Source organism: Onychomys torridus, chromosome 8 (genome assembly GCF_903995425.1).
Source record: "Onychomys torridus chromosome 8, mOncTor1.1, whole genome shotgun sequence".
NCBI lineage: Eukaryota > Metazoa > Chordata > Mammalia > Rodentia > Cricetidae > Onychomys > Onychomys torridus.
In genome coordinates, this window is record NC_050450.1 from 60,985,229 (window position 1) to 61,107,983 (window position 122,755).

Below are 122,755 nucleotides of genomic sequence, written 5' to 3' on the forward strand. Positions count from 1 at the left end.
CAGAGAACCCTGGTTCAATTCCCAGCACCCACATGATGGTCTACAACTGCCTGTAACTCCTATTCCAGGGGACTAGGTGCCCTCTTCCAGCTTCCTCTGGCACCAGGAACGCATGTGATACACAGACATACATGCAGATAAAATACCCAGACATATAAAAAAAAAAAAATATTGCGCACATTTATTTATTTATTTATTTACTTACTTACTTACTTACTTACTTACTTACTTACTTATTGGTTGGTTGGTTGGTTGGTTGGTTTTTCGAGACAGGGTTTCTCTGCACCTTTCCTGGAACTCGCTTGGTAGACCAGGCTGGCCTCGAACTCACAGAGATCCTCCTGCCTCTGTCTCCCAAGTGCTGGGATTACAGGCATGCGCCACCACCACCCAGCTGCACACTTTTAATCCCAGCATTTAAGAGGCAGAGGCAGGTGGATCTCTATAAGTTCAAAGCCAGCCTGGTCTACATAGTGAGTTCTAAAACACCCAGGGCTATGTAGAGAGATTCTGTTTCAAAAATAAACAAGTGTGGGGGGGAGTAAGGGAAAAATCATGTACACAGTTGTAAGCCTTTCTTTCCTTTTTAAATTTTTTTTAAGGGTTTATTTGTTTTTATGTGTATTAGTGCTTTGCCTGCATGTATGTGTAACACATGCATACAGTACCCAAAAAGGCCAGAAGAGGGCATCAGATTTCCTGGAGTTGGCATTATAGATGGTTATGAGCCACTCTATGAATGCTGGGAACTGAATCCATGCCTGCAAAAGCAACACATGCACTTAGTGACTGAGCCACCTCTCCTGCTTTCTCTGAGGCAGTGCGTCTACTGCTGCAGTCCACCACCACCATCAGACTCCTGCTCCTTCGGCCCTTCCACAGAGGCTCAATACAAGAGCTCTCCAAGGAGGTCCCAGGCTTTCAGCACTTGGCTGCAATTTCTGAGCTTCCTGGATCCAGCAGCTACGTGGTTCTTGCCACTCTAGATCGTGGGTGGACATTGTTGCATTATTCAGCCCTTATCATATAAGCCAGCAGAAAAAAAAAATCTTTTATAATATATACACATATATTCTGTTGCTTATAGTCCTCTAAAGAACCCTTCCTAATATAGTCCTCAAAGAAATATAGGGGGACCAGCAACCATGAAACAAGAAATGAAGGTCATGAAATAAAAATGGACAAATGACAAACGTCATTAAAAATCTGCAGAATTAAAATTATAGTGAAAAACAAAAACCTCAGGGCTGGAGAGATGGCTCAGAGGTTAAGAAGCACTGACTGCTCTTCCAGAGGTCCTGAGTTCAATTCCCAGCAACCACATGGTGGCTCACAACCATCTTAATAGGACCTGATGCCCTCTTCTGGAATGCAGGTATGCATGCAGAGCACTCATACATAAAATATAAGTAAAATTTTTAAAAAAAATAAAATATCTATATACATAAATAAAATAAAATAAAAAGGACAAATACCAGCGCCCGGGAGGCAAAGGCAAGAGGATCAGTTTGAGGCCAGTCTTGGTCTACCTGGAAATTTCAGGGCAGATGATGGCATACATAAGGCTCTGGGTTTGATTCCCTTTGCAAAAAGGGAAAAAAGCCTCTCCTGTTTTACAGTTTAGTGAAATTTAAGAGCAGAAAGGAGCAAGTGTGTGTGTGTGTGTGTGTGTGTGTGTGTGTGTGTGTGTGTGTGTGTAAAATTATAGCACCAGAGGTGGGGTGGGTAGATTATCTAAAGGCAAAAGACAAGACTCTAACATCTGATTCTTTATCAGCAATATTGGAAGAGAAGAAAATAATATTTATAGAGCTAAAGGAAAATAAACTCACACTTAGCGTTGTATACACAGCTGTATGCTCCAAGAGCAAATGACAAATTAAATACATTCTCAGTCATCACTGAGACTCTAGAAGACTCTAGAAGGAAGCAAGGTACTGCAGAAATGCAGTGAGTGAGGACCTCCAGTGAACACATCTGAGAGGCTCAGTACCTGCCAGCTGCTGTGACTGATTTGGGGGTCAGTCTGCTGACACTAAAAATGGCAGCCTGTGGGAGTTGGGAGGACAGCCAAGGTCCTTGCCCAGCAGAAGCTGCGGGAGTCCTAACTCACATTGTCTCAGCATCGCCTCTGATTTCAGCTAACATTCCTAGAGAGCATGCTTTCACTTTCTGCTCCAGGATTTTGGGTAAGTCCTCAGCTGATGGAGGGGTTTGACTACTCTAGCTGCCCCATGGAAAGGAATCCTGTAATATTTGTGGTTTCGTGGCTGGCTTACTTTACTTAAAATAATATTCCCAGTGTTCGCCCATGCTGCTCAATGGACAGAATGTGTTTCCTATTTAAACCTGAGCAACCTGCCACACCATTTATCTATTACCAATCAGTGGATGCTTAGGTCCCATCCAAGCCTTGGCCATTGTCAAAGCATTGCTATGACTGTGGGTGTGCTTGAACATATTCATCAAGGGTCACCAATAATTTACAGAACCCTTACTGTCTTCTAGGGACTGTGGCAAGGCCTGGAAAAACAGCAATAAACAAGACAAACACCTTGGCTTCCAGTGCAGATAGGTCATGTTCATACAAGTCACTATCCTCTGATTGCAGGTACCAGCTAGTGACATGCCAAGATGGGGTCAGGGTATGTAGTTCATAGTAATAGGAGAGATGAGACCTGCTTTATCCAGGGTGGTCTGAGCAGGGGTGTCCATAGATGAGTTTAAATGGAAGAAACAGCATAAGGGATGAGAGGTTTATGGCTCATGCTTCTGTGGGGTTTTAGTCCTCCATGGCTGTGTCACAGCAGCAGGTACATGAGGTAGAAGCATTACATCACAGTGGATCATGCTGAGCTATGACCTTCAAAGAACTGCCCTTATTAAGCTAATTCTGCCACATAGAACCCGCCTTCTAATGGCTCCACAACCTCCCAGAACAGGCCCATCATCAGCTGGGGAACGAGTGCTCAAAACAGGACACAGTTGGCTGGGGACATGTCACATTCAAATCATATGGCACAGGCCATTTTCCCACTTCCCAAGTGGTCTGTTTATGTTGCCTGGCCAGATATGTGCACAACCAAGACAAGGTTTCAGGCTGCCTCTACCACCTCTAGACCAAGTGAGAAGGAACGGTGTAGTTATCCAGTCCTCCCACTTCCCACCCCAGGTGGGGACAGCGCATCTGGCAACCCATGAGTGTCCCAGCAGTTGTAACTCACACAGCCAGAATGAACGTGGCATCTGCTGCCTAGAAAGACTGTGGCTTTGTAAATGGGCTAGCCTTGTGTTCCCCCTTCCCCATCCACCCCATTATTACCCAGCACCCTAGACACCTCTCTCGTTTCAGCCAGTCCCCCAGTTCCTTCTGGTCCTGCCCATGCTCTCAGCGGGACTTCCCAGCTTCTCCTCCACCCCTGGAGCACTTCTCCTTCTCTCTCTCCTACACCTTCACAAAGGACAAGGACATCATGCCTCAAACTTCCTTCTATACAAGAGGAAATTATAGACTAGAGGGGACTGGGGGCTTAACCGGCAAGAGAAAATTCTTATTTGATGCTTACAAATTCATTATGCTGGTCTCTTGGTTCATATCTCAAAAACATATTGAATGACTTCCATGTCTGGTTTCTTCCAACTGAAAGAAATTAGAAATCTAGAAAAATGCCTAACACTGAAGGAAAAAGAAAAGGAAGGAAATGTGGAGAAAATATCTGAGCCATGTTTTTAGACACTGAATAACAAATAGTCCAGATCCCTGAGAAGAGAGGAATTAATAATTGTGGAGATCCTAGCTTATAGCCTCATAGGCTCAGGGAAAGTTTGCTTGCAATACAATGAGGAAGACCCCAAACTGAGCATGGAAGTCTCACTGGGCTGTGGAGGAAAGACTGGAGATCTAAATGTAAAGCAATCTGTTAGACAAAGTACTGAGAAAATACAAGCGTCACTGAAAAAAGCTCCAGATGTCTACAGAAGATTATTCTAGAGGGTTGAACCAAGAATTGATGTATGAGAAGAAAATACCCAAAGCTAGGAAAAGGGCTGCCACGAAGTGCTAGGCCAAACGATGTCTGGAATTCACACAAGATTAGAAATAGTCTAACGAAAAGCTCTTGTCACCCATCAATCACTAGATAGAGTCCTCAGAAAGATCACACATTAGTAGCAGAGTTAATTAACCTCAAAATAAAGCCTCCCTTCTATAATAAGCCTTCAAATGAAGTCTACATGAATCAAGATTATCCACAAGTGTTTTACTACATGTCAGAACAGAATCCAACACTCTACAAAGGGATATATCAAAATACAGCACTCAACACCATACATTTTACAGCATCTAGTACCCACTTTTAAATCACCAGATAGGCTGAGGATACGGCCCAGTTGGTACAGCATTTGTTTAGTACTCACAAAACTCTGCATTATGGGCTGGAAAGATGGAAATCAATTAAGAACACTGCTTGCTCTCACAAAGGACCCAGACTCAATTCCCAGCACCCATAATGGTGGCTCATGACCATCTGTACCTCCAGTTCCAGGGGATCCAGTGCCTACATCTGGCCTCTGTAGGCATCAGGCACACACAAGGTGCACAGATATACATGCAGGCAAAGAGCACATGCACATTCAATAAATTTTAAAGTGCTGCATTCATTCAATCCCCAATTCATCAACTGAGTGAAGGGACACATGTCTGTAATCCCAGGAAGCGGAGGCTGGAAGATTAGAAATGCAAGGTCATTCTTGGCTACATCGCAAATTTGATACTGGGACTTAAGGAGATCCTGTCTCAAAAATAAAAGAAAAGGAAAGGAAATGAAAAGAACCACACATACAAGGAAGAAAAGATTTACCCATTACCTGGAGAAAAATATAATCGCTGGGCTGAAGAGATAGGTGGCTGAGTAGTTCAGAGTGCTTCCTGCCCTTGCAGAGGGCCTGAGTTCAGATCCTCAGACCTATACTGGGTTATTCACAAACACCTGTAACTCCACTCCGGGAGATCTGACAGGCACCTACACACATGTGCATACACAGACACACATACATGAAATAAAGTAAAATATGTTTTAATAAATATATTCCAGGTCAACCAGAGCTATTACCAAGACATGTTTCATTAAACACACACACACACACACACACACACACACACACACACACACACACACAAACAAAAAACAATTGACTGTGAGTGACAGAGCCTGTTTCTGTGCTCTGTCACATCCCATTGTCCTCTCTGTCTATATGTACATAGCAAACACACTGTATTGATTAATAAAATTTGGTAACGTCTCAAAATTGGATGGTTTTGATCTCACATATTTCTTTTTCAAAAACATTTGGGACTGGATTTTAGAATCAGCTTGTCAATTTTTAAGAAAGGTAGCCTACTCACATGAATTTTTATAAAGATGATGGGACCCAACTGACAATATTGAGTTTCAAGATCCATGAACATGGTATATCTCTCCACTCATTTAGGTATTTATTTTATATTGCTAGGAATTGAACCTGGGGCCTCATTCATGCTGGCCAGCACTCTGCTGCTGATATATATATCCCTAACTCTAGCTCTTTTTTTTTTTTTTAAATGTATCTCAATTAAAGACTTTATACTAATTGAAAGAAACCAGATACACATAAGCACACACTTGTATAATATTCAAGCCCCCAAAACATGATTCCTATACACATATAGGAATAGAAATAAGATCGGCAGTTTTCAAAGTTTGGAAATGTTAATAGTAAGTGAGGAAAGGGCTATAAGAAACTGTGGAAATTGAAAATGAGTGTGGAGTTGATTGATGGTTATACAGGGGAACACTGGATTTTACATTATGAAAAGTATACTTAAATAAATTTGATTTTAAAAACCCAGGTCAGATGCGGCACACACCGTTAACCACAGCACTCGGGAGGCAGAGGCAGATCCCTGTGGGTTCGAGGACCAGCCTTGTTTACATAGTAAGTTCCACCAGCTACATGGTGAGATCATCTGAAAAAAAAAAAAAGTTAACTAATAATGGTTTTGATAATAAAGTGAATAACGTTGCCTGATTGAAAATTGGCACCCCTAAAATCTGTCAGGGGCGGAAATGTGATTTTATCCTATCAAACAAATCTGAGCCAGGGGGCTCAAGGATTAGAGCCCTACTAAAGGCTTCTCAAGAGCGCCACCTGGAGGCAAAGAAGGCCTCAACAGCAGCCTCTTACACTCGGAGAATCCTAATAACAAACTCGTAAAGGTTGGGGCTGGGGCGTCCTGGAAGAACTCACTGAAGTGACCACTAGATAAAGAGTCATCTCCACACACACAAAAGCACGAGAAGCCGCTGTGCCAGCTCACGCGCGTCTTGGGCTTTTGCTGCCCCTTCCTCCAGATCCAGCGCTGGGGAAACAAAAGCCACCAAGTAGGAAGTGAAGAGAACTCAAGAACAGATAAATAAATCCTCAGATAAATAAATAAACTCTCCTCCCCTCCCCTCCCTTCCTCTCCCCTCCCCCTCCCCTCCCCTCCCCCTCCCCTCCCTCTCCCCCTCTCTCTCTCCTTGTTTTATTGTGATAAATATACACAGCACAAAAACAAAAACGTACTGTTCTAACCACACACCCGTTCTAGAGAGCCCAGGGCACTGCCGCCCTTGAGTTCTCCTTTTCACCCAGACATCCTGTGATTCCCCTTTCTGGTCCCTCTCTTCTTCCCTTCTTCTCTTCACTTTCTGGATGGTGGCCCTGAAGTGCTTTCTCTAGAGGGTTGCCTGCTAGGAGGTGCTTCTCTTGCACGGGCAGGTCCACCATCCACCCCAAACGAGAGACTCACTGTGTGCCCCTGCCACCTTGTGGTCAGTTTTCACGAGGGTTAGCTTCCCAACGTCTAGAAATTTCAACTCTCACCAGGATAAGAGCAAGAACCATCATGATAGGCAGATCTTGAGGCTGTCAGGGAGGAGACCATAGAAGAGGCAGCCAAGGGCCAACAAACAGCTACTTCTATAGTTCAGGGGTGGGGGGATGATATTTGAACCAGACTTAGTAGGGCCCCCAAGAAGCCAAATCAAAGGGATCAAGCTATCACAGTGAGATCCTTCCTCAAAAGAATAAACGACTATTATGGCTCAGTGGTAAAAACATACTGCTCTTTCAGAGGACCCTAGTTCAGTTCCTAGCACCCAGGACGGGTGGCTCATAACCACCTGTAACTCTAGGGTAATCTGACATCTCCGGCCTCCTCAGGTACCTGCACTTACATGTATATATACACAGACATACATACCCGCATATATATAAAACAAAACAACAAAAACAAATCTTAAATAAATAAGTAGTTGGATAAGATGGCTCAGTGTATACCTGGAGCCCTGAGTTCAACCCCCAGAATCCATGTAAATATGAAAGGAGAGACTGATCAATGTTGTCTCTGACTTCTCCACACATGCTATGATGTGTACCTCCTCATGTATGTGCATACACACACAATAATAAATAAGTAAGGAAAAAGGAAAAGAAAAGGCAACTTGGGACTTTTAGATAAGAGATAAAAGCAAGGTTGGAAGTCAGGCAGTGGTAGCACACGCCTTTAATCCCAGCACTCAGAAGGCAGAGGCTAGCAGATCTCTGTGAGTTCCAGGCCAACCTTGTCTACAGAGCAAGCTCCAGGACAGCCAGGAACCCACAGAGAAACCATGCCTTATCCTCCCCACAAAAAAAAAAAAAAAAAAAAAAAAAAGCAAGGCGGGAGATGGTTCAGCTGTTAAGAGCACTAAGTTCAGTTCACAGCACCCACATGGTGGCTCACAATCATCTGTAACTCCAGCTCCAGTGGACTCAACGCCATCTTTTAGCCTTTTGTGGATAAACACACACACACTAAAATAATTCTTTTTATATAACTTATTTTTTGAGATTACAATATAATTATATCATTTCCCCCTTCTGTCCCTCTAACCCCTTCCATGTACTCTCTATAAAATAAATCTTTAACAATGAATAAAGAACTAGGTACTACTGGGAGAGACTTGTGGGTGGGGTGAGATCCATCCCTGCTGCTTTAGAAATATGAAGAAGAGAAACTGACAATTTGATTCCTTCTTACTGGATTTGAACTTCAATCCTGTATATATATACCTTCAGGAAACAAGTAAGGTCAGGACAGGACAACGTCTTTGCTGCCATCTTGAATTTCTCAATGACCCCAGCCACGGCCAAATGTGCTAAGACACAGCTCCACCTCCCATATGTGTATATAATTGTGTGCATATGAAAGTGTGAAAGAATGTTTTTTAATTGCCAGGTTTGGTAATTCACATCTAGAATCCCAGCACTCAGTGTACTGAGGCAGGAAGATTGCAAATCTCAGGCATTGTGGGCCACACAATGAGTTCCTTGCTACACAGTGAGTCCCTATCTCAAAACAAAGGAAAACAAATTACCACACATACACACACTGCCTGGATACTCTTTTTTTTTTTTTTTTTTTTTTAACATAAGAACAGGTTGTAATTCAAAAGTCCAGGGTTATTTGAAACTGGAAAATATTTTCTCTGTAGAAAATAGTATAAATGATAACGTTTCCCAATAAGCAAGCCCTTTTAAGCCAAATAATAGCTGAATTATACATATAAATATTGATTAGATTCTGGAATACAGAAGAAACCTATCTTCATCTGTTCAGAGAGCTATGTTTTACTTAAGTTGTGTAAGTGAGATTCCTATTCATCTTCCCCTTCACTGTTTGATTTATGGCAGACATTTTTCTATAGGCTAATCCATAATCTAAAAAGATTTTAGCCTTCCCTCCTGAAAGTATGGCCAGCATTTTCTTTCATCAGCTTGGTATAGTACAAATTCTCATCCTAATAGTGAAATGTTTCACTAAAGCTTTACCAGTGATTGGGTAAAACCAAAACGTATTATAAGCCACAGTCATCCTAGGGTCCCCCCTGCTAGGTAGCCTCCCTGGATGTGTGGGTTGTAGTCTGATTGTCCTTTGCTTTATATCTAGCATACACCTATGAGTGAATACATACCATGTTTGTTCTTCTGAGTCTGGGTTACATCACTCAGGATAATTTTTTCTAGTTCCATTTGCCTGCAAATTTCATGCTGTCATTGTTTTTCTCTGCTGAGTAGTACTCCATTGTGTATATGTACCACATTTTCTTAATCCATTCTTCAGTTGACAGGCATCTAGGTTGTTTCCAGGTTCTGGCTATTACAAATAATGCTGCTATGAACATAGTTGAGCATGTATCTTTGTGGTATGATTGAGCATTCCTTGGGTATATGCCCAAGAGTGGTATGGCTGGGTCTTGAAGTAGATTGATTCCCTATTTTCTGAGAATCTGCCATACTGATTTCCACAGTGGTTGTACAAGTTTGCATTCCCACCAACAGTGGAGGAGTCCCTTGCTCCGCATCCTCTCCAACATTGACTGTCATTAGTGTTTTTGATCTTAGCCATTCTGACAGGTGTAAGGTGGTATCTCAGAGTCGTTTTGTTTGAGACAATGTCTCAGACTGCCCAGGCTGGCCTTGAACTCCTGATCCTCTTGCTTCCACCTTCTCAATGCAGGGATTATATACCTGTGCTACCATGTGCTTGGCTTCCCAAGCTTACTTTCTTTTTATTTTAATTAGGTGTATATGTGTATTTGAGTATGTACATATGGGTTCAAGTGGGTGCATGTAGAGGAGAAAGAGAGTATTTGATCCCCTAGAGCTAGAGTTACAGGCGGTTATGAGATGCCTGATGTGGGTACTGAACTCAGATTCTGTGCAAGAACAGGATATGTTCTTGGCTGCTCTTAACCCCTGAGCCCCTTGTTTTGTTTCTTAAGACAGAGTCTCACTAAGCAACCAAGGCTAGCTTTGATCTTATAATTCTTTCATGGGGACCTCGTGAGTGCTTAGAGTACAGGCATGTGAGACTGTACCCAGCACCATTTTTAAAAAAGAAAATTTAAATGTCTATTAGTATTTTGCCTGCATGTATGTATGAATACCACATGCCATGCATGCCTGGTGCCCTAGGAGGCCAAAAGAAGGCATCAGACTCTCTGGGAATGAAGTTATGGACAGTTGTGAGTTGCCATTTAGGTGCTGGGGATCAAATCCAGGTCATCTACAAGAGCAGCAAGTGCTCTTAACTACTGAGCCATTCCTTTAGGCCCTATACCTAGGATTTTAAAAGATAATTTATGCTTGGCCGGGTGTGGTGACACACGCCTTTAATCCCACCACTCAGAAGGCAGAGGCAGGCGGATCTCTGAGTTCAAGGTCAGCCTGGTCTACAGAGTGAGTTCAGGACAGCCAGAGCTATGCAGAGAAACACCTTGTCTCAAACAAACAAAAACAAAACAAAGAAGGAGGAGGAGGAGGAGGAGGAGGAGGAGGAGGAGGAGGAGGAGGAAAGAAGCTATCAGTGAAGTTCTACGCAGCAGACTTGTCCAGGGAATATTGCAGGGACTCGATCCCTTTGTGAATCTTGAACAGACAATTTGTAGGAATGGCAGCTAGTGGGCACCATGTGAGACAGTGGTGATTCAGCATGTTAGAAACACTGTAACAAATAAAAATAAAGGCTGTCTAACAGTAAAGACAAGGCCCCTTGTCTAAGGGACCTGCTTTGTTAGGACATAAAAATTAAGTCATTTACATTTCGATATTAAACTTTTAATTCATTAAGCCAGGCATGGTGATGCATGCCTATAATCCCAGCATTGCAGAAGTGAAGGCAAGAGAATCAGAAGTTCAAGGCCATCCTCCCTCAGCTGAGGGAAGCCTGGGCTACATGAAATCCTGCCTATAAATAAATAAATAGATAGATAGATAGATAGATAGATAGGCCACTGAGGTGACTCACTGTCAAGCCTGACCACTTAAGTTTGGTCACCTGGATCCAGACCATAGAAGGAGAAAACCAACCTCAAGTTGTCCTCAAACAAGCAAACAAAAACTTAAAAAAACTTTTTAAAAAAGATTTATTTATTTATTATGTATACAGAAGAGGGCACCAGATCTCATTAAAGATGGTTGTGAGCCACCATGTGGTTGCTGGGAATTGAACTCAGGACCTCTGGAAGAGCAGTCAGTGTTCTTAACCTCCTAGCCATCTCTTCAGCCTTCAAAAAACTTTTAATCTACTAAACATCAGTAACAGTTTTTTTTTTTTTTTTTAAATTAGGACAGCCAGGTGTGGTAGTACACGCCATATATATATATATATAATTTATTTATTTATTTATTTATTTATTTATTTATTTATTTATTGAGCTGAGGATCAAACCCAGGGCCTTGTGCTTGCTAGACAAGCGCTCTACCACTGAGCTAAATCCCAAACCCAAATATTTTTATTTTATAATTAATTTAATTTTACATATCAGCCACAGATTCCCCTGTCCTCCCTCCTCCCACCCCCCCAGGCTTCCCCCCAACCCAGCCTCCAATTCCACCTCCCCCACCTAGGGCCTATGCTGAGACACTTTGCTCAGCCTTGGTGCAGGGAGGAGGGGACTGGACCTGCCTGGACTGAATCTACCAGGCTGGGCTGACTCCCAGGGTACACGCCTTTAATCCCAGCACTGGCAGACAGAGGAAGATGGATCTCCGGGAGTTAGCGGCCAGCTTGGTGTACAAAGTGAGTTCTAGTCTCAAAAAAAAAAAAAAAGAAGAAGAAGAAAGAAAGAAAGAAAGAAAGACATCTCCAGCTTCCCAGATGCCTTGTTCCTATTCCCTGCTCCAGCCCACTCATACTCTAAAAGCTAACTAGTCTTGCCCAGTTTTGAGCCTTGCATAAGGCTCCCAATGCATGCCCTTTCCTGCCTGGCCTCTTTCACTCACCCTGCTCTTTCTGATTCATGTACAATATTACACATGGTTGTAGCTTGCTCCTTCTCTCTGCTACAGATACCCCATTGACTGAATAGTGGCTTATTTGGTTCATTTTCCCGGCAATGGGTGTTTGAGTAGGTTCCAATGTGGGACTGTGGCAAAATGCACCACGTTGTCCTGGAACGAGACCTTGGTGTGAATTCCAGGGAGAAGGAATTGGAACCGTGTTTTCCAGACTCTTTCGCCACAGATGTTTCTGATGCCGCCTGCTGGGCAGGAGCCACATGACATATCCAGGGGAGGACTTCAAAAGATTTGTCTCAAGATCTCGCAGTAGAGTTAAGACTGGACCATGACCCTACCTGGAAGCCACACCCCAACAATATAACCTGGTTGGTGTTGCTAAGCCACTACCCTTGTAATTCTAGTTCTAATTCATATCCGCAGTAACTAGGGATCTGGGTTGGTTAAGGATCTCAAAGGTTGCAGGGCAGTGGTGGTGCATGCCTTTAATCCCACCACTTGGGAGGAAGAGGCAGACCGATTTCTGTGAGTTTAAGGCCAGCCTGGACTACAGAGTGAGTTCCAGGAAAGGCGCAAAGCTACACAGAGAAACCCTGCCTCGAAAAGCAAAAAAAAAAAAAAAAAAAAAAAAAAGGATCTCAAAGGTTAAGAGGAGGCTCCCCCCAACCCCACCCCACAGTCTATGGCTATAATGATGGGCTCGTACTAGACCTGGATAAACTGTGACCCCTGTGCAGCAGTTCTTTGGGGAACCCTTATGAGAGACTCATGTCCTAATGAGGCAGGCTCATAGCAGCCTCCCCGGCCCCGCCCTGCCCAGACCTGTTCTCCATTTCACCACCTCCCTTCCCCAAGGCCACCCAGCAGCAGCCACAGCCTGCCTGTCTACCTACCTGGCAACCTACCTGGCAGTCTCAACCGCCAGGGCTCTCAGCAGAGACCTGGGGCCGCACAGGCCATGGATACCACCACAGAAGCTGTGCTCTACCATAAGCTGCAACTCTGGGAGCCTGGCATGGAGTCAGAGGAGGAAGAAGAGGAAGAAATAGCAGAGCCGTTGGTCCTGTCCCTAAGGAGATCCCGAAGTACCCCCGGGTAAGTCATCAAGGGGCCTTGGGAACCCCGTAACTCAGGCTGGAAGGCTTGCAAGTTCCTCTCTCTGGAGCCCCTAAGCTGGGTCAGGCAATCCCACACTTGGCCGAGCTCCAGGGACTTTCTAGATGAGTAGAGGAGGGGGGCCTCTAGGCTGCAGACCCACCCTGGGACTGAGCCAGTCAATCAAAGGTCTGTGTATCTGAAGAGACATTTGTACCAAGCCGGTCCCTATCCTGTCCCAGCTCTGCCAGCCTCACCCCACCCCTACACCATAGCACCTGCTAGGCAGGTTGGGACCTGGTTACACCTGGCTGAGCCCTGCTGCTCAGCCTCCTCTCACCTGTATGCCATGCCCCTTCCAGGCCTCCCTCTCACTGACTAGCCTCTGACTCCACCAGCTCCAAGCCAGCCTCAGTTTCCCCAGCTTTTTCCTACATCTGTGTCTTTGCTAATGCAGTGTCCTGGGCCTGGAATCTCTCTCCTTAACCAGCTTATACTCTTGCAAAACCAAACCATTTGGGGAAGGACACATTCCTTGGGTCCTCTTGGGGTTCTTGGGTGCCCCTCCACCCCTTCCCTGGCTCAGGACTCCCCTTTCTGCAGGAACAAGGTTGTTTGGCTGCCAGGAGCCTGGGCCCGCCTGCTGGCCAGCCTGCTGCTGCTAGCTGTCAGCAGCTCCCTTACTCTGAGGCAGCTGTACAGCAGGGACAGTCCAAAAGGAAACTTGGGCTCTGCGGCCCCTCCAGCCAGCAGACATTCCCATCACCCTGGTGTGTACCACCACGGAGCCATTATCAGCCCTGCAGGTCAGTGCTTGGGAAGGGGCTAGGGAGTCAATGGTCCAGGGCACCTTCCCATCACACATAGACCTTTCCTTACTGCAGCCACGTGTTCTCAGCTGGGTCAAGAGCTGCTTGTTGCTGGAGGGAATGTCGTGGATGCTGGAGTTGGAGCAGCTTTGTGTCTGGCGGTGGTACATCCTCATGCAACAGGGCTAGGTCAGTGTGATCTGTGGGCCCTGGACAAAGACCTAGTCAGTGGCCATTTCCTCAAGACTAGCCAGTGAGAACGACATGAGATCTGAGCACCAGGCCTAGTCTTGAGTGACCTTTGACCCCAGCCTGGTCAGTAACTCCTAATTCTCCACCTGGGACTTGCTGGAGGATCCTGACCCTGGTCCTAGCCAGTGCCTCTGACCCCTGTGTGGTCTCTTTGTCTCCCAACAGGTGCCACGTTCTGGGGCCTCTTCTACAATAGTTCCTCAGGAAACTCAACTGCCCTGACAGCAGGCCCCGCCCAAACCCTGGCCCCTGGCCTGGGGCTGCCCGCAGCTCTGCCTGCCCTTCATTTACTTCACACACACTTCGGCCACCTGCCTTGGCCACACCTGCTGACCAAGCCCGCCACGCTGGCTGAAAAGGGCTTTGAGGTAGATGTACCCCTAGCAAGTGCACTAGCAGCCCAGGGCACACAGGGGCTCTGTCCACTGTTCTGCCATACCAACGGGACCCCACTTGGTCTTGGGGCTCGAGCCACCAACCCCAACCTGGCAGCTGTGTTGCACCAGGAAGCCCTGGCCTCAGGCTCAGATCTTGCTGGGGATGCTTTGCTGAGACTGCTGGTCAGAGACCTGGGGCTAGAGGAGCCCCCTGTTCAGCCCATGCCCTCCTTAGAGCCTACACTGCAGCTTCCCATACCACAGGGTGTCCTGTTCACGACTCCTGGTCCCTCAGCTGGCCCAGAACTTCTGGAACTGCTGGAGTCTGCCCTTCATTCCAGGACGCCCAGCCCCACTTCCTGTCTATCTCTCCCGCAAACTGCCATGACCTCAGTGAATAGCGCCCTGGCCACTGTGGACAGCAGCGGTTCTATGCTCCTTCTCACCTCCTCAATCAACAGCTCCTTTGGTTCTGGACACCTGTCCCCAAGCACTGGGGTTCTGCTCAGCAACCTGGTAGCCAGCTCTGCACCTAGTGCCTGGGCCTGTCCACTCATTCTCCGTGGCAGCCTGGATGACACAGAAGCTGATATGTTGGGGCTGGTGGCCTCAGGGACACCCAGAGGGGCCAAAGCCATGACATGCACCTTGCTCAATCATCTGGCAGCATCCCAAATCCAACAGCAGCCCCAGCATCAAGCAAAACAAAGACCCACAGAAAGTCCTGAAGTTTATGGCCAAGAGAACCTACTCCAGGTGGTAGTCCATGCAGAACATGCCCATGTTTCCAGTGTCCCCAGTGGCTGCTGCCCCTTCCAGGGGTATTAACAGAGGGTCAGAGTCTGGAGAGAGAGGAGTTGTCTGGATCCCGAGAGCCAGAACAGAGAAGGCCTAGCAGCAATGAGCACATGAAGAGAACGTATCTGTGATGTGTTCCCTGCTCCATCAGCCCGCCCTCCATCCCGTTCTGTTACCTGGCTCTAGCTCTGGCATCCAGGGCTAGTCCAACCGTGTTTCCTAGTACCCACACTGACGGAATTGCTGGGTTTTCTATCAGATAAGGACCCAGAGGATGACGAAAAAGAAACAGTGTAACACACCTTCAGGAAAGTCAGTGGAAGGTTGACAGCCCCTGGCCAGTCTTTGGACAGGGTGAGCAGCACCATCTTCCATTGGACCATTCCCTGCTGATTTTTGTCAATTGGAATGGAAGCTAATAAAGTCCAAATCGCCCAGGGACCGGGTGCCATTCCCGCTTATTGGTTAACTTTCCCATTATCCTTTAAGATCTCTGATGCCAAGGCATCTGCCATGTGCAATACAGATGGACACCAGACACAGGTGGAGCCTGGCCTTTCAACTTTCCCCTGCTCCACCCAACTTCTGCTTCCTGAGGTTCCATCTGTGCAAGGTAAATCTCTCTCTCTCTCTCTCTCTCTCTCTCTCTCTTTTTTTTTTTTCCAGAGCTGAGAATCGAACCCAGGGCCTTGTACTTGCTAGGCAAGTGCTCTACCACTGAGCTAAATCCCCAACCCTGGTATATCTCTTTAGTTTCACACGTAGAACAACAGACGGCAGAGCAGAGAAGGGTTGGGAAAGTAAGTAGGAGGTGCCACTGGGTATAAAGGGCTGGAACTGGGTTGACTATGACCTTCCATCTAGGGTTGAGATCTCTGGGCTACATCCCTCCAGAAATAGTTCCTCAGGCCAAGGGCAAGGACATCCAGTAACACTTCCCCTATCTGACTAAGTAAAAGGTAACTCTGATTTAATGTTTTGAGGGTTTAATTTTTTAATTAAAAAAAATGTTTTCATTTCATGTGAGTGTTTTGACTACATATGTGCACACAAAACACATGCATCTTATGTCTGAGGAGGCCAGAAGAGGGCTTTGGATCCCTCTGGAACTGGAGTTATAGCTGTGAGCTAGATGGGTGCTGGGAACTAAACTTAGGTCCTTGGCAAGAGTACTAAGTGTTAAGCAATGAGCCATCCCCCCCAGCCCCTATAATTTGTTTTTTAAGGCAGAATCTCACTCCAGTCTGACCTAGGCACATAGACCACCAACACACTCAGCTAATTGTTTTGTTTTGTTGAGCTGGGGAGCAAATTTAGAGCCTTGGCATGCTTGGCAGGTACTCTACTACCACACCATATCCCCAGTACCAAGCCAGTAGAACTCTTGATTACACCAACTCCACCTGTCTCAAACAAAACACCCCTAGGCTCAATGATCCCAACATCTACTCTACTATTTCAGCTTTTAGCCTGGCGTCCTCTCTAGCCATTCCTCTTCTTTGACCCAGTTCATCATCCACTCTGACCAGCTTAGCCCAGGTCTGACGCCAGCTCAATTCACTTTGTACTTACAGCCACAGGCCATGCCCATTCAGTCAACAGTTGATCTTTTAAACATGTAAATCCGATGTAAATCCTTCCCTGTGCTCTCAGAAGAAAGTCTGAACTCTTGACCCTGGCCTGGGGTCCTATGAAACCTCGCTTCCCAGGCACCTGCGTCCCTGTCCCCTCATTGCCATTGGCCTCATTCCTCATTTTTATGTAGTGGAGGCCTTTGTAGAAGCAATGTCCTTGGCCTACTCGTTCGTCCCCTCTTAGATTTTTGCCCAAGGGGACAGTTGAGGCCACCTTGTCCCTCAGCTGTCATCCCACATGTCACAGTTTCGTTATGGTCTCATCGAGTGACTAAGTTCTTACATAGTATCTTAGGCTCTGTTGAATTTTCTTTTTAATTACCAAGGCTTTTTAACAGGTGATGTTTTCATATATTTTAATATTTAAAGGGCTCTGCCCCCTACAGTCTTTATTTTCATAAATATCGTTTTAAATGTATTTGGCTACTTGTTCATCAACCATCTCCTCCCACAAGAAAGGAAGTCCTCGGAAAGGAAAGCCGTGGCTTTGTTTGGGAGCACACAGTAGGCGCGAAATAGGGGCTGCACGGGTATCATGGAACGGCTCGCGAGCAGATGGAGGTCTGGGAGGGTGCCGTACCGCGGCTTTTTAGTGGATTTGTTTGCGCCGGCGGCGTAAAGAAAGGTACCAAAGCAGCAGTCAGCCCACACGCGTGGGTGAGTACTAAGCGCTGCTCCACGGCCAGACCGGAAGGGCGGGACATCCCCCGCCCCACTTCCAACCACTCCTGTCCCACCAGGCCCCGCCCCCAGCCGGCCGTCCCAGTGCGCACGCGCCGGGACCTGACCTGGAAGAGAGCGTCTTCCGAGACCACGTGTTCTGCGCAGCATGGCGGAGATGAAGAGCCCCGCGAAAGCTGATCCTGCGTCTCCAGCAGAAGCGGCGCAAGATGACCGCCGCGACCTGCTGGAGCACAGCCGCGAGTTCTTGGACTTCTTCTGGGACATCGCGAAGCCGGAGCAGGAAACTCGGCTCCAGGCCACGGAGAAGCTGCTGGAGTACTTGCGCACGAGGCCCAGTGTATGATGGCGGGGGCCCCTGACGCAGTCGCGGCTCTAGATGCAAGGGGGTAGGGGTGGGCCCCCGGGTCCCTGTTAACGCTAGGGATGTTCTTGGTTCCGCAGGGTTCGGAGATGAAATACGCCCTGAAGCGCCTGGTCACTGGGCTTGGGGTGGGCCGAGAAGCCGCTCGGCCCTGCTACAGTTTGGCGCTGGCACAGGTGAGGCGGTGCGTCTGGCAAGGGCGCAACCACGCTGGGCAAAAGGTGGGGTGTAAGGATGGAGGGGACACCGCAGCTGCTGGGTAAGGAGAAATCCGAGAGGCTTCTGAAGTTTTCTTTCTGATCCATGTCTAGCAGGCGTATATTAGCTACAGTTACTGGAAGTAGTGAACTTTGAGGTTGGTTTCTGCAAAGTTAGGGACCCCTCTCTAGGTTGGGAACCTAGCTGATGACAGGCCACTCAGCAATTTGTACAACAAAGAGCAATGAAGACTGCCCCTTAGAGTTAGCCGCAAGACGTCTCGGAGCAGGCTGTGTGGGTAGGATGAGTTTTTCAGGAGGTAAAGATGAGCAATCTAGGCCTTCAGAAGCCCCGGTGGAGATGGGGCTCGGTGCAAAATTTGGTCCCATAAGAGCAGTGGATTATCCCTTAGAACGTGTGGTGAGAGATGGGAGGAGTGGCCAAGGTGATGAAGGGGGACCTCAGAGGAAGGCGAGTTGACTTGGGCCGCTCCTCAGAGCTCCCTTTGGTTTCGCTGGTAGCTGTTGCAGTCCTTTGAAGACATTCCCTTGTGCAGCATCCTGAGTCAGATGCAAGAAAAATACAATCTGCAAACAGCGAACAAGGTGAGTGTGGTCCCTGAACAGGTACGGGTGGGGCGATGGACCCTCCTAATCACCCGTGCTTGGGATCTCTTTCTAATCACCCGTGCTTGGGATCTCTTTCTAGGCGATGATGAGACCGGCTCTCTTTGCAAACCTGTTTGGAGTGCTAGCTCTCTTTCAGTCAGGGCGCCTGGTGAAGGTAAGAGCTTTGGGTACAGGAGGATTAGGGTTGGCAAGGGGACAGACAATAGTGTGCCCTGTGCACACACCCTGTTTTCTGTGTACTAGGACCAGGATGCCCTGATGAAGTCAGTGAGGTTGCTGAAGATCCTGTCCCATCACTACAACCACTTACAGGGGCAGCCAATAAAGGCCTTGGTGGACATCCTCTCTGAGGTACGGCATCACATGTCATGCTGTCTGGTTTTGGAAACGCTGAGAAGATTTGGGTTAGCACACAAGAACACCAAGACAGATGGTTTAACAATGCAACTGGTGTAAAGAGCCTTTTTGGGTCACCACGTATCTTAAATCCTGCCTGTCTTTCAGGTTCATGGCATATCTCCATTCAGTTAGGCGCTTCAGATGCGCCATAGCTCTCTATTGTGGTTTCTGTGTTGGACAGTGAGAGTCTGGAACAGTGTTTGTCAATGCCTGAATGTATAGAACATTTGCCATAGTTATATTGGTCGAGCCTGGGTCTGTACTGTCCTACTTGGGAGACTGAGGCAGGTTCACATGTAGTATCTTTTGCCACCAGCTCGTCCCTGTTTGGGCCTTTCTTCACAAATAGAGAAGGTCCAGATAAGAAACTGGCTGGTCCTCTAAAAAACAAAAGGAATAATTTTAAATGTAGCCCCAGGCCAGTTAGCTATCTAGGATGCTGGGCATGGGTAGCCAGCACTTTCTTACAGGTCTGACGTTTGGCAAGTTGGCTGGCTGGAGGTGTATCAAAAGCCCATGGAGGAGGTGGGGCAGCAGCTGGAGAGATGGCCAGAGTACTGACTGCTCTTGCAGAGATGGTGACTCACAACCATCTATAATGAGATTTGGTGACCTTTTGTGACATGTAGGCAGAACACTGTATACATAATCAATAATATTTTTTTAAAAGCCCACGGGGAGAACAAGACCCAGAGGGAGAAACAAGGTGCCAGGAGAGTCACCTTTCCACCTGTGCTCCCACTCCAGGTCCCAGAGTCCATGTTCCAGGAGATCCTGCCCAAGGTCCTCAAGGGGGACTTGAAAGTGATCCTCAGCTCCCCCAAGTACCTGGAGCTCTTCCTCTTGGCTCAGCAGAGGGTACCAGCTAAGCTTGAGTCACTGATGGGCTCAGTTGACCTGTTCTCAGAAGAGAATATTCCCAGGTTTGAAGAGAGTGGGTGGGCTCTCCCTGGGGGCGTCCTGAACCTTGTCCTCTAAGCAGTCCTAACTGAGTCCCCTCTGCCCTCCACAGTCTAGTGAATGTGCTGAGGATGGCGGCCAACTCCGTAAGGAAGGAGCACAAACTGCCAGACGTGGCTCTGGACCTGCTCCGCCTGGCGCTGAAGGAGAACAGATTCACAGTGTTCTGGAAGGAGATTTTGGAGCAGGGGCTGCTGAAAAAACCATGCTGGTCAACCAGGTGTGTGTGGCACTAACCTCTGCTCCAGTCTGGGTGGGACGTGTCCACCCCAAAGGACAGGGTCTCTGACCAGACTCTGCCCCAACCCTCCTTAGCTACATGTGTTTCCGCCTACTGGGGGCATCCCTGCCTCTGCTGTCAGAAGAGCAGCTGCAGCTGGTGATGCGGGGAGACTTGATCCGCCATTTTGGGGAGCACATGGTCATTTCTAAGGTAGGTGTCATCCCATGTGTCATCTTCCTCTGAAGATGTGTGACAGGACTGGGCACTGTACAAGGGTTTGACCAGTGATCGGGCCTTCTGTCCTGAGGCCCACTCACTAGCAGACCCAACCGGCCATCTATCTATCTGGAATTCTCTACTGGGGTCACATTAATGAGAACAATTACTGTCTCCAGTGTGTTCTGCATTTTTGTGCCTGCCATCCATAAGCCAATGATAGCAGGGGCCCAGTACAAAGGGTTGTCATAAGAAAATAAGTAGCCTGGTGCTTGGCACATGGCAATCACATGAAAATTGGTGGATTTTGAGTCCCAGGGTGGCACAGCTAGGTACTGATCTGTCAGGATTTGAACCCAGGTCCCCCCCCCCCCCAATGCCTCATCAAATCAGGAAAATACCTTGTCCTCAATCTTTGAGGGAGATGGGGACCTTCTTGGGCTGGGGCTGTAGGGATTTGAGGGGTCAGAGATTAGAAGGGCCTTGATGGAACTGTGGCACCGTTAGCCTCAGTCCTGCTGTAGACTTGGAGGAGGTTCCTAGTCCTGGGTTTAACCTAGAAAGGTAGGAAGGTGGTGATGTTGGAATCTTCACACTGGTAACCCGACCTCTTGCTCATCTCTTGCAGCCCCAAAACCTGTTCAAGTTCATCCCAGAGATAAGTACATATGTGAGCACCTTCCTGGAGGGGTGCCAGGATGACCCTGAGCGGCAGTTTGCCATGATGGTGGCCTTCACATCCATCACCAACCAAGGTCTTCCTGTCATGCCTACCTTCTGGCGGGTCACACGGTTATTGAGTAGCAAAGCCCTGCAGAGCTATGTGGCCTGGTTGCGGGACATGTTCCTCCAGCCTGACCTGGACTCCCTGGTTGACTTCAGCACTGCCAACCAGAAGAGAGCACAGGATGCCTCGCTTAATGTGTGAGTAACGTGTCAGGAGCATTGAGAGCCCAAACCCCTGAGTGGCATGACTTCAAACTAGAGTGGGGAGGATTGGAAAGTTCTTGAAGGTGGCCTTGGTGTTTCCTGATTGTTATTTGGAGGTTGGAGTGGAGTGTGGGGCAAAGGTGCATCCTGTTTCTATGTTTGAATTATGTGACCTGCTCATGCTCCCAGGCCAGAACGATCTGTATGCCGGCTCCGGAAATGGATCATCCACCGCCTGGTCAGCCTCGTGGAACATCTGCACCTGGAGAAGGATGATGATGTGGTTGATCAAGTAGCCAGGTGTGTGAGGAGCTAGCCTCCTTGTGGGTGGCATGGCCTTGGAACAAGGCCTATTGCCTGGTCCTTGTTTGGGTTCCCCTAGAGCCAGAAGCCTGCAGGTTATGTTGTTGGTAGGGAATAGACCAAAGGGAATCTGGAGTACCTTAGCCTGTGATGGAAAGAGACCCAGAAGGTGTAGTACTGGGGGCCCCAAAGGTTCAGACTTGATGTATGGATTCTACATCGGTAGAATGCCCATTGGTATCTGCAAGCAGGTCTGGTTCTGCTACTCCAACTTAGGTCATTTACCTGTGTTCAGAGGGTCAAACCAGAGAAGGGGCCTTACATGGTATAGCTGAGGGGAGTCTAAACATGCCAATACTGGTTGTGCCCCCAGGTTTTGCTTGTTCCATGCCTTCTTCAAGACAAAGAAGTCCACTCCCCAGATCCCAGAGACGAAGCAACAGTTCTCCTTCCCCTTGGACAACCGGAACCGAAGTGTCATCGTTGGTGCCTTCTTCAGGTAGGCCTCTGCCCCTTAGAAAATGGGACACTTGTTTTTTTCCTGAGCTGGGAGCGAGGTCAGAAAGCCTGGTGGGTCCAGGGGCTGGGTATGCCAGTGCAGTCTTTTAAACCCTACCTCCCCCTTAATCTAGCCTGCTACAGACCCTCAGTGTGAAGTTTAGGCAGACGCCAGACCTGAATGAAAGCGGGAAGCCCTGGACTTACCGCCTGGTGCAGTTGGCAGACATGCTGTTGAACCACAGCCGCAACGTGACCATTGTGACACCCTTCACAACACAGCAACGCCAGGCCTGGGACCAGTGAGGGCATGGGACTTCTGGGGTGGAGGAGGATACCCTGCCTGTCTGTCAGTGGGACCTGCAAATGTGCCCTTGTCTTCCCCCCAGGATGATTAGTACTCTGAAGGAACTAGAGGCCCGCTCCTCAGAGACCAGGGCCATTGCATTCCAGCACCTGCTGCTTCTGGTGGGCCTCCACCTCTTCAAGGTATTGTGTTCTGCAGAGAAAAGAGCATGGGGCCTGGGGCTCTGAAGCATCGTGGGTCTACCCCTACTAAGAGGCCTTGGGGGCAGTGGGAGATGGAGGTGGAAGTTGGATTCCCTAAACGAAAGTTACAGCTCAAGGGGGGAAAAAATCACTCCATCCACATGGGCACCAGCCAGCATGCCAGCTTCTGTGTAGGGCTTCTATGTATTTGCCAGTTGCCAGAAGCAGAGTAGCCTGCTTTGGGCCACACCTCCAGTTGCTGAGATTGAGAGTCCCATAGGCCCTCCTAGACATGATTTACTGATTGGAAGTGATGGGTATAAAAGAAATTGCTGCCCCCTGCAGGAGGGAGGCCAGTCTGACACCCAGGACACTAGTCATTTAGAAATGGGGCCCAGGTTTTTATAACTCTGAGGGCTTCCCCTCACCCCAAAGCAAGGGACAGTCATGCCTGAAGCTGGTAATGTCCCCAGCAAAGGCTTTGTGGCCTGCCACAATTTCCCAATGTATCACATTCTGCAGTTCATATGCTTTCCAGTCTTGGGCCTTCTAGAACCTCTCTTCCCCCCCCCAACCCCCCAGTTTTTCTTATAAGAAGCTTTAATGCTTTAACATTTTATAATTATTTTGTGTGATGTTCTGTGCTATAGCATACATGTGGAGGTCAGAGGACAACTTGGGGGTTTAGGTCTCACCTGTGGGTAATAGGGATTAAACCCAGGTTTGCCAATAGGTGCCGGTGCCCTCTTGGGTAATCTCACTAGACCACTGAGGCTCTTTTATCAAGACTGTCAGGTCTTAGTGGCCTGGGTATACAGGACTCTTGTTAGCAACAAGCCTATAGTTTTCAGATACATTTTCCATCCCCAGACCCCTGCACCTCTGAACTTGACTGGCAGAAGAAATTGTAGTTCATGTTTATCAAACCCATAGAGGAAAGGCACAGCCCAGAGCCAAGGCATGAACTCCTGCCTCTGCCCACAGTATTTTTTTTTTTTTTTTTTTTTTTTTTTTTTTTTTTTTTTTTGGTTTTTTGAGAGGGTTTCTCTGTGTAGCTTTGCGCCTTTCCTAGAACTCACTCTGTAGACCAAGCTGGCCTCGAACTCACAAAGATCCACCTGCCTCTGCCTCTCGAGAGCTGGGATTACAGGCGTGTGCCACTACCGCCCGGCTTGCCCACAGCATTATTAAGCAAAAGACTGCTTTCTAGGTACCCAGGTTATTCCCAGCGAGATGCATTTTAATCTAATTAAAACTAATGGTTTTCAAGTGTATGTCTAAAACCAGGAGTGAAAGGGTAGCTCAACAATGTGAGGTTGCATTTGCTGGTCCTGTGGCTCTGAGTGTCCTTGTCAGCCTTGACTGTGGATGTTGATGGGGAACTTGGGCTCTGTGATCTCCTGACTGTGCACAAGGTGCAGAAAAGGCTCTTAAGAGGGCAGCTCTCAGGTGCCCACTTTGAATGGTTCCAGTTCCTTTTCTGACTTCTGCTTTATCCCACCCACAGTCCCCTACAGAGAGTTGTGATGTCCTAGGCGACATCCAGACCTGCATCAAGAAAAGTATGGAGCAGAATCCCCGTCGATCACGCTCTAGGGCCAAGGGTGCGTCATTGTCCTGGGGCAGGCTGGGCAGCCAGGCTACCTGTATCCTGCTCAGCCTAAATCTGCTTTCCCACTTGTAGCCTCCCAGGAACCAGTGTGGGTAGAGGTGATGGTAGAGATCTTGCTGTCCCTGCTGGCTCAACCCAGCAACTTGATGCGCCAGGTGGTCCGGAACGTATTCAGCCATATCTGTTCCCACCTTACTCCACGTGGTCTGCAGCTAATCCTGGCTGTGAGTTGGGGCCTTTGGGGAAATAAGATTGTAAGATGGGTCCACTGAGATGTAGTGGGAGTATGTGTCATCTTCCCATCTTCTGTTTCCCCTCTGGGGTGATAGGGGAGAGAACTGGGTAAGGTGGGCAGTTGGGGCAGCAAGTGCAATGGTGGTCTGGGACTTCTCAGGTGCTCAACCCCGAGACCAATGAGGATGAAGATGACAATGTGGTGGTCACCGATGATACCGATGAGAAGCAGCTGAAGCATGGAGAGGTACTTGTCAGTGAGGTGCAAGGTAGCATGGGTGGAGATAAGTCATTTGGCATCATTGACAAAGTGTGACTTACTTACCTGCCTCCCACCCATAGGATGAAGACTCAGATAGTGAAAACAATAAAAACTCAGAGAGTGACGTAGATAGCGAGGATGGGGAAGAGAGTGAAGAGGAGGACCGTGATAAGGATGTGGATCCGGGCTTTCGTCAGCAGCTGATGGAAGTGTTACAAGCTGGAAATGCACTGGTGAGCAGGAGCCAGCGGGGAGGGCGTTTGTCCACCCACCTAAGGCCAGGCTAATGACTGTGTTTCTCTACCTCAGGGTGGAGTGGACAGTGAAGAGGAGGAGGAAGAGCTTGGGGATGAGGCTATGATGGCCCTGGACCAGAACCTGGCCAGCCTATTTGCAGAGCAGAAGCTGCGCATCCAGGCCCGGCAAGAGGAGAAGAACAAGCTGCAGAAGGAGAAGAAGCTTCGACGGGACTTCCAGATCCGGGTGAGTGCAGCAGGTGCAGCTCCTGCGCCTCCCTGTGCTCCTGCATGGGCTCACTCCCAGTCGTCTGGCCACAGGTACTGGACCTGATTGAAGTACTGGTGACCAAGCAGCCTGAGCACCCCCTGATCCTGGAACTACTTGAGCCACTGCTGAGCATGATCCAGCACAGCATGCGCAGCAAGGGCTCCACCAAGCAGGAGCAGGACCTCCTGCACAAGACCGCCCGCATCTTCATGTGAGTGCACGAGCCCGTGGGTGACATGCAGTCCCTGATCTTTCCATTTCCTTTATGCTCCCTGTGCGTAGAGCAGGGTTTCCGACACTCTGGTCCCATCCAGCCGTCAGGGTGACGCTAGTTGGGAGTTCTGATAAGAGAGTAGGGCTGTCTCTCACACAACACTCTGCCAGTCCAGATCACGCTACCTATTCAGACACTGGTTTGTCCTTGTTCCTGCTCTGTCCATATCCCTGAGCACATAGAACTTGGTCTTGCTTTACAGAGTCTGAGGCCACTGTCCCACAAAACAGGAACAGAGAGAGAGGTGGGTCAGGTCAGAGGTGTTCAGCTCCTGGGTCAAGTCCCTGTCCATCTCTAAGTCAGTTTTCTAACCTATGCAGTGGTACTTAGGGCTGCTCTTCTTGCTGTGCTGAGCAAGGTGGAGAGCACGCTTTGACCAGCTTGCCCTGCGCGCTCACAGGCATCATCTGTGCCGTGCCCGCCACTATTGCCACGAGGTGGGGCCCTGTGCAGAGGCTCTGCATGCCCAAGTGGAGCGGCTTGTGCAGCAGGCTGGCAACCAGGCTGATGCCTCTGTAGCTCTTTACTACTTCAACGCCTCTCTGTACCTGCTGCGAGTCCTCAAGGGCAACACTGCTAAGAGGCACCAGGATGGGCAGAAGCTACGGGGAGCTGACACCAAGTCTGAACCCAAGGACCCAGAGGTGAGCCAGAGGCTAGCCCAGGCAGTTCTTCTCTAAGACTCACCCTCAGCCTTCTATGCCTTGCTCCCCGTCTCACCCCAGCTCTCTCACCAGGCCCAGGTTGCTAATTGTTTGGACTTGGACTTTGTGACCCGGGTGTACTCAGCAGCTCTGGAATCTCTTCTGACCAAGCGTAACAGCCCGCTCACTGTCCCCATGTTCCTCAGCCTCTTCTTCCGATACCCGGTAAGTTCAGGAGCCAGCCTGCCTCTTGGGAACCCTGCCTGGCCCAGTCCCCAACTAATGGTCCCTGTCCTTCCCCAATCCCTAGGTGATCTGTAAGAACTTGCTCCCCATCCTGATCCAGCATGTGGCTGGCCCATTGCGGCCCCGCCATCAGGTAAGGGTCTGTCTCGATGACCTGTGCAGCCTTCTCACTGAGGCCTAAGAGGCCTGCTTCACTGACCTTGGCTATGCTTATGGTGCAACACATGGTCGGCACAGAGGAACTTCGGGAACCTTGCTGTCTAGCCCAAGGCCTCCAGCACTGCTCGACTTCATCTCTGGCCTGACCTGTACCCTCTGTTTGCTTAGATGCCTGGGCTGTCAGGCAGGCTAGGGAGAGACTTAAGTCAGTAAGGGCCAGAGACTGTCCCAGCATGAGGTCTGTTCAGTTGAGACCATTGCCTCTTCAGATCTCAGCAGCCCTTTAGCCACATGAGAAGAGAGGAATTGATGGTTGTAAGGCCCAGCACAGGCATGCTTCTAAGCTTGGGTTTCTGAGCCTTTACCTGGCATGTTGGTGCTTCTGCTGACTACATTCTCCTTGTTGCAGGCCCAGGCATGCCTGCTGCTCCAGAAGACCCTGTCTGCACGGGAGCTGAGAGTATGTTTTGAGGATCCTGAGTGGGAGCAGCTGATTGGCCAGGTCTTGGGAAAGGTTGCCCAGGTAACAGCTGTGAAGCTCCCACCATGAACTCACCCCAGATTTCTTGGAACTTGAGGTTACAGAGTGGGTTGTGCAAGCTAGTCCCCAGAAACATTTCCTCCCTCTGGGCCACTGCTATGTGAGGGATGTAGAAAGGCCTTCAGCAGTTCTCAGAAGTGCCTCAGTGTTAGCCTTCCTCCGTAGACCCTGCAGACACTTGGAGAGGCGCAGAGCAAGGGGGAGCACCAGAGGGAGCTGTCCACCTTGGAGCTGCTGAACACTCTCTTCAGGACAGTCAATCATGAGGTAAGGCAGCTGCCCAAGAATCCATGCCCTAGATGGAATAGACATCACATCAGGGTTCTGGCAGTAGTCTTTCCAGGGGGCAGAATCTGGGCTTTTGAAAGTTGTTAAAGATCACAGTGCTGTTGTTTTGACAGAAGCGATTACTTCTAAAGGTAGAAGGTCACATCTGGACCTGGCAGACTTGGGTGAGGCTGGGTCACCATGTGTCAGAAAACTGAAAACTGAGGAGAGCTAGAGATGAGCCTAGATGGGCAGCAGTTTGGAAGGAAGCCAGGTTTCTAGGCAGGAGGGGGGTGGTAAGGTGAGGCCAGTGTGGAGTAAGAGTTACTACTCATGGGCTGGCTCCAGGAGGCCACTGGAAATGGGCTTCTGGGTTCCCTAGTCTGAGACCACCTTTATAGGGGACTAGGAGCTGAAAAAGCAGGGACCTGGGCCCCTGGCCTTGGAAAGAGAAACAGAATGCTAGGTCGGGGCCTTGTTGTCCTCCATAGTAGAGAGGCTAGTGATTTAAAGACAGAAGTGGCTTAGGACCCAGGAGCGGGTGGAAGACCCACTGCTACTCCAGCCTGCCTTTCCTCTGCAGAAGCTGTCTGTGGACCTCACCTCTCTCTTGAGCTTGCTGCAGAGCAAGCAGCAGAAGCTACAGCAAAGCCTGCGGCAGGGGAACCACTCCTCTGGCTCCAACCGCCTCTACGACCTCTACTGGCAGGCTATGAAGATGCTAGGAGTCCAGTACGTTCTGGGAGAGGGGCCCACACCTTGGGAATGGCTAAAAAGGCCCTCCCGACAATATTTCTCTCTCACTTCACTCTGTATTTTACTACTTTCTTACAGGCGTCCCAAGTCAGAGAAGAAGAATTCCAAGGACGTCCCTAGCGATTCCCAGAGCCCCATTAGCATGAAGCGGAAGAAAAAGGGATTCTTGCCTGAGACCAAGAAGCGAAAGAAACCTAAATCTGAGAACACCACACCAGAAAAGGATGCTGCATCGGGGCAGGATGTCGTGGCAGCGGATGCCACACCTGCTGCTACTAGTAAAGACCAGCCCCCCAGCACAGGCAAGAGGAAGAGGAGGAGGGTGAAGGCCAACACCCCATCCCAGGTGAATGGGACACCTGTCACCAAGAGTCCAACTCCCAACAACCTCACCTTAAGTCCTAGCACCCCTGCAAAGACCCCAAAACTACAGAAGAAAAAAGAGAAGCTGTCGCAGGTGAATGGAGCCGCTCCTGTGTCCCCCATAGAGCCTGAAGGTAAAAAGCATCACCAGAAGGCTCTTCCCACAAAGGAGGTCTTGAAAAAGTCCCCCCAGTCTGCCCTGCCACGCAAGAGGGCAAGGCTGTCTCTAGTTAGCAGGAGCCCCAGCCTGTTGCAGAGTGGGGTCAAGAAAAGGAAAGTGGCCCGGAGAAAGGTGGTGACACCTTGAGTGAGGTGTGGTCTTCCCTGCCTTCAGCAGCCCAAGAGACTCCTATTTTTTCACCAATATTTTAATAAATATTGCCATGGTATATGACAGCAGTCTCTGGCTTTGGGCAGTAGGAGGGGCAGGTCCATCTACTGCAGGCCTGGCCTAGCTGTGTGGCCAAGGTTCCCAGCTTAGGTACTCAGTCCTGTCCCTTCCTGGGCGGTTCCAATGGAGAGCCACCAAAACATTTAAATAGGTTTATTTCTTCATTTACAAGAGGAATATATATTTGGCTTCTCTCTTAAGACTCTGAGATTCACAATCAGCAGCTCTAAAAAATAAAGGAGCGGTTCAGCTTCCGGAAGGAAGAGGCGGCAACACTTGGACCTGGTTCTTGTACAACAAGAAAACATTGCTGGAGCCCCTGCTGGGGTTAGGGTGGGAGCAAGGCTGCTTGTAAGGGATAGCACCCTCTGCCCACCCACATCCAAACCCCCAGGGTGCCCCAGAGCTTGGGTGGGATGGGTACCACTAACTAAAACCACTGAAGCCACAGCCAGCGAGTGGAAGACAGCCACAGGGGACTGTTGTCCAAGCTGGTTCTGGAAGTTTCCTGTAGGTTACAATGGTACCCCAGGACCAGAGCCACCTTGGTCACAACGTGCAAAGAGTATGAAGCTGGGAATAAGTGTCCAGAGGTGACTAAGGTGGCTGCAGGGGGGGGGGGGTAGAGTGATCAAAGGCTGAGGTGAAAGCCTGGCCCCCCTAGAGTCAATTGGGGTATGATACCTACAGGCACTGGTGGGAAATCTCCAGCAGTTCCATACCCTAAGCCAAGAAGCAGTGTGGACTGCTAGATACAGCTTTCAGCAGCCAAATCTGAATCTGACTCCTCATTGAAAAGGTCATCCTGTAGTGGGGAGTGGCTTCTGGGGCACAGCAGGAGTTGGGGGATGGGATGAGGAAGTAGGTTCTCAAGGTCTCAGCCCCTGGTGCAGGTGCTGCCAGGGTGCACACCCCTAGTGCTGCAGTCCTCTAAGGGGTGGTCCCACCTGGGGAAAACCATCTGAAGACAGCAGCTGAGAGCGTCCTCCAGGGTGACTGTCCCAACAGCAGGTACCCAGCTCCACGGGTCAGGTGGAATTTGATGGCCCCAAGGTTAGAGCCTAGGAATGGGGAAGTGGTCCCTGTACACCAGAACTTTCGGGGAACCTCAGAACCAGAGCTGAGGTCCTGAGACTTGGGCCGTGTCTTCTGTGTACAGCCTAGGACTTGTTTCTTCAAAGCTGTGGAGGGCGCCTTGGAAGGCACGCAATGAAGGAAGCTCCAGCTCCTTGGCCCCATTGTCTAGGGAGGATAGGGGCTCCCTCAAGATCACATGAGCTAAGGGCCAGCCAGGCTTTCCCCAAATACCCACTGCAGGCTGACTTCTCTTTCGACCCTGCAGCCCCCAACCAGGGCTGGGATTGTGTCCCACTGAGTGGCTCCAGCACACACAGTCATCCATGTTAACTGAGGATGCAGCTTCTTGGAGATAAGGCCACTCAGTCCTGGGCCAAAGAGGGTGTGTACCCAGCTGTGAGTCACACAGGAAGCTTTGGGACGGTCCTGCAGGTCCAGGATGCTGGAGGACCTCTCCCAAGCTAAATTGCAGATCATTGCTGTCCCAGCTGCACCTGTGGGAGGGGTCAGGTCAGAGGTGGAGCTTTGGGAATTGTTCCAAAGCTGGCTTCCTTAGCTTTCACCACTACTGTGGTATTGGGGGCTGTGACCCTGGTTTTACGGGAAGCTTTGGCCTCCAAGGGCTAGGCCACTGGGGGGGTCAGGGTGGGAGTTGCACCCTGACACATCCAGGAGGATTTAGGAGGACAGCAGGGTTTCTGGCAAGTTGCAGGGCTGACCTATGCTCCCAGCCCTTCTAGGGAAGGGAGGGAGGGGACTGATTTACTGGAAGAAGCCAGCTCCCACAAATCCACAGATTCCGTATCAACACATCAGAAGGAAGAGGGCAGACCTAGGGCAATGGGGAATCTGCTCTGGAAGGTGTTTTGTTCCCTGTTCCTTCACCAGCCACTCCTCCCACAGGGGCCTGCACTCACCACCTCAGACTTTCACGGATGCAGGCGGCATCACCAGCTGGTTCACCCTGAGGGAGAGACGGGCGGGGGTCAGGGTGGCACATCAGCGGGGGCTGGGCCCAGGCACGGCTCTGGCACATCGCATCGCTGGGGCCGGTAGACCGGAGGCGCTGGGCAGGGACCTCGTCAGCCCCAGGGGGAGGTGGGAAAGCCCAGGGGTAGGGAGAGGAGAGAGAAAGGAATAGAGAAAAGAGGAGAAAGAAGTCAGAAAGTGAGAGGGGGAGAAAGGGATGGGGATCCCAGCTCTAAAACCCTGTTAACTCCAGAAAAACCCATGTCTAGAGAGCTCCCACAAAAAGGCCTGGCATCTGCCCGCCTGGGCTACCATGGGCTCAGCGCTGGGGCATGAGAAGACTCAGAGCCAAGTGTTAATAGAGCCGGTCCTGACCTCCAGCAGGTCACCTAGCCCTAAGGCTACAAAGTAACCCAGTCTCTTCCACCCTCAGAAAAGAGCTGACACAGTCCCTGCTTCAGAGCGTGTCCACCCCACCCCTACTCACTGCTGTTCAGCCTTGGCACGGTCGCTGAGGAAGAAGAGAGCGGTGGCAAGGAAGAACATGCCACCCAGGACCACAACAAAAGGGCACAGCATGAGGGCATAGCCCAGGCTCAGAAACTCCCAGAGCGGGGAGTCCTTGGTGCTCTGGCGGATTAGGTCCGAGATCTGTGGGGATTGGGGTACAGGTATCAGGACAGGACTATCTTCTGTGCCCCACCCCAGGCAAGCCCCACCCTCAGCCACTCACAAAGCCAATGAGGTAGGGGCTTCCAGCATCCCCCAGCAGATGGGAGGTGAAGCTCTGCAAGGCCACCGCAGTGGCTCTTCGGGTGGGAATGACCACATACTGCAGGAGGAAGGGAGGGTCAGTGCCAGACACTTCTGAAGCCACGCAGCCTCTGCCTCCTGTCCTGGATACTGATAGTCCTCCCACCCAGCCCTGTACTTCCCTACCCACCATGTAGGTATGGCTGCTTCTGTCAGCTCCACAGAGCCTCTTCTCTTCCCCATCTGCCCCTCCTATCTGGAGCCTTGAAGCACCCACACATAGCTTCAGTCCCCACCACCCCAATGGCTCTGGCAGAACCCAGACTTAGTGATGGGAACCGGCACCTCCCTCCCCACCACATTCCCCGGAACACAACTTCGGTACCAGTTGGCACAGGTCTTCGAAGGCCAGAGCTCCCGGTCCAGGGGCACTTTTCCTTTTCTTTCTTTCTTGTTTAAAGATATGGCCTTGCTGCTTAACCCAGGCTGACCTCAACTTGCTATGCTCCTGGAGAGAACCCTCATTTCTGAGGGATCACATGTGGAGTTGTGCAACTCTGGACATAGGATTCTAGCCTCTGGGCTCCCTGCCCTCCCTTTCTGTAAGCTAAATACCTGTCTTGCTTCCCTTCCATGAAGATTTAGCAAGGCTGAGGCTGGCTGAGGTGGAGAGGATATGAACTAGAATCCAAAGAGCCTCTACTTGAACTCAAGCACCGTGACACCGGGTCTAAGAGCCACTGGGCCCCAGGTCGTCCTGAACTAGACAGACCAGGCCCTGACCCCACTTGAAGACAGATGGATGAGACTAGGACAGCCAGAACCAGGCGTCCCCTGCTCCAGCTACTCACACTGTCCACGACACCTGTCACTGTGGGCGGTGGGAGCAGCCAGCATCCTCAAAGTCCCTTACCAGTGGTGAGGTGACAGGGAGGGATCTGGATCCGAGGCTATCGTGTGGCCCCATTTCCAGCACTAATTAGTCACTTAGCCGGGACACTTAATAAAACTGGGACATGAGTTCCCTGGGACCCAGACAGCACTCTCGGGGGTTGCTGGGGGTGGGGGCTCTCAGGGGAGGGCATGCTGCCCAACACCAAAGACACTCGACTCAGTCTTGCCACAGTTCCGTAGTGACCGATCCCTGCCCTTGTTCTTGCCCAGCCCCTAGTTGAGGCACGTAGCTGAGTCCTCCCCACACTTCCCCACAGCGGATGGAGGGGCAGAGAACAGAGGCACTGGTGGGTGACACAGGTATTTGAGAAAGCATAGGGTGGGGCAAGGCGGGCTTCCTGAAATGGAGGGACTACAGAGGCCCCCCAGACTCTGGCCTCCCGGCCTAAGCACCAGCTCCCAAGCTAGTAAATACCCAATCAATTCCCCTGCTTTCCACCTCCTACCATTCCATCTCCAGTCCTCCGCAGTCCTCTGACCCGACCAGGAGGTCCCTCGAGAACCAAGCACAGGAGTCACAGCCATGTCATCCCCACCCCCACTTCACTCAGAGCGACAAGTCATTAGGCCCACAGCCCCTCCCCTGTTCTCCTGTCCCCACCCAGGAACACAAGCCCAAGCAGGCTGCTCAGACAGCCCTTTGTCCCTCGCCTGCTGGTCTGGAGGCCATTGTTGGTCCCGTAAAGACAGCCTCTGTCTGTCCAGCCAGCCGCAGGCACTCGGCAGGCATGCCTGGGACTCAGCCTGGGACCCAGCCTGAGCTGGCAAAGCCAAATGCAAGGACGCTCAACTCCTGGGGGAGGAGGCTGGCAGACAGCACCATCTCAGTGCCAGCCTGGTACCACCAGCCTCCTAGCACAAACCTGAAACTGGAGACAACCCTGCCCCTGCACCCCAACATCTGCCTGCTCTCTTAGCTACAAAGTGGAAACCGGAGACAACCCTGCCCCTGTATCCCAACATCTACCTGCCCAACCCTGTTTCCAGACCCTTCCCAAATCTGACCCCCATGTATCTCTAATCCCCTCCCTGCCTCTGGGTTCACCTCTCCCACCAACAAGCGATGCTTGCCCTGCACCCACCCTCCCAAGTTACCCCAATGGAATTCATAAGCCTGGGTCAGTCAGCAGAAGGTGACTGTGGACTTCCTGGCTTACCATGAGGATGTCTGCAGTGATGGCCCAGTTAGAAAACAGCAGTGTCTCCCCAACAAAGATGCATATCTATTCATAAAGAAGAAAGCAACCATGAGGGGTACAGGGCAGGGACATGCGCCCCTCCCTGTGGGGATAGAGGGTCCAGCAAGTCAGACTGCAACTCTAGGCCCTCTCCCCCAACCTCCCAAGGACTCACATAAGCGCCCACAATGCTGGTCTTGGCGGCCACAAAGATGAGGCAGATGAAGATGGCAGATCCCAGCATGCCCACAGCACACACCAGTGGGTCAGCACGCTGAGTCCGCAGGCGGCACCAGCGAGTGGCTCCCGCACCTGTGACGACTCCCAGAAAGCCAGTAAAGCAGGTGATGGCCCCAAAGATGAGGCTGTGGGGACAAAGGATAGTTGAGTGTGATTTGAACAAGACCATGGTTGGGACGGAGGCACCCAGTCCTCGGCGTCTAGGTTTTACCTGTCTTTGGCGCCGCAGGGCGGGCTGTTGCACGTCTCTGCGGTCTTTTGTACAACTTGAGCACGGTGCAGATAGAGGGGAATCCACATGCCCAGGGCCCCTGTGGCGAAGGACACGGCAGATGTGGCCAGGGAGGAAAAGACGTAACTGCGGCTGGGAAGAATCCAGGGAGGGACACTGAGTTGGTGCAGCCCTCACACGGGGACCAGGGAGGCAGCCTATTCCCCCACAGCCTCCCCCAGACAGAAATGCTCTTTCCCAGGCCCAGGTGAGGACTCAGGATGCAGGAACAATAAACCCTCAGGCCAGAATGTCATTCAGCCCCATAGGCAGTGGAGATGGTAGGTGAGGGTGAGTGGGCCACTTGGGGCCTCTCGTCCAGGCCTCCTCCTACCACACCCTGCACAGTGGTACTCACTTTCGGATCAGAGCCTTCATGTCTCGAAGCCACGAGGTTCGTGCTTTGAGCTGCCCCCCAAGCTGATCAGCATGGCCTCTCTTAGTGGCTGGGACCAGGATGAGGATGAGTGTTCCTGTGATCATGCCCAGGACAGGGGACACCTGGTAGGACAGGAAATGTGAAGTTTGAATGCCAAATAGACTCTGTCTAGGCTGCACAGGAGGGCCCATGCAACTGTTCCTTATCTGGACTCTAAGTCTTTTTTCTAGGCTAATATTTGCCCAGCTGAGTAACAGAGAGGCTGAGCAAAGCTGCAGAGGATGAGGGAAGGGGCTAGGGGGCTCAAAGTGACCAGTCCAGAGCAAAGGCCGGGCAGGAAAACAGGTTCAAGGAAGACTGAGAGACTTCAGCGAAGGGGACAAGAAGTGGGGGGAAAGGAAGAGAGGAGAGGAAAGTGAGGGAGAGATGGTTCAACAGATGAGGAATAAATGGGAAAACCAGCAGACAAGTAGATAGATAGATAGATAGATAGATAGGTAGATAGATAGATAGATAGGCAGATGATAGATAGATAAGTGATAGATAGATAGACAGATGATAGATAGGTGATAGATAGATAGATAGATAGATAGATAGATAGATAGATAGATAGATAGATAGATGTACTCATGCATGGATGGATGGACAAGTAGGTGAATGGGTGGGTGGGTGGCTGAGTGGGTAGATAGATAATAAGAAAAGAAAGACAGGTAGATGAAAAGCACAGGGAATGATGTCTTTGAGTAGAAGAATTCATTAGTAGGGATGAAGAGCCATATACCAACTTGTCTAACCCCTAGGGCTAGGAATGTTCCAAGGTGTGTTTCTCAAACATGGACATTAGGTAGGGACTGGCCAGACAGGTGGCCTGTTCTTTACAGGGCCCTATATAGGCTTTGAGTCTTCCCTGTGTCCAGCCTCGTGTTAAGAACGGAATTCACAAGGCTCTAGGCCTCTCTCCATAGAACCAAGCACCAGCCCAGGAGAAAAGAGAAGCTTGCTTCCCCTAGGCCTTGGAGTTGTGGGCTGGGGATCTCTTCTACAGGCACCCTGCCCCCCATGGTTCACCCTCCTCCCCATCATGAAACTCCACGGTGGCTGCTTCCTTCCTGCTTTTGAGGAAAAAACACTTTGTCTTGACCTTCCGCCCCTTGGAGAGACGGGGGATCTCTGTTTCCTCTGATTGCACTGTCCTGGGGCCTTGGTGACTTGCCCCAACCCTCCAACAGAACAGGAAGTGGCTCCAAACCCCTTCTGCCGCCACACAGAGGTCCTGTCCCAACCTCGCCCTAGAGCAGAGCCAGAGCTGGAAAGCAGGAAGCTGTGCTGTGGACCTGGAATTTCCTGATGTGGTGAGAGAATCCTCATCCTCTCCACTCCCGGGGCCTGGGGGTAGGGTTCCAATCCTGGACTGAGGCCCGGTGGGCGACAGGATTGTCTAACTCCCCTGATACCTCAGCCTGAACTGATCTCCAGGGACAAGACCTCAGAGCCCAGGCTGGTGAGGGAGGAAGCCTGGAGGTTAAAGCCTGGCCTCTGGGCTGAGCTGCTCTCTGGGGGCAAGGGCTGGAGTGGGGAGCCTCAGCAGGAGGGAGGGGCCCAGGCCTTACCCGCAGGGCCCAATGCCAGTCTCCAGCTGCCTGCTTCACACTGGAACCTGTGATGTAGCCCAGGCCACTGCATAGAAGACAGATACACATCAGAGCGAGCAGCTGAGCTGAGTGGGAAGTCCTTGTTGGCCTCCCACCCAGCCAGCCTGTGGAAGAGCAGGTCCAGGAGTCCTCTACAGCTGCCTGCCTCTGTGTCTGCTTAAAGCAGGGTTGGTGAGTTCAAGGGGACCTTGGCGCTCTTCCCGCAAACTGAGGTGCTTCACACTTACCTGCCCAGGGGGATGGCAAAATAGAAGACAGACAGCATAAGTGTGCGTGTGTTCTTGGTGAACAAGTCGCCGATGATGGTGGGTGCTATGGTGGAGTAGCTGGCTTCACCGATACCTACTAGCCCTCGGGACAGGACCAGCAGCCAGAAGTACTGTGGAGGAGGACAGAGAATGCTGGGGGACCGGCCATTCCCAGGCTTGCTCATCCCTATCCCATTACACCCTAGCCCTGGCAGGGTCCAGAAGCCAGGGGAAGAGGATGGAGCCCAGGACTAGCCTCAGCAGTGACCACAGCCACAGGCCACATGGGGCCCTGACATACCCCTCCAAATGAAGGATCTGACTGAGACTGGTCATTCCCAGGTTGGGGGAAGACAGGGCTCCATGTCCCCAAAGCACTGGGGACAAGATGCTTGGGCTATCTTGGCATCTCTGGCCTCACTTCAGGATCCAACAGTCACCTTTGCTCTGTGCCCTCCCCTAAGCAGGAAGGCTAGCCCCAACCTGGCCACACTGAAGACCTAGTGTGTGTGGGGAGTGGGCACAGTTGCCTAGTGGGCTTTGCGCCCCTCTCTGATGCACCATCAGAGGCCAGCGATGGGGGAGGGGTGTGGCCATGCCAGCTGCCAGTGGTCTGACCCCTTTGATGTGGACCTGCCTTCCTCTGGCCCCCAGCTGCCCAGGGCCAGAAAACCCAGCATGGGTGTGGTTTCCCTGCCTCACCCTCGCCACCCGTCCGGCCAGCCTTGCCCACATCCCCTGCCATCCCTGTTGTCTCTCCCCAGCCATCTCCTGCCACCTCTCTGGCCCCTGGCTGTCTCTGCTAGGGGCTGCTGACCCTGTCTCACTTTCCCTGGTTCCTGGCACTTCTTTCCCGGCAGACCAACTGCCCACAGCCTTGCCCTGTTTTCCCACTGGGTGGCCTTGTCTCTTTTTGTATAGATTTATATTAGTATTTTCTACATCCCAAGGCTGGACCCCTTGTCGTTTTTGTCACTGCAGTTCTCGGCCTTCTTTCTCTCCTCCTAGTTTACCCAATTCCGCCATTCACAGGCTTCCTGATGTCTAATTTGAGGCTGTCAAATCTTGACCCTTCCTCCAGGCCTGGTTCAAGAAAGCCTACTCCAGCCCCAAAGTGTAAAAGCATCCTCTTCTATTTCACGTTCGAAACAATTTGGAGAGAGACATCAAACTTCTTCAGCACTCTAGCATGCTAAGGTGACCCTGTTCCCACCCCCTGCCAGACTGATGCCGCCTCTGCCCCATGCTGCACACATAAGTACCAAGAAACAACACTGAGTGTCCTCTCCGCTTGCAACAACAAATGGACAGAAAGGAGGCTGCTCCACTTGTTCTATTCCACCACATGCTTCATTAATTTTTGATATATGCGTGATAACTGGCATTGACCAAGTTCATTCTTCTACTAGCCACTCAGTATAAATACACCCTGAGTATGTGTGCAGGCCCAGTGGTGGCCATTTGAGTAGTTCTTCCTTCCTCCCTCCCTCCCTCCCTCCCTCCCTCCCTTCGCTTCTTTTCCTTTTCTTTGTGTGTGCGCACACAAGAAGTGTATGCATGAGCGTGTGCAGGTACAAAGAGAGGTCAGGAGTTAATGCTGGCTGTCTTCCTCTATTATTGCTCTCCATCTTATTCTTAGAAATAGGATCTCTCACTGAACCTGGCACCCACCAATTCAGCTAGACAGTGAGCTCCTAGGAGCCAGCTGTCCCCACTCCCCTAGCCCCAGGATTATGGGAGCACATCACCACATATGGCTTTTACACAGGTTGCTGGAGATCTAACTCAGGGCCTCATGCTTGCTCTTATCCAAGGAGCCATCTTTCAGCCTCTCTTTTTCCTTTTGTTTTTAAATATCTATTTTTAACTATGTATATGCATGTGTGTTTGTAAAGGTGTGTATGTGTGTGTGTGTGTGTGTGTGTGTGTGTGTGTGTGTGTGCAGTACTGGAGGCCAAAAGAGGGAAGTTAGAGCCCCTGGAACTGGAGTCATAGGTGGTTGAGAGCCACCCTATATGGGAGCTGAGAACCGAAGTTTGGTCCTCTGGAAGAGCAGTAAGTACTCTTAATCACTGAGCCATCTTTCCAGGCTCCCCTTAATGCCAGGAGGATCCTCACATTTGTTTGTCCACATGCTGGGGTTTTTCTAGCCTGTTTCCCTCCAGACAGAAGCTGGGACACAGCAGGGATTTACAGTATCTTGACATTCTGATCTCCAAAGAGGCTCTACCAATTTGCACTCCCACCAACAGCTAGGCATCTCGGGATCCCCGCAGCTGTACTAACACTTGGTATTGTGAGCCTCTTTAATTGTTGCCAAACTACGGGTGTGAAATGGTGTCTTGTTGTTTTGCTTTGCATTTCTCTGATTCCTCTGGAGGCCGAGGGATCTCTTCCTCCATTCATTGGCCGTTGGTCATGCTCTGGAATGCCTTCACAACCCTTGGCTTATTTTCCTAGCATTGTTGTCTTTCTCTTGTTAGTTTACAGTTTAGGTTTCTCAGTCTTGCTTTGGTTGTTCACTTCCCCACTTGTAGTTCATTCTGCACCGTGGATGACATAGTGCCCTTTTCCCGGTAGCTACTGGTGAGAGATGTGCCCTCAGCCAGCACAGGCTCCCCACTCCCTAGGGCCTTGCTTCATGGATCAATCATTGCTTAGTTTGTCCCTTGGCCGCTTTAGTCAGAACGGCCATTGTTTTGACAACTGATAGGGCAAACCCCATTCACTGTTATCTTTCACATTGTTCTTGGCTGTTTGGAGTATTTTCTCTGCCAAATTAACTTTAAAATCACATTGCCAATGTCCCCCAAAAGCCCCTCTGGGGCTTGAATGGTGATCACAGTGAGTTTACAAAGCAATTGAAAGCGATCTGTCTGTTTCTCTCTTCGCCACTGCTCATCTCTTCTCCCCAGCACAGAAGGCATCAAGGCCTGGACTCATTCATTCATCAGTCTCAGAAGCAGCCCCAGGGGCCCAGCCAGGGGCAGGGCAAGGCACAGAGGGCTGTGAAGGCTCCTAGCTTGGTCTTTGTTTCTATGGTGAGCATCAGGCTCCACCTGGCACTGGGCCTGGAATTGCCTTAGACCGAGCCACCTCCCTAAGCAAAGTCTGCAGACCTGTCTGGTCTACCAGTGAGCATGTGGCTCCTCCCTGTCCTTCAGACTTCCAGGGCTCAGTGATACAGCAGGAAGAAGGACTGGGCCTCAGGCCTAGCACTCAAGGCCTTCCTTGGCCTGGTCTCTACTTTCCTTTCCAGCCATGACACCCTTCTCTTTCTCTCAACACAATCCACTATCTCTGCATCTTTAGGTATGGCCCCCTGCCTGTGCCAGCTTCACCATAAGTCATGGTTTCTCAGTAATGTCTGCTAGATTCATGTGTCACCTCCTGAGGAAGCCTTCCTGGAACCCATGGACCACAAGGGCCAGTTACTCTTCAGTGTTCAGCACTTTGGACAGCTTGAAGGGTGCGAGCCTGAAGCTCCTGTCACATCTGACAGGGACAGACAGAAAGCTCGTGAAGATGTTGGTTCTTCTTCTTCTAGTGCTCTCCACAGATGCTATCACGTGGCTGACTACTCCTAGCCATGAGAAGCTCACTGCCCTCGTGAGACAACACAAGCCTTCTTGGGAAGAACGAACAGAAAAGAGGATTTGCTGGACACTGGCCATGCTCACCAGCTGGACATTCATCAACCCAGTTGCTTCTCACAGAGGACCAGCCTGTGTAGGATTATTCCCATTTTAACAAGGAGGAAACTGAGGTTCAGAGAGGTGAAGCACATTTCTCCGGGTCACAAAGTTAAGTGGGTAACAAAGTTGGGATATTCAAGCCCAGGACTGTGAAAGTCAAGGGTATTTCCTTTATTTTTTGTTTTGTTTTGTTGTTTTTGTTTTTGTTTTTTCCAAGACAGGGTTTCTCTGTGTAGTTTTGGTGCCTGTCCTGGAACTCACTCTGTAGCCCAGGCTGGCCTCAAACTCACAGAGATCCGCCTGGCTCTGCCTCCCGAGTGCTGGGATTAAAGGTGTGCGCCGCCGCCTCCACCACCCGGCATGTATTTCTTAAAACACTTTGATGTTGAATTGACACTTGCCTTCCTGGGACTTGGATTCAAGGAGCTGACTGGTCATCAAAGAGCAAACTGAGCCAAAACCAGAGTGAGTCAGAGAGTAGGTTTGCACGGCAAGAGAACTGGGGTTGGGGGTGGGGGCAGGACTGGAAGCCTTACACCTAGGGCAGACTTATTCCCTGTTCCTGACATCCTGCCAGGCTGCTCAGAGGGTCAGGTTGGCACGCAGGGCTGCAAGTCTCTTAGTCCAGGTCAGTACAGAGGAGACCCTGTCTGTAGGGCTGGTTTATAATTGAATGCAAAGATGGCTGCTATGGCTTTGCCTTGGGGGAGAAGCTCAGGAACAGGCCTCCTCGGTCTACAGGAGCACAGACCAGCATTCCTCGAGGAACGGGGTGTGTATAGGAGGGGTGTAAGCAGGAGAACCATGGGGGGACCTCACCTGCTGAGGGATGAAAGAGCTGGAGAAGGTGACGGCCGACCAGAAGAAGATGCCACAGCTGAGGATCACCTTCCTATTGAATCGGTCACCCAGGTAGCCGAAGATGGGGGCAGCCACCATGAAGCTGCAGATGAACACTGTGGAAAGAAGAGAGGAGAGCTGGAGGGTGTGCGGGTCCTGGCTAAGGCCAAGTGCAATGAGCCAAAGCTGAGCCTGGATCCAGAGGGAGGAAGCAGCCCTGAGAGGACACCTTCAGCGCCTGGCTCACAGAGCAGGCAAGGGGGATGCATGGGATTAGGGAATATGGAGCTCCATCTCTTCTATCACCTCCAATTTATTACATGTTCTGTGAGTCTTGGAATATTGGCTCACACAGAGTGCCAGCCCAAGGCTTCCTACCTCACAGATGAGGTCAAGATTCAGAGGGAAAGTCACTTGCCAAGACTCCACAGGTAGAAATGGGACCTTTGTGGGCCTAGCCCCAGAGCCTGAGTTTCTTAGGCTTTGCCATTTGGTTTTGCTTGCTTACTTTTTGAGACAAGGTTTCCTAAAGCCCAAGCTATCTGGAACTTTGCTACATAACCAAGGATGACTTTGAACTTTGGATCCTACCACCCTCTCTTTCCCATGTTCTAGGATTACAAGTGTGCACCACCATACTTAGCTTATGTGCTACTGGGGATCAAACCCAGGTCCTCATGTATGCTAGGCAAGCACTCTACCAACTGAGCTACATCCCCAGCCCACATTGTTTTAAGACAAGCTCTCACCATGTAGTCCTGGCTGGCATGGAGCATGCTATGAAAACCAGGCTGGCCCCAAGCTCACAGAGTTCTTCCTACCTCTGTCTCCCCACTGCAGGGATTAAAAATGTGCACCACCATGCCTGGCCTGCATTACTTTCTATATTATACTTGAGAGAGGGGCCAGAGAAATGGCTCAGAGGTTAAGAGCAATTTTTGCTCTTGCAGAAGACTCGGGTTCAGTTCCCAGCACTCACACAATGGCTCACAACTATCTGTAACTCTACTTCCAGAGGATCCGATGCCCTCTTCTGACCTCTGTAGCCACCAAGCACTCATGTAGTGATTGCTCATGTAGAGAAAATTTCACACACATAAAATTAAAAAATAAAAAATCTTTTACAAGTACTTAAGAGAAAGAGAGATTCAGGGAGGGTAGGGGATCTGATACCTAAGGTCATGCAACAAATCAGGGCAAACTTGAGCCTGGAACTCCAGGTCTTACCATCTGCCAGGTCACTCCCAGCAGGCTGCAGAGGCTGTCCTGATTATTGGAAACCCCGCCATTCACTTATTCACTCATGCATGCGTACATTTGTTCATTCAGAAAGTAGGGGGAGTGACACATCTTAGTTACTGTCCCATTGCTGTGAAGAGACACTGTGACAAAGGCAAATTATAAAAGAAACCGGGGACTTGCTTACAGATTTAGAGGGTAAGTTCATGACCATCACCGTGGGGAGTGTGGCAACAGTCAGGCAGGCATGATGCTGGAGCAGTAACTGAGAGCTTATGTCTTATCCAAAGGTTGGAGGCAGAGAGGGAGCTAGCTGGGATGGTGTAGGCTTTTGAAACCTCAAGGCCCACCCCCATGACTCACCTCCTCCAAGGCCACACCTCCTAGTCCTTCCTAACCAGTCAACTGAGAACCAAGCACTCAAATCCATGAGCCTGTGGGGACATCCTCATTCAATCCACCACACTTTTGTAAGTTGCCTTGGTCCTGGGTCTCTCCACAGCAACAGAACAGTAACTAAGAGAGGGCATCTGCAATGCACTAATGTTAGGTGTCTGGGATTCATGGGTGAATGAACGCCAGAGTCCCGCCTGCTTAGGACTTACATTCTAAGGAAGAAAAACACACAGATAACACAATAGCAGTAATAATTAATAAGCTATGAAAGAGGGTGAGGAACACGAGGGAGGATCAAAGGGCAGGGGCAGGAGATTAGAGTCCGGGAAGTTTCGCCTCAGCAAAGGCCTGTAGGAGGCAAGGAAACGTTTACAGGAATACTGGGGGGAGCGGGCAGGAGTGCACTTAGCATGTTCGAGGGGCAGGAAAGGGGCCAGAGTGTCTGCAGCAAAGGGACAAGGTTGAGAGGTCAGATGGGGTGGGCTCCTCCATGGGAAAGTCCGGAGGGTGCAGAGCAAAGAACTAATGACCTGGCCTTGTTCTGCCAGGACAAGAGCATGGTATAGAGTCAGGTGGGACTTGGAGAGAATGCCACTGTTGGTGGTGATGGGAGGGACCTGGCACGGTAGAGGCCAACCACACAGCAAGGCAGCCCCCTCTGTGCCATGGAAGGCAGGCCCACTGCCAGCAGGCAGATGGCCAGACGACACTGGCCTCTGCCTGCTGGGCTCCTGTGTGCATGGCTTGGCAGCCCCTGGGGAGGCAGCATTTAAGGAATGAAGAGAGAAGGCCGTGAGCAAGGCAAAGTGGGCGATGCAGAGGAACATGAAGGACCTTCTCTCTGCTGGACTGGAAAACACAGGACAGAGGACCTGGTAATTCAGGTCTGTAACTTAGGCTTTGAGCAGAATCCGTCCATGGGCCTCAGAGACGTCCTGTCCAGGGTTCAAGCCCAGTTCTGCATCTTCTGAGCTAGGACCTTTCGCCAGGTCACTTCTGTGTCCCCGCTTCATTGGTGTGTTGGTCAATGAGTAAAAACAGGTTCTCTAAAAAGGATCAGAGGAGGGGCCCCACGATGCCTGGAGATGGTGCATATCCATAGTATAAACACTCCCACCTAGCTGAGGCCAAGCCACCAAAGAGACATGAAGCTCAGCACTCAGTACCTTCCCAATCACAGGTGTTTCCACCATTCAGTTAAAAGGAGTTTACCTCAGGCACACTGATAATAGCCTGATGTAGGAAAGTAATTAGGAAGTGATGACTCCTGAGCATTTATCAGCTTCTTTTAATACAAATCACTCAGTTGTAAGTTTATATAATTTAGTTCTGAACAATGGCTGTGTCTAACAAGCAGCTCACACAATTCCTAAAAATTTAACAATCGGCTCTCATGAGCCAGTCTGAGCCAGCTCTCCACGCCAACTTCCTCATCTGTAAAATAAAGATAAAAATAGCTGCCGCTCTGGGTGGCTTGAGCATTGGATGAGGCAGTGCGGGGGAAGGTGCTTCACGCCCTGCCCGCCTGGGTCAACAAGGCTCTGTTTACATTAGCCAGGGCCAATATTATTTCCTTACATCTACAGAAAGAATGCTTTCTTGTTAGCCCCGCCTCCCAAGACCTGCCCGAGATCAGATCAGGATGTGGACAAGGAAAAGCTTAGTCGCCAAGGGCTTACACGTGTTTAGGGGAAGGAGGAACAACTGCCTTCTGTATGCCTGTCTGAGCTGGGTGGGGAGTGGGCAGAGAAAAATCAGAGTAGGAGATGCACAGCTCAATGTATTTAAAGCCTGGGAATTAGTAGGGAGCACCAAATCCTGATGACGTCAAAGCAGGTAATAAAACATGCCTAGGAGTTCACCATGAGGATAACATTTTATACACACTTTTATATATATATATATATATATATATATATATATATATATATATACATATATTATATATAAACACTTTATGTGTGAATCACATATATACATGTCTATATATATCAACTTTATATCTATTATGTAAATTTCAAGTCTTCTAATCATATTGTGTGATGGTTAATGAAGTATGATGCTTATTGTTAATGACGCCTGCAGTTGTCAATGATGGATCACTTATTACAGGCCAGGCCCTGGACATATTCTTGGCATATGCATTCATTATCTCAGTCAAACTCTTGCTATAACTTCATCTTACAGAGGAGACAACCCGGCTGAAAGAAGTGATGTCACATGGCAAGTGTGTGGCTGAGCCAGAATTAAATCTCAGTTAACCTGTCTTTAAAGCCCTTGCTGTAAATCACATCACTTGCTGATGAACTAGGAAGAAGATGGTCCCCACAGATGACCCAGAAGTCAGAGAATGTTCAGGGTGTACTGGGACAGCAGGAGATGAGTCAGGCTGCAGTCTGAGAAGGCCATGGAGGGAGACAGGTCCCTAGACACCAGGACTGGGCTTGCATTCTGAGCCATAGCATAACCCCATCCCACCTCTGTGAGAAGGAATGCTTGGAAACGCTCCCACTGTGTGACTGAAGGAACCTGAAGCAAGCACCCAGGCCTTGGTCACATCACACTGTCTTAAACAGGCCAGCCTTCTGGCTCTCCCACCCTGACTTTTTGCTCATGCAGTGAGCAGGAACACCAGGGCTGGTAGGCTTCTGTAAGCAGTGCACCTGTTCCCACCTGCCAGTCCAGCCTGCCACTCCCCCAAACTCCTCCACTCCATCAAAAAACTTGAGCCCTAGTTTTCTGTACCCACATAACTGCTGGGGCCACTGAGGCCTCAAAGAGTAGAGGAACACACCCTGAATGACATAGCAAGCCCGGCTAGGACCTCAGTGTCTGCCTTCCCGTAGGAACAAAGGAATCCAGGGTCAGGAATGTGTCGGGTCATCTTTGCAGCCTCATCCCTCAGGCTCCTCCTAGCCCTCAGGGGCATCACTGGCCAGCAGCAGGCCTTGCACACTGTCTGGATAGGGACGGGAGGAACAGCCCAGGCAAAGGCCTGGACAGTGAGCTATATCCCTTGGGAACAATGGGCACTGAGAGGCTTACAAAGCCATCAGGCTGCTCTGTTGGAAATAAAGACCAGCAACAGCTAGAAGCTTCCGGTGCCTTCCACTCCTGCCCCATGGTCTTTGTGGGAGGAAAGCTTTCAGACCAGACTGGCTGCCCCGCCCCCAACCTCAATATAGGCAGAGTGGTTTTCCCGGCAGTTCCCGCATACACGAGGACATCCTGTGGCCAGGGTGTGGGGAAGACCTCACTCAGCTCACGCTTGCTGAGCCCACAGGCCTGAGACAATGGAGCTGTAGGGCAAGGAGCCAGGCAGAGGGGGCAGGGTACCCGGGCTACTGCTGATGGGAGGAGTCTAGCTCAGTATCGGAACTCAGGGGCCAAGCCTCATTCTCTCTCCTTCACAGAGCTGGCTCAAGGCCATCAGGAAAAATGGAAGGGAGCCTGGGCCAGAGGTGCCAGGCATCACGGATGATGCATGTAACCCTAGCACTCAAGAGACTGAAGCAGGAGGATTGCATGCTTGAGACCAATTTGAGGTACATAGCAGGTTCCAGGCCAGCCCGGGATACATAGTAAGACTTTGTTTCAAAGTAAAATGAAAAGTGAACGGTTGGGGATTTAGCTCAGTGGTAGAGTGCTTGCCTAGCAAGCGCAAGGCCCTGGGTTCGGTCCTCAGCTCTGGAAAAAAAAGAAAGAAAGAAAAGTGCTTAGGACACAGCTCAGTGGCAGAGCACTTCCCTAGCAAGTGCTAGGTCCTGGGTTTGATCCCCAGTACCACAAAAGAAAAACAGGACAGATGGCTGGCTGAATGACATGTCTGAGGTGTCATCTATTTCCTGTGGCTGACACAGAGATCATGTGCTAACATCCAGGTGGGGATCTGCATGATGACAATCACAGATGTAGCCCTATCCATGGTAGGAGATGCCACTCTCACTATATGGGGGGCCTGCCTGACCAGAAAAAGTGGTATCAGAGTAGGAGATGACAAGGTGGTTGCCAGGGGTGTCACTGTGGCTATGGAGTCTACCTCCTGCCTCTGCCCTGGCCTGGCTGAACCAGGGCTATGTTTCCCAAGTCCAAATTCCAGCTGGCTGCTATTTCAAGAAGACACACAACCCTCCATATCCTGTGGGCAGGGAGGATACTCAGACAGATGTGGGCAGCCTCTGCCATCCAGGCACAACCCAGGCCACCCTAGCCAACGGGGTAGACACAGGGCACACATGGCTCCACTGGTGGTGTCTGGGATCCCTCCACATTCAGCCCTCAGGCAGGAAGAATCCACCACTGCTCTCTTTATACTCCACTTTGGACAGAAAGCCTGCACTGGCCTCTCCAGCCACAGGTGGGTGGCTTCTTGGGCCTCCTTTGGACAGCAGGCCCTGGAACGGGGGCTATGGTGCTGCTCAGCTTTGCCCGTGGAACTTAGGTCTGCTGAAGCAGAGCATGTTGCTGGGCTGATCAAGATGGAAAAGGAGCAAGACACTGTCTGGTTTCAGTCTGAACCATCTCTTCCTCTAACCCTACCCCATCCTGGTACTTCCTGTGGACCCACAAACTCAAGCCCTGAGTAGCCTCCAGCCTCCTCGGCCATCCATTCCTGCACTAGGCAACAGTGTGAAGATGTTGATGCATACAACTTCAGGGACTGCCCTGCTCTCACGCCTTCTCCCTATTGCTTCAAGACAAAGCCAGGAACCTTAGCCCAGTCTTCAGGCCCTTCACAGGAATGTCCTACTGATTCTTCTGCCTCCTCTTCCTCCATTCTCCCCATACTGAAGCTCACAGCTGACCAATTACAGGTCACAAAGGCCAGGTAACATCACAAACAACCATCACACCCACTGTCCCTTCTCTGTGTTGCATGGACACTGATTCCCTCAGATCCATCTTCTAATTGTTTATTTTCTCTTCAACTAGACTCATCAATGTATCTAATTGTCACCTTATTTTACACCAATTTTTTTTAATTTCTAGTAGTTTCAGGTATTTTAAACATCTTCCTGTTCTCTTTTCATTGTGTGCTATTTTTTTTTTTTTTTTCATTTTTCAAGACAGGGTTTCTCTGTGTAACAGCCCTGGCTGTCCTGGAACTCACTTTATGGAGTAGGCTAGCTTCGAACTCACAGAGATCCGCCTGCCTCTGCCTCCTGAGTGCTGGAATTAAAGGCGTGTGCCACCACTGCCTGGCATTATTCTTTTTATATATATCATGACTCCCTTTGAACTTTAAAACTAAGCATTCCTAGGGCTTTTTTTTTCTTTTGAGACAGGGTTTCACTCTAGCTCAGGCTATCCTGGAATTTGTTCTGTGGCCCAGGCTAGTCCTAAACTCATAGTAATCCCCTTGCCTCGGCCTCTTAAGTGCTTGAGATGTCAGGTGTGAGCTACCATGCCTGGCTAATCATACCTATTTTTACAGTCCTTTAAAAACGAGACTATTCTCTGTGGTTCCTCAGGTTGTTTCGAGGACGAATGGCCTGCCTCTCACAGAGATGAGTTGCCTGTGGCCTCTATTTTTCTCCTGGTGCTGAGGATGGAGCCTAAGGCCTTGAACCTGTGAGGCAAGCACTCTACCATTACATCCCACTCTCATCACATTCCCTGCCCTTGCTGTGAGCACCATTCTCTTTTCTGTTTTAAATCCTGGTGTGATCAGACACCAGACGGCCTGGGAATTGAACCCGGGTCCTCTAGATCATCAAGCACTATTCGTCTTGAATGTGGAAGGCTGGGTAGAGAGATGCTGCCAGCCACCGCCATGACAAGGAAGATGTAAGGTACTGGTAGGCCACAAGCCATGTGGCAAAGTATAGATTAATAGAAATGGGTTAATCTAAGATAAAAGAAGTAGATAACAAGAAGCCTGCCACGGTCATACAGTTTGTAAACAATGTAAGTTTCTGTGTGTTTACTTGGTTGGGTCTGAGCGTCTATGGGCCTGGCGGGTGAGAGAGATTTGTCCTGACTGTGGGCCAGGCAGGAAAACTCTAACTACAGTGGATTTGTCTTCAGGGAGAGCTGTCACCTGTGTCCACGCCATCTCTTCATCATGAAGGCTTCCCTAAAGAGTCACTTGGATTTGCTTTTGCTGGGGTCCCTGGAAACAGATGGCTTCCATGGAAAAAGGAGTAAGTAGCAGGCCTGAGGGTGCCAGGGCTGGCACCAGGCTCTCTGCAGAAAGCCAGAGGCAGGCAGGAAACATCTGCCTGGAACGGGAACACTACCAGGCTGAGCTGCCGGTCAGCCTAGACAAGCTTGGGATCAGGAGCCTGCCTGAGTCCTGAGGGGAAACTGAGTCAGCCTCGTGACCCTGGAAGCCCAAGACAGCACTGGCCTGAGCTTCAGGTAAAAAAGCCCCCAGCCTGGAAGATGACCAGCAACGCACCCAGGAAGCTATAGAACTAATGCATGGTGGAAGTATGTTGTGCTATTCTGCTTTTGGGTACATTTGAAGTTTTGTGAAGATGTCGTGACGAACACTGCCAAGGGCCCAGCACATACAACTGCCCCTGGTGCTCTGAAGCACATGACTTCAGCTCCAACTCCCAGTCCAGCTTTTGACTTCAGCTCTTTGCTTCTGGCACCTGGGAATTCCCTGTTAGCTTTCAAGTACAACTATGTAATTTAGACGGGTTTTCTCTGCATATTTCTCCTAGCTAGGAGAGCAAGGTGTGTGGGGGTGGGAGCAGGGGTGGGGGAGAGGCGGGGCTCTGACATCTACTGACAAACTGGCCAGATGTCCTTTCCCAGGAATGAAAAAGCCCCAGTGAAATATTCCCTCTTCTGGGAAGCCTTTCCCACCCGCCACCAGCTACAGCTAGGCACACACTCAGCCGTCTCTCTAGGCTCCCAGACCTGAGCCATAACTGAATGGCATTTTCTACTACCATTGACAGGGGGGAGTCTGCTTGCTAGAAGGGTCTAAGCATGAACAACACCCGGCCCTGGGCATGCCAAGCAACAGCTTTAGTAGCTGCTGTCCCTTTCAGTGTGAGCTATGGAGGCTCCCCCAGTGGCTAGAGTTTTTCTGTGGGCCGCCACAGAAGCCAAGCTGAGCCAGCAGCAATGTACAAGGGGACCCGACAGTGGACCCCTTCCCAGGTGGTAACAGGAAGGGCAGGCCCAAACCAAACACTATCTCATCACAATCCTCCCAGCCCCAAAGCCCCTGGAGCCCACAAATAAGCTGGCGCTGTTCTCTTGGTCCTGGCCCTTTGATCCAGGCAGGCAGTAACACTTAACTGGCGCCCTCCACCAGCTCTGACCTTATCAGGCTCAGGGGAGAGACAGGTGCCCGGGGCACAGGCCAATTAGGTGCCTTGCTCTGGTGCCCACTGAGTCACATCCTGGTTGAGCTTGCCCAGCTTCTTAGCTAAAATGGCCAACAGGGTGAGGACACTACAGGGAGCCATCCCAGCTGCATCACAATAAACAGCAGGGTGAAGGCTGTGAGGCAAGGACTCACGAGACTCTGAGAAGGCTGGGGATTCTCATCTGGGCCCAGAGGCATCCACTGTGGGGACACTGTGATGCCAGACACTCAAACGCCAAAAGCCAAGAGGGCAGCAGCATGCAGAGGCAGGGTCCCTCCGCTACAAGTCCTCAGCAAGTTGCTCCCCTCCCTTGGCCCACCTCTTTCACCAGCAAGTGAACTTGGCAAATGGAGCCCATAGGGTTCTGGAAGAATCAATGGAGGCCATATTTATGGGGGACCTGTCCACTTTCAGTCAGGTCCCTGGAGATCAGTAGGGACCATGCGTCCTCTCATGAAGCGAGAATCCAACCTGGAAGGTACTTGCTGAAGGACTCAGGGCCCGACCTCCCACATTCTCTGGGACTGGTACCCCCCACACCCCGAGAGGCCAGGTAGGACTGGCTACACTCAGGGTAGTTGATGAAGGAAACTGGGGTACAGCCTCCCTCCAGATCACCAGCAAGGCTAGGACCAGAGGGATAAGCTTCATCCAGGTCCCTGGGGACTCAGGGACCATGTGGGGTAGGGGCCAGGGTCTAGGAAAGCTGTGTAGTGCACTCTTCCCATACTACCACTGGCCAGGACCCCTTCCTCTGGGTGATCACTGTGCACAAAGCAGGGCAGCCCAGCCAGGGAGGCCAGGAAGCAGAAAGGAAGGCCTGGGCTCATGGCTTGGGTGGAGGCCACAGCTGTTGAGGTAGAGTCCTGACCACTATGTGGACATGAGACCACACAGCCTTGCCCCTCCTTAGTTAAGTGTCACTTATTAGGAAGGAGTCCTACAGCTAGTCAATAGATCTCTCTCGGAGCCAGAGACCCTATCCAGGATCTTTGCTCAGGGACAAGGAGCTGGGTGCTCTCTGAGGGGCCTGGGCAGGTACTGCGTGCCATGCCAGTGTCATTCTGGGAGCTCTAGGGGCCATTGTGCATATGGAATGCCACCTAGACAGGTCAGGCAGGTTCCAAGGCAGATTCCCTCCACCCCCACCCTCCCAGAACAGCTAGGCTGGGGAAGGGTTCATGGGCTGGAATGCAAAACCAGAGAGAGCTCTCCCACACACCAGCCTGCCTAGGGTTCACAGCCAGATGAACTCCAGGCCCAGAGACAGGCTGGAGTCATACAACAAGGTTGGAGCCCAGTCAAGATTAGACACCCTAGGATCCCATGCTGGACTGAGTCTCTAGCAGATCTTCAAGAGCCAGCTTAGGTCATGGTGGTATAGCCAAAGCTAGTAGGGAGGCCAGGGAGCCAAGAGTACAGATCCTACAGGCCCCTGAAGGGTAAGGCAAGGAAGAGGCAGACATGGTCTCTGTCTCCAGATGGGAAACTGAGAGGCTAGGGCAGCTGCACAGCGGTTTCCCCTGTAGCCTCTGCTGTATTTGCCACAGCTCAAAATACCTTAGGTCCTGCCTCTGATGGCCCATGGGGAGGCCGGGATCCTAGGAAGGAGAGGCAGGAACCCTCAGGCCAAGCCTAGACAGGATCCGAGACCTCAGACTCCCTCAGAAGCTGACAGGTGGTGGCATCCCTTGTCATTCAAGAGGTGATTCCTAAATGGATCAGAATGAAGGCGTGGAGGGGGCTGCAGTGATGGGAACAGGAACGGAGGCTCAGCTGGCATCACCCAAACCACTGGCTCCCTTGACCGAGTGGGCCAAGACACTGGGTGCTGATGATGTCTCTGAGCCCCAAAGAAGGGTCCCCTTGGTGGGCTTCAGCTCTGACCTGGTGCTCTTCGTTGTCTCTATACCCACTTGGGATAGGTGTGTGTATTATGTTTGACAAGAAAAGAAGCTGAGGCTTAGAAGGACAGGGCCCATGGTGGAAGGCAATAGTGGGATTTTGCTGCAATGCCTGCCCTTGTTCTGATTTGAGGACAGAAGAGACCAAGAGAATGAAGGCTGGGCAGATAGTGAGGTAAGAATAGGCCTTACCTGACTGCAGCAAGCCGGCGCCCCGGTCCTTGACCCCAAAGTGCTGCTGGATGTCCAGAAGAACACCTGGAGAGGAGACAGAGGTGCTTACTGCAAAGTCTAATGCAAGGGTATTCCCACTAGCTGCCCCGGTCTCAGACCAGCCTGGCCCATCTCCCGCATTCCTGCTTGCTGTGACCTCCACTTTGCCTAGGCTATCCAGACCACTGGGAAGCTTGGGGTTCCAGCACTCCCTCCTATCTCTGCTGAGGGCTTCCCATGCTCAGCCTGGGTATGAGACCCACTCATCAGCCACGGCAGGAGCCTGAAGTATAAAGCAGAGCAAGGCTCTCCTGTGGTAACTCCATCAGCTGACCTCCGCCTTGCCTGTGCTCCACCCAGGGTGAGAGAGCCGAACCTGAACCATAGGCCTGGGTCCTGTTCTCTGCCATTCACAAAGTCCCCAGGTAAAGAGCAAAGTACAGCCACAGCCAGTTGTGGAGACAACCAGTGACTAGAAATGAGGACAAGGTGGCTTAAGGCAACATTCACACAGGCTCTCATGCATACACACACACACACACACACACACACACACACACTCTCTCTCTCTCTCTCTCTCTCTCTCTCTCTCTCTCACACACACACACACACACACACACACACACTCTCATTCACGAACACACCACTCATGCCAGCTGCCCTCATGACCAGGACTCCAGTTCCCAGATGCAGAAAGCAGGCCTCAGGGAAACAGGTCCTAGAGGCCATGACTGCTCCCCAGTCTACCACCTCTGTTCTCCACTTGGGCTCTGACTATCAACAGAAGCTAAAGAAAACCTACAAATCATCCACTGCCGACACACAGAGCCACAGCGTTAGGGCTACAGATCCCAGATGCCTTCTGTAGCTTAGTCAAGTCTCCAGAGTTAGCACCCCCAGTAGCCTAGCCCAGAGCCCCACCAGGCTTATCTCTGTGCACAGAAGGACCACCGGGCCACAGTCCTTTACCACAGAGAAAGGGTTAGGGAGAGAAGAGGAAGAGATGACGCCCTGCCTTCAAGAGCTGCCCACACAGGGAACAGGGGCCCTTGGAGACCCTGGAGCTTTCTCTGAAAACAACAGCATTACTGGTGACTGGCGGTTTGTGTTGCTGGGTGTGAGACCGCACTGTTATCCCACTGGACAGGTGAAGAAACTGAGGCACAGGAGATTGAACCATAAGCTCAAAGTCACCAGCATGGAAGGAGGAGTCAGGGATTGCTGAGTACTGTATCTGGGTTTAGGATGACAGATGGAGTCGGGGCACCAAATGTCATTGTCCCTCTTTAGACCCTTCTGGGAAGCTGAGGGATCTCGCCGGCTGTAGGGCCAGGCCTGGCTGGTAGCTGGCAGCCTGACAGTCGGGGAAAGTATCTTCCTCTCTAATTCCCTGAGTGGATTCTCCATAATTACGCTAATGAAGAGGCAGTGTGAGGCCTAGCTAATGACTTAATAACCAAGGTCTAATGGGGCAATGCCCCTGCCACAAAGCTGGATAGTAGGAGCTAGGTCTGCAGATCGACATAGCCACTATGTGGAACCAGAGAAGCCCTGACCAGCCTCAGAGGCCAAGAGGCAACACCAATAGGCTCAACCTTGGGGAGTTGTCCACACTCACCTCGCAGGCCCTAGCCCCATTCCCTCTCCTGAGCCAGGCCTCTCTCTCTCTCTCAGTCACCTGTGGATCCACAGTGTACAAGCCCTTCCTCCGGTCACACAGTTGGTCCACAGTTCTGCCAACCCTGCCCTCCTGTCTCACTTCCTGGATGACAACCCCACCTCTCAAACTACCCAATGACTGCTTCCACACTCCAAACGCCTCTTCTCCAGCTTGGCCCTCGGTTTCACTCCACTGATCCCTGCCACTCCTTCAAGATTGGCTCCCACGCCTCCTCTCCTAAGCAATCTTCCTGATTTCTCCAGCCTCAGTCCATCAGTGCCCAGTGTCTCCTGGTCCATCCTGATATTAGCACCAATCCCAAGGATGGGTCAGGATGAGTTAGTTCAATGGGGAAGACACAAGGGGTTGTAAGGGTTCTCCTGGGACCCACTGTGCCTGGGAACTAATGCCATTAGTAATTGCTTCCTGGTAAATTCTGAGATGGAGAGGCTCTCAGGGCAAATCTGAACACACGTGCCTGGTGTTCGAGTTGCCCACCTCCATTCTGCACATGAATAAACCAAGGCTCAGGGGGAGGAAGCCACTGTCACACAGCACCCCGGGGCTCTGGACATGGGCTTTGAAACCAGGTCTTGAAATATGGAAGGGAAAAAACAAGCTTTGTTTCTGTCAATGGACTCTCATAAGAGATAGCTTCTGTGAGCAAAGTTCAAGGCAGGGGGTCTCCACACAGCACCCAAGCCGTGGAGGCTGCAGCAGACACAAAGGGGGAACCGGTCACTTCAGCTCTGACAGTATCCACCTAAGGAGGCATCAGACTCCCCAGGGTGAAGACTCAGTCCCAAGGATGCTCCCCATTGCAGGTGCCCGTCATAAACCCCAGGCTGTCCTGTGGGGTTCCCACAACCCCCTGGAGTTCAATTCATTTGATAGCACAGCTCATAGAACTCAGGGGGAACACACACACACAAGCACACACACACACACACACACACACACACACACACACACACAAGCACACACACACACATACACACACATACAAGCACACACACACACATACACACACATACATACAAGCACACACACACACATACACACACATACAAGCACACACACACACACACATACAAGCACACACACACATACACACACACACAAGCACACACACACACACACACACACACATACAAGCACACACACACACACACACACACACACACATTTATGACAAAGATTTCAGAGTACACATAGAACAATGCCTGCATTGAGACATGTGGGGAGGGGCATGGGGTCTCCTCACCTCCTAAAACATCACCTTACAGGAACCTCCTAGCAGCCTGCTCTCCAGTCCTTCGGGATTTTTGTGGAGGCCTTGTTACATAGGCCTGATTCATTGAATCAGTGGTAATCAACTCAGTCCTCGGCTCCTCCCTCTTCTGTCCCAGCTCTCCAACCTTGCCTTCAGTGACCAGCCCCTATACTGAGGCTCCCTGGGGACACGACCGTCAGTCAACTCATTAGCGTGCCGAATATGCTAATCCTTTCGAAAATACCAATGATTTTGGCGAAAAGTAAAGAGGCTCTCTTGCTGCCCTCTACCTTGCCTCTTCCTGCTTCATATGTATCCCCTAGCTCAGGGCCTAGCACAGAGCTGGTCTCCAGGGACAGTAGGGGGTAGGATGAATGTAGATTGATAGATGGCTATGGGTAGACAAGAACAGCCTCAGTGCTGGGTAGATAAAGGATGGGTATCAGGAGGGAGAGGGAGAATGAACTGTCCTCCCCTCTCCCCCCACCACCCATCCTGAGTCCGTGGCTGTCTGCCCACCACCAAAGGAAGGGCCTGGGTCTAAAATTATTAGAGCCCTCTTTCAGGGAAGGAAATTTTGTATCAAAACCTGTAAAACCTTCCAGCTAGCCACTCCCTACCCGGTGGTTTTCCAGCTTGACATTTATTTGCCTCTGCTTCCAGGAAGCTTTCCCTGATTTCTCTATTCTCCACTCGCAGACAGGCAGCCAAGGTCCCCAAGCACTCTAGGGAAGTTTAGAAGCCAGAGTACAGGAAGTTTGCGGTCCCCTCTGCCACCTGTCCTAAAGCTGTGGGTGCAAGGCCAGAGTAACCTTCTTGCAGAGCAGGGACTGCATCAAAAGAGGTCAGGCCCCTCGGAGCCTTTCTAGGTCATTTTCTGTCTTTCCTGTCTGTCTGGAGAAAGGCAGGGCAGCAGAATGATTCCAATAGCCACTGGCATGGGAAGCATGTGTCACAGCAGCTCATAGCTGGCTCACATTTTCCTCTGGGCTCCAGCCTGTCGCAGGCACATACATCCTCTCTTTTTTACCACAGCCTTACATTTACTCTTTCCTGGAGGCTGAGGTTTGCTGGGTCACAGGATGGGCCTCACGCCCAGGAGCAGCTTCCCACAGCTCAGGCCAAGCCCGGCCTCCTGGCCCACCAGTTCCAGCCAGGGAGGGGACAAGGTGGGGGTCCCACCCCAGTGTGGTTCCCACCTATTCTAGCCTGAGACCAACCTCTCCCGGAGACCACCCAACCTACATTCACAAGGGCCGCAGGGTCTCCGTCCCCAAAGACACATATTCTGGAATAGCAGAATCCCTGAATCCTCAAATCCATTCACAGCCATCACACCCCTCACAAATCTCTGAGGGAAGGCTCTCCTTTCCTCACAGAATCCTGCATCTGTCAGCCTCTATCTGGTACCTCAGCTTTCAGCCTCTTCTTGGCACTCCATGCCTTGTATGTCCTGGTTGTGGATGCATCCCAACCTGTCCCCTTGGCCAGCACTTCCCCTCCTCCTTCACAGCAGCAGCTCTTAAAATGCCCCTGCCCTGGGTCTGGAAATGTGACCCAGTGATTAGACTGCTGGCCTAGCACACACAATGCCCTGATTCTGATTCCCAACACCTCACATACTAAGTATAGTGGTGCATGATGCCTCTAATCCATCATTCAAGAGGTGAAGAGACAGGAGGATCAGAAGTTCAAGATACCTTTGGCTATATGACAAGTTCAAGGCCAGCCTGGGCTACATGTGACCTCCAAACAAAACAAGACGAAAATAGAGTTCTGCTCTCCAAACTGTATCCTCACTCAGGGTGGACAACCCCAGACTCTCCTCTCATCCTTCAGCTTCCCAGCTGGCTCCATCCCTAAGCAGCACCGCTGAACACCCAGGCTTCCGTGGGATTCACCTGCAGTCCTTCTTACCACCCTCAACCCCAGGAACAAGCCCCTGCATCCTCAACCTTGCCGGCAGCTTCCCTGCTTCTAGTCCTTGCTTGCCCCTGTTCACTGCTCCTGCAGCCAGACCTCCCAAGCACTTAGCAATCGCTGACTAGGTTCCAGGTGAATGAGGCTCCAGAACCCTCAAGGCTATTCCTGGACTCAAGAGGCTACTGCTGCAGCCTGGTGGGTGTCAGCTCTGGCCATGCCTCAGAATCACCCACAACTTCCTCAAGACCTGCTGACTCAGCCTCTGGCTCAGTGACACCACAACAGACAGGAGCAAGGTAAAGAGTGCTCACCATGGGCCGGGTCCAGCTCTGAGGGTATTACTGTCCATGGCTGCTCCGGAGCCTTCTGAGGTTCTCCATTGCTGCCTGAATAAAGCCTAGGTGTCCAGCACTCAAGACTTCTGTGATCTGGCCTGACTTGGCACACGCGCGCGCACACACACACACACACACATACATACATACACACACACACACACACACACACACACACACACACGCACACACACACATACATACACACACACACACACACACACACACACACGCGCACACACACACACATACACACACACACACACACACACGCACACACACATACATACACACACACACACACACACACACACACACACACACATACATACACACACACACACACACACACACACACACACACACACACACACACACACACACACACACGAGCACCAAGCTCTAGTTGTGACCACTCACCACTCACTTCTCTGGACCCCCATTTCTTTCCTGAATAAATAGACAGAAGGGAGGAACTAGGCTCGCCACAAACATGCCCAAGACTTTTAGTCACTTTAGAGAGGGTGCCTGCTTTACAATACAGCCTCCCTCACCAGGCCTGTAGGCCCACTTACTTGGGAGGCTGGGGCAGGAAGATTAAATGTTTAAAGCCAACCCAGAAACTTAGACAGTGTCTCAAAATAAAAGTAAAAAGAGAGCCAGGCATGCTGGTTAATGCCTTTAATCTCAGCACTCGAGAGGCAGACAGGCAGGTGGATCTCTGAGTTTGAAGCCAGCCTACTCCACAGCTAGGGAGAGACACCATCTAAAAAAAAATGTAGAAAGAGGGCTGAGGGTGTGGCTCAGCGATAGAGCACTTGCCTAGCACGCACAAGCTACAAGTTGACTGCCCAGGACCAAAAGCCACTGGCCAGGCAAGTGAGAAGCCCTGTGACTGCCCATTTACAGCCAGTACTGCCCCTGTGCCCCTTCCAGGGATGTCCAGTTCCACCTGTTAAGATCCACTTTATCCTCCCAAATCCAGAACCAAGGTCCCATCCAACAGAGTATCCTTTCTGCCTCTGAGGATCTTGGTGAGGTGCAGCCTGTGACCCTCAGGGGACCCTGGAGTTGGACACCCTCGAGCCCTGCTCATATTCCTGTTGTGCCAGAGAGGCTCCTGGTGAAGTCCATCATGGTCAGTAGTAGCTCCAAGAGACCAGCCCCTAACCCAGGGTGCCAGGTCCCTTCCAGCTAATCCCAACCTGTTGATACCAGAGTCCTCAAAAGGCCAAATGTTAGAAAAGGCCACATTGCTGGGTGCGGTGGTGTACCCCTTTAAACCCAGCCTGTTCTACGGGCATCCCCACCCCCAAGAAGGAAAAAGAAAAAGGCTGCATTGCCCTTGGGAGCTCTCCATTCTTTAGGCAGCCTCGGATACAAGGCCAAGACAGAGTGACCTTGAAGGCTCTTCCTGCTTAGTTATCCAAAACAGTCCATGTGGTACTCAAACCTGTCCCCCAAGCCACATTCACCTGCCTTAGCCTCTCCTGAAGCAGCAGTCAGCTTAGTTGAATTCTCAGGAGTATGGACTCCAGGGCCAGATCATCCGGGTTTAAATCCTAGCTTTTCTACCTTCCCTGCTGTGTGACCTTAGGAAAGCTACTTAACCTCTCTGAGGTAGTTTCCATTTTTATGACTTGATTTTGCTTCCCATGATTGTTAGGAGACTTGAGCAGGTTAATCCATTTGAAATGTTTAGAACAGAGTCTGCACATGTACACCATACATATCCTATGGTCCCTGACCAAAGTGGGGCAGGATGTAGCCCCAGCCCAGACAACTGTCCTTTTGGTTTTCTTTTCTCTGAAATGAGGCGGATACCTGGAAAAGCAGGCCCTCTGAAGGGAGGCACCTCTGATATACCATACTGCCCTCAGCCAGTCCCTCTTCAGAAACCTGGTCCTTGTGTGGAGGCCTCGGCACTGGCTCCCTGTGGGAGTATTTCCCATCCAGTGTTTGGCAGCTTTCTACCCTGGTAATTATAGGGGCTCAAGAGCCTGGATCTGGGTGGCTATGGCCAGGAAGCCACAGCCTGGGGACCCAGCCCAGATGCACACAGTCTCAGACCAACCCCTGCCTTGTCCTTCAGGACCAAGCTGAGCAACGCATCTGCCCCCTTCTTAGCATCTCAGTTGCTGATTTAAAAGGTGGCCAAGCATCCCAACACATCTTCACTGGGTAGGTTCTAAACTCATATGTGTGGAGCCTGCTTCTTCAACACCATCCTGCAAGGCCAGGCCATTAACATCCGGACAGTCGAGGGTATTTTTGACTGGGACCATGCTGGTAAGGAGCCCCAGCCTGGAGTCTTGGCCCTCTTAGGAAAACCCCTTCCTTCTCAAGAGACCTGCCACAGACCTCCAAGAGCCCTGAGGATGCCCCTCCTCACCTAACTCCTGCCAAGGTGGGTGGGACCAGCCACTGGCCTGTGGTTCTACTCTATCATTTGGGGCTGCCTTTCCTGGAACCAGACTCAGCCTTAGCAATTTAGGGGCACTGCATAGCCACTCCTTTCCAGCTCAGCCACACAGCCCTGGCCTGGCCCGGCAACTCCCCAGATCACCAGGGGCCAGGGACGAGGTGGCCACAGCCTTATCTTGACCCTCAGAGGTGTGGGCGGTATGACCATCGGAGGTGATATGAGGCCAAGGAGTGGGGCAGAGAACATAGGGAAGAGATAAGAGGCCCGAACTGTGTTGGCGTGAGCCCATACACCCACAACTTTCTGTGTCCTGCACCAATGGCCACAGAGCCTGGGGGACTTCTGCCTCCATATCTCAGAGGTACATGGGGCAATAGCCAAGGACCAAGCAGGTTTGGGCTGAGTTGGCTTCCAACCTCCAGGGCTTTGCCTGGGCTCATATTGTCAACCCAAGTCTTCCCTTGACACCCACACCAGTTATTCTCACATGCTTGACAGAAGCCATCCGCTTGCCCAGGCCCTGTCAGTCAAATCCTGATCCTTGCCTGGGAGTCTCACTCAACAGTATCACAGAGACCACGGTGCAGGAAGACCCGACCAAGGTCTGTTGCTGAGCTGAGGGCAGAGGGGAGGTAAGAGACCAGAACTGTGTCCCCTGTACCCCCAGCTCGGGCAGTGCCTTATCCTTGCCTGCTCACTCCTGCCTAGCCAACAGGAGAGGACTGGATTTCCAGCAGACCAGCTCTACTTCACAGGGTCTCACTGCAGGGCCAGGGCTACCTTATCCACAAGTGAGACAGGAAAAGTCACCACAGTGCCCTCCCGAATGCCCTTCTAAATGCCCAGAAGTGGCTCCACCTGGGGTGAGATGATCCCCATTGTCCAGGCTGAAGGCTGACTGGACAGACAAGGGCAGGCTTGCCCCACTTCCTCTCATTTCCTTCCAGGAAATGCCAGCCCAGAGGTTCATTGTGCACCGTGGCCAGGATAAAAGGGCAGAATCTACCAAGCCATGGCCATAGAGGGCCAAGCCTCTGCACATGTCCTTCACGGTCCTCCCTCCCTGCATCCAGCTAGCCAGTGCCCTGCCCATCCCAAAGAAGGTCTTCTGGGGCTGGCAGAGCTGGATCATCTAACTGCTACCCAGGCCTATGCCAGCCTCCCATGCACAATGGGATCACAGATATGTCAGCCTCTTGAGGTTGGAAGGAGATAGTGACCCTGTTGAGGGGACACGTACCATGATGGAAGCAAAACAGAAGGCAGAGCTATATATGTATGGCTCAGCAGGTAAGAGAGCTGACACCGAGCCTGATGACCTGCATTTTATGTCTGGCATCCGCATGGTGGAAGGAAAGAATCAGCTTCCACAAGTCGTCCTCTGACTTCCACAGCATACGATGGCACGTGTGCACACATGATAAATAAATGTAAAATTTTTAATTAAATTAAATAACTAAAACCCAGAGCTGAAGATGTAGCTCAGTTGGTAGAGTGTTTGCCAAGGGCGATGAAGCCCTGGGTTGGGTCCCTAGTACAACCTAAACCAGCACACACCTATAATCCCAGCACTGGGGAGGTAGAGGCAAGAGGATCAGGAGTTCAAAGTCATCCTCAGCTATCTAGCAGGTTTAACGCCATCCTGGGCTGCATGAGATTCTGTCTCAAAAAGGGGGAAGGGGTTGCTGGAGAGATTGCTCAGTGGTTGAGAGCACATGTTGCCCTTGCATTGCAGAGGACCCAGGTTCAGTTCCCAGCACCCACATAATGACTCACAAGCATCTCTAGCTCCAGTTCCAGGGTATCTGATTCCCTCTTCTTACCCCCCAGGGCATGAAGCATATGATGTACATGCAGGCAAAAACAAACAAAACAACAACAACAACAACAAAAAACCCTCATAAAATAACTACCTCTAAAATTTTTTTAAAATAAAGATCCACAGGGAAACAGAGGCCAGAGACTGAAGCTCCTGGGGACCGTGACTGATGGTCCTGGGAGAGGGAGGTTCAGGGAGAGCCAGGACCAGCAGACATTCATTTCTGAGACCAAGTGCCCACAACAAGAAGGACAGAGTCGTTGACTATAGATTCAGGGATCAGAGACACCTTGAATCATACAGCAAAGATGGTGAGGTCTGACAAAGTAGCAGGACATTTAGCCCAGGAACCTCTCAAAGCCTAGGGATGGGGCCAGTGTTCAGTTTGCTTCCTTTGTTCTTATCTCTGTCTATCCTCAAGATTTCAGGCCCCCACACCCAGGCAGAAACAAAAGCCACTTCCTCTTGCTGAAGACTCTGGGGAAAGGTGAGGGTCTCGCCTCTCCAAACAGCTCCATCTATCCACAGCAGCCTCCCTCTCAGACCAGACTGTGACCCGCGGCCCTTGCAGCCTTCCTGCCCCAATCACAAAACGAGATGTTGAGGCCTAGTCAGAGCTGAAAGGGGCCCTGAGTACTTCCTCGGAGAGGTACTGACCTCTGAGAGGTCAACAGTAGAGGTGCTGGCAGAAGGAACAGGAAGAGCCTTGAGGAGGAGACAGGGGCATGGGGCTAGACAGCTGGCCCTGAGTCACCTGGCATTCCAGGACTCTGAAGCTCACCTGGGCATGGCTGCCAGAAGGTGCTCTGGTCACCACACCCAGATCACTAGTGGGGATTTCCCCACAGTGCAGACATGGCCAGGTGAACTATCAGGACAGGGCTACCCAAGGTGGCAAGGACCATGTGTATCCTTAGGGTGACCTTCTCTATCCAGAGTGGCAGTCATATAGAGTTACAAGACCCTGAAGTGTAGCTTGATACCTTGAGCCTCAGTTTCCCCATATATCTTCCCCAAACAGACTCAACTAGACAGAGGAACAAAGAGCCAGCAGGAGAGTGAACCCCAGCCTGGCACCACAGCTCAGGACCCAGCCCTCAGACTCAAGGGAAGCCCTATGCCTGCCAGGCTTGTGTTCCTGGCGGGGTCCCTGTGCTCATCACTCCTTCTGGGCTTGTGTTAGTGAGTGGTTGCCATGGATACTGGTCTCAGCTTCTTTGGCAGAAAAGGACTCCCCCAGGGCAAGGCTCTGTCTCTCCTCACCAGCCCCCACAATGACAACCAACTCCAGGTTAGGGAAAGTGCCACAGGCTGGATCAAAGAGACAGAAAATAGGTCTTGAGAAGGGCACAGGTACTCTGAAGACGCTGGGGAAGGATGTTGGTTATCAAATAGTCATTCATCAACCACAATTAGAGCCCAGGCCAGCAGCCCTCTTTGGTTGGGCCTGCCTCCAGGAGCCAAGTATGACCATCCTTGGGAGATGGGAGCCGAGGGGGCAGAGGTCACTCTAGCTCCAGGAAGCAAAGCCAGAAAGGGAACTTTCTTCCTGGCCTGGAAGCCACAGGTGCCTCTGTCCTCCTTTTCCGTCTGTACAAGCAGGTGGAGGGGAGGATTTAGACCAGGTTGCTGGGCTCAGTGTTAGCCAAGTGAAGCAGTAATATTGGAGCAGAGAATGGGGGCCCAGCCCTCCTCCCCAAGTCTGAGGCTGGCTGCCCTTAGGGGGTTCCCATGGGGATGAGAGCCCATAATTACCTGGATCACTGGGTGGCGCTGGGCATAGAGGCAGAAGCCACCGGAGTTCCCAGGACAGAGACCAACCCTGGTGCGGAAGGGAGGGGCTCTCACAAAGGTATCCCAAAGGACAGCCTGAAAGGGACTGTCACACACAGAGAGAATGAGGAAGGACATACTGGTTAGGGGCACAGCTTGGGCCTCTGCATGAAAGAGCAGACAGCTGACATTTCGTGAAGCCCTCCCAGGTATCTGGCCTCCACCCAGGTGCTGTGGGTACATTCTCATTCATTCCATACCACCCGAGGTGGAGGGAGTACTGGGCCTACAGAAGGCTCAGACGAGGGCTGCAAGGTCGCACAACTAGCCAGCTGGCAAACGGATGCAGCTGGATACAAACTCTGGTGGCAAAGACTCTAACCCTGCACTGTGTCCTCCTGCCACCCCAGCCACTGTGAGTCTGACCCCGGCTGTGTTGGTAAAGCCAAATCATCCAATGATTTGGAAGACGATACAAAAAGAAATGCAAAATATCCCAGAATAACATAACAAATTTGCTGGACAAATTTATTAATTAGGGCTGGGGAGACAGCTTGGCCTGGTAAAGTGCTTGAGGCATGAAGGCCTGAAGCATGAGGACCTGTCCTTAGAACCCAGGTGTGTGTGTGTGTGTGTGTGTGGTCTCAGGCCACTGAGATGATTGGAGAATAAGGGCTTTGGCTGTAAAGACTAATGACCTGAGTCCAATTCCCAGGACTCCAGGTGGAAGGAGACTGTTCTAGTTAGTTGTCCTCAGACCTCTATACCCACCCACATATAAGATAAATAGTTTTTAGAAAGCCAGGCTCAACAGCATGCAATTGTGCTTATTTGTGCTTATAATCACAGTACTGGGGAAGAAGAGACAGGTGACTCCATAGAACTCACTAGCTAGCCAGTCAAGCCCAATCAGCAAGCTCCAGGCCGAAAAACAGAGTGGACAGTTCCTGAGGAACCACACCTGAGACTGACTGCTGGCTTCCACACCCACCCACATTCATATATACACTCTCAGGAACATGTATCCACATGTGTACACATACAAATAAAATATATTAATTGCACTTTTTTCGTTTTCGTCTGAAGACCAGACATTTTGGCATTCATATTTAGCTGGCTTTATACTCCTCTCGACAGAACTGTCTATGCTATGAGAAAACAGAACTGTACAGGAGAGATGTAAAGAAAAGCAGGAACTCCCCATGCTTTGATGAGGTGGCTGGGGCCAGACTGTGAGGTTCTTAGGGGCCAAGTGGGCACAAACATCAAAAGTGCCCACACAGTTGAGTGTCTGTATGACTGCCTCTGACCCAGCACGGCCAGCAGGCGACAGGTGGACTCAGGTCCTGGCACAAGACCTTGAAAGCCACAGTGGTCACCATAGAGATTGTAAATATTCCTAAAAACTGAACTCGGGGGCAAGGGGGAGGGAAGGCCATCATAAAGAAAGGGAGGCAGGCTTATCCGGAGAGGAAATGATGCATGCTGTGTTGGGGATGGGGTGGGGGTAGTGCACAAGCTCACACCCTGGGCAGGACAGTGAGGGATGCACAGCTCAGGCGGGTGTGTGTCTAGAGCTTTCCAGTCCTTCCTCCCAACTGTGCCCCCCTAATCAGTTCACCAGAAATTGGCTATCTCATTCTCCCACTCTGATCCAAGCATTGGTGGAGGTAGATAACCCCCACCACCACTTCCCTGAGCCCACCTTCCCCTCTCTGCCCCTGGCCACGTTCCTCTGGGAACCTCAGAAGTGGTGGTCTGGGGCCAGAATAAAATAAGTTGGAAAGCATGACAATACTAGAAACCACACCAATATTTCCTACCTAAGAGAGAGAGAAGAGGCCTCTGTGCAGGCCAGGCTGAAGAGGTCTAACACCTGCTTTGCTGATCATCTCCTGGGCCATCTTGGACAGGGCTATCTTTGGACCTGGGTTCCCCCTGTTTTGCCAAGTGTAGGCCCTCCATGTTCTTTGACTTGTCTTCACATAGTGGCACCTAAGATCTTGAGTCCCAGGCAGCACATCGCATGCATGGTAGGTTGGCACACTTGAAGGTACATTATGCTCTTGCTCACCAGAACAAGGGAGCAGTCTTTTGGGACAACCTGACCCAAAAATTGATGCCACTGGCACCTACTTCAAGTTCACCCACTCAACACCCCCCCCCCCACCAAGGGTGGGTGGGTGTACAAGCGAGACTGAGGGGGCAGTTTCTGCTCTCCGGTTAGAGTTCTTTCTTTCCACTTGAAACAAAACTATTCAACACGGGAAAAGACTGAGGCCAAAAGAAGAGCACCCAGGTACCCAGGTGGTTTATTCTAGGATTCTCTCTTCCCGATCATCCCTGAGGTTTTTTTAGTGTCAGGCAAAATACCCAGTTCATCCTCTCTCTCCTTCTGTTCCCTCTCCCCTGTCTCTCATTAGTTCCTAGGCTAGAAGGTTAGGTACCCAGAACTGTTCTCCTCCACAGGGAGCTCCGAAGGCAACCTGGCCAGATTCTTTTCTTTTCAAGGCTGCATTATTCTCATGCAGGGCCAGCTCTAGGACAAGTCCCTACCTCTTGACCCCTGCGAAGACGGGGAGAGAAACCAGCAGAATAGAATCCCAGAACTACATCCATCCTAAGAGGCCCTGGATCAATCAATTCACAATCGGAAGCAGACCTAAACACGAGCTGAAACTGGCCCAAGGTCACACATCAAGCACATTCAGGATAGAAACCCAGTCGTATCCGTCTCAGTCCCAAGTCTGGGGTTGATTCGCAGAGATGCGCAAGGAGCATGAGGCTCTTCTCTTTAGAGGCCCCCCTCTCCCCGCACCCCCAGGCCTATGCCCTGCCCCAGGCCCCAAGCGCCATGGAGCAGAAGGAGGCGTCTCCAGGCCTCAAGCCAGAGCCAGCTGCAAACCGCATCCTGGGTCCCCAGGCGGCGTGGACCCGCCCCGCCCCTCCCTCGGCTCCCCGCAGGCCGGAGCCTTTGTCAGCCACGCGCTTACAAGCTCACACACACATATCTGCGCCGCCACGCGCGCACACACTCGGGCTGCCTGGCGCACACCCGCAAGGGGCGCACACACTGGCCGCACGCATGCAGGGGGGTCGGGGGTGGCGGCGGCCGAGGAAGGAAGGAACAGACGGGAGGTGCAAGCACAGACGGCCTGGGCTAGGGGAAAGAGGAAGAGAGGCCCGGGAACCTGCGACTGCGGAGGGAGGGGGCGCACAGGCGAGAAGGCAAGCGGGACGCAGAGGAGACTCTGGGAGGACAACGGGTGGGCCGTCAAGGGCCAGCGAGGAGGACTCACTGGCTGCTCCAGGGGTGGGAACTCCTCTAAACCCTGGCACAGGGAGCGTGGGGTGCTCTGGATTGGACCCGTAGAACAGGAGAGCATTGCTTGAACACAGAGTCCTTAGGGACTCTCCAGAGGGCTTGGATCTAGGGGGGCTGGCAATCAAAAGCTCCCTAGGGTATCTGGGGTGGAAGGGCCCTGGTCCTCGGGCTCGATGGGGCACTTGCTCACCTGCCACGGTGTACCTGTCCAGATAGTTGAGCACGTTGCCCAAGCTCAGGATGGCAGCGGCTGCCCCCCGCCCTCGGCCCAGGCTGGCGGGTTTGGGTTGCGGCGCGCCGGGGCCCTTGGCAGCGGCTGCGCAGCCTGGGGTGCTGGGGATGCTGGGGAGTCCGGACGGGACCCTCCTCACGCTGCCGGACAACGTCTGCACCTCTTCGTCGGCGGACACGACTCCAGAGCCCCCCGCGCCCCGCGCCCCGCAGCAAGAGCTACCGCCAGTCCCTGGCTGCGCCCCCCGGCGCCGGCGCCTCCGCTCGGCGTCCGCCTCCTCCTCCTCCGCGCCGCCCGCCGCCGCCGAGGCGCATTCCAGGCACATCATGCCGGCCAGGGCCGGGGCCGGGGCGGCGGGGGGCGCGGGGGAAGCGAGGCCCAGCCCGGGCCCGCTCAGTGCGTGCACGCGCCGCGGAGCCGCCGCTGCACCATCCCGGCCCGGCCCGTCCGCTCCTGCGCTCGGGCTCCAGCCCCGGCTGCGGCGCTGCTGCTGTTCAGTCGGACGCGCGGCCCCGGCTGCTCTGACAGCTGCGGCCGGCCCCGCCCACCAAGCTCGTGCCCAATCACCTCCGGGCTCAGGCCACAGCCCCGCCCCGCACGTGCTGCCCCGGGGGGTGCCGGAGAACTTGGCCGCAGAGCCCCACCCGCCTGACGGGGGCGCAAGTCACGCAGGAGCGGTGCGGCCGCGGAACCTGCGGGGATCGGGAGGAGATTGCGGGGGAACTGCGGCACTGATCTGGATTCAGGTGAGGGATGTAGGATGCCCCAGACCCTGTCAACTTCCACCCTGTCCTTGCAGTGGGAGAGGACCCCTACTGAGATCGAGGGAGGCCCACAGCACGAACTACGCATTTGGAGAAAAAGGTCTCCGATGGCCGAAACAGGGACACCTGTTGGAGAGCTGATGGCTCCAACAGTTACCTTGATTCAGTCGGTTTAGGTAGGGCTGCCTAAGAAATACAATTGGTGGACCCAAGATGCAGACCTCATAAAAGGCACATTGCCCTTCGCTCCAGAGAAGCAGCTCCAGGCCACGACCTACCCCGGGCCCACTCCTGTGTGTGCACCCTGGCCATATCCCTAAACTCAGATCGGAGCTCATGAGAGCCAGGACTCGGATTAGAAAACCAGGAGTGCCTCTAGTGCCCCACACCTATATATAATCCCAGGACTCGGGAGGCTGAATCAGGTGAGATCCTGTCTCAAACAAACGGAGGGGGAGAAGAGTTGGAGCAGGAAAAGCCTCTTACCTGAGGGTACCATCTCCCCAAAGCCCTTAGTGAAAGTTGGAAATCTAGCCCAGATGTGCTCTGGTATATGGCTTAATTCTGGACAAGACCTCTACCGTCTTTCTGGGTCTCTGTTTCTAAGTAGGGGAAGATGGAAAGGTAGGAGTCGGACAAATCTAGAGACTAAGAGTTGGGAGGGGATTTCAGCCCGCTCTGGAGAATGGCTGGCTGGCTGCTGTGTACAAAATGGTCTCCACTACTTCACCAGATGTGGCCTGGGTCTGAGGGGCTCCCCTGAAACTGTCTCATTCATCTCTTTGAGGCTTTAATTAAAAACAAAATCTTTGGGAGGCAGAGGCAGGTGGATCTCTTTGAGTTTAAGGCTAACTCCGAGGTTCCAGACCAGTGAGTCCAGGTGAACAGGTCTCTAAATAAATAAATATTTAAAAAGAAAAAAATTAAAACCCAATATACCATATTCTTCCTTGTATATGCCAAGCCCTTGGTGAGAGAGAGAGAGAGAGAGAGAGAGAGAGAGAGAGAGAGAGAGAGAGAATTAATTCAGACCCTCAGAAATCTAGTGGTTTCTGTCTGTGATTCCGGGTCACCAGAGTGACCCATCATAAACAGACAACTAGTCAATGGTCTGGTTGGTACTAATCCAGGGCTCTGAAGTCATCATCTAGGCTAGGCTGGGAGCTTTCGTCCTATTGCAGGCTGCTCCAGAGCCCACGTCCACAACAGGAACATCTTGTGAAGGTGTCGGCCACAGTGAGTCATGGCATAGCCAATGGATGACAAAGCATGAGACACACACACACACACACACACACACACACACACACACACACACACTCCACTGTCTTAGTGAGCAAAGTTAATCCCCAAGCTGGTGTTTCTTGGCGCCTTCAAGGTGTCTTTTAAATTCTGTGAAGTGACTAAAAATACGCTTCACTGTGTTGAGTATGAATGACTGTGACGGGAAGGTTAGGAAAACAGATTTCATTCTGAAAGTTGCCTGCTGCCTCTTTCCAGCTGGCTGATTTGGGGCCTGGAGAGTCAGCCAGGGGGGGATTTCAATGAGTGGTCAGGGATAACAGGTGATTAGCAGACCCAGAAGCTCCATGGGGCTAGAACTGGGACCCCCACAATGATCCCTAGAACTGTGGGATGGTGCCAGATAAAGGACAGTGTCTGCTGTCCAGCTGTGGGCCTGTGAAGAAGATTCATTCTCAGCTTTGTCCTCTCCCCATGCTGCATGTCCCATCCCTAAACTCTCACCCTTTCATAGCCCTGCCCAGGATGGTTGAATTCTAGAGTAGGGGATGGGCAGACTTTTGGGGCAGGGGAGACAACCTGTTTGCCATCAATCAAGCCATTCATTGCTACTATGAGGCTTCTAACTTAAAGGCTCTTTCTGCAGTTAATCCTGTGTAAGATAAAGGGTTCTTATCCATGGGCTGGGTGATGGAAACAGCAATGTCCTTTCTGGCTACGTGGTTGTGAGCGGATTAGGGCTTTGTGAGAACCGCAGCATCCTGGGACCATAGGTCAGGGGGCCTGTGGGATGTTGTTTGATTGAGGGGGGCATAGAGACAGGGTCCTGGCTGTCCCGGAACTCACTATGTAAGTCAGGCTGGCCTCAGACTCACAGAGGTCTGCCTGTCTCTGCCTCCCAAGTGCTGGGATTACAGGTATGAGCCACCATGTCCATCAGACCTGTGGGTTATCATTCCTGTCTCTGTGGTGAGGAAACTGAGAAGCCCCTGGGAAAGAAGCAATCCACCTGAGGTATGGCTACCTCCTAAGTCAGTACTTCCTGGTTCCCCACCACTCTGCCCACAGCTCCTGCAAGACTCTTTTCTTCTGGGCATGATGGGAATCTGAACTCCGCAATGGTTCCAGGACCTTCTGATGTTCATTCATCAGGTCTAGACTGTAGCTACCACACATGAGATAGCACACACCTATAATCCCAGAACCTGAGCAACTGAGTCTAGAGGCTCACGAGTTTCAGGCCAGTGCGATCTACACAGTGAGACCTTGTCTCAACAACAAATTCCAAAACAAGTGAGGCAGAGAACATTAGGGCAGTTACTCCAAGGATAACTATATTTGGGAAACGGTGGGGGTAAACAGAGACATTTCCTTATTGAGAGACCTCTCAGATCCTTTGCTATGAGTGTGCTGGCTAATTTTATGTGAACTTAACACGGGCTATAGTCATTTTGGAAGAGGGAACCACAACTGAGAAACTGTCCCCACTAGATTGGTATAGGGGCAAGCCTATAACAATGACTTGATTAATAACTGGGATGTGCAAGAGCCCAGCCAGCCATGGGTGGTGCCATCCCTGGGCAGGTGGTCCTGGTTGCTATTAGAAAGCAAGTTGAGGGCTGGAGAGATGGCTCAGAGGTTAACACTGGCTGTTCTTCCAGAGGTCCTGAGTTCAATTCCCAGCACCCATATGGTGGCTCACAACCATCTGTAATGAGATCTGGCTCCCTCTTCTGGCCTGCAGGGATACATGCAAACAGAACACTGTATACACAATAAATAAATAAATCCTTTAAAAAAAGAGAGAGTACTTAAAAGTACAAAAAGAAAGTTGATCAAATCATAAAGAGCAAGCCAGTACCTCTAGGTTCCTGCCTTGAGTTCCTGCCCAGACTTCCTTCATGATGGACTTTGGCCATGATTTTCTTTTTTTTAAACACAGAAATAGAAACTCTAACCAAGACAGTGAGTACATACATTATGAGTCTCCCAGAGGCAGGGAGAAGCTACCATATTCCCACAGAACACTCTGTAAGGCTATGTGAGAATGTAGAATAAGTTCCACCAAGGCTGATGATCTGGATGGAGGTCAGTCCCTCTCACCTCTGCCATCCCCACATGGTAGCATTCCCCTGGCTCAGGCTGTGGTAGCTTCTCTTGTCACTTGGCACACTGTTTGGATAGCCTTCACTTCCACATGGGCTCTCAGTGACCATGCATTTGTTTATAATACCCTGACCTCCACCTCCAGACTGTCCTCACTGCCATGTTCCGATCTCCCATACGTCCTCCTAGCAACTCCACACACACCTTCAGCTCAGCATATCCCTAATGGAACTCACCATCTTTCCCTCAAGTCTGCCTCTTATCATAGCATCAAATCTCCTGACTCCCAATGACACCAGGGAGAAACCCTAGGGGCCATTTGTGACTGTCTTACTTGGACCCCTTATTTAGCTAAAGCCTATTGAGTTTCACTTTCAATATTCCCCATTGCCCACTGATAGACCTCAAATGTCTCACTTGGACTGCCTGCTCTCACATCCACCTCCAGGCTTTCCCCTACGGTGATTGTTAGTAATTTTTCAAACAATACCTGTGACCCCCATCACTGCCTGGCACAAAACCTCCGTAGATCTCTCAGTAGCATCAACAACTCTTCTTGACCCATGTGTTTCTGGCCTCAGAGCTGCCTACATATCTCCAGCACACTCTCTCGTGGTAAAGGATCTGAGAAGTCCTTCCAAGGACACAGAACTCCCAGGATTGACATTCAGATTCTTCATGGAGCCTGGACAAATGCAAAAATTGGCTCATTTGTTTATAGTTCCTGTCTACCTTTCACCAGAAAAGCCTTTGTTCCTTTAACACAACGATGGTTCAGGACCATGGAGAGCGTCGCACATGCAAACCCCCCACTCCCCCCTGACCCTTTAGTTGGGCTCTGCCTACAAGGTTTTCTAGGCTAGCTTCTATAGCTGGTCCTTCACAAATCCAGCACAGTCTTGACTTCCTCATGAAAGCCTTCCCTGACCCACCTGGATGACCAGTCATTTTCTCCTTGGGGCTATTCTGTTACGTGTATATTCCTCCATCACGCCAAACTCATTCTGATTATGTTTGTTTGATTCCACCACACTCCACCCCCAAAAGACATGAGCCTCAAGGGCTCATGCCCTGTCTGATTCATCTTCACCATCCAGTGCAGAGGAGGTGCTTAGAGAATGTTTGTTGATTGAATGAGCAAATGACATTTAGCAGGTGCAGGAAATATGTGTTGATTTGTATTGTGTATCTGTTGCTCTGGGTGACTCAGAAACCAGCCAGATTTCAATCCTGCTGCCTGTAGAAAAGGCATTTTCTCCTTAATGACACCCCCCTCCATCCTTAGAGCAGCTTTACTGAAGGTCACCACCTAGCTGGGGAGAAGGCATCCCTACTCTGCTCCTGCTGTTACCACACCGGAGACTCACTGGAGTCTCCCCATCTCCCAGCTTGGGGCCTGCCACATGAGTTGCACTGTGAACATCTCATCTCTGCCTCTCTCCTGCTCAGAACAGATGGCTCTGAATCCCTACTTATACAGAAGTTCATGTTCCATCATTTGAACATTTTTTTTTTTTTTTCCGAGACAGAGTTTCTCTGTGTAGCCTTGGCTGTCCTGGAACTTACTCTATAGATGAGGCTGGCTCTACTCAGAGATCTGCCTGCCTCTGACTCCCAAGTGCTGGAATTAAAGGCATGTGCATCACTGCACATAGTTCATTTGAACATTTTTTTTTTTGGAGGGGGGGAGGTTTTGAGACAGGGTTTCTCTGTCTAGCTTTGGAGCCTGTCCTAGAACTCGCTTTGTAGACCAGGCTGGCCTCAAACTCACAGAGCTCCACCTGACTCTGCCTCCTGAGCACTGGGATTAAAGGCATGCGCCACCGCCGCCTGGCTCATTTGAACATTTTGAAAACTTTCTAAATTACAGATGCTTCAGTCACCTTGGGTCATGGGCTGAAACCATCGGAAACAAAGAGTCTCTGGAAGGACATTGAGTGGAGCCTCTTCCTCACCTGTGAAGAGGCCAGTGGCTTGCCCCACATCATTGCAGTAGATGCTGTCACTATTTGAAGAATAGGGGGGTTGCTTTTTTAAAAAATTTCATTGTTTTAGTGTTGGAAATCAAATGTGGGGTCTGCTAGGAAAGCACTGTCACCGAGCCACACCCCTGACCATTTGGTTTTGTTGTTGTTTGTTTGTTTGTTTGTTTTGTTTTGTTTTGTTTTGTTTTGCCAGAGCTGAGGATCGAACCCAGGGACTTGTGCTTGCTAGGCAAGCGCTCTACCACTGAGCTAAGTCCCCAACCCCCATTTGGTTTTGATAATCAGAATTAATTCATTCCTCTTCCTAGTAGCTTTCATGGCTTCCTGGTCTTAATGGAGCTATGAATCAAGGCACAGGCAGAGGATCCAAGCTAACCCAACTGGACTGTTATGCCTGGGGCATTAAATCTTGAGCAAGTGGGAAAACAGCAGGAAAAAAATGTCTGGAGCTCTGAAAAATTAAAAGATGAGGTAAAAACTCTGGCTCAACCTTCCTATCAATTCAGTGAGCTCTTCCTCCACAGCCAATGAGTCCTTTGCCTCTTAAGGTAGTCTGACCATCTCTGTTGCATGCAGCTCCATAATCCAAACTGCTGTGGCCACCCAGAGGAGCCAGTGCAAACCCATCCTCTTGGCATTGGTGTAAATCATGGCTTCAACAAGCACCAGAGCTTCTTGTCAGATTCTCTGATAGAACCTTTGTGAGTCCACTACCTCAGAAGCCAACCCAGACACAGCAGGAAGTCACCCACTTAGGAGTGGGATAGACAAGTCAATGGCTAGTTGCAGGGGAACAAACCACAATCGAGGTGCAGGAATTTAGATGCATGCTCAACCTTCCAACCTTCCTAGGTTGAAAGACACCAACCTAGAGAGCGAGCTGGCCTCATGGACACATGCATAGGCATAGGCAGAAACATCTTCCTGCCAGATGTCTCCTGGAAGCTGAGGCATTAACACGTGACGTGAGCAGGGTCGGTGGACTTGAGGATGTCTTGCTGAATAGCATTTTCACTCGTGTTGACATTCCCAACAAACAAGCCAAGTGTCAATAACCAGGATTACCCAACAAGCACCCTTCAGGCGATAAAGATGAATTCTGTTTACTATGCTCCTCAACTCTTTGTGCTGAGGCACTGGGGGCCTCTCACAGGCTTGCACCTGTGACTTCATCTACTGGGACTGGTCCCCAACAGGGAGGAGGCAGGACCTGAGGGAAGCTGGGGCCTAGCTTGGCTGTAGATGAGGTGTGGCCTTGTCTTCCCAGGGTCCCTCAGTCCCAGAACTCTGGCGCTCCCCAAACTCATTTAGAAGATAATATCCTGTCAAGCCCTGGCTCAGCATCAGGTCTCATTGAGTCCTGGGGACTCAAGCTTCAGAATGCACTAGAAGATGTGACCCCCCAGACTAGGAATGAAAGTTACAGTGCTGAGGCCCCCATTCCATGCCAATTCTGCCACCTCTTCCCACCAATGGCATGCACGCCTCCTCATGGGGCCACTCTCCATCCTTCCACAATTCACCATGTGCTTCCCTTCCCAGTCCCTCCCCCCTAGTTCTGTGCCCCCTGCCTAGGGTTCCTTTCCTCCACATCTCTTGGCCCAAAGCCACCTCTAGAAGGCTTCCAGGCCATGTGACCTCTTTTCTCATAGGAAGTATGTCTTCCTTGGCTTAGCCCATGTATTTCCTGTCCTGCTTTGAGCTGTGAGGTCCAAAAGGTCCAGACAGGCTAAAGTCTGATTTATTGCCCCACACCTTGATGGGACCTACTGATATCTGTCAGTGTTTGCAGACTTGGCACAAATGACATATCTGGCCTCCCTCCCAGCCACTGGACTCTGCCCGTTGTCTGGCAGCTGAGTGTCACAGCAGCATGGGTGCTAGGTTCTGACCCTGGAGCTAGCCTGTGAGAAACACATGGGACCTGGGCTAGAAATCTGCATTTGGTGCCTCTCAAATAGAGCTATGGAATCTGCAGCTGAAAAGTAGGAGGTGGCCCTGATCTTCCAGTCCATGAGTACTGAGAGCAACATGGCTGCCTCCTTCTCAGAGAGGGTCAAACTCTCCACACCAGTCTGTTTCCTTGGAGTTTCAGCATGCTTGTTTCACTTAAACTCCACACGAGGCCAACTCATGGAGTGGGGGCTTTTGTCCTGGAGATGCCTGCTCCCGAGGAGAGCTGAGCCTGGGGGCAGGTGTAGGCTGAGCTAGTGAACCTAGCTCCAGGAGCCTGTCACAGCCAACAAGGAACAAGAGGAGCCCTAAAAGACAGGCTAAGAATGTAAGGGCAAGGAGCAGTGTTGAATGCTGGGCCACTGCTCTGCCCACAGATGCTGGGAGGCAGGCACAGCCTGGCACAGCAGAGGTGGCAATGAGTGAGTGAGTGAGTGATTGCCTGGCTGGGCTCCGGGGGAGGGGACAGAAGCTGGGGTCATAGGCGGAAAGAACATGCCTCCCTGCTGCTGCCCGCCTGGAAGCTGTTGATCTCCTGTGGGGCCCGCTGAGCCCAGCTGCTCAGAACCCAGCGCCAAGCATGGGTCCCACAGAGCCAGCCCTCCCCATGGAGATGCTGGGGTCAAAGCATAGGCTGGAGAGAAGGAAGGACACTTTCAGGAGTATGTGTGAACAGTCATGTGAGCTGTTCTGCATGTGGCTCAGAGGCAGCTGCCTCTGCAGTTTGCACAGGCTTGAGTGGGGTCACACCCCCACACCAGCAGCCACAGGGAACCCACCTCCAAGACCACTTCTCATTCAGAGGATGAATTCTCACAGAGGGGTACCCCTGTCCCTCCCCCAACCCTTCCCCATGCCTTTGCAAACAGAAGCTGAGTCAGAGTGAGGGACTCATGGTGGAGACATCTAGACACCAAAGCCGAGCAACTTCCTCAGGGACTCTGTTGTAGAGGCCACCATGAATCCTTGGCCTGGCCTGCCCGATGTCCCCCCTCTCCTTCCTGCATAAATAACAAGATGGGTCTAAGAAGCCCTGAAATCCCAGGGCTTTGCACTGGTCATGCTTTTAATAAGAGCCTGGCCTCCCTGCTGGGTGCAGACACAGGGCCCAGCCTCCCTGGAGGGTGGTGACAAGTCAATCTAGCCAGCTCCTGGGCCCTGGCAGCTCCCTAGCAGGGACTGGGCAAGTGGCAAGTGTAGCTTAGCTGGAGTCCCTGAGTCATAGCCAAGATGGGTGGGGCCACCAGGAGGACGTGGGTAGGATGGAGCCTGCTCACTGCAAGATGGGCTCAGGGCTCCTCTGCTAGGGTGCTGGTGCCGGAGAGCAGGCCTTGGCTCTCGGTGTTCCTGCTGGCTATGTCCTTGCTGTCCAGAATTCCTGTGGGAGATAGAAGATGATCAGCCAGCCCAAAGGCAGAAGAAGCTTTGAGACTGGGCCTAGGGACAATCTATTACAAATCCATGAGGTTCTGTTTGTGTAGTAAATCCCAAATCAGACCCCTTCACCGCCACCCTGTGGGTTTAGCTCCTACCAGCATTGTACAGAGCATTCTGTGACCTCTCTGCCTCAATCCGGCACTCTGAATTCTGTTCTCAATACAGGAGCCCTGGGCATGTCTTCCCAAAGCAGATCAAGCCCTTGGGACCCCACTTCTGCAAACCCCTCAGGGACACCCATCTCACTGTCAGTGAAGGCTACAGTCCTTTGAAGGAAACCCTCTGTCTCTGCTTCACTCACTCCCCTCATTGCCCCCTCCCTCCTGCTACAGTGGCACTGGCCACCTTGTCAGTCCTCAACACTTCAGGCACATTCCTACCACAGGACCTTTGCACTAGCTGTCCTCGCCTCCTAGAGTCCCTTCCCTACAGTTATCTGCTTGGCTCACCCCCCTTTTCCTCTTTGCTCTTTCGCTCCAATGTCACCTGTACAATGAGGGCCTCACCATCCATCCTTGTCAGTCCCTTTCCCTGTCCTTTATCTCTAGAGCATTCACATCAAACATTTTCTCTCTCACTTTTTCCGTTTCCAGTCTGTCTCTTAGCACTAGAGCATTAGCTCCGTGAGGGCTCAGACTTGGCCTAATTCTGTCTCTCTCCAGCATCTGCTACCTTGCCTGGCACAGGGCAGGGGCATAATAAATTCTCTGCAATGAGCTGTCCAGAAGCACAGGTCGTCTCCAGTGCTCCAGGCCCAGAAGTGTTCAGCCCAGAGCCTGGTGGGGCACAAAGGGTGGGAGTACCTTTGCCAGACTGCCTGGCTCGGGCCTGGTCTCTTTCCAGGTGCAGTGCAGTCAGTAGGAAGCAGCCACCACCCAGCACAATGATGAAGGTACAGCACAGGAAGCTGTGTTGCAGGCTGAGGAAGCGTTGCAGGTAGGAGTTTGGGCGCCCAGCCTGCAGGACACTGGAGATCTGCCAAGAAGAGAGGGGTGCTTGCGAGGCCCCAGGACCTTAGCAAGAAGAGCAGCTCCCCAAGTTCACCACCACCACCGCCACACACACACTTAGACACTCCTTACAAGTCCAGTGAGGTAGGGGCTGCCAGCATCTCCCAGGATGTGGGCCACGGTGATCTGGAGCGCCTCTGCTGTGCCCCGGCACCTAGGCACCACTACCGACTGCAAAACACAGAAGCCCCAGAGGTAAGCCTCCAGCAAGGGAAGAAAGGGCGCCCCTCGCCCCATGCTCCTGTTCCCACCTGCCCAGAGGGTGGCAGGCTAGACCAGAGAATAGATGGGAGGGGTCACTGACTTCCAAGACCTGAGCCCCACTCCAAGACTGAGGCCCCTTGGGGTCCCAGAGGCCTCCCCAGGACAGGGATAGTGGGGGGGGGGTAGCATAGCACCGAACAGAGACGCTGAGTTTATATTTGAGCTGGGCCTGTATAGCTGTGTCCACAGTGGTAGGGCAGTATCTCATGAGGCTCAGGGCTCCAGACATCTGTGCAGACAAGTGTGACCAGTGCAGGGCAGTTGGTACCAGGGAGGCGCACACAGCTCCATGCAAGAGGGTATGGACATCAAGAATGTGACTCCTGGAGTCAGACAGTCTGGGGTCCACTCCCAATCCCTACCCATTAGCTGTGCATCTTTGGGCAAGTCACTTCAGCTTTTCCTGTCTCCTCTCTAAATGGGATAATGATAGTACCCACCTTGAGAGCTATGCTTAGTGTCATTCAGCTTTATACTCAGAAGCTTCACATGAGCATCTGTCCTGCTGGCACAGTGCTCTGGGCATGTGTGCCTCCTGCCTGGCAGGCATTCCCTCATTGGACCTACTAAGGAAGCACTATTCATCACTTAGGACTTAGCCTTATGCACCTCCTCTGTGAAGCCCTCTCAGGTTTGGAAGCCTGCCTTTACACACACACACTCATACACACACACACACACACACACACACACACACACACACACGCATCACAGTTAAATGAATCTATGCTCCCTGGAGCTGGGAGGGATCCTTTCCTGGGCCATTTCCTTATCTCTCATACTGTATTCATATCAAAGCCCCTAATTTCTCCTGTGTCCCTGGAGTACCACAATACACAAGGAATAGGGGAGCCTAGTGAAAATCTGCTGACCAAGTAAGACAAATAGAACATTCTGGAAGACTAGTCTCAGGAGAAAACCTGCCAGCTCAGAGCTGCGCTGCACTGTGACAGCAGCAGAAGAAAATGCTGCTCTGGAGTCTTGTCCCCAGGACCTCAGTGTCTATTATCTGAACCCATCCAATAATAATAATAATAATAATAATAATAATAATAATAATAATAGCTAGCATTTAATGACTGCTTCCTGCATGTGTTTTTATATATCAACTCCAACAAGCCATGAAGGTGATATGATTATTTCCTGCATTTTATAGATGGGAAAACCTTCACAAAGCAGGTAACTAAATTACCCAGAGCAGCCCAGCCAGGAAGTAATGGGCCCAGACTGGATGGCAGGCCTTTCCCTCCAGGGACTGGTCTCCTGACCATCTGCTGTTAGGAGTTAGGGGGAGCTGGCAATTTCAGCCATGTTGATGTGGTAGACAGTAAGACTAAAAACACAGAAGCAGGCCATGGTAGCTTACACCTTTAACCCCAACACTCAGGAGCAACAGGCAGATGGATCTCTATGAGCTGGAGGCCAGCCTGGTCTACACAGAGTTCCAGCCTAACTAGGGCTATATAGTGAGACCCTGTCTCAAGAAGAAAAAATTAAGAAGACAGGCTCCTTAGTGGTCTTTCCTTTGGGCAGGAGAATCAGTATGTGACAGAGAGGAGACAAAGGGGAAATAGGAAGGAAGGAACCCAAAAATATGATTCTGGATTCTAGATCCCCACCAGACAGACCCAGGAGGTCTGCTGGAAAGGGGTTCGTGGGTGGGCAGGGCGGGGATGGGAGTCTCTGTGGGCAGTCAGATGGTATGGGGGTCACTGGGGCCAAGATTCTCTCCGCAGGTGGTTAGAGAAGCTGGGCCTCTTGCCATCTCCAGGACCTGCCAGCGCTGGAGGAGGAACTGACCACAGCTCTGTACCTTCCCAGGACTTCCTTCTCACCCCATAATTATGTGATTAGTCACTGGTGGTTCTGGGGAGCTGGCTTAGCTTCCTAAACAGGGGCCTCAAGTCTCCACACAGGTCCATGTGGGGCTGGGGCTGCTCAGACCCTGGGGGTAAGGTCCCTGCAAGCTCCATATCCTCTCAGTATAGGGAGACATAGGTGCCACCTCCTTGCTTCTTCTGGGTGTCTATGGCTCTCTAAAGGCTGGGCCTGGCAGCACCTGGCAAGCTGGGGGGTGGTGAATAATTTTGAAAATAAGTGGCTTTTGGGTTTCCAGCATCCCAGGTTCACTAACTTCTGAGACAAAAACACCTGTGTTTTGGCTCGCCCTTCTTAGAAAAGCAATTCCCTTTATAGCCTAGGGCAAAAGTAGTATAGGCAGTCACTGCTTGGCAAAAAGCTGGAGGGACAATCACTGAGGACAGATTCCCTGGCAGCCTGCCCTCTGTACTCCTCAACTCAAGCCCTGTGACCAGACACTCCTGAAGGGTGATACAGTCGCTCCTCCAGCATCTTTCTGCTCACAGCTGGGAGGAAGGGTGGGCCACTGAGGACCAGCCTGGGTGGGGCAGCTGGGGGCTCCTGAAGCAAATTTAGAGATGCACTTTCTTGGTCTTTCCAAGAGAAAAGCTCATCTAAGGCACAGCCAACCCAGGAGGAGATGCATAGGGAAGGTGTAGGAATTGGGCTCCCAGGAGGATGAGTAAACTCAGAGAGATAATGAGAAATTTGCAAGGACCATGCAGGCTGGGGAGACGGCTATGCAAACCCAGATGCTGCGCTGAAGACTACTGGGTCAGGCCTCTGTGGGAAGTCCGCTGGCAATGCAGTTCCTGTACCCACCCTCCACTCACCCAATCAGAGGCTGAGGCCCATGATCAGTGACAAGCTCCCCCAAGCTTGACTCGGACAGAATGGGAGCCATTGGAGCAGGCAGACCTGAGGCCTCCCATCTAAAAGGAGCCTGGATTCTCCCTTGGGGAGAGAGCAGTGTCCTGAGGCAGGACTGGTGGGTACTGGATGCCACCTCCTCCAGGGGCACACAGGGCACAGATTTTGGAGCACATTTGGGAGGAACTACTTCTCCATCTATGATACATTTGAGCACAGAGAGGTCACATGAGTTGGCTAAGATCTCTCAGCTAGTGAGTGGCAGGATGGGCATGAAAAACAGAATTGCTAGAATGCTCCTGACCGAGTCCTCTTGTCCATCCTCTCCCCTCTCACCCTTCCTCAGGCTCCCCAGGAACCCACAGTCTCTCTGCCCTGTGCACCTGTTAGAGCCTCTTGGTTCTCTCCCTGCCGAGAGCTGTCCATCTGAGGCTCTACAAGACTCTCACAGCACCCAGAAGAGAATCTCACCTTCCTGCTTAGGAGCGAGAAGGCCAGTACAGGGGTCCTTCCTCTTCTTCCTGCACAACCTGTTCCCACATAAGTCGTTCGCCTGCCCTGCTTCCTCCAAGGGACCTCAGTCTCCTGTCCCTTGCCACTTGGCTTTCTGCTCTCTTCTGCCATGTTGGCATATTGTACTTGTGGTAGTTTGAATGTAGTTGACCCCCATAATCTAACAGAGAGTGGCACTCTTAGGAGGTGTGGCCTTGTTGGAGTGGGTATAGCCTTGTTGGAGGAAGTGTGTCACTGTGGGGGGCGGGCTTTGAGGTTTCTTATGCTGGGGTACCACCCAGTGTGTCAGTCGACTTCCTGTTGCCTGCAAGATGTCAGACCCTCAGCTTCAGCACCACGTCTGCCTACATGCCACCATGCTCCTCATCGTGATGATAATGAACTGACTCTGACACTATAAGCAAGCCACCCCAATGAAATGTTTTAGTTATGAGGGTTGCCATGGTCATGGTGTCTCTTCATGGCAGTGAAAACCCTAAGACAGTACTCTTGTAAACCTGCACCCCTCTACTGCACAGAGTCCCTTTATAGGTCCTGAGGCCATACCCTCCTGACCCTGTCCTGTTTTCCTGTCAGGGAGCTGGAAACATGGGAGCTGAAAGGCCAGACTCCCACCCCGATCTCCTGTCTAGTACAGAAAGGTCATTGCTAGCTTCTGGGTTTAGGGCAGGAGAGAGGCCAGGAAGACAGCATGGAGCTGGCTGGAGCTGAAGCCACCAAGCCATGAAGGGCTGTAGGCTAGGCTGCATGTGGTCAGCCAGCTCCCCCACAGTCCAGACTCTATCTGGGCCCCAGAACCACCATCTACCCCCTTCCCAGCTGTGGGCACACTCTTTAGCACTGCAAAGCGCCTAGCTCTGCCAGGTTAATGATTCTGGCAGGCGCAGACAGAGGGATGCCCTGTAGCCTTCACATGTCTCCGGGGCTGTCATGTGGAAAAGATACCACAGTGGGGGGCAAGGGGAGGAAGCTGTGGGGGGCAGGTTCAGCGCTGCTTGAACGCCTGAGAGAGGATGAGCTATGTAGAGGGTGGGGGCTCCCTTAGGCTGTCTCATTTATTACCCCACTAGGCAGTTAATGATTAGACCTTTTTATAGGCAAGGAAACTGAGGCCCAGGGCCATTTGCCAGGTCTGTGGCTGAGTCTGGGCTGGAGCCCAGGTCTCTGGTGCAGAAGGAGGGCCAGGGAAGACAGGCTAGCCTTGCAGCTGTTATGCTCACTAGAGACAAAGACAGGGGTGAGCCTGGGCTAGAGCAGTCAGTGAGCATCCTGTCAGCATTGTGTTCAAGCACACTTTGTTGTCTGGTTAAATGATGTTCATCCCATTGTCCTTCCAAACCCAGATTCTAGGGCTCCAAGACATCTTTGGGAGATAGAAGAACTGTGGAAATCCCAGAGTCACAATGAGAATCTTACCCATGAATCCCTGTGCCAGAAACTGGGCTAAACTTTCTGAGTCACCTCTTAGACATGCTCACAACAATGGTACTGCAATTCCATCCCCATTTTCCTTATGGGGAAACTTGAAGCTCAGAGACACAAAGCAACCTGCCTAAAACCACACAGCTAGTGAGGGGCAGGAGCAGGGCTGAAGGCCAGCGCTGTCACCAGACAGCTTTCTACTTGTGGCCTGGCCACCCAGAACCCTATGCCCAGCGTGAGACCGTGCCTGTCTGCCAGGAGGCAGCAGGAGGGCACTGAGGGTGTCCTAGACCTAGGAGCCCTCTTATCAACCAGGGTTCAGATTTTCGCAATGTTCAAAGTCCTTGTGCCTCCTCAGAGGAGGCAGAGATGCTGAACATAGGGTAGAGCTGGGGAAGGACCAGGCTGGACTCTGGACACCAAAGCCATGTAGTGGGAACAGCATTGGGTCTCCCCATAGTCCACCCAGCCCTTTGTGTGACCCATGAAATGGGATGGGGTGAAACCAGTAGGGTTCGGTGGCTCATGCTCCAAGTCTAGCATCCTTCTCTGTGACCCTAGAGTACAGGCCAAGGAGCCCACTTGCTGAGAAGTAGCGTGATGAAGAAGGAAAGAATGCCTATGCACCAGTCCTAGCTCAGGGCCTTGAAACTGTGTGACCTTGGTCCAGGTACCTGCCCTCTCTGAGTATCCATGCTCACGTGCAGAGTAAGGTTGACAGAAGAAATCATTGAGAGTGTTCCAAAGGGGGTACTTTGTCTATACAAACTGTGAAGTGGCCTTAACCCCCTGTCCCATGGCCTCTGAAGTCCTTCCCAATACCCCAGGCTATTCAAAAGTGCCAGGACTAAATTGCAACCATACCTACCAACAGGATGTCAGCAACCACTGCCCAGTTGCAAGACAGAAGGAGCTCCCCGAGGGCCAGGAACACCTGTGGACAAAGGATATCCTGGATGAGACTGCCCCCAGCTCAGGCACTCATCCCTCCCAAGTCTCTCCTCAGTTGTGCAGAGGAAAAACTGAGGCTCCCCAGAGGAAGGCATGTGGAGACAGATGGGTGTCTGGAGCGTCTGGAACGGCAGCCCCCAGGATGGATAGGCCGGTTGCCACTGAGACCCCCAAGATGAGCACCAGGCTCCAGGTGTGAGGACCCTGGTTTGTGGCCCTCAAGACCCAGCCCTTGGGGATCATCCATGGAGCCCTAGAAGGAGGAGTCAACAGAGCTACTGCTAGAGCACTCGGGACAAAAAGGCAGAGGTCTCGGCTTGCCCACCCTGTTTTCTCCTGAGGACTTCGTACAGCGGTAAGGTCCCGGAGACCTCCAGAATGGCTTCTCCCAGGCACCTTCCCCAGACCCCACACCCCCAGAGCTGGCCTTAGCACAGCCATTGTGTAGACAAAGGTAATTCCTACTCAAGGCCAAGGTTTTTCTCAGGTCACAGCTGGCCCAGGGCAAAGCCAGCCTGAAACACAAGGCTTCGGGCCCCTGTCCAGTGCCCACCCCCTGCCTTGCTCCCGGTGTCCGGTGCTGCTGGCCGGACTTACCCAGCTTTCTGAACCACGCTACCTCGTGCCAGAGGATTAGGACAATCCTCATTCCCCTCACTCAAGAAAAGCTTAATGAAGCTGCTGAAGAAAGAGGAGGAAAGGCTCACTTCTCCCAGCTCCAGAGAACTTGCTGCCAGGGTGGAATTAGTTATCCTGGAGTCACGGGGTTATGCCCAAAGCAGCACAGGCTTGGGAACTCAAAGGCTTGAGATCCCAAAGGCAGAGAAATTAAAACAAACAAACAAACAAACAAAAACAAACCACCACCAGAAAGGACACCTACTCTATGCCAGGGGTCACCACTCCATTACCCCTCTCCAGTCAGGTAATTTGATAAGGTTATCATCACACCCATGTCACAGATCAGGGCACCCAGGCCACTTTCCAGAGAGACCCTCTCCTCTGTGTCTGACTTGTACATGGTGAGTTTGGGAAGGCCTTTGACCTGAAGGAGCTCCCAGGGGCCTCCAGTGGCTGCCTGGGAGGAGTCAGAAGGGGAGGGAGCCCTGGGCAGGGGTAACCCTAGCAGATACCTAGGGGCAGTCAGGATGGGCTAGAAAGAGCTGGGGTACCCAGGAGGCGGAAGTCCTACAAACAATGCCTGGCAGACGAGCCTTGTGGTGGTGACAGGAGGCTGGAATGTGCCTTCACACTGGGTGGGGCGGGAGAATAACCCATCCCGTGAAAGAAGGATAGAACAGAGGCCAAGCGGCTCTTGTGATCTCTCCACCCAACCCAGAGGCCTGTGGCTGCTGCTTTTGGCCCTTGGTACCCAAACTGGGAGGCCCTTGAGGTCAGGGTGGGTCTCCTTCTAGACTTAGGACAAAGTTTGAGCACCCACAGTAGTGGGAAGCAGGAAGTCACTGGTGGGCAGGACTCGGGTGAGGCCCAGGCAGCCACAGCCCTGCATTCCATCTTGGCAGGGCCTGTCAACCCAGATTCTGGACCACATGAAAGCCTGGCCAAGTGCACCTGCCCTCTCCGTGGACGCCTGTGATCAATTCACCTCTACCTGAGTGAGAAGCTTCTCCTCTGCACGGCCTTCAGCCTGCCTGAGACCTCCCTTCCTCCATACAGGATGATCACCCATTGCTGGAGGGGCAAACTCTCCTGTGTGGTATCACCCCTGCCCTCTCCACACCCACGGGCCATGCTGAAATATACCTTTTCCTGCTTCCAGCTGGACTAGGGTGGATCCTGGTCCCAAAATAGAGCCCCTCAGAAGGAGGCTGCAGCCACAATGGGGCCTTTCAAGATGAACAAGCTGCCTAGGGGTGCCAGGTTTCCTCAGACACACCTGGAAACAGGCACCATGCCACCAAATCCATCACTCTATTTGCGGCTTTGAGGGGCAGCGGGCCAGTGGAGAGAGCCTGCCTTCTAATCCCATAATTACAGAGGTTCTTGAGGTAGTGGAGGTTTAGGCTCCTAGGCTCAAGGAGTAGCATTGTCACAAAGGGTGGGACACCTGCTGGGGGACCTTGGGAAGGTCCCCACACCTACCTAGACAGGCACCAACACACTGTGCTTCCAAAGCTGGAAACCTGGTTACACACACTTGTGGTCCCCATAGGCAGGGTGCAAATCCAGTCTCCATTCAGTAACTTCCATGATAGAGTCAGACTCAGCTTCAAATAAAAACCAAGCAAACACGGCCAGCCATAGCGGTATATGCCTGTAACCTCAGCACATGCCTGTAACCTCAGCCATGGTGCTGCATGTTTGTAACAACCTCAGCCATGGTGCTGCATGTTTGTAACAACCTCAGCCATGGTGCTGCATGTCTGTAACAACCTCAGCCATGGTGCTGCATGTCTGTAACAACCTCAGCCATGGTGCTGCATGTCTGTAACAACCTCAGCCATGGTGCTGCATGTCTGTAACAACCTCAGCCATGGTGCTGCATGTCTGTAACCTCAGCACATTTTCCAGGCCAGCATGGGCTATGTAGTAAGATCCTGTCTGAAAGAAAGAAAGAGAGGGGAGGGAGGAAGGGAGGGAGGGAGGGAGGGAGGGAGAGAGGGGAGGGAGGGAAGGAAGGAAGGAGAGACAGAGAGAGAGAAAGAGAGAGAGAAGGAGGGAGAAAGCAGAAAGCAAAGCAGCAGAAGTGAGGTGACTCAGCAGGTAAACACACTTACTATCAGTCTTAAGGATCGTAGGCTTAGGAACTGGGCTCCACATGGTAAAAGCATAGAACTGACTTATATTGTGCTACACACACACACACACACACACACACACACACACACACAATTTTTTTAATAAAGGAAAGAAAGAAGCCAGGCATGGAAATGCACACCTTGTAGTCCCAGCACTTGAGAGGTTGAACCATCCTGAGCTACAGAGTGAAACAGCATTTCAAAAAGAAAGACAGAGAGGAAGAAGGAGAAAACAAACAAACACACTCAGGGCTGGCCAAGGTGGCTCATCAGGGAAAAGCATTTGCCAGCAAGCCTGACAGCCCTAGTTCTATCCTGAGCTGGATACCAAGGGTGGAAGGAGAGAGACTCAACATCCCCAACTGTCCTCTGACCTCCACACATGTCACACACACTGCACACACTAAATAAATAAATGCTTTTTGGATTAAACATTTTGTTTTGTTTTTCGAGACAGGGTTTCTCTGTGTAGCTTTGCGCCTTTCCTGGAACTCTCTTTGGAGACCAGGCTGGCCTCGAACTCAGAGAGATCCGCCTGCCTCTGCCTCCCAAGTGCTGGGATTAAAGGCGTGCACCACCACCGCCCAGCCTTACACATTTTTTTAATCTCCAGTTTTGAAGAATTAGGTCAACTGCTCAGATCCAAGTCCCTCTTGGACAGTCACATACACCTCACATTGACATGTCCCCTAACTTGTTCCCCTTAGTCTCTCCCCATCACTGTTCCTGTCTAGTATGGCTGAGCCAGCCAGGACGCAGGCGCAGACTGGTTGCTAGCAGCTGCCAAATCCCAATGCCTGCTGACCCTGCATGACTCTTCATCCTGCATCCTAGATGCTCCCTCAGTGTGCCTCCTCCTGCTCATCGATGATGACTTGACCCAGGCCTCCCCAGTTTCTCAGACCCTATCATCTCCCTCAATACCCGCCCAGAGGGGACTTCCAAAGGGGAAATCTGGCTCTGCCTTCGGCTCCTCCTCGAGGCCTGGTGGCTTCCCTGTGCCCTGACTTAGTGCCTGATGGTATGAGGGCCTGGGAACACTGCCTAGGGCCTGAGAAATGGGCTGTGCTGGAGAGCCCCTGACCTCTGACATTTCATCCTCAAGCTGGGCCAGTGACAATTGCTGTGTTTGGCTTTAGTCATCCTAGCCAGAGAAGCTTGCATACATTCCACACATGTTTACACTGTCACTCATCCTCACAGACATACCACACACACACGTGCAACAACATAAACATACATAGATTCCTGCACACACAACTACAAGGCCTCACACATGTTCACATAAGCTTCAATACACATGCATGCACACACAGTCAAAAACCTGAGATACACAAACAACACTCACATATCAATGTACACACATATGCAGGTAACAGAGGAGATAAACAAAATATACCAAAACAGGTATGGTACCAGGTATGGAGCAAGCCCTAGCTTGCTACTTGGGAGGCTGAGGCAGGTGATCACTTGAGTCTAAGAGTCTGAGCCAGTCTGGGCAACATGGTAAGACACTCTCTCAGAAACAAAAACCAAACTACATGATGAATCACTTAGTATTGGTGTTAGTAGAGTCACAGGCTGAGCAGTAGCTGAAGAACAGCCTACCATGTACCTACACAACACTGTGGTCTTATAACAGAGCCAGCAAGTCATACATACTCTCTCTCTCTCTCTCTCTCTCTCTCTCTCTCTCTCTCTCTCTCTCACTCACACACACACACACACACACACACACACACACACACACACAACACACATTCACTCATTCTGTACACATTCATGCACAAAACATACACACACTCATGTCTTCACACATGCACAACTCTCATCACAAATACATACAAAAGTAGGTGCGTGCGCATGCACACACACACACACACACACACACAAACCACACACACAAAGAAGAAGGGTCTATCCTGGGCAGGGTCAGTTCCCAAGGGCCTATGTCTTCAAACTGAGCCCATCTCAGCCTCCAAATTGGGCAGTTACTGATCTCTGAAAAATGGATTCTAAGACCCTTTAGAAGGGAGAAGGCCACTGTCCCCCCTGAACTCACAGAACCTAGGAAAAAATGAGCAAACCTCTTCCACTTATGTAGTGATGCCACATTCAGCATGGCTGAGTCAGCCAGGACACAGACCCAGAGTGCAGCCTGGTGGCCAGCAAGCTGCCATGTGCCTGGCATGCTCTACCCATAGTCCTGCCAACCTGTAATGACAGGGGCTGGCATGGGGCACAAGGGCACTGACTGGTCCCCAGAGGCCAGCAGCCACCCAGCAACCTGCTAAGCTGGCAGCTGGAAGGCGAGGCAGCAAGCTCCGGGGTCCTCCTGGGGAATCCTGTCAGGGTGTGAGCTTTCCTGATAGGCTGTGCTGCCATGTAAGGAGAGACGCCTGTGGGATCCTCGCATGATGGTGGCGCTCTTTAAGCCCCACTGAGCCATGCCTAAGGGTGGGGTGCTGATTACTCAAGCCCAAGAGCAGAAGGCTTCTCCCAGAAGTCCTCAAAGGTAATATTGGGAAGTGGTAAGAGAATTTTGAAGATATGAAGCACTGCTGGCACTATGCCAGGAGCCCACCCTTAGGTGACCTGAGACCACAGTTCCAGTGGACACACATCTTGGCTGATCCTGGACAGCCTCGGGAGTCCTCAAGGCTGAGATGGACAGCAACCTCAGCCAATGTCAAGTGCCACAGAGATGCCCATGCTGGCTCTGCCCCACTCTACCTTGGGTAGGGAGCAAATTCAATGTCCTGATCAAGTTTGGGTTGGAGAGGGTCTTAGAGGTCATCTGAGGCAGCTCCCGGGTAAAGACGGCGGCCAAGCTTGCATCATAGGCTTGCCTTCTCTCCAGAAGCCAAAAGTGGCAAGGCAGGGGAAAGTGTTTTTCACCAAAGACAAGAACAAAATGTAATGAAATAAACATTAAATACTGGCAGGCAAGCAGAAAGGCAGATGATGCTGCAGCATCTCCTTCCCAGCGTCTCCTCCCCAGAGCCACTCTACAAAACCTTCCACTCTGCAGGAGAATAAAGCCCATGGATGTCCTTAGCAGAGAGCCAGTGGGACAAGTTACTGCAAAAATGAGGAACGTGAACAGTGACGCCTACCCTGCCTCCACCAGCCTGAAGGCAGCCCCCGATTCCAAAAGAGGATGCACCCACCAATTACACAGAGGAGCCCTGCTGCACACAGACAGCATTTACCTAAATCCTGCCTAGGAGCAGAGCCCAGGTGTCCTACAAAGACTCCTTCCCACCTGGTTCTGCAGTTCCCTCAGGGGATAGAAAAGTCTATGGGACCTAATGTTCAACCCAAACTACAGCCCCTGTGCAGAAGAGGACAGCCACAGAGAAGCCTGGACCACAGTCAAGAACTCGGAGAGAACAGCCAGTGCAGTGTCTGAGCAGAGCTACCCACACCCAGGGTGGGGGGATGTGATTTATGAGATTTGTGTACACCATGGGAACTGTGCAGGAAAATAGAAAGGGGAGAGAGAGGTAAAGGAGGGGAGGGAAGGTAGAGAAAGGAGGAGATGAGAAAAAAAAGAGAAAGAATAGAGAGGTAGAAAAAAGGTAGAAAGAGAAGTTAGGAAACTCTCTCTCTCTCTCTCTCTCTCTCTCTCTCTCTCTCTCTCTCTCTCTCTCTCTCTCCTTTCCAAGACAGGGTTTCTCTGTGTCGCCCTGGCTGTTCTGGAACTCTCTGTAGACCAGGTTGGCCTCAAACTCAGAGATCCTCCTGCCTCTGCTTCCGAGTGCTGGGATTAAAGGCGTGCACTGCCACACCCAGCTCACCTGATCTCTGATAGGAAGGAAAAGGGGCTAGAGAGATGGCTCAGTGCTTAAGCGTGGCTCTGCTTTTCCAGCACACATCAGACAGTTCATAAATGCCTGTAACTCCAGTTCCAAGGGATCTAACACATACTGTCCTCTGGCTTCCATGGGCACTGCACATGTGTGTCACACACACACACACACACACACACACACACACACACAAAGAGAGAGAGTATGCATTCACGCATACACGTGAAATAAAAACAATGTTTTTAAAAAAGAAAAGGAAAAAAAGGAGAGATAGGATCACAAACAAGGAAGAGAGAGAGAGGCAAGGAGGAAGGGAAGGAGAGGAAAAGGGGAGGGGAATGGGGCAGAAGATCACCTAGAAGGCAGATGGGAAGAGAAGGCACACAAGCATCCTCATAGTTGTTTCAGACTATAGGAGAATATAAGAAGGCTATGCATTCACTACAGGAAGTGCTCACAGACAAAGCCTGTCCTCGGGAGGATAAGACATAAAGGGAGATGACTTACCTGAGGAAATATTACTAAATGGAAGAGCAAAACCACAAACAATAACTACATGGAGCTAACACATTAAAAATAGTCTCACTTCCTAGTGGTTGCTAAGAGGACAACAAGAAAAAAATCATAGAAGTGAGTGACTTGGAGGATGGGCAAAGATGAGCAAGGCACAAAACTAGGCCGGTGAGTTACCGAGACATGCGATTAAGGAGGTGCCTGCTCTCAGGGCCAAAGACTTAGGAGTGACTGGCTACCTTCTCACATTTTGCTTCATTGATAATCTGCTAGCCTCATGCAAGTACCAGCCCCGACCATGACCCAGCACAAGGAAAAGAAAACTGTCAAACCTAAGAAATACTCCAAGAGATGAAAGAGGAAGGACCCGCTAGTGAGTGCAGTAGGAAAGCATTGTCATGACCTACTCTGGGATGCTGCGGAGCACCTGCCAGGGCACACTTCCCGGCTGTGAGGAGTGGCTTCCTGAAATCCTTGCCCTCTAGTCAGCCCCCTGTCCCTAGAGCCAGCCGTACCTGGCAACTTGCTTTGAATGAGTAAATTCCAGCAAAGGGTGTGGGATAACATTTCCGTGACTGGGCTGTAAAATACTGTTTCTTCCTTCTTAGCATTTCACTGTCCTCTCAGGCTGCATGCTTTGACCGAGCAAACTGCTAAGTCAAAGAAGCCGTTGATGGAGAGTGTAGCTCAGTGCGAAAGACCATGCCTACCTTGCTTGAGGCCCTATGACTGATCTCAAGACTGTAAAATAAAATAATAATATAAAATACCACACATCAAGAAACTGAGAGGCAACAATCAGCAAGGAAAGGGGGCTCTCCAACCCAAATCTGAATTCTGCTGGGAGCCACTAGTGAGTCTGGCAGCCTTCCCCAGCCCACCAGAGACCTTGACCAATACCTCAGTTGCACCCTTAAGGAAGACAAAGCCCCCCCCCCCTAAGCTGTGCCTGTATTTGTAGCCCACACAGACTATGGGACAACAATATTTGTTTTATATTGCTGTGTTTGGGGGTGATTTGTTACACAGCAATAGAGACTAATACCCTGACTAAGCTATCAGATTTCAAGAACAAAGAATGAAATATCTTGGTACCCACAAGGGGAAAAAAATAAAAGGATCAACACTAAGGATTTTTTTTTTTTTTTTTTTTTTTTTTTTTTTTTTTTTTTTTGGTTTTTTGAGAGGGTTTCTCTGTGTAGCTTTGCGCCTTTCCTGGAACTCACTTGGTAGCCCAGGCTGGCCTCCAACTCACAGAGATCCGCCTGCCTCTGCCTCCCGAGTGCTGGGATTAAAGGCGTGCACCACCACCGCCCAGCTAACACTAAGGATTTTAAAGACCAAGGCTGGACTTGGTAGCGTATGTGTTTAACCCCTGCACTTGGGAAGCAGAGGTAGTGGATCTCTGTGAGTTGGAGGACAGCCTGGTCTACATAGTGAATTCCAGGATATCCTGAGTTACATAGTAAGACCCTGTCCCGGAAAAACAAAAAATTAAAATTACAAGAAAAAGGAAGAACTGGACACTGGGGCACATGCTTGTAATCTCAATAGTCAGGAGATGGACGTAGAAGGGTCACTAGTTTGAGTGTGAGGCCAGCCTGGGCTATGTAGTAAGGAGACAGATTAGAGAAGCCCTACCTGCCCTGGGAGCATTAGGCCAGGGATTGGGCACAATTAAGCATCCTAAGGCAATTCTGGTAAACACCATTAAGAATGATAATTTGGGGGTGGAGAGATGGCTCAGTGGTTAAGAGCACTTGCTGCTCTTTCAGGGGACCCAAGTTTAATTTCCAGCATTTACATGGTGGTCCACAACCATCTATAACTCTAGTTACAGGGAATCTGATGCTTTCTTATGGTCTCTATGGGCACCAGGCATGCATGTGGTGCACATACATACATGTGGGCAAAACACTCATTCACATAAAAATTTAAAAAAGAAAGAAAGAACTTTAATTTTGGTGTTTGGGTCATGGTTCAGTCAGTAAAATACTTGTTTACTGAAGGCCTGAATTCAGATGCCCAGTATCCACGTAAAGAGCCAGGTGTAGGGGCTTTTGAGTGTAATCCCGGTACTCCAGAGGCAGAGCTAGGAAAAAGGAGGACTTCTGGGCCTTGTTGGTAAGCCAGTCTACCTGGGTCAGTGAGGTTGGGTTCAGTGGGAGAGCTTGTCTCAAAAAATACAGTGGAGAGCAATCGAGGAAGATACTGGATGCCAACCTCGGGCCTCACATGCACACAAAAATGAATAAATACATAGTTCATTTAGGGAATGCTAATTTTGTGATAATTCTTTGAGATATACTTCTTGATATTTGTTTCCTTCGAATAAATTTCAACTATTGGCAGCAAGCTCAAGCATTTGAGGGACAGTTGTCAGGTCCTGTCCCACGCCTGGCTGCCTCCAGCAGGGAAATGTCAGCCAAGCAGCCTGTTACTAAACAACAGCCTAGCCATATTTGATTTTTGATTTTTGTTTTTGTTGTTGGTTGACCTGATTTAGCTTGTTGTTGTTGTTGGACAGGGTGTTGTTTTTTAAGATTGGGTCTCTGGGAACCTTGATCTGAACAGCTAAGGATAACCTTGAGCTTCTGATTCTCCTGTCTCCACCTTCTGAGTACTGCAATGACAGAGGTATACCACTATATTCAGTTTATGTAGAGTTAGGGCTCAAACCCAGGACTTCATCCATTTTAGGCAAGCACTCTACCAACTGAGCTACATCCCCAGCCCTGGTTTTACTGTTTTGAGTTAAGATCTCATCTGGGCAGCTCCGTCTCACCTGGTATTCCCTAGTCAGAATGGCCTTGAACTCCCCCCTCCTGCCTCAGCAATTCTGGGTGCTGGGATTAAAGGTCTGTACATCAACTGACTCCTTTAAGTCCTCCACGACCACTCTGGGGAACACTCCACTTCAGTCAAATGACCACTGAAATGCCAGGACTCCTGCTCCAGAAGGCCTTGGTCTAGTCACGCCTGCATCACAAGCCTTGGGAACTCCAGATGATGCTGCTTGTCCTGAAGCTGTTCTCTCAGGCCAGGAAGGAGCACTTCACAGTGCCTCCAGGTCTATAACTGATCCTTACATAGGGCCTTTGGTTGGTAGAGCTTGAACAATGAGCTGTGGTTAGTGAAAATTATAATGTCACATTTGCATTTTATAGCTATACCACGACCCTTTGCTGTTTGGCCCACTTTGGGGGACACCCTCCTGGGATACCCGGTGAAGTTAGAACAGTGGAAGGCTTCTCCTTAAATGCTCTTTTCCCATCCAAGTACTAACCAGGCCTGACCCTGCTTAGCTTACGAGATCATACGAGATCGGGCACATTCAGGGGATTTAGCTCAGTGGTAGAGCACTTGCCTAGCAAGCACAAGGCCCTGGGTTCGGTCCTCAGCTCTGAAAAAAAAAGATGCTCTTTTCTTGTTTGCTGGTCTCTATTGTGGGTAAGCAGAACGAGCCGGTAACATGTTGGTTGTGGCGGCGGTGGCGGCGGCAGCAGCAAACAGGCAGTGGCCGCAGCCATAAGGTAGCTGAACAGTTGTAGAAATGGTAAGGATCACAAGTGGTGGAGACAGCAAAGGATGGTGGAAATACAGAAAGCAGAAGCTATAAAGAGCCAAAGATTACAGGTGGAGGGCCATAGTCCCCAGAAGAGGTCCAGGGGACTGTCGGGTTTTAAAAGCCAAGAATCCCAGCACTCAAAGCTTAGGAGCTATAACGCCCGCTCGCTGACTGTTACTGATCGCTGCCCCTCACTGCGGCTTAAACAGCAAGGATTGGACTATCTGGGAATGCCCAGCCACTGGCAATCAAAAGTCAGAGCAATGTCATCCAACCTGAGCACCTACAGCCATAGGTCTCTGGCTTCTATGGCCTAAAACGATACACTTCTGGACTCCACAGTGTGCAGTGGTTCTCAACCTTCTTAATGCTTTGACCCTTTAATAAAGTTCCTGTTATGGTGACCCCAAACTATATAATTATTCCCATTGCTACTTCAAAACTGTAACTTTGTTACCGTTATGAATCATAATGTAAACATCTGAGCCAGGCGGGGGTGGTGCACACCTTTAATACCAGCACTCGGGAGGTAGAGCCAGGCAGATCTCTGTGAGTTTGAGGCCAGCCTGGTCTACAGAATGAGTTCTAGGAAAAAGGCACCAAGCCACACAGAGGAACCCTGTCTCGAAAAACCAAAACAAAAAACAAAACAACAAAAAAACAACAAAACATCTGATATGCAGGATATCTAATATGTGACCCCATGAAAGGGTTATTTGACCCACAAAGGTCATGACCCACAGATTGAGAACCACTGGCTTAGAGCTATGAGTCTATCAACCCAACCCCTAAGCCTTCAGCACCCAAGGGCCCGGGACTACCTATGCAGGAAGAGCTCGTTCTCATGTACTCATGGTTTCCATCTGAGTAGAGCAAAAATAATGAGATTGTTTCAGAAAAGGAAAAAAAAAAACTATTTCAACCCATTTAACCCCAAAATGCACCCACTTTGGAGGTGACATAAAATAAAGAACTCAGCTATAGAGAATCTATGTATACAGACTGATAATGAGCACCGGCTTCATTTAAATATGGGACCACTGTCAAGCAGCTACGGCGATTATGCACAGAGAACAGATTGTGGATGTTATAACTCTAGAAAATGTAAAAATAAAAATAACAAAACTTGGGAGGTTAGGGAGAGAAGGAGGGATGGAATTCTCTTTCCTAGCTGATATTGGTCAATAAATCCAAACTTTTGCAACCAATTTGAATCTAATACTTTTGACTTCACCTCGGTTTCTTCAGGAAGAATCACATGAGTGACACACACTCTGTGATTCTGTTTCTACAAAGTGTCTAGTAAAGGCAAGCTAGAAAGACAGTAAGTCAACTGGTGGCTGCCTAGGCCTGGGGAGAAAAGAATAGATGGTGTAGAGATGGGGAGTATCTTAGTTATCTTTCTGTTGTGATAAGACACCATGACCAATGCAACTTATAAGAGAAAGAGTTTATTTTGAGCTTACAGTTTCAGAGGGTGAGTCCACACCATCATGGTGGGGAGCATGGCAGCAGGCAGGCAGAGCACTGGAGTAGTAGCTAAGAGCTCACATCTTGAGACAACAACTATGAGACATGAGAGCTAACAGAATGGCATGGGCTTTTGAAATCTCAAAGCCCACCTCTAGTAACACAACTTCTCCAAGGGCCAGGAAGTGAAATGTAGTGGTTTGAAGGAGAATGGCCCCCATAGGCTCATATGTTTGAATACTTGGTCCCCAGCTGATGGAACTGTTTGGGAAGGACTAGGAGGTGTGGCCTTGTTGGAGGAGGTGTGTCACTGGTATCTTATCACAGCAGTAGAAAAGTAAGACAGGAATGACAGCCAGTGAGGACAAAGCCTCCTTCTAGAGTGATGAAACATTCTAAAATCAGTGCAGGAGCTGGGCATAATTGCATGTACCTGGAGTCCCAGCACCTGGAAGGCTGAGGCAGGACAATCACTTTGAGCCCAGGGATTCAAAACCAGTCTGAGCAACATAGCAAGTCCTTATCTCAAAAGGGAAAATCAATGTAGGAATGGTCACATACCTCTGAATACTTAGGAAACCATGAGCTACACACTTTAAATATGTGAGTTGTATGATATATGAATAATATCTCAACAAATCTGTTCTAAAAATTACAAAGTAGGCCTGTGAGATGGCTCAGTGGGTAAGGGCTCTTGTTGCCAGGGCTGACAATCTAAGTTCAATTCCCCACTCACATGATGGAAAGACAGAACATCATCCTGCAAATTGTCTCTTAACTTCTACATGCACATCATAGCATCTGCACACACAGGCACATGCACACATGCACAAACACAAAATAAGCAACTGAATGTAAAAAAAAAAAAAAAGTTGTTTAAGGTGCTGGAGAGATGACTCAGTGGTTAAGAGCTCTCCCAGAAGACTTGTGTCCAATATTCAGCACCCACATCGTGGCTCACAACTGTCTGTAACTCCAGTTACAAGGGATCTAACACTTCTGGCCTCCATGGCCATCAGGCACACACATGGCACACAGGCATGCATTCAGGCAAACCAATCATGAACATAAAATAAAATAACAATAACTTGTAAAAGTTATTTAATGGGCTGGAGAGATGGCTCAGAGGTTAAGAGCACTGACTGTTCTTCCAGAGGTCCTGAGTTCAATTCCCAGCAACCACATGGTGGCTCACAACCATCTGTAATGAGATCTGGTGCCCTCTTCTGGCCTGCAGTCCTACGTGTTGTATACAAAATAAATAAATAAATCTTTTTTTTAAAGTTATTTAATATCACGTGACCACATGACCCCAGTTGAATGAAGATATTTCTGACTTTCTGAGCATAGTGGTACATGCCTGTAATCTCAGCATGTGGGAGGCTGAAGCAAGAAGTTGCCACAAGTTTGAGACCAGCCTTGGCTCCACACTGAGTTCCAGGCCAGCCTAGGCTACAGTGTGAGCCTCTGTCTCAAAATAACAACAACAAAGGTGTTTCTAGTGAACCATAAACCAGGGAATGGGTACAGAAAGACAAACAGAATGATGGTCATCTACTGAAACATACATGGATAGAAATGTATATAAGTATCAGTTTCTTCTTTGTGCTTTCTGAGTTACTTCATTTATTTACTTTCTTTTCTGAGATAGAATCTCACTGTGTACTTCTGGAATTCAGTATGAAGAGCAGGTTAGCCTCAGACTCACAAAGACCGGCCTCCTCTGCCTCTCTGCCTCTGCTTCTCAGGTGCTATTGAACCTGGCAACCACTGGGAAAAATATATATACATATACATATACATATACATATGCATATACATACATACATATATACATATACATATATATACATATACATATATATATACATATATATATATATATATATATATATATAGTTTTTTTGAAGACACAGTTTCTCTGTGTAGTCTTGGCTGTCCTGGAACTCACCCTGTTGACCAGACTGGCCTCAAACTCACAGAAATCCACCTGCCTCTGCCTCCTGACCCACTAAACACTGACTTTTTAAAAGTTTCCCCCAAGTGAAATATAAATATTGGGGCTGAAAGGATGGCTCAGTAGTTAGAGTACTGGTCGCTCCTGTTTCAGTAGCTCCAGACATACATGTGGTGGTGTACATACATACATGCAGACCAACCACTCATACACTATGTGTGTGTGGGGGGGGATGTATATATAACTTGATACACCAAGTAGTCTAGACCGTTGCTCCAAACCTTGTCTGCATGATGGCAGTGCCATGCACCCCCAGCCCCTGGCCTGTGGATGCCTGGAGGATTATCCTGGTGCTGTTTCTCTTCATTCAAACGCCTGGCTTCAAGTCACCAGCCTAAAGCTCTGTCCTGAACCCCAGGCTCACACGTATCAGCTGCTCCTTGGCATCTTCAGTTGGATGTCCTAAGAGGCAGCCTGTGATGGTCCTGAGTTGTATAAGAAAGAAACTGGGGGTTGGGGATTTAGCTCAGTGGTAGAGCGCTTGCCTAGCAAGCGCAAGGCCCTGGGTTCGGTCCCCAGCTCTGAAACAAAAACAAAAACAAAAAAGACAAAATAACAAAAAAGACCAAGAAAGAAACGGAGCAAACCATGAGGAACAAGCCAGTAAGTGGCACTCCTCCACGGCCTTGCTCCAGCTCTTGCCTCCAGGCTTGAGTTCCTGCCCTGGTGTCCCTCGGCAGCAGCGATGGCCTGCAAACTTTACGATGAAGCAAACCCTTTCTTCCCCTACTCGCTTTTGAGCATGGTCTAGAGCACCGCAGCAGAAACCCTAAGTGAGACAGTGTGACCAGCTGCCCCATGCTTCTGCTGCATTGCTTCCCCCGCCACAGTGGAGTGTATCCTCCAACCATGAAGCAAAAATAAAGCCTTCCTTAAGTTGCTGTTGTCGGAGCAACAGAAAAAGCAACTAATATACATCCCAAATTTAACGTGCTTAAATTGGAACCCCACAGAACTTTAAAAACAGCCACCCTGCCCCTCCCTCAGACATCCCCTCAATAAATAGCAACTCCCTGACTCCAGTGGCTCAGGCCCCAAGCCACAGAGACACTCTCAACGACTCCCTTTCTTTCGCTCTTTACACCCAACCTGTCAGAAAATCCTGTGGCTCTACTCCCGTTACACCCCCAGAACCTGACCACTTCTCCACACTTCCTCAATGGCCAGCCTGCCCCACACCACAGCCCTCGCTGGCCTGCATCGTTGGAAAAAACTCTTCATCCCGACCTTGGCACCTCCAATCCATCTCAACACAGCAGTCAGACACAGCCCCTGCCTTTTTTATTTCAAGTTTCCCCCTTAATCTATTTAATATTTGTGCTTGTGCATGCACACAGGGGGGTCTGGGTGATCTGTGCACATACCACAAGGCCAGAGGACAGCTTGCAGAAATCAGTTCTCTCCTTCCACCGTGTTGGTCCTAGGGATCGAACTCAGGTTGTCAGGCTTGGCATCGAGCTCTCTTACCTGCTGAGCCATCTCCCTGGCCCCAGAGAGTTCCTTAAGCTGTGTGACTGACAGTTGCAAAATGGCCCCAGTTAATCCTGCTACATCATGTTCATGCCTTTGTATTGCTCAGTGAACTGCGTGGGCTCTACATCACCCTAGCCAACAGAAGAAAGCAGAAGTGATGTTCTTCCTGGGGACTAAAAGACTTTGTATCTTCCCTTTGGTCTCTTAGATGCTGTTTTGAAACCACCATGGAAGAAGCTGATCTGTTCTAACAAAGGGTACAGAGTCACGTGGGGAAGAGCCTCAGGAGACCAGTGTGGGCATTATAGCCCATCCCAGGCCAGCGCAGCCATATGGGGGAGGCAAAAAATAAAACAGGAGAGACACCGCCCTGCCACGAGGAGTAATACTTACATTTAGTGGCATTGTGATGCTAGGGATGTGGCTCAGTTGACAGAGTGCTCAGCTAGCATGCACAAAGCCCTGCTTTTGATCCCCAGCACTGTTTAAACTGTGTGCAGTGGTAAACACCTGTAATCCCAGCCCTTGGGAAGTGGAGGTGGAAGCAGGAGGACCAGAAATTCAAGGCTATGCTTGGCTACCTAGTGCGTTCAAAGCTTTCTTAGTCAGGGTGACTGTTGCTGAGATGAAACACCATGACCAAAAGCAATCTGGGGAGGAAAGGGTTGATTTCATTTACATTTCCACATCACTGTTCATTATCAAAGGAAGTCAGGACAGGAACTCAAACAGGGCAGGAACCTGGAGACAGGAACTGATGCAGAGGCCACGGAGGAGTGCTGCTTACCGGCTTACCCCTCATGGCTTGCTCAGCCTGCTTTCTTTTTTCTTTTCTTTTCTTTTTTTTCAATAACTTTTAAGGTATTTTTTTAAAATAATCAAATACTGCTTTCTTATAAAACCCAGGACCACCAGCCCAGGAATGGCCCCACTCACAATGGGCTGTGCCCTCCCTCATCAATCACTAAATAAGAAAATGCCCTACAGGCTTGCCCACAGTGTGATCTTATGGAAACATTTTCTCAATTGATGTTCTCTCTTTTCTGATGACTCTAGCTTGTGTCAAGTTGGCATAAAACTAGCCAGCAAAGAGGCCAACCTGGGCCACCTGAGACTCTATCTCAAAATAATAATGATTATAATTATTATAGTAGACTGTTTTAAGCCACTAAGTGTTGGGGTGATTTGTGAGGCAGCAAGAGATACCCACTTAGTCAACCATTAATTAGATCACTTAACTTGTATGCAGGACACACTCAATGGTCCTCACTTCTCATCTGGAACCAAGTCATCGTAGGTACAAGGTGTTAACGATCTGCATCCCCCACTTCCTATGGTCATTACCCTGACCTCATTTCCTGCACCCTGACTTGGCTCACACCATCCCTGGTACATTTCCTTGATTCCCATCGGTCACTTTCTCTTCCCTGGAGTCTCGACACCTGCTATTCCCCCTGCACAGATTGTCCTTCCCCACCTCCACATGGCTCCTCATTTGTTTCTGGTCAGCATGAAGCATTCATCACAGTGAGGGTCCTTTATCCCCCGGGCCCTTGAACTGTCACCCAATGTCCTTTTCTGTTATCCCCCACAGAGTGCGCCCTCCTCTGACATATTTTTTTTCACTCCATGTAGTATTAGAGGCTGACTCCCCCATTTCTACCTTCACCATTGATTTTAATATGGGTTAAATAATTTACTTCATCTGCTTAAAGCAAAAGGAAACAAAAAAACAGAGTCTCCATTCCTCTTACTATTCAGCCCCAGACCGCCAGAATCTTGATGTTTATGCCTGTATTCCTCAGGTAAAATAAGATTTATATTCCTATTGTGTAGACTGAATTTTCAAACCAACAGACTACGAAGACCTTCTGAAAAACCAAGTTGACTTGACAAAGCTTTCTGAAACTAGCCGATCACAATGATGTCAAAAAACTTTGACCACGTGTTTGTGCTAACAGCATAAAGTTCTGATTTTTGGTTAAGCTTTGCTTGCTTGCAAAGGTTATGAAAGATCTATATAAGATTCTCTCAACACGTGGTGCTGGAGCACACATTTAGTCCCAGCACTCGGGAGGCAGAGCCAGGTCTGTGAGTTCAAAGCCAGCCTGGTCTACAGAGCTAGTTCCAGGACAGCCAGGACTACACAGAGAAACCCTGTCTCAAAAAACAAAACAAGGGGCCAGAGAGATGGCTCAGTGGTTAAAGAGCACTGGCTGCTCTTCCAGAGGTCCTGAGTTCAATTCCCAGTAACCACATGGTGGCTCACAACCATCTACAGTGGGATCTGATGCTCTCTTCCACCATAAAGGTGCACATGCAAATAGAGCACCATATACATAAAATAAATAAATTATTAAAACAAACAAACAAACAAACAAAAAGGGATTCTCCCTGCTGCAGCTGAGGGACACTTACAATCTCCTACTCCCAGAAGGGGACTGTGAATTAGGACCAGCCGTGAATAGCTTTCACACTGCAATATCGCCATGCTCCTGGTTTTCAACACCATAACCGTAGATTGTGTGCTGTTTTGTTCAGTACTATTCCCCCAGTGTTTAGACACTGGTGTATGACACACGGGATATACTGGGACACATCTGATGGGGACAGGGATCCTTGCTGCTCCTTCTGGCTAAGACAGGGTCTCAGATCTATTCCTTGAGACCTCAGACACATCAGTACCCATATCCCATCAGCTCAGGAAGCCCAGCTGAAGTTGGAGGTGCCACTTAAACCCCAGGTTTCTCACCTGTGAGATCAAAAGAACAGAGTATATCTGCAGACTCACAGCCAGTGGGCTTCTTGTCTGTGTGCACAGACATGCTTCCCTTCAAGGTGAAACCTCAGAGGGACCCAGACCAGAGGGCAGTGACAAGTAACCACAGTAACCAACTGGATTTTCCAAAGATGATAATCCTTGGCCATCACATGCTCTCTCAGGTTACTGATCCTACCTCCCATCAAAGGACAGATTCCAGGGAGCTAGATAAATGACTCAGCAGTTAAGAGCACCAGCTGCTCTTCCAGAGGACCCAAGTTCAGTCCCCCATACCCTATACTGGACAGCTCACAATCACCTGTAACTCCATCTGCAGGGGAATTGACACCATTTTCTGACCTTCCCGGGCACCCAAAAATATACAGCATACAAGCTCACACAAGCACACACACATACTTGTAAATCAAAATAAATCTGTTTCTAAAAATGGACTCTGTTTCTCCAACCTGCTATTTTGAGCAGGAAGTCAGGGTTCAAGAGAAAGTATCACTTTGAAAGTAACTTTCCAGAACTGGTCATTTGAGGCAAGATGGCTTCACCTGGCTCACTATCTCTGGCTGCAAGTGCTGGGAATCTGGCCACCATGTTGTAAGGGAGCCCTGGCCATACAGAGAGGTCATGGGCAGGTGCTCCAGGTAAGTTCTCATCAACTGCCCGACAGCTCTGGCTTCTGGGATCAGGCCCTACCCATCTGCCTACGTGACTTCAGATAGAAAAAAAAAGATGTCACCGTCTCCTGCCTCCAAATGGAAAATCTGTGAGCAAAACAAATGCTTTCGTTGTTTTGAGTGGCCAAGTTTCATCACATAACCATAGTAACTAGAACAGGCTCAGATGTCCATTTTATCTCCTCAATGAGACCACAAATAAGTAGCCTCCATCTTATTGCTGAGAAGACTGAGGATCAGAGAGGTCAGTATCTTGCCCTAGGTCACACAGCTAGGAAGTGAAGCAGCAGGAAGGATAGTCAGGTCTTTCAGATTCTCCAGAGCATACTCTTTACCATGCCCCAACTCTGGCTGCTCCATCCCGAAACCAACGCCCACCAAAAGTGGGACTGTCAACATCCAGCCACCAGATCAGCAATGGCTGAGCCCCTGCATCAGGCTCAGTCCTCCTCTGAGGACAAACCCCTTCTCCTCTGAAGGGCAGCAGCTCTGGGAAGAAGGCCAAGGAAGGGGTGTGAGCCAAGACCTGCTGTGAGTGTGTCTGGATCCTAATTAACGGCTGGGAAGTCCACATCCCTTGCCAAGAGGCCTGAAGGATGGGAGATGGAGCCCTCACACCTGCAGGCGGGCCACAGAGCCTGGGCTCCCACAACAAAGGCCCAGACCAGACTTTATATGCTCAGGAAACAATTTCCATGGAACTCAGGAAAACTTGGTCTCTACCAATTTGGGAGCAGACACACTGTTCTGCCAAAACCCCCTCCTTCCCACGCAACACAGTTACAGCAACGAAAGTAAGAGAAAGGCTATGTTCAGCCATACACGCAGGCACACCCCCACCACTCAACTATCTGCATTCCCTGATACTCATACTCAGACAGGGACAGGTAGACAGACAGTATAGAAGGGCACAATCTTATGCACTAATGTGCACAGACCAACATGATTCAATATGTGTGCTCAGCACATATTTAACCTGGATATACATGTGCATATCAATGTACACGTGCAAGGGCACACATACATACAATCTTACTCATTTACAAGAATATATTCACACTTGTGTGCATGTACACACCAATACACCCCCTCCCTCCCCCCCACCCTGGCATGCACCATACACACACACATATTCTTCTCATGGGTCCTTTCCAAGATGTTGCAGATTATCTTCCAGGACTACTTGCTCCTTTAGAAACAGAGACAGTGAAAGGATTTTGGTTCCTAGAATCTGAGAAAATAAATTGGATGGATGGATGGATGGATGGATGGATGGATGGATGGATGGATGGGTGGATGGGTGGGTGGGTTAAAGGGTGGATGGGTGGGTAGATAGATGAATGAGCCAGTTAAATATCAGAACAAGCTCATGTGGCATTTCTTATGTTAAAGCCCAATAGAAGCCAATTCTTCATCTCTTTGGACACCCTAACACTGATCCCTGAAGTTCCTCCAAATCTAATGACATTATCATGGTGGCCTATGGCCAGTTACCACTTGTTGAGGTTTTAGGAACTAGGTCATGTCCCCTGTACTACAGCCGACTACCAAATTCTCTACCTGCACCTGTATTTGGGTGGGTGACCACATCCCCACAAACTCAGAAAAACTTAAATCAAGTTGCTGGTTGTCCTTAAAGCTCACTCTCCTGCCTCCACTACCACCTCAAAGCAAGGTCTGAGGAATCAGCTCTGCCTCTTGTCCTCTGATACCATCTCAGGGCTGTTGGGAGATTCTGATAGCTCTACCCTCAACATCCGTCTACAATCTAACTGCTTCTCAGAGTACTGCTGATGCCACTCAAATCTGTCCCCTCCCACTCTCTTCCGAGGGAACAGCAGCCTCCTGCCTCCTGTATGCTCCTGTCCTTGTCACTCCTACAAGATCTATTCTCTAATGAGTAGCCAGAGAAAGGTAGTTAAATGGTAAGTCAACAACAGAAAACAAAGGCAGAAAATCAATGTACCCAATAGTTAGCTCTTTAAAAAGGACAGCAAAATGACAGCCAGGCTTGAAATTCCAGTACAAGGGACGGAGGCAGGAGGACTGAGGGTTTGAGACTAGCCTGGGCTATATAGCAAGTTCTGGGATATCCTAGACTACATAGTAAGAGCCTGTGTTAAAGGTGAGGAGGGAAGGAGATCAATGAAAAAACCCAGTGGGTAAAGATGGCTGCTGCCAAGCTTGACAGTCTGAGTTCCATCCCTGAAATCTACATGGTGGAAGGGGGGCGCTGAATCAGCTCCCCTAGTTGTCTCCTCCTCCTCCTCCTCCTCCTCCTCCTCCTCCTCCTCCTCCTCCTCCTCCTTCTTCTCTCTCTCTCTCTCTCTCTCTCTCTCACACACACACACACACACACACACACTGGTGTGCATGCCCCCAACACACACACACACACACACACACACACAATAAATCAATGTTTTTTGGAAAGAAAAAAGGAAAAAAGAAAAATCAACAAACCTTTAAACTGACACAGGAAAAAGGAAAGACTATTACACTTACCAAAATCAGGAATGAAAGAAGGTACTGATATCAATCTCATTGAAATCGAAAGGCCTATAAAGAAATGCTATGAACATTTATACACCAAGAAATTAGATTACTCTAGATTAAATATAAAAAATTCCTAGAAAAAAAAAAAAAAACAGTGAAAAGTACTTCTCTTTGCAAAAGATGAAGACCACTACAGAAAACCACAACCAATCAAAATGCAGAGTTGTGGAGCCCAGTTCCAGCTGATGCATTCACAACACCACAGCTACACCTAAGGCTCTGGGAGCCCTGGTGGGGGTGGGCAGGAAGGTTGTAAGAGCCAGAGGACCAGGGAGTTTGCCATGAGACTGTGTCTCCTAGGAAAGTCGGAATGTCATAAAGTCTCATCAGTGTGACTACCCAAACAGGAGCTGAGCCAGGACAACAATGGGAGTGCTGAGGTGGAGGGGGAAAGCTCAGGAGACCCAACCCCACACAAAGAACTACAGGCAGCTAAGGGATGCTGAGAGTGGGAGAAACAGCCTTCTCCAGGGAAGAGCACACCAAGTGGTTATCCAGTACCAAATGGTCAGTCCTGACAACGTGTGTGTGCGCGCACGCGCGTGCGTGCGTGCGTGCGTGCGTGCGTGCGTGCGTGCGTGTGTGTGTGTGTGTGTGTGTGTGTGTGTATGCAAGGATATACAAGTAATTTTATACAGACTAAGCAGGTTATATTTATGCATTTAGGAATACACACATAGTGAAGAGGAAATGATAGAGTATTATAATTTCAAAAATAAAAAATAATTTAAAAAATTAAAACTAGTGAAACTCAGTCAAAAAGAAACAGAAAAATCTGAACTGACCTTCAACAAGTAAATATTGAGTCCATAATCAAAAACTTCTCCCCAACAAAAGCCCAGAACCAGATGGCATCACTGATGAATTCTACCAAATGTTTAAAGACAAATTAACACAGATCCTCCATAAACAGCAAAAAGAAAGAAAGAAAGAAAGAAAGAAAGAAAGAAAGAAAGAAAGAAAGAAAGAAAGAAAGAAAGAAAGAAAGAGAAAGAAAGGAAGGAAGGAAGGAAGGAAGAAAGAAAGAAGGAAAGCAAGAAAGAAAGAAAAAAGAGAGAAAGACAGACCCACTAGGTCATCCTGAGGCCATTGCCCTGCACTCCACAAAAACACAGATGCAAATACCCATATCCCTAATACCCTCCTATCCATACAGATGCAGAAATCTTTAGCAGAATGCTACCACGTCACATCCAGCAATAGAGGAAATGATTATACACTGTGACCATAGGAGAATACACCCCAGGAATGCAAGGTTGGCTAAACATGCAACTGTCAGTCAATGCAATATACTAGAATAACAGACAAAAGGGCACAGTCACATGATCATCTCTGCCTCAACTGTCAGTCAATGCAATACACTAGAATAACAGACAAAAAGGCACAGTAACAGGGCTGGAGAGATGGCTCAGAGGTTAAGAGCGCTGGCTGCTCTTCCAGAGGTCCTGAGTTCAGTTCCCAGCACCCACATGGTGGCTCACAACCATCTATAATGAGATCTGGTGCCCTCTTCTGTTATAAAGTCAACAGAGCACACATAGACATAAATAAATAAATAAATAAATAAATAAATAAATAAATAAATAAATAAATAAATAAATGAATATTTTAGCCGGGTGGTGGTGGCACACACCTTTAATTCCAGCATTCGGGAGGCAGAGCCAGGTGGATCTCTGTGAGTTCAAGGCCAGCCTGGTCTACAAAGTGAGTTCCAGGAAAGGCACAAAGCTACACAGGGAAACCCTGTCTCTGGAGTTGGGGATTTAGCTCAGTGGTAGAGTGCTTGCCTAGCAAGTGCAAGACCCTGGTTTTGATCCTCAGCTCAAAAAAAAAAAAAAAGGAAAGAAAAAAAAAAAAGATAGGAAACCCTGTCTCGAAAAATAAAAAAAAAATTTTAAAAAAAAGGCACAGTCACATGATCATCTCTGCCCTGAGCATAAAATCCCACCCCACTCTGTCCACGCTACTTCCATCTGATGTCTGAAGGTCCCATCACCCTCTCTGTGCCCACCTCCCACTCTTTTTATATTAACAAGGGTGGCCTCCTCGCCATTCCTCAGACCCTCCAGGTACAGTCCTGACTTAGGCCCTTTATAGTTGCTATTACCTATTCCTAGAACTCTGTTCTCCCAAATTCTACACAATTCACTCCTTCATTCTGGCATCTACAAGAAGCAAAAGCCGCAGCATCTTCTCAATGAGCCTTTTGGCCTCTCTATAAAATTGAAGCCTTCTCTCATCAATAGGCTCTTACTATTTCCCTTCCCCACTCTATAGTACTTTTCTCTGTGTTTATAATCACTTGAAATAGCATACAATTTTTACCTATGTATCTGTTTGCTTACTTGCTTTGAGATGGGGTCTTGGGGTACAGCCCAGCCTGGCCTAGAACACTCCTGTCTCAGCCTCCTGAAGGCTGTGATTCCAGGGCTGCTCCACTATGCCCTGCTTCTCCTCATGTATTATCTTTTCTTGAAGTCTGTTTCTCCCAGCTAGAACTAGCATTTGAACTAGGAAACCAATGACCAACACTCAATAGGACTGAGTAAGTAAATAGATAGGAACAGCTTGCCCTTCAACTGCTCTCTTGGCGAGCAGTGACCGATTCCCACATCCTGATGCTCCACTTGGGAATGGAGAGCTGAGAAGGGTAGGAACCAGGCCTGGGCCCTGCTATAATTCACTAGCTGGGGCTGTGAGAGGTCAGAATCAAACTGGGTGTGGCGACACATGTGTTTAATCCCAGCACTCCTGAGGCAGAGACAGGCAGATCTCCGAGTTCAAGGCCAGCCTGGTCTACAGAGCCAGTCCCAGGACAGCCAGGCATACACAGAGAAATTCTGTCTCAAAAAACTAAAACACACACACACACACACACACACACACACACACACACACACACAGAGAGAGAGAGAGAGAGAGAGAGAGAGAGAGAGAGAGAGAGAGAGAGAGAGAAAACGTCAGAATCAAATAACTTGGCCCAAGGCTGAGAGCACTGAGAAGCAAGCCACCAATAAGAGAAGGCCCCAAGAAAAGACAGTGTTTGTCTGACCCTGCCCCCGAGGCCCAGAATGGTTTAGACATATGGACAAGGAGGGTGATGAGTGGACTGAAAGGGGACCATTGGGTGTGCTCTAGGAATCAAGAAGCGTCCTGAAACAGGAGTGCAGAGGGAGAGGGCCAATGAGACTGTTGAGGCAGTTCACACGGAGCTTTAAATGCCAGCATGAAGAGTTGGACCTTCTTCCAGAGAACCAGGGAGCTATGCAAGGCTTTAGAGCTGGCAAGGTCCATGGCGTCCAGAAGGTCCCCTGGCCACATAGGCTGAACAGATACAGCAAGTAAGCAGGAAGATGAGGACAGCAAAAGGCGACTATGGTGGAGGACGGTCCTAGGAAAGCTGGTAAGGCTGACATAGGGCAGGGTAGAAGAAATGGTCGGGATTGGTGAGACGGGGCAATAAGGGCTTCCTGAATGAGGATGGTAGGGTAGAACCTCAGCCTGCATCTCAGGTCAGAACTTCCAGTAGGCCCCCAGGGCAGCAGCACAGACAGAACTGTGGAGAGTTAGGGCTGAAATCTGACCATGGAGACACAACCCACAGAGCATCCCAAAGGCCAAGATGCTTCCAGCACCGGAAGATGGATGCCTCCTTGCTCAGAGCACCTTCCTGTTCCTCCACTCCCAACCAGGACAGGCCTGGAAAAGAGTTAGAGTTCTCCCAGCTGGCTTGATCAGCTGAGACACAGTATCACTCCTAGATGAGACATGCAGCTCTGAAGCCTGCCAGACTGCAGGGTGGGGGACAGCTGTGTCCCCAAAACATAGCCAGGAAGCAGCCTGCAGGAGCCAAAGAAGACATTAGCAGGAGCAAAGTTGGATGCCAGGACCTCTGGCAGGGCCCCATCCACCTGGGCCTCAGTCTGCCTGCAAGTTTAGTCCCTGTCAGTCCCACCAGCTCTCACCAGGAGAAGGGACAGTCCCCACCACCCCACCCCACCTAGACAGTAAGCATGAAAGCATCTTCTGGCGCCCAGCAGCTTCTCTCCCACAGAATGGCAAGGGCACAGGCACGACATACCCAGGCCTGAGGCAAACATGTGTCTGTCTTACTCTTTGTTGCTTCCTCTGGGCCTGCCTCAGTTTTCTTCTAGTCTGTGGGGTGGGATGAGAAAAACCTTCCCACAGCAGGGTCAAGAGGACTATTCATTGTCAACTGAGCCTGTGAGAGGGATGGTGGCAGACCTCTTCCAGTCTCCAGGAAGTTCAGAGGAAATCCCCATTTTGTGTTTAAAGTTGTGTGTCAACTTGACATGAGCTAGAGACATCTGAGAGGAGAGAACCTCAACTGAGAAAATGCCGCCGTAAGATCGGGCTGTAGGCAAGACTGTGGGGCATTTCCTCAATTAGTGACTGATGGCGAAGGTCCCAGCCCATTGTGGGTGGTGCCATCCCTGGACTGGTGCTCCTGGGTTCTATAAGAAAGCAGGCTCAACGGGGCGGTGGTGGCCCACATCTTATCCCAGCACTCGGGAGGCAGAAGCAGAAGAATCTCTGATTTCAAGGCCTGCATACTCTACAGAGCAAGTTCCAGGACGGGCAGGGCTACACAGAGAAACCCTGCCTTGAAAAACCAAAAAGGAAAAAGAGAAAAGAAAAAAGAAAGCAGGCTGAGCAAGCCATAAGTAGCAATCCAGAAAGCAGCACCCCTCCATGGCCTCTGCATCAGCTCCTGCCTCCAGGTTCCTGCTCTGAGTTCCTGCCCGTCCTTCCTTCCTTCCTTCCTCCCTCCCTCCCTCCCTCCCTCCCTCCCTCCCTCCCTCCCCCCCTCCCTTCCTTCCTTCCTCACACTGTGATGTGGAAGTGTTAAGTGAAATAAACCTCACCTCCCAGTTTGTTTGTGGTCCTGGTGCTTCATCACAGCATTAGAAACCCTAAGACACCCCCTGAAGAGGGCCCAGGTGCACCCTAAGGCCTTGATGACAGAAAAGGAAACATCTCCCGCTGACTACCTGCCAGTGTGCCCAGGAGCAGGCTCCATATCAGGCCTAGAGTATTTAATTTTTTTCCTTCCTTTTTAAAAAATTATGGGGCTGGGGTTGGGGATTTAGCTCAGTGGTAGAGCACTTGCCTAGCAAGCGCAAGGCCCTGGGTTCAGTCCTCAGCTAAAGAAAAAAAAATTATGGGGCTGGAGAGATGGCTCAGAAGTTAAGAGCACTGACTGCTCTTCCAGAGGTCCTGAGTTCAATTCCCAGCAACCACATGGTGGCTCACAACCATCTGGTTGATCATACATGCTCTATACATAATAAATAAATAAATCTTAAAAAAAATAAAATAAAATAAAAATTAAAAATTATGTATTTATTTTATGAGTATGGGTGGGTTTGTTTGGTTTTTTTTTTTTTTTAGTATGTATTGTCTGTGTGTATGTACATCATGTGTGTGCTGGTGGCTTAAGAGGCCAAATCCCCTGTGTGTAGAGTTACAGATGGTTGTAAGCCACCATATGGGTGATGGGAATTGAACCCAGGTCCTCTGTAAGAATAATGGGTGTTTTGTTTTGTTTTGTTTTGTTTTGTTTTGTTTTGTTTTGTTTTGTTTTGTTTTCGATACAGGGTTTCTCTGTGTTGTTTTGGTGCCTGTCCTGGATCTCACTCTGTAGACCAGGCTGGCCTCAAACTCACAGAGACCCGAGCGCTGGAATTAAAGGTGTGTGCCACCATCACCCAGCCACATAGTTGGTGCTCTTAACTACTGAACCTTCTCTCCAGCTCTTCTTCTTCTTCCTTTTTTAAAAACATTTTTGTGTGAGTGTGTGTGAGAGCATGACAGAGACAGAGACAGAGAGAGAGACAGAGGCAGAGGCAGAGACAGAAGAGACAGAGAGAGTAGTTCTCTCCATCTACCATGGGGTTTACAAAGATCAAACTCAGGTCACTTGTCAGCAAGTTCCTTTACCCACTAAGCCATCTCACCAACCCCCACGGCATTTCTCAAAAGAGACCTTTTCTTGGTGGTGCATGCATCTCTAATCCCCGCACTCAGGAGGCAGAGGCAGGTGGATCTCTATGAGTGGAGGCCAGCCTGGGCTACAGAACGAGTTCCAGGACAGCTAGGTGAAAAATAAAAACATAAAAAGAAGGAGATACTTTCTTAAATAAGGACAGAAAGAAATAGGCAGGATACCTGCTAGGTACAGCTCCTCCTAGACTAAGCCACCTCAAGGACCTCCTCTGTACTCACCAAACAACCCAGTGTTAGGCGGCATTAGGAAATATGGTCTCAGGGGCCTGAGTCCCCTTGGATTTAGGGTGGAGCACTAGAGGGAGCAGAGTACAGTGTGGGAAAGAGAGAGAGACCAGGTGGGTTGGAAGGACAGCCTGTGGGGGATTCAGGAAGGTCATAAGGGTGTACCACCACTGCCTATAGGCCAGGCATGTCTGCTAGAGAGACCACATCTGCCTCAAGGAATTAAGCAAGGTCAGAGCCCACTCCCAAACCACAAAAGTGTTCCTAGCCTGGGAACTGCCACTCAGAAGACAATGACAGAAAACAATTCATTCCCAGGTAACCCTCCTACGTTTTCTGCCATCCTTCACCTGCTCAGGCCTGCAGGAGTCAGAATCGTGGGGAGGGGTGGTATCCATGACAAAGGACAGAAAATGTGACAAGGAGCTTGAGCACACCATGGGCCCCCTCATCCCCGGGGCAATTTTCTGTGCCTGGATAACAGCATTATTCAGAGGCAGAACTGAAGCTGTGATTTAAGTGGAAACAGACTTTTCAGTCCTTGAGTGTGACTGGCCATAACAGGACAATCACCAGGACTGGGGGATAGGTGAGTGGATGGACAGATGGACATTAAACCACAGCCAATTTACTGAGTTCAGCCAGCTCAGTGGACCTGATGCCTATGGACAAGGGCGCTGTGTCCAACACCCAGGGTGAAGCTGGTACTATCCTCCCAGAAACAGCAAGCCTTTCCCACTCAGCAGGCCAGGGATGAGTAGGAAGGTGGGAACAGTGAACTGTGACAGGATGCTTGATAATCTGGGGACACTTTGGAGGAGGTAAATGATGACTGTAGGAAGAGAAGGATTTCAGACCCAAGAGAAACAGTGCCCTTCATGAAGAGACACAAGCAAAGGGTGGCACCTCTGTCCTAGGCAGAATGTGGGACACAGGAAGGGCAAGAACGAGACCAGGATCTGGAAAGCTTGTGCTGGTCATAATTGTCTTTCAAGCAAGGTCTGCACCAGCCATGACCAACCTTTCTCATCTAGAACTGGGGAAGCATTCCCTCTGCCTCCCCAGGTTCACAACACACCCTGGGTCACACTCCTACCCTACCCAGTCTACCAACCAGTCATCCAGAGGGACTCAGTCCAGAGCCAAAAGGGAGTCCCACCTCTTTGCTGGGCGGCTCTCAGTGAGCCTCTGTGCACTCACTGGAAACTGGGGCTAGAGTTCAATCCGGAAGGGGTGAGCAGCGCAATGAACACGAAGACCCAGCTTAGGGTGCACCTGTGGCCTCAAGCGATTCCCACCCCACCCCCAGAGGGGCCCTCACTTACATAGGAAGCCAGGAGGGTCCTTGAGGCCAAGATGAGTGCCAGGTAGAGGCAGGGGGCTGTGGCAAACAGACTAGAGGCACAGATGAGGGGTTCGGCCCTGGGGTTCACCTTCTTGTACCTTCTTGAGGCTTCTGCCCCCAGGATGACACCAATAATGCCAGTTGCGACAGTCAGTGCCCCAAAAATCAGGCTGATAGGAAAGAGCAGAGAGGACCTGGTCAGACCTGCATCCTATCCCTGCCTCCGGGGTCAGGCTCCCTGACCCAGTTACATGATCTGGTACCATGTAGCAGGAGGTAAGCCCAGAACTGCAGCTGGAAAGCTGAGGGAGAACCTTGGAGGAATCTCCACTCAGGCACATCCACAGTGACCTTCTCTATCTCACCACTCCAAAAGGCCCACTCAGAAATCTTAACTCGAGGGCCCCATGCATCCTCAATGCTTAGATGATTGGCATGTACTAACTCTCATGTGTATAGCTCTTGTCTGGACATTGCACACATCCACCTCTTTTTTTTTTTTTTAGATACTCTCCTGTTGTGCCTTGGCTGGCCTGGATTTCACCATTTCACCACGTAGACCAGGCTGGTCTCAAACTCACAGAGATCCACCTGTTCTGCCTCCCCAGTGCTGGGGTCAAGGTGGGTGCCACTATTCACCTCTTGAATCTCATCCATCTGCATGCATCCTGACTCTGCTTACCTCCCAAGCAGTCCCCGACAGCATGCCTTTCCCACCCATTCCTGTACACACTTCAACCCCATCTGGCTTTGACAGAGACTATCTCTCTACACCGGCCCTCAGAAAGTACTGCTACTGCAGCTGCTGCCTCCTCCTCCTCCTCCTCCTCCTCCTCCTCCTCCTCCTCCTCCTCCTCCTCCTCCTGCTCCTCCTCCTCCTGCTCCTCCTCCTCTTCTATGACTTTATTTTTGTTTGATTATGCGTGCATGTAGTACCAACAGTAGCCAGAAGGGGGCATGGGGTCCCTGAAGCTGAAGTGCCGGGTAGTTGTGAGCAGCCATGTGGGTGCTGGGAACCAAACCCCAGGTCCTCTGCAAGAACAGCCAGTGCTCTAACCACTGAGTATCTTCTCTAACCCCAGAAAGTGCTTCTTAAGACATGGGGTGGGGGGAGGTGGTGGTGGTACATGCCTGTAATCCCAGCACTCAGGAGGCAGAGGCAGGTGGATCTCTGTGAGTTCGAGGCCAGCCTGGTCTACAGAGCTAGTCCAGGACAGGCTCCAAAGCTACAGAGAAACCCTGTCTTGAAAAACCAAAAATAAAAAATAAAATTTTTAAAAAGGAAGAAAAAGAAAAAAGAAAAGACATGAGGGACTCTGTCCTAACCACACGCTGTCCAAATCCTCCGCCAGCTCTCAGACACCCAAAGCTCTGGTCCTAGCCCCCTGGACCTCAGGCCTCAGCCCTACTCTTCTTCTCTTCAGCCCTGCAAACCCCACATACTTTCATGTCTTCATCTGGAACACTCCGCAGTAGCTTTCTTGTTTCCTTGTTTACTTTATTGTAAACTTTCCAAATTCCCACTCAATCCGTGTGACTCCCACAAATGCTCCCTCACAGGGGACACCATCCCCTGCTCCCATGCTGATTGCTCTAGTTCCATCCGCCCCTGTAGCATTAGCTACCATCCAAACCCCGCGCGGATTCCTGAAAAGCAATGACCAGATTTTGTTTCCTTCCTGTCTTCTGTGCTGGGAGCACAGAGTCCAGAATATAAGCGATAACATGTTAAACAAACGAACTCTTTGATTTCCTCCCAGAATTCCCAGATGGGTGGATGCAAGAGTAAGAAAGGCGAAGGCCGATATCAGACAGCCACTAGATATAGAGACAGATCTGCACAGATAGACACCATCACCCACTGCTCCATTCAAGCTCCTTTCAAAGGAGTTTCAAGGCCTCATCGAGACAGTGACCAGTGAGGACTCTGACTCAAATCTAACCAGGCTCTTCCAGCCCCTCAGTGGCACTCTGGGATCCTCTCTACAAGGCCCTGGCCAACATATGGGACTTGCCCTACTGACCAGTGTAGCCTCCTCTCTTAGTCCCTCATTCCCTCTGCCAGTCTCATGAGGTCTAGCCGGCCTCTCCACCTTGCTCTGGCTGTTCTCTGGAGCTGTGGCCCCAACACACACCTGTCTCCCCCAGCCATGTCCCCTCTGAGACACAAAAATTGCAGACTTATATGAGATGGCCAGGGCCTGACTCTTACCCCCATGAGGGCTGAGGAAGAGGGCTCAGTCAGTTAAATGCTTTGCCACGCAAGCACAAAGACCTGAGTTCAATCCCCAGCATCAGCATAAATGTCAAACATGATGACGTCATGCTTTCATAATCCCAGGTCTGGAAAGGCAGAGATGGGCAGATCAGTGAGGCTCTCTGGCCAGCCCGCTCAGCCTAGATATCAAGGTGGACAGCTCCTGAGAAGTGACACTGAGGTTAACTCCTGGCTTCTACACACACACACACACACACACACACACACACACACACACACACCCCGCCCCTCCACCCCACCCCCATACACATAATCAGAGAATGTGACATGTGGGCTGGCAAGATGGCCCAGCAGGTAAAGGCACTTGCTGCCAAGCCTAACAATCTAAGTTTGATCCCCAGGACCCACATGGTGGAAGGGGAGAAATGGCTGCAGCAAAGTGTTCTCTAGTCTCGACACACTGAACACACACACGCACACACACACTGAAAACACACACACACACGCACACACACACACACACACGCACACACACACAGAGAGAGAGAGAGAGAGAGAGAGAGAGAGAGAGAGAGAGAGAGAGAGAGAAATTAATAATTATTTTATTTTATTTTTATTTTCTGTGTATGGATGTTTTGTCTGGGTTTATGTCTGTGCCAACCGAGGCCAGAAAAGTTATCAGAGCCCCTGGTACTGGAGTTACAGACAGTTGTGAGACACCATATGGATGTTGGGAATCAAACTCAGGTCCTCTGGAGTAACATCCAGTGCTCTTAACCACTGAGCAATCTCTCCAGCCCTTGTAACAATTATTCTAAGTAAATTAATTCTGAAAAGGATGTAGCCATGCAAAACTGGACATCAGCGAACTGAGTGCAAGTGAATCCCACCAGCCTCTGTGAACTGTCTGTCCTACAGGCAGAGAACTAATGAATGTGCCCCTCCCTATACAGCAGGGGATGTAGGAACCATAGCAGTCAGGAACTCACCTGAGGATGCCTGACACAGCCTTTCAAGGGCACGGCCAGTGCCTCGGAGCCTTCTCCCACCAAGCAGAAGCCTGCATGTCCCAGAGTCATGTGATGGTCCTCACAAACCTCCCGAGCCAGGTGCTGGCTACTAGTCAGATCCTGAGTTAGTGTTCATCTCTGAGTCTCCCTCTGAGCCAGCAATAGTGGGCTCTCAAGATCTTTAAGAGACTTGAGTTGAGTAATCAAATGAGGCAAGTTCCCTCATTGGCTCTGGTGCCAGCAGAAATACTCCTCAGCCCCTAAGACCTTCGAACACCACCCCCCAACACAAGATCCCAAGAGGGTCCTGTAAGCTCTACACCACTCCCCTATTGCTGTCCAGACTCCACTTACAGCCAGAGACAGGACTGTTTACCCGCCATGCAGCTCCTTCCTCTGGGCCACTTCAGCTCCAGGGTTGGAGGTTCTCCTGCTGCTGCACAGGAAGCTTCCCACTTGTGCAATTTTTTTAGTCAACTTGATACAAACTAGAGTCCAATGTGCAAGTGGAGGTCGGAGGACAACTTTTAGGAGGTATCTTTCAGAAAATACCTCAAGCCTGGCGTTGGTGGCACACGCCTTTAATCTCAGCACTCGGGAGGCAGAACCAGGCCTCTGTGAGTTCAAGGCCAGCCTGGGCTACAGAGTGAGTTCCAGGACAGGCTCCAAAGCTACACAGAGAAACCCTGTCTCAAAAAAACAAAGAGAGAGAGAGAGAGAGAGAGAGAGCTCAATCAGATGGTCAAGTCTGCGGGGCATTTTCTTTCATTCCTTTTTTCAAGACAGGGTCTTGCTGTGTGGCTCTGGCTGTGTTAGGATTAAAGGCGTGTACCACTGTGCCTGGCTCTTCTTTTTAATTGAAATATTTGTTTATTTATTTACTTTGTGTTTTTTGAGACAGGGTCTCACTATGTAGCTCTGGCTGTCCTAGTACTCACTATATAGACCAGGCTGGCCTCAAACTCATACAGATTTGCCTTCCAACTGCTGGGATTAAAGGCATGCACCACCATTCCTGGCTTATTTATTTATTTGTATGTGTATGTGTGTATACACCTGTTTTTATGTATGTGTACTAGTAACCATAGAGGCCAGAAGAGGGCGCTGGATCCCCTGAGACAGGAGTTAAAGACAGTTGTGAGCTGTCATGTAGGTGCTGGGAACCAAGCCCAGATTCTCTGCAAGAGAACACTGAGTCATCTCTCCAGCCTCTGGCGTTTTCTTGACTAAGGATTGCTGGGGAAGGAACTGGACCACCCTGAGCAGGTGATCCTGAGCTGTATAAAAAAGCAAGCTGAGTGAGCCATGGAGAGCAAGCCAGTAAACAACATTCCTCCATGGTTCTGCTTCAGTTCCTGCCTCCCAATTCCTGCTTGCATTCTGCCCTGACCTCATTCAATGATGGGCTGTGACTTAGAAGTGGAAGATGAAATAAACACTTACTTCCTCCGAGTTGTTTTTGGTCATGGTGTTTACCACAGCAATGGAAAGCAAGCTAGGGCACTGCCTCTCCCTCACATGTATCTGGGGCTGATCCTAACCAAGGGGGTTGCGGCCGCCCCAACACAAGAACTTTCTACTACTCTTCCATAGGCTAAAACCATAGCTAAACTCACAAGGTATTCCAATCCCTGGAACCTCTAGCAAACACCACACTTTGCAGATATTAAGGATCTTGATATTGCCTGGAATGACCACCCTCCCTTAGTCAGGTAAGCCCTGACCATAGATATTGGCGTCTGTGCTCACTGGGGACCTCCAGCCCAGAAAGAAAAGGATCGTGTCATGTGACTTTGAAAGCAGAGGTTAGAGAGATGTGGCCAAGGAATGCTACTGGCTATGAGGACCAAGGAGAGGCAAAGGTTCCACAGAGCTCCGAGGGAACAAGACCCCTCAGACACCTTGATTTGGGCCCACTGGAAGTGCCAGCCTCCAAAATCATGACAAAACTAATTTCCAGGTTTTTTAACTGGACTTTTTATTTTATTTTTTAGTACTGGGGCTGGAACCCAGGGCATGTCCTTTTTGCTTTTTTTTTTTTTTTTTTTTTTTTTTTTTTTTTTTTTTTTTTTTTTGGTGGGGGGGGGAGGTTAGATTCTCATGTGGCTCAGGCTACCAGGCTAGCCTCATACTATATAACTGAGGATGACCTTGATTCTTTTGTATATCATGAGCATGTATGTATGTATGTGTGTGTATGCATGTATAAGGTAAGATAGTGCACAAGTGGAGGTCAGGGGAGATGGTTCTCCCCTTCCACCATGTGGATTTCCAGGGGTCAAAAGTCAGATCATGCCGGGGCGGTGGTGGCGCATGCCTTTAATTCCAGCACTCAAAGCCAGGCAGATCTCTGTGAGTTCCAGGCCAGCCTGGGCTACAGAGTGAGTTCCAGGAAAGGCACAAAACTACACAGAAAAACCCTGTCTCGAAAAACAAAAACAAACAAACAAAAAGTCAGGTCATCTCTCTTGATGGCAAGTGCCTTTATCCACTGAGCCATCTTTCAGGCTCCACCCTTGAACTTCTGGGTCCTCTTGCCTCTTCCTCCTCCCTCGTGCTAGGATTAAAGGTGTGGGCCACTGTTCTGGGCTTGTGCAATTCTAGGATCAAATACTGGGCCTCATGCACTCTAGGAAAGCTCTCTACCACCTGAGTCACACCCCCAGCCCACAGTTCTGGGGTTGTAGACCATTAAGTGTGTGATCATTTATCTTATCAAGCACAAGACACAGATAAGCCCACCAGTTCTTACACTGATGGTGTGAAGGGGCCAGAGAGTAGGAGACGGGCAGACACAATGGCTTCTATAAGCAAGTATCAATACCCGAAGAGGGACTGAGTCCTCTTTGGGGGCCGTTTAGGAAGCTGTCTTTGCCTCCAGAAAGGACAATCCCACAGGGAAGCAGGGGCAAATTTCACCATCTCCCTGTGTTTGTTCACAAGATTTTTCCTGTTCGCCAGAAAGCCCTGCCAGTTGGAGAGGCAACCAGCAAGCTATTGACAGCACCAGGCAGTCTCCAATGGCAACAGGACCTGGGACTTCGGAACAGCAGCTGCAGAGTTAGATAGGTTCAAATCCTGGCTATTGCTTGTTAGCTGTGTGACTTTAGAAGAGTCACTTAATCTGTGTGACCTTTTGTCTCATCTGTAATTCAGAGAGAGCATAAACACCTTCCTCTGCAGGTTCTCTATGTAAAACAGTTGGCATCAGGCCTGACACAAACATTTAGAGCTGGAGGTGTAGCTCACTGATAAAGTCCTTCACTAAAATCTGCGGTTGAGAGGCTGGGTGGGTGTGGCTCATCAGTGGAGCATTTACCTAGCATTCACCCCAAGGAACACTTGCTTACAATGTGCAAGGCCTTGGGTTCAATCCCCAGAACTGCAAAAGCAATAAGTTTAATAAATAATGATGAGAAAAGGGAAGGAAACTATGGTCAGAAGCACAGACAGTCTGGAAATCACACAAGCTCTGTCTGGGCATCAGACCGCAAAACTGAGGCAGACAAAGGAGGCTGGAGAAGAGGATGCAGGTGTTGGTGTGACCAGCAGAGGGGAGGGTGGAGCTTTAGAAGTTCAAGGACGGGCTGGAGAGAGGCTCGATGGTTAAGAGCACCCTAAGAACACTAGCTGCACTCCTGCACTCAGAGGACAAGATTTGATTCCCAGCACCCACATGGCAGCTCACTACCCTCTGTAACTCTGGTTCTGGGGAATCTGATGCCCTCTTCTGGCCCCCTCAGGCACTGCATGCATGTGGTGCACAGACATACATGCAGACAAAACACCCATATACATAAAATTTAATTTAACTTAATTTAAAAGTCCAAGAAATCAGCAGGGCAAGATCAAAGATGGAAAAGGATACGGGAGAGAGAGCATGCCACCCGGGGGCAAGGAATTAGGGGTATCAACGAGGAGGGGAGACAAGGGAGGTAGGCCTAGGAGATGTTCTTGACTCCCATCAGGAGGTCACTGGAGTCTTTGGAGAATATGGCAGGAGGTGGCAAGGACAGAAGAGGAGCCCAGCAGAGCCAGAGGGCCGGCCAGTCAGAAAATGAAACGACACCTCAAAACTCTTAAGGGTGTCCAGATGCACTGATAGGACAAAGAAGAAAAGAACACATCCTTGACATCCCTAAGCCAGACACACGGAGGATCTTCCCAGTGCCCTAATTTGCAATCTGTAAAATGGGGTGACCTCACAGAAGACACTTGGGGCCCCTCTGAAGGACAAAGGGTGATCATCTACTATTCCTGAAGCCCCATAGAAGCCTCACAGCCTTCCCCCTCTGGTGCCTTCGGAACCCCCACAACAGGCACGAGAGTAGGAAGACAGGGATTCCAGTACCCACCAAAGCCCACAGAGATGTCTGTGCACATACAATGGCAGGCTCAGTCAGAGTTGGAACCCTGACCTGCCCATGGATCCAAAGATCAGCCATCTTCACAGGGCCATGAACCAGGCCAGTGCCCTCCAGCCCCTCCTCACCTGTCCTGGCTGCCACACTGCTCCTGGAAGCAGGGAAGCTGTAGGCCGTGGACCACTCGAGCTTCGAACAAAAACTTGGGTGCCCAGAAGCCCAGCGCTCCAGTCACAGAAGCAATGGCTGTCACTCCAAGGGTTGAAAACACGAAACTCCAGCTGCAAGAGAAAGTGTCCTGGCTGAAGCCAAGATAGGGCCGGGACTGGAAGGGCTGGACCACTGACTGCCCCAGGCATGCAGACTCTCAAGGGAGCAGGGACACTTACTTTCTCCCCAAGTATCTGACGTCCTCACACCAGCTGCTCCTCGGAGCCCCCACAGCCATGTCTTCCTGTTTCTCAGCTGCTCCTCTGGGTAGGTCTGGAACCAGCAGGATGAGCAGAACTAAGGCCACAGCATCCAAGCAGGGCATGATCTAGGGAAGGAGGAACGGGGAGCTCAGGTCCAAATGCTCCCACAGCCTAGGAGACAGGAGAGGGCCAGCCACAGGGTCTGAACTCTGGTCTAGCCTTGGGTGCCCGGGGCTGGCTATACAGACAGCTGGCCATAACACCTGTCTTCACCCTGACAGGGATAATGTAGACTCTCTCGCCAGGGGGGTTTCCTTGGCACCCAATTAATGGCCACCTACTCAGTACAAATTCTCCTTTACTGGGACCAGGGAGCCTGAGGTAGTTGAAAATGGGAACTCAGACTACTGAGTACTCACAAGCCCTTTTCCTGGATCACGCTTCCATCTGCCACACCAGTCCAACCTTGTCATCCTCTCCTGGCACCCCTGCCCACAGGACATGAATCTCACTATCTACCCTGGGGCAGTTTCAAACAGTTCAGACCAGAGAAGGCTCTCGCTCTCGTTCAAGACAAGTCAGGCCAGCTTCCTTGAAGCCTGTTCCTGCCCCGGGCTCCTATCTCTGCCTTCCACAACAGTTCAGCAGAGATCTGCATGCAGGACCAGGCTCCAACCCCTTTGCCACCCAGTTTCTTCCTCTTCTGAGTGGTCTCTCCCTGTTCTTTTTTAGGTTGGCCTCAAACTTAGAGATCCACCTGCCTCCCAAATGCTGGGATTAAGGCACTCACCCCCACTGCCCAGCCATATTCCTATTCTAATAAGAGCCACAGGCCAGAGGGAAAGATGGTCGTGGGCACTGGCGCAGCAAGCTACTCCACCATTGCACCCACCGTCCTGGGTGACCTCTTCGTGAAGGACCAGCGCACCTGTGCCCTGGCTGTCTTTTACATCTTCATCCCTGTTGGAAGGTTGGTATCGTTCCTGGATCCACTTCCCCAAAGGTAAACTGAGGCTGAAGGAATCAGAACAGGGGCTGCATTGAGGGTAGGAGAGATCATCCCAGGAGGGAGGGCTGGGATCTGAATCCCATCATTGCATCATTCCTTCGAAATCGCTGCGTGTGTCTCTCTCGGGGCCTGTTTCCTTGACTGTAAACGAGGACAATGCTGCCACTCAGTGGGCTAGGGGGGAGGTTAGCAATGATAACTATGCTCCTAGAAGGGGCGAGAAGAGGCAGTGTGGCCCACTGGGGAGGGCAGCCCTGGGAGACCAGTGAGGAAGTGTGCTTTGCAGCCCTCTAGGGAGGCTCCTGAGCTCTGACCCTCATTTCCTGAACCTGCCTGACTCAAGCAGGGCTGGGCTTTGGAAACTAGGGGTGGGGTTGGTGGTGGGGTATGCAGCTCCTTATATGGAGGGACTGGCACAGGGCCTGGGCTAGGAGCCAGAGGTCACTAGGGGTCCGACCAAGGGCGCCATAAAACTGGGCCTTTCTCAGGGAATGGGCTTTGAGGCTCAGAGAACTGTCTCCCTGGGCAGGGGAGCCAGGTCCCTGCAGTCAGACTGGCCGTGGGCCCTGCCTTCCATCCCTCACAACCATCTTTCTCACCCCACTGTTGCAGTGGTCTGGGCTACGTGCTGGGGTCAGTTGTGGCGGATCTGACAGGGAACTGGCGTTGGGCCCTCCGAGTGAGTTCCACTTCCTTTTTATGCCTCTGCTTTACCCCCTGGGCCGGCTGGGACTTTCCAGCCTTCTGTGGCCTAAGCCACTTGGCATAATACCTGGCGCCATGTGGGGTGCTGGATGCTGGTGATTGGGGCCTCATGGGAAATATGGGCCGTGGAAATTATGACCTTGGGGTCAAATCCCAGCTGCTTAGTTTGCTGGCCGTGTGGCCTCAGGCAAATTGCCTTCTTGTTTGGGGCCTCAACTTCCCTTGCTATAAAAGTTAAGGCTACCTATGGACTCTTTGGGCAAGGACTGGGAAGTTTCTGGGCCAGGCACAGAGCATTCCTAAGGACTGCCATCTGGGGTGACTTGGTAGTAGAGTCAGGGTAACTGAGAACATACCTGGGAGGCTCTGT

General features: G+C 50.5%; 4 protein-coding genes across 9 annotated transcripts; 2 read left to right on the forward strand and 2 right to left on the reverse strand.

The window, feature by feature from the left end:
• The first annotated feature begins 12,820 nt into the window (after window positions 1-12,820).
• Window positions 12,821-15,471, forward strand: Ggt6 (gamma-glutamyltransferase 6). Of its 3 annotated transcripts, none has more exons than XM_036194698.1 (4): window positions 12,821-12,957; window positions 13,561-13,763; window positions 13,842-13,955; window positions 14,184-15,471. In XM_036194698.1, the coding sequence occupies exons 1-4, from the start codon at window positions 12,821-12,823 to the stop codon at window positions 15,221-15,223; spliced, it is 1,494 nt and encodes a 497-aa protein (XP_036050591.1). In that variant the 3' UTR covers window positions 15,224-15,471. The 3 variants fall into 3 exon arrangements, with proteins under 3 accessions (XP_036050591.1, XP_036050592.1, XP_036050593.1); XM_036194699.1 differs by having other exon boundaries at window positions 13,561-13,759; window positions 13,856-13,955; window positions 14,184-15,223; XM_036194700.1 differs by lacking the exon at window positions 13,842-13,955 and having other exon boundaries at window positions 14,184-15,223.
• A 2,161-nt stretch (window positions 15,472-17,632) lies between these two features.
• Window positions 17,633-29,246, forward strand: Mybbp1a (MYB binding protein 1a). The gene is made up of 26 exons (XM_036194617.1): window positions 17,633-17,848; window positions 17,953-18,048; window positions 18,592-18,675; window positions 18,779-18,853; window positions 18,943-19,050; window positions 19,846-20,021; window positions 20,111-20,278; window positions 20,374-20,491; window positions 21,126-21,421; window positions 21,617-21,727; window positions 22,104-22,229; window positions 22,363-22,530; window positions 22,618-22,717; window positions 24,225-24,321; window positions 24,402-24,553; window positions 24,724-24,810; window positions 24,906-25,058; window positions 25,135-25,308; window positions 25,383-25,543; window positions 26,007-26,250; window positions 26,344-26,475; window positions 26,561-26,629; window positions 27,065-27,178; window positions 27,362-27,463; window positions 28,047-28,195; window positions 28,298-29,246. The coding sequence occupies exons 1-26, from the start codon at window positions 17,657-17,659 to the stop codon at window positions 28,887-28,889; spliced, it is 4,044 nt and encodes a 1,347-aa protein (XP_036050510.1). The 5' UTR covers window positions 17,633-17,656; the 3' UTR covers window positions 28,890-29,246.
• Window positions 29,112-67,614, reverse strand: Spns2 (sphingolipid transporter 2). 4 transcript variants are annotated; one of them, XM_036194620.1, is made up of 13 exons: window positions 67,033-67,614; window positions 52,289-52,354; window positions 41,209-41,345; window positions 36,674-36,825; window positions 36,405-36,471; window positions 34,774-34,916; window positions 34,356-34,508; window positions 34,080-34,269; window positions 33,884-33,949; window positions 31,753-31,851; window positions 31,507-31,670; window positions 30,968-31,159; window positions 29,112-30,544 (listed from the first exon to the last, which is right to left on the reverse strand). In XM_036194620.1, exons 1-13 carry the CDS (start codon window positions 67,400-67,402, stop codon window positions 30,082-30,084), a joined length of 2,262 nt encoding a protein of 753 aa, XP_036050513.1. In that variant the 5' UTR covers window positions 67,403-67,614; the 3' UTR covers window positions 29,112-30,081. The 4 variants fall into 4 exon arrangements, with proteins under 4 accessions (XP_036050513.1, XP_036050515.1, XP_036050512.1 ...); XM_036194622.1 differs by having other exon boundaries at window positions 30,968-31,014; window positions 67,033-67,552; XM_036194619.1 differs by having other exon boundaries at window positions 30,968-31,138; window positions 67,033-67,471.
• An 8,591-nt stretch (window positions 67,615-76,205) lies between these two features.
• On the reverse strand, window positions 76,206-121,478 carry Spns3 (sphingolipid transporter 3 (putative)). Its single transcript, XM_036195250.1, has 9 exons — window positions 121,462-121,478; window positions 121,128-121,191; window positions 120,648-120,796; window positions 120,387-120,539; window positions 112,647-112,836; window positions 83,369-83,434; window positions 77,644-77,742; window positions 77,365-77,536; window positions 76,206-76,502 (listed from the first exon to the last, which is right to left on the reverse strand). The coding sequence occupies exons 1-9, from the start codon at window positions 121,476-121,478 to the stop codon at window positions 76,414-76,416; spliced, it is 999 nt and encodes a 332-aa protein (XP_036051143.1). The 3' UTR covers window positions 76,206-76,413.
• Window positions 121,479-122,755: the final 1,277 nt, after the last annotated feature.

Excerpts from the sequence above, each read along its gene's own strand:
- Ggt6 (XM_036194698.1), top strand. The coding sequence starts at position 12,821 with ATGGATACCACCACAGAAGCTGTGCTCTACCATAAGCTGCAACTCTGG. Across the intron at positions 12,958-13,560 it reads AGATCCCGAAGTACCCCCGG|GAACAAGGTTGTTTGGCTGC; the intron begins GTAAGTCATCAA and ends CCCTTTCTGCAG. Across the intron at positions 13,956-14,183 it reads TCCTCATGCAACAGGGCTAG|GTGCCACGTTCTGGGGCCTC; the intron begins GTCAGTGTGATC and ends GTCTCCCAACAG.
- Mybbp1a (XM_036194617.1), top strand. The coding sequence starts at position 17,657 with ATGGCGGAGATGAAGAGCCCCGCGAAAGCTGATCCTGCGTCTCCAGCA. Across the intron at positions 26,476-26,560 it reads GCCTCTTCTTCCGATACCCG|GTGATCTGTAAGAACTTGCT; the intron begins GTAAGTTCAGGA and ends CCCAATCCCTAG. Across the intron at positions 27,464-28,046 it reads TCAGGACAGTCAATCATGAG|AAGCTGTCTGTGGACCTCAC; the intron begins GTAAGGCAGCTG and ends TTTCCTCTGCAG.
- Spns2 (XM_036194620.1), bottom strand. The coding sequence starts at position 67,402 with ATGATGTGCCTGGAATGCGCCTCGGCGGCGGCGGGCGGCGCGGAGGAG. Across the intron at positions 31,671-31,752 it reads GCCCCTACCTCATTGGCTTT|ATCTCGGACCTAATCCGCCA; the intron begins GTGAGTGGCTGA and ends CAATCCCCACAG. Across the intron at positions 31,160-31,506 it reads CGTGCCAAGGCTGAACAGCA|GGCTTTCCCACCTCCCCCTG; the intron begins GTGAGTAGGGGT and ends TCCCTACCCCTG.
- Spns3 (XM_036195250.1), bottom strand. Across the intron at positions 112,837-120,386 it reads CAGTGTGGCAGCCAGGACAG|CCTGATTTTTGGGGCACTGA; the intron begins GTGAGGAGGGGC and ends CTTTCCTATCAG. Across the intron at positions 83,435-112,646 it reads GGACCCTCCTGGCTTCCTAT|GTGTTCCTGGCCCTCGGGGA; the intron begins GTAAGTGAGGGC and ends CTTTGTCCACAG.